Source organism: Macrotis lagotis, chromosome 1, assembly GCF_037893015.1.
Source record: "Macrotis lagotis isolate mMagLag1 chromosome 1, bilby.v1.9.chrom.fasta, whole genome shotgun sequence".
In the NCBI taxonomy this organism is placed as follows: Eukaryota; Metazoa; Chordata; class Mammalia; order Peramelemorphia; family Peramelidae; genus Macrotis; species Macrotis lagotis.
This window is the reverse complement of record NC_133658.1, coordinates 188,821,034-188,965,212: the sequence shown is the minus strand read 5'-3', so window position 1 is coordinate 188,965,212 and position 144,179 is coordinate 188,821,034. Positions and strand designations below refer to the sequence as shown.

General features: G+C 37.6%; 3 protein-coding genes across 8 annotated transcripts; 1 reads left to right on the top strand and 2 right to left on the bottom strand.

Annotated features, from left to right (window-relative positions):
• Window positions 1–31,111: 31,111 nt before the first annotated feature.
• Window positions 31,112–53,935, top strand: CTSB (cathepsin B). Of its 3 annotated transcripts, none has more exons than XM_074209519.1 (10): window positions 31,112–31,216; window positions 46,012–46,160; window positions 47,170–47,258; window positions 47,680–47,794; window positions 48,429–48,547; window positions 49,968–50,053; window positions 50,918–51,064; window positions 51,529–51,645; window positions 52,142–52,270; window positions 52,794–53,935. In XM_074209519.1, exons 2-10 carry the CDS (start codon window positions 46,035–46,037, stop codon window positions 52,889–52,891), a joined length of 1,026 nt encoding a protein of 341 aa, XP_074065620.1. In that variant the 5' UTR covers window positions 31,112–31,216; window positions 46,012–46,034; the 3' UTR covers window positions 52,892–53,935. The 3 variants fall into 3 exon arrangements, with proteins under 3 accessions (XP_074065620.1, XP_074065621.1, XP_074065619.1); XM_074209520.1 differs by lacking the exon at window positions 31,112–31,216 and adding an exon at window positions 31,852–31,957; XM_074209518.1 differs by lacking the exon at window positions 31,112–31,216 and adding an exon at window positions 45,458–45,581.
• On the bottom strand, window positions 52,700–114,351 carry FDFT1 (farnesyl-diphosphate farnesyltransferase 1). Of its 3 annotated transcripts, none has more exons than XM_074209516.1 (8): window positions 114,104–114,351; window positions 96,810–96,907; window positions 92,905–93,088; window positions 73,432–73,560; window positions 67,118–67,309; window positions 64,813–64,989; window positions 63,748–63,900; window positions 52,700–56,333 (listed from the first exon to the last, which is right to left on the bottom strand). In XM_074209516.1, exons 1-8 carry the CDS (start codon window positions 114,200–114,202, stop codon window positions 56,112–56,114), a joined length of 1,254 nt encoding a protein of 417 aa, XP_074065617.1. In that variant the 5' UTR covers window positions 114,203–114,351; the 3' UTR covers window positions 52,700–56,111. The 3 variants fall into 3 exon arrangements, with proteins under 3 accessions (XP_074065617.1, XP_074065618.1, XP_074065616.1); XM_074209517.1 differs by lacking the exon at window positions 114,104–114,351 and adding an exon at window positions 113,878–113,961; XM_074209515.1 differs by lacking the exon at window positions 114,104–114,351 and having other exon boundaries at window positions 96,810–97,381.
• A 1,876-nt stretch (window positions 114,352–116,227) lies between these two features.
• On the bottom strand, window positions 116,228–141,960 carry NEIL2 (nei like DNA glycosylase 2). Of its 2 annotated transcripts, XM_074209513.1 has the most exons (6): window positions 141,758–141,960; window positions 135,463–135,558; window positions 124,254–124,393; window positions 122,854–123,227; window positions 119,972–120,165; window positions 116,228–119,169 (listed from the first exon to the last, which is right to left on the bottom strand). In XM_074209513.1, the coding sequence occupies exons 3-6, from the start codon at window positions 124,389–124,391 to the stop codon at window positions 118,841–118,843; spliced, it is 1,035 nt and encodes a 344-aa protein (XP_074065614.1). In that variant the 5' UTR covers window positions 124,392–124,393; window positions 135,463–135,558; window positions 141,758–141,960; the 3' UTR covers window positions 116,228–118,840. The 2 variants fall into 2 exon arrangements, with proteins under 2 accessions (XP_074065614.1, XP_074065615.1); XM_074209514.1 differs by lacking the exon at window positions 135,463–135,558.
• Window positions 141,961–144,179: the final 2,219 nt, after the last annotated feature.

Sequence of the window (144,179 nt, the reverse complement as noted above, 5' to 3'; positions counted from 1 at the left end):
CTTATGACAAAGAAAAAAATAAACATAATTATCAGGGAGAGGCAAGGGTTAGAAACTACCTGGGGACTTTCAGGGTAAAGAATGTCAAGAGATTGAATCTACAGAGAAAAGGGGACAGTGGAATGTGGTATTTAAAAAGGCTAAAAATCCATCTTGAGATATCTTCAATGCTAAATGGGTTTAAGAGCAATTGCTATTCAGTTGTTTTTCAACTACGTCTGACTCTTTGTGACCCGATTTGGTTTGGTGGTTTTTTTTTTTTTGGCAAAGACTCTGAAGTGGTTTGCCATTTCCTTTTCCAGTTTACTTTTTTACACTTGAGGAAACCAGCAAAGAGGTTAAGTGACTTGGCCAGGATCACACTGTGAGTATCTGGAGTCATATTTAAACTCACAGAGATGAGTCTTCCTGACTCCAAGCTCAGTACTTTATGTACTTTACTACTAACAGACAGAAACAATAATCAAACTTCACTAAAGAACCAGAACAAACACTGTATATAATAAGAGCAATATTGGTACAATGATCAGTTGTGAAAGACTTAGCTACTGTGATCAATATAATGATCAAAGGGCACAGATGGGAAAATGTTATTCACCTGTGTTAGCTCATAGAGAACTGATAGACTCTGAGTACAGAATAAAAAATACTTTTTTTTCCACTTTTTTTCTTGCTTTTTTTGGTAATATGCCTAATATAGAAATGTGTTTTGCATAGCTTCACATGAATATTTGATATAATATTGCTTGCCTCCTCCATGCATGGTGAGGAAGGGGCTGTAGGGAGGAAAAGAATTTGGAACTCAAAAAAATGTTTAAGAATATTAAAGATTGGGGCGGCTAGGTGGCGTAGTGGATAAAGCACCAGCCCTGGAGTCAGGAGTACCAGGGTTCAAATCCAGTCTCAGACACTTAATAATTACCTAGCTGTGTGGCCTTGGGCAAGCCACTTAACCCTGTTTGCCCTACAAAAAAAAAAAAAAGCTAAAAAAAAAAGAATGTTAAAGATTAATTGATCGATTCTAAAAACTACTTTAAAAAATAATTAGATTTCACTATCTCAGTTTTTCTTTGTTCCCAGTCTGTTATACTGGTTCAGTTTTGGTGGAAGGAAGACCCAGGGAAGCTGCTAGTCTATATTCCCTTGATTTCAGAAATCAGGGGATTCTGTAGGATCATAGGATCATAGGATCAGAGAACTAGAGCTAGAAGAGGATCTTGGAAGTCATCTAATTAAACCATCATTTTACAGGTGAGGAAACTGTAGCCTAAGGAAGGCAAATTACTGTTCTAAAGTCAAGTTTCAAAGCCAGGCTTTTCTGACTAGCAAATCAGAACTCAATACCGTGTGATATAGAAACAATGTGTGTGTGTGTGTGTGTGTGTGTGTGTGTGGCGGGGGCAGAAGATCATATGTGTGAATCAAAGAGAAGCAGAAACAAACAAAACTAGCATCTCTTCCCCCCAGCTTTCTCCAAAAGAGATATTGATTCCAGGGGACCAGAGGCTGGCCATTCTGCTCTCCTTAGAGAGAGAGGATGCCTGGTTAGACCTCGATCTGCTCCCTTAAATGTTATTAGTCTAGGGGATAAAATCTTTAGGAGGACCTCAAACTTTATATACAAGATTTGATATCTTCCCACCAAATTCCAGTTCCACATTGGACACACACACACACACATACAAACACACACACAGAGCAAATAAATCCGTTTATCCAACACAACCCAAAGAAATCAGAGAAACTATATGTCAAAGACTATATACCAGACAGTACAGATTAAACCTGTGTCAACACTAAGCTATCATAGCTAAAAGCTTAGCAGAGGGGAGGGAAATGTGGATGTTTAAGAGAATAAAAAGTTTGGAAGAACTGCTTTCATTGTATCCTCAGCATTTAGCATTATGTCTTTTATACTGCAGTGGATGCTCAATAAATTCTTGTGGAATCCTCTCAGATTGGATTGGATAGGATTAGATTGGACTTTATGAGAGTAAAATAGGATTGTTAGACAGTAGCAAGGACCCAATTGAAGTTATAAACTATGAGCTATGAATTTGTTCTCTGATGATTCTTATGAGCCTGAGAGAAGGAGCAGAAAAAATCATATAGTGGGGTTAACTAGATATAAAAGGATTTGTAGGGTAGATCAGGTCAGGAAGAGAAGGCATTCTAAGATAAGGAAGAGTATAGGGAGACTATAAAGTGACAAACCAAAGGAACAAGTCTGAGTACAGAAACAAGTGAATTTAGACTTGGGCAAATTGGATTGGGAGAATAAGAAAGAATTTGGAGAAAACAAGGGCAAATAAAAAGTAAGAGAAATGGAAAGATAAGAAACTATGATCAGAGAAAATAAGAATATTCTTTTTTTTTGAAGGTGTAACAACATAGATAGTGAAATCACATTCCTATGACATTTTTTCAAAGTGCTTTTTTCACAACTCTATGCAATAGGTAAGGCAGATATAATTGCCTCCATTTTACAGATTAAGAAACTAAAATTCAGTAAAAGATGAAGTAACTTATCTCAGGCCACATGGATTAAAAGTATTGGAGGTGGAATTTGAACCTGTCTTCTGACTCCAAATTTTATTTCTTTCTGCTATAAAAGGATGCTTGAATGGACTATTCATAAAATCATCTATTCAGTCTCCACTCAATCCTATCCTCACACTTCTATATCACCCCTAACAACACATAGATGGCTTTCGACAATTTACATGTAAAAATAGAGAGAAAGAAAACAGAGAGAACAATTGAGATTCTGTCCCACTTCCTCAATTACCTCCTCAGTAGTACCAATCCTCAGACTCCCAATAGCCTCCTAGAGCCATAAAGATGAGCCTCCATCCACAGAAAGATCAAGGGCCCCCCAGTGGGCCCTGGAGACTACTGAAAAAGTCAATTTGTCAGACACTCAATTAAAACCAAATCCTAAACTAGGAATAGATTTTGGCCCATTAGGCCTCTTGATCCAAATCTCTCTTCCTCCTCCAACTCCCACCTACTATAGGAATAGACAACTATTTGCCAAGGAGGTGGTGAGATAAAAGCCAACATCAACATTATGACCTCAAAGTCAACTGATGATAATGACAAGAAACAAGGGCACTGATACTATCAGTGCATGCCAGTGTCTCACCAAGATACTGAAGTGACTCCAGTCATTTGAGTGTGACTCAGCCTATGCATTTCTTTCTCCACAGCAATTTTCTATTGCCTCTAACAATTGCCTCATGTAGCACTAATTAACAAACTCATGCTAGGATCTCCAAGGCCTTTTGAAGAGTTGAAAATAAGCCGACTAGGTCATCAAGATTAGAAATGAAAATGTGTGAACCCAAACCCAACAAGAATTTATATTGTCTGAAGATATTTTCAGACAAATGTATAATGCACAGAAAATAATGAACATGTACATTTGCTACAAGAGTTTTGCTTTTCTTTATTTTTCCATTTTGGAGGAAGAATTCAAAGAGCATCTTAGAAGCATTTTTTTTAAATGTGTAGAAAAAAAGACAGAAGACAGGAAGGAAACAGACAAGAATGAAAACTTTGAAAGTTATGTGTTGAGTATATACATACACAAATTTTATATAGAAAGTTTATATGTGTACATATGTGTATGTATATATGCACTTGCATGTGTGCATATAGTATAGATGTGTGTGCACATATTTGTGTCTATATCTATGTGTATATGTACATTGAAAATAAAATTAAAAATTAAAAAAAACAAGCTGAACATAATAGGGTTTGTGATTTTATGCACTAGCCTCTTTTTTCTTTTATACTTATCATAAGAAAATGATAGTTTTGTTTTTGTCATCATTGTCATTTTTAAAATTTTACAAATGAGCCATTTATTGTTTATAGAAAAGATGCAAAAACTTTGCAAATAAATTAAATTGCTAGAGTGTTTTTTTCTTAGTTATTTTGCAAAGCAGATGGGGTTAAGTGGCTTGCCCAAAGCCACACAGTTAGGTAATCATTAAGTGTCTGAGGTCAGATTTGAACTCAGGGAGTCCTGACTCCAGGACTGGTGCTCTAGCCACTGTGCCACCTAGCCAACCCAGCTAGAGACTTCTTAAAAGTACTAGTAAATATGTTAGGACAGTGAATACACATTTAAATATTTTAAAAGTAGTTTTCAAATTCCCTAAGCAAAAAAAAAATCATTTCATACATAAAAGCTATAATAGAAAAACCATACAGGTCTCCAAGTAAAAATCACAGGTCTTCAAATTAAACACCTGAGTTCAACCACTTTTTTCAGCTTACTAGTCTTTTCCGACTCTTGCCCTCAGTTTCTTCCTCCAAACAATGAAAGGAATGGATCAGACGGTCTCAGGGTCTTTTGCCTCTCTAAAATCGATATTCTTAGGTCATCTCCTAAAAGAAAACTCACTGCTCAGAAGTCCTGACAAGTGACTTTTCTTCTCCAATTCTTAACTTTCTCATATTACTTTCCATATCTTCCTCTCAAAGCTGAACCCAACCCCAAAAGGCTCATTCCCAGGCATACTCTATGGGGTGTGCTCTAATCCACAAAAACACATACTCATCTATTATGAGTTTGTGAAACCCACATGCTGCTCTACCCTTCTAGAAGCCCAAATGTGAGAGTGAGGCGGGTTCTATAAATGAGCCTGGAGGTCTTCTTTGATATCCTAAAATGCTCTTTTTTTTTAAAGATTTTTTGCAAGGCAAACAGGGTTAAGTGGCTTGCCCAAGACCACACAGCTAGGTCATTATTAAGTGTCTGAGACCAGATTTAAACCCAGGTACTCCTGACTCCAGGGCTGGTGCTTTATCCATTAAGCCACCTAGCCACCCCTCAAAACCCTCTTTAACAAGCATATTTATACCTTAATTATAAGTTCTAACTTGATGGTGCTGGCTTCTGATATCCAAACCCACTTCAAACAAATGTAATTATCTGAGATCTTTTTTTCTTTCTTCTTTCTTTTCCTATATAAATGAGAATATTTCAGATCCTTCTTTGATGGAGCATCCAGTTTTCTGGAGCCAACTCTCAGCCCACAGTGCCATCACAGCGTCCAATAAAATGCCAGATTGCTTCGGAGAGAGTCCACATCTTGTGAAATTATTTCTTAGACATCTTACAGCAAGCCCCAATATTTTGGGGGGTGCAAACCCCAGCAGAGGAAGGGAGATTCATCTTCCTGAGTTCAAGTCTGACCTCAGATACTTCCTGGGAAATGTAATTTTGTTTGCCTCTATTTCCTCACCTTTAAAATGATCTGAAGAAGGGAAGTAGCAAACTATTCCAGTATCTTTGTCAAGAAAACACCAAATGGAGTAACAGAAAAACTGCAAATATGACATCAATTGGTACTGCTAATATGACAGAAATTGTTAATACCAAATATAATGTAGACTTGTCATTTTCTTAAATGATACTTTTAATGTCAGAATTTCAGAACTCTTAAGATATTTACTTTTGATTAGACTGAGCTGAACCATACCCTACATCCCACCCCCCACCCCCCACCAAGATTTTACATTGTAAAGGAACTTAGCTTACTCTGGATTTCAGTTTCTAATATTCTTGCCTCACTACAGTTTTTCTTGCCTAGTTTGCCAAGGGTCACTGGGATCTCATGACCAGGTCTTGCTACCTCCCCCTCCCAAAAGTATAAAGAAGGGTGACAGTTTGCTACCCTGATATCTCAATTAAAGAAACATTATTCCTCAAATCATGACTTGGATTTATTTTATGACTTGAGAGGGGTCACAAAGAGTCAGACAATAACCTTCTCATCTTTGGTCTCTATATGAACATGTGGAAGTCCTGCCCTCACTACTAGATTCCTAGATAAGAAAGAAATATCCTTGTCTAAACTTTTAAGCTTCCAGGGCCATTTAAGGACTAATATCCTAAACTTCTTTCCCTCCAAGGTGAAGGTGGGATCAGCAGAGCTCCCTCTAAACAGCTATCCCAATCATGAATTGGAAACTTAAATCTTTGGAGCACTAGAATGATTTGGAATTTGGATATTAACTGCTCCTCTGGGGCAGGACTAGAGTAGCAGGCCAATCTCAGTTGGCCTTTCAATACTGGCTCTCAATAATTGCTTAGTTAGTGGTTAAATTGATGAAAAAATTCAACTTGGGTCAAGGCAAGCCAAATCATATAAGCTTTTTGCCCCAAGGGATACAAGTGGAGGTGGGTTTGGGAGGAGTATTCTGATCTGTTTGCCAGTACCTTACACATGGCAAATACCAGTAGAGAAAAAGAAAGAAAGGATGAGTCCTATATGTAATCAGATTCTGTCAAAGCTCAGCATATGTGAATCACAGGAAGCTGGACTTACTTCCACATTTCTATTTCTGAAAAAGAGGACCAAGGGGCTAGGAACCTAATGCATTAAAGAATTGTGTTTCTTAGCAATATGAAAATTATGGAGGATTATTTTCCTTTGTTTTTCCTCAACATTTAATAAACATTTACTCTGCTACTTCTTTCATATATTTTATATAAGAGGGTGTTCCCAGCACTGGAACACAATGCAAGATTCTTGTTTATAGTTTTCCATTACTCCTTCACCGAAGGTCTACACAGTGTACTAGTGGCCTTCCTCTAGTTCTTTCTATATTTTGTAGTCACCAGAGCAGCTCTAGGACTATATCTATTAAGTCTCACTTTCACTTCGTGTATAGTATTTCCTTACAAAAAGCGCCATTTCCTTTCTTAGTTCAGTGGATAGAGCACTGGTCTTGGATCAGAATAGGAGTTTGAATCATCTCAGATACTTGATGCTTACTAGCTGTGTGATCTTGGGCAAGTCTCTAAACCATGATTGTGCCATATCCAGGGCTATCTCCAATCATCTCAATTCATATTTGGTCACTGGCCCCAGATGGCTATGGAGGAGAAAGTGAGACTGGTGAACCTCACTCAAATCATTCACCTGTTTGTCATGGCACCACCCTCCTGGTTTCATGATCTTTAAGAATGAAGGACAAATATCAACTTTTGTACCTGGTAATGTCTTTTAGATCACTTCTTGTATATATATATATACATATATGTATATGTATATATATATACATATATATGTGTATATGTGTGTGTATCTCAATTGTATGTGCTACTTACCCATGTCCACCACGAGAATCACAAAACCCCAATACAAGGCAATAAAAAATTTAAAAGCAAAGTAGGTTCAAGCATTGAGAAACAACTGTTTGAATCTATGATTCAGAAGGCTAAGAAAGCTTTCATAACCCAGATAATTTTAGAACTTGCTTTTTTGCATGCCAAGAACCTGTGCATTTCTTATTGCAGCATTTCTGGGTCCATGGATGAGTTGAGCAATTCTGAGAACTCAGCTGGAGCACTTCTAAGTCATCCAGTAAACTTCCTCCAAAGTGAATATGCTCAGACAACCCTGAGCTATGGACCATACATTTCTGGATTCCAGTGCTGCCATGCTGTCAACTCTGTTCAGAGTCAAAGTCAGTCAGTTAGTCAATAAGCATTTATTAAGTGCCTACTTTGCATCACATATGAAAATACAAATAAAGGATTGCCCTTGCCCTTGAGGAGTTCACAACCCAATGAGAAAAACAACATGCAAACAATCATGCATACATTACAAATGAGCTACATATAAGATAAATAAGAAATAATCATTTTCATTACACTGTAGCCACACCCACTTTTCCAGTCCTATAAATCTTTGGTGATGTCTTTTGCATGCAAGTCTTTGAATGCAAGTCATCATTTGTAACATCCCTATGTATGCCCAACATTGCAGCCACAAAAAATTCAGGAAAGTCTTCCTGTAGAAGGTGGGATTTTAACTAGGATTTAAAGGAAGTCAGGAAAGCCAGAAGATAAAGTAAGATGATACATAAACTCATAGAATCTTAGAACTGAAAAAGACTTTTTAAAAATTAAAAAATACTTTTTAAGTTCTAAAGAGGTCACTTAATCTAACTTCTCTCATCAACACCATCTATTATACAAAGCAGAAACTGAGCCCAATATGTCATTAAATATCCTAGAAGATTACATTTTTTGCCCAGAAATCACATGCCAAGTTTGTCCACACCTTATAATTAGGCTATCCAGAATTCTTGGATCCAGAGTAAAAATGCTAAGTCTTTCCTTAGTCTGGAGAATAAAAATCCAATGGATTTAATATAACCTCTTCACAGCTTTTAGGTGGTAAAAAGAGTCCTGAACTTATAAATAGGAGTTAATGGATCTATTAAGCAACAGTGTTAAGAATGTTATTAACTAAATTTATATCAACTGTTATTTACTACCTTAAGATGTGGTGGAATCTGTGTTCAACACTTAGAAGGTATAGAGGAAACCTAAAGGGACATTTACAGTTTATTGTGGATAAAAGGTTCAAGGCAGGTAAAATGGAGATCTTGTTTATATAAAAACAAAATGAAAATTAGAAGAAAAGCAGAAACCTGAAGGGAAAAAAATCTTTTCAGTAAGTTTCCCTGATAAAGATCTAACTCCTTAAATAAATTTGGAACTGAGCCCAATTTTTAAGAATAAGAGCCATTTTCCAAATGATAAATGATCAAGGAATATGAACAGGCAAAAAAGGGAAAATTCAGATGAAGAAATTAAAACTAACAAGAATCATGAAAAAATGCTCTAAATCATACAAATTAAAGAAATGAAAATTAAAACAGGTCTGAGGTCTTCCCTCATACCATCAGATTGATTATGATGACAACAAAGAAAAATGACAAATGCTGGAGGCAAGATGGGAAAATTGGTACAGCAAGCCTTTCATTCTAGAAAATGATTTGGAATTATGTCTCCAAAGTTATCTAACCATACCCTTTGACCCAGAAAAAACTGCTACTAGGTCTCTAGCACAAAGAAATCAAAGAAAAAGGAAAAGGTATCATATGTACAAAAATTTTTATAGCAGCTCTTTTTGTAGTGACAAAGAATTGGAAACTGGGGTTTGCTATTTAAAACAACCCTGAGGTACCACTTCACACCTATCAAATTGGCTAATATGACAACAAAGGAAAATGATGAATGTTGGATTGCAGGGATGGCAATCAGAAAACTGGAATACCAATGCACTGTTGGTGGATTTTGTGAACTGATCCAACCATTCTGGAAAGTAAATTTGGAACTATACCCAGAGTTATTAAACTGTGCATACCCTTTAAGACCCAGTAATATCATTACTAATTCTGTACCTCAAAGAGATCAAAGAAAAAGGAAAAATATTTGTAGCAGCTTTTTTTTTGTACTGGCAAAGAATGGGAAATTAAGAGGATGTTATCAATTGAGGAATAGATGTACAAGATGTGGCATATAATTGTGAAAGAGTACTTTTCTGGTTTAAGAAACAGGTGGTTTCAGAAAGAAAACATGGTAGCACCTATATGACCTGATGTAAAGTAAAGTGAGAGCAGTAGGAAGATCATTGTACATAGTAACAGCAATGTTGCATGATAATCAATTATGAAAGATTTGATGACTGATCAGTACAATGTCCAAGACAACTCCAAAGGTCTCAAGATGAAAAAATACTATCCACCTTCAGAGAGAAAACTGACGAACTCAATATAAATTGTAGTATTATTTTCTCTCTTTTTCTTGATTTTTCAGCAAATGACTAATATGGAAATATATTTTGCCTGATTTCACATGTGCTTGAAGGGTCTCCTCTAAACCTCTTGGTATTTGTGGGTTCCAGTGCAGGTCACAAGCTGTCAGTCTATTAAACCTTGCTCTTGTTACATGAACAATCCATTTATTTTTCCACACATTTACTTTTAATAATATCTTTCACCCTCCTCTTTCAGTGCATTTCCACAATTATCCTGTTTACATGTACCATGTGTCTCCATTGTCCCTTGAGTAAAGTGAAATTTTAGCTCTTTGAAAACTGTGCTATTCCATGACATGCAGCATCAACAGAAAAATGTTTGTGTTAAAGACAGGACTTTGTTTCAAGAAAAAGCTTGCAATACACAATTTTCCAAATGTAATGCAGCCCTCCTCCCACTTCCTTTTATTTAATTCTGGGTCCAATCTAATATTCATCTACAGTGTCTTTCTAATATATATGTTATTGATTGGTTGTTATCCTTAGTGCTAAAAGAGAATGAAAACGACATCACTACCATTAGTCAAGGTACAATATGTCTGCCTGTGGCTGATCAGTCTCTAGATCAAACACTAATAGTGCATATGAATATTTGGAGGGGAGATTTCTAAAATTGTACCTTAATATTGCTTTTGACCTATTGCAATTCTGATTTGTTTATAGATCACAGCACCTTCTTTGATACAGGTACACCATGCTGGGCAGTCCTGCACCAGTGTTTTCCATGTCACACCATCAATTCTAATTTCTTCAGATATTGAGAGTATCCTTGCAACACTTCGTCTGACTTCCACTTGGCTGGAATGAATTCTCTATAAAACAGTCTTTTAGTCAAACATATATTTGACAACATAGCCAACTGACCAGAGTTGCACTCTCTGCAGTTGAGTTTGAATGCTTGTTGTTCAATTTGAAAAAGGACTTCAGTTTCAGGTAACTTATTTTGCCAGGTGATCTTCAAAATCTACCTAAGCAAATTCAAATGGAAGCAATTCAGTTGTCTGACATGGTGCTGGTATGCTGTCCAGGTTTCAGAGGCATACAACAATTGGTAAGCAACCTAATAAATCTTCTCTCCCACACACTTTCCTTCAGAGTCTCAAAAAACCCCCAACAAACACAAAGCTCGCTCATCATTATGTGTATATTCCTGGAGATATACTGCCACAGTAAGTGAACTTATCTACATCATTCAAAATTTCTCCACTTACTGTAACTGATGATTTCATGTATGGATGGTGTATTGTTGACTGGTGGAGAATCTCTATTTTCTTGGCATTAAGGCAAAATTAGCACAAGTAGCTACTGGGCATTATGTTGTCCATAATGGTGTATATAATCTCAAGGAAGTTTTTGTATATTTTCTTGTGTTTTGACCAGGAAGGATCCCTTGTTTGCTGCAGTAAACAGGTCAAAGTTAGGCTAGGTGAAGCAGATAACTTCTAAGGTATCTTTTCTAGTCCCTTCTTCACACCAAGAAGTAAGTACAGTCCTTTAAAAAAGCTGCTCAAGGGGTGGCTAGGTGGCCCAGTGGATAGAGCACCGACCCTGGAGTCAGGAGTAGCTGGGTTCAAATCCGGTCTCAGACACTTAATAATTACCTAGCTGGGTGGCCTTGGGCAAGCCACTTAACCCCATTACCTTGTTCGCAATAAATAAATAAATAAAAACCTAAAAAAAAAAAGTAAAATAGCTGCTCAGACACGCAGGGGACTGCTGAATCCCATTTCAGTCCAGTGAGAAGACAACCCTAAGGATTGGGCTACCTCTATCCAAGGTTGTGAATAGAGCTTTCGGTGTATCCTTGCCAGTTGCTTCATAACTTGCCTGTCACCACAGGACTTTGAAGTAGGTAAAATGGTAAAATGATATGGATGATGCCTTTTGACTTGTGCATATATTAGATTTAGGTCAAGTTGAGTTACACAAAATCATCCATCTCATTCTCTCTCCCAGAGTCTGTGGAGTCCAGAGGCAAGATAAAAGTCAAGCAGGATGCAGTGGATGACCTTCTCTTTCTAAGCTCTAAACTCTCCATAGTGCATCTTCTCCTGTCTTTGAAGCCAAATAGAATAAATTGTTTGCATCTGCCCATTCTGCCATTTTTTTATATGCTTGCTATAGACACCCCCCTCACTCAACTATGTGTTTTAAGGTTTGTGATCAACTTTAACTGAGATGGTTTACTGGGGCATGGCCTCTGCCCATGCAGAGTGGGGTGGCAGATGGACATCAAAGATGGATGAACAACCCTAAAAAGAGCTCAGCAAGCCCTCATACTTATTTTCCCTGAACACTTCTTCTACCTCAAAATAGATGTATTGATGAATCTGTTCTACAGATTATTCATCAATTGTATATCATAATCTGAACAATAGGTATTTTCACGATATACTTCATTATTCAACCATTTTTTTTTCCTGTATGGATAGTTAGGTCAAATAATTTTGAGTTATTAAAGGGCTCATTTATGATTTGATCAGCATCATGTCAGCTACAAATGGGAGTATTTGGTGCCCCTCACTCAACTACTGGAAGCTGAAGGGAGGAAGCAGGATCCTCTAGCTATATATGAGGTGTTAGTTGAATTCTAGCTCTTTGACTCTTTAGCATCATCTATAACCTGAGACAAGGGAAACTCTTAAAAGCTTGATTTTGTTACCTTCTACTGCATTCTCTTGAAAGGGAGAAACTTTTCAAAACCCAAAGAGCAGAATGGAGGAGTTTTGCAATTGTCCAACTTAAAGGAACTAACTGACACTGAATTAGCTTAATACCACTTCAATGTTAGCCAAGGAAAGACCTGGAAAACTTCAGACTCCAGATTTAGAACTTTTGTTTCACTGAAAGAGTGTAACACTGTGAACTTAACATTGCTTCATTGACCTGAGAGTAGCAGAGTAACAACACTGTCTAGCAAGAGAGGAGAGAGGCTCAGAAAAGAAGACTCATGGTTTATAACATACCCTAAAAGAGACAGGGAGACACAGAGAGAGAGAGATACAGACAGAGAGAGACAGAGAGAGACAGAGAGACAGGACAGAAACAGGGACAGAAATAGAGACAGAGACAAAGAGAAAGACAGAGGAACAAAGAAGAGAGACAGATATTCCTAGAGTTGTGAGTTGCCTAGAGTATATACTTTCCTGCTGCTAGGTTTCTATAAATGAGTTCCAGACTCTCAAACACTATGTGTATGAGTATGGAAGAGTGGAAGAGGTGGAAGAAGGTGGAACCAAGTTTGGATAGACATATTTTGATTAGTCCTGCTTTTGATTTATTTTGAGCAAATGTTATATTAAGATAATTATTTCTTTTTGCCCATTCATTTAATAAGTATTTGTGGTTTAAGAGTTAGTTAGCATTGTGATTATTTTGTGTAAATAGGAAACTTACCAATAGAGGGTCAGGTAAGTGAACAACTTAGAAAGGGAAAAGAGAGGGGATAGGGGTCATATTGGGGCACCATGCCTAGATATATATTTGTAGATATGCATATATGTATAATGAGATAACTTGAGAGAAAAAAATCCTTAGAATGGAAATTGACATTACTGATTTTCATTTTTTTATTGAGCAGATATGTATAGTGGAATCTTATACTGCATCATCAGCCAACAGAAAATTTAAAAAATGGGCTTTACTATAGAATATGATTTGTAAGAACCTTCCTGTTCTATTTCTGTACTTTTATCAAGTACACCATTAAAACATGCGGAGATTATTCACATAAAGACTTTATAGAAATGGAAAAATAGGTCTAAGGATCAGTAGCCATTGATATTTTTGCCCTTTTTAGTAATAATGATTTCCATGATTTTTCCCTAATCATTGAGTATCCTGTATCTTGTATTATCAGTCATATTTCACACATGAATGAATGAATGAATGAATGAAAAAGCATTTACTAAGTAAGAGCTTACTATGTACCAGACACTAAGCTAAGTATCAAAGATTAAAAATACAAAATGGGAATAGTTCCTGACCTCAAAAAGTTTAAGTACAATTAGAAAAAATATATGGGAGTGGTGGCCAAGGAGGGGAGTTTTGATGCCAGGAGATCCCACCTCAGACACTTACTAGTTCTGTGAAACTATATAAGTCATCTATACTTTATGTACCTCAATTCCTCATTTATAAATGAGGGGGTTGAACTACATGATCTCTGAGGTCCTTTATAGCTCTAAATTCACAATTCTACAATTTTGGAAGTAACAGGGATTGTGTGTGAATCTATAAGGAGGTGGTTGATAGATCCTTTCCAATAGCAAAGACAGTATTGATTGTTTATGGATTCAGAACTAGAAGCCTAGAATAAAAGAAGAGGAGACTCTAATGGCAGCAGAGTGAATGGAAAGAAGATGGTTGGAGAAGAATATAGAATATAACTGGGACCAGTTAGAGATAGTGAATCAGGGGATCCTCACAAATCTTGAGAATAAATATCTTGAGAATCTCTCAACGCATTCAAAATTATGACACTTCCAGCATAGACTTGATTCTGTGTATAACTGGTCAGATATATAGCTACATTCTGTCTTTTTTTATATAGTCTTAATTCTACTTCTTCATTTAACAGATTAATAATTGTGATGCTGATGCTGAAAAGGCATCATATTAAGCACTTTACACAACAATTCAATGAAGTAGATTCTGTTATTATCCCCATTTCAGAATTGAAGAGACTGAAGCAAACAGAGTTTAAAATAACTTGCCAGGAGTCACTCAGCTGGTAAGTGTCTCAGACTGGATTTGAACACAATTCTTCCTGAATTGAAATCCAGGAGTCCATCCACTGCAATACCTAGTTGCTTCTTTTAGAATCCAAATTTAGTGGTTCCATTATAACTGAAGGTGAAAAAAAGATTTTTTCCACTTTTAACCTCTTTGTTACTCTCCTTCCAGTTTCATCCTTAAATACTCTAAGAATAATCTGACAATTTCATTTCTCACAAAATTCTCCTATACTTTGTTTTCCCTTCCTTGCTTCTCACTATTTTATGAGATACCCCCTGCAATCTTCCAGCATCCTCGCCATAAGATTTTGCAAATGAGTTTATATTCTAAATTGATTTGCCCTTGTTTGCTATGCCACTCCTTTTAGTAAAAAACTCAATGTTTGGGGTTTTCAGGTTCTTTTGGATTTCTTATTGCTTCATCAGTTTATATTGGCTTAACTTCTTTGGATAGCCATTGATATTTTATATTTATTCTTTTATTCATTTAGCATTTTTCGTCATTGATAGCTTCTTTAAATAGCTCGTTGGTGCTATTTTAATTGCATACCATAGCAACAATTATCGCTGTTATTCTTATGATCTGATGTTGATTTTAATCTTTACACTACTATGATGATGGTCTGATTATATCTAGACAGATAATTTAGAAATGACTGCCATATCAGTAATCAGTCACTTCCGGTGTTTTAATCTAATTTTTATATGCAAGTTTATATTCATAATGTCTGATGCTTTCCAATTCTTCTCTTGAAGAAAATACTTATGTAGATTAGACAGATAAAAGGAAAAAGGGTCTAGAGTGGTAAGAAGAGTAAGTGGACAAGTTTAGGAAGCAATGAAGACCTATCTTTCTGGATCAGAGAATCTGACTGTGAGAGGAATGAGAGATAAAGTAGATGGGTAAGATAGGATTGAATCTTGCATTGGGGCATTTTGTCTTGAACCTAGATGACAAGTATATAAAATTTCTTGTTTAACAACATTAACTATCCTTCCATTTCCAATTCATCTGATTTCTAGGGCAAATAACCAGAGGTAATCTGTTTCATGCAAATATATATACACATATATATATATATATATATGTATACACATATATATATATATATATAGTGTACACATCTATATAGTTCTATAAGAACTGATAAAGATGAATTCAGAACTCTGAAAAATTTATATAAACTGTTATAAAGTGAAGAAAGCAAAACAAAGAAAATAATATATATAATGACCAAAATAATATAAACAATCTAATTCAATTTAACTTTAATAACTCATCTTGGTCCCAAATAAGAAATGATAAAATTAACGCTTTCCTCTGCACCAAGGAAATCTTTTTATATTTAAGAAATTAAATCATTATGGAGGGTAAGACAGAGGAGGACCCCAAACTTTTTCATACTTCCTCAAACCTCCCAGAGTTTATCTCTCCCATCTCACCTCCTGACTGAGAAACTCGCCTCATATTTCCCTGAAAAAATTGAGTACATTCATGAAGAGTTCTCCCTTCTTCCCTCTTCATCTTAGTATAACCAGATGCTTTCTGCCTCTATCATTCTTGTCTCTTATAAGGACAAAGTCCTCTTGTCACAGTAAAATCCTCCAATTACACAAATGATTCCATCCTTTCCCATCTCCTTAAGTAGGTTGTTTACCCTCTCATTCATCTTCAATCTTTCCTTGTCTACTAGTTGCTTTACTTCTCCCTACAAACATACCTGTGTCACCGACATTCTCAAAAAATTCTTGTTTAATCCTTCTATGTCTGCTGCCTATGATCCCATCTCTTTCCCCATCTTTGTAGCTAAAGTCTTTGGAAAGACCATGCCTCCACTTTTCCTCTCATGCTCTTCTTAACTCTTGATAATCTGGCATCTGATCTCATCATTCAACTGAAACTGCTCTTTCCAAATTTATCAGTGATCTCTTAATAGCCAATTTGAATGATCTTTCCTCATTCCTCATTCTTGATTTTTCTACAGCCTTTGACATGGTTGAAAACTTCTCTTCTCGCTATTGCTCTATACTCTATAGGTTTTTGTGATACTACTATTTTGCTGGTTCTTCTCCTGCTTATCTGAGCACTCCTCAGTCTACTTTTTTGGATATTTCTCATTCAAATCATACCACTTATCATAGATGTTCCAGGGGTACCCTCTATTCTTCTCTCTCTCTATTCTATTCTCATTTGGTGATTTCATTGGTACCCATGGATTCATTTATAATCTTTATACTGATTATTCTCAGATCTACTTATCCAGCACTAAATTCTCACTTAACCTTCAGTCCAACATCTCCAACTACTATTAAACATTTTGAATTGGATGACCAATAGATATCTTAAGCTAAACATATCTAAAACTGAATTCATTATCTTCCATCAAAACCTCCTCTTCCATATTACTATTGAAGATACCATTCCTAGTCATTTAGACACAAAACCTAGATATCATTCTTAATTTCTTATTCTCTTTCACCACCCTGAAAACTTCTCTACTTCTATCCATTTTATCTTTGCAACCTCTCATATAGGATTCTCTTTCTCTTCTGACATTGTCACTACTCTAGTACAGGCCATCAACATCTTATACTTTGACTATAGCAATAGTCTACTGCTTGATCTCTCTGACTCAAGTTTCTTCTAACTTAAGTCCATCTTTCCCTCAAATCTCAAATAGGTGTATCTAAAACACAGGTCTGGTTATGTTATATCTTATTTAATAAACTCAAATGAATACTTATCACTTCTAGGATAAAATATAAAATGTGTTTGGCAGTCAAAACCCTCCATAACCTGCTCTTCTATATTACCCCTCTGGGTCACTAGCATCTTAACTGTTCCTCCTACAAAATATTTTAATTCTTATTATGTGTAATTTCCCTGGCTATCCTCCATGGCTGAAATTTTATACCTTCTTATCTCTATTTTATGACTTCCTTGTGTTCCTTCAAGTCCCAGTTAAAATCCTACCTTCTACATGAAGCTTCTTCCAATAGCTCTTAGTGATAATGACTTCCTTTGTTTCAAAGAAGGAAAAGTTCAATGAGATAAAGTTATGTATATCCTCAAATGGTTAAAAAAAAGACATCAATAAAATATATAGAGTGACTAAAACTGCAGAAAGAGAAAATGAATCTAGCCTTAAAAACTTCCTGGAGATTAATATTGCTAAACAAGGGAATGTTATATCAAATGTTACATTTTGTCAAGCACAAGTTTTGGTAGTTCTAGGACTGAGCACAATGCTCATCATATACAAGTATGGTTTTAATAAATATTTGATTGATTAATTGGGTTTGTCTTCCCATCTTCAATGAGGACTTGATGATCAAGTGTCCAGAGCAGGTCTGTTGCTTCTACCCTGCTTCAGGGTTTCAGGGTTTAACCTTGAGTAGTAAAAGTTCTATTTAAAGCAATGAAGATTTGTTTATCTCTGATCTCTATAAAATTTAGGCAGTAAGATGAGGAGTAGAAGTAGAGAAGTTTTCAATCAATTAATAAACATTAATGTGTCAAACATTGTGCTAAGGATTGGGGAATATAAAAAAGACAAAAGGAGGAAATAAAAATGTATATGAATTAGTACAGAGTAAAGTAAGCAGAAGCAGTTATGACATTTAAAAAGCTGGGTAAGCAGTCATTTTATTAATAATACTGGCATTTGAATAAAAGGTCAAGAGCATTTTCGAATGATAAAAATCCCTCTTGGACTCACAGTTATATGCTCTCAGAAGAGCAAATATTCCTGAGGTGGAAATCAACTTTAATTGGGTAACAATTAATGAGAAAATGAATTCTATAATGAAATGTAGTCTCTCTCTTCCAATAAAGGTCTTAAGGTACCTGAGTTGGATTACCCAAATCTTGTTCAAAGAGACTTAATTTCTGTTTGAAGAAAGAGAAGATATACATTTTCCCAGACCTATGAGAAAACACAATGAACAAGAATCCTGCCATTAGCCTAAATTTAGAATTTCTTTTATTATGTGACCAGATCTAAGCCTGTGTAAGTCTTTGAGCAAGATTTTCTACATGATTGATTTCTACATGAGGAGGAAGAAAAGAACAAAAAAAACTTGGACCAAAACAATTAGTTATTATTATAAGAGAAATAATCATTCCTTTCATTGAGAACAATGTAAACTAAAATATCAATCTTATTACAAAAACAAATAATTTTGAAAGCATGAAGTTATGAAGAATGAAATGAGCAGAACTAGAAAAACAATTTATTCAATAACATCAATATTGTCAAGACAAATATCTTTGAAAACTCAAAGACTTATGATCAATACCAAGACCATTCTTGATTCTAAAGAAGCAACCTACTGTCTATTTATGTTGGAGTCAGTAGATTGAGGGTAGATAATGAGGCATATATCACCATCTACAGTCAATGAGGGAATTTGTCAATATGTATATGTGTTATGAGAAATTTTTTTTCAAAAAGTGGGAGACAGAAGGGAGACAATACATTTATTTTGATTATTTTTATTTTTAAAATTATAATCAAAATAAATGTGGAATAGATGTGGAATACTATATGCCCTTTCATATGAGATCTTTATTTTGAGGTTTACTTTATTTGCAGAAACTTCTCAGAGAGTTAAGGATACTTTGTAAATATCTGAAATCGAATGTGAAAACAAAACATCAATAAAACTTTTTTTAAAAAAATAACGTTCTTGGGGCAGCTTGGTGGCATAGTGAATAGAGCACTGGCCCTGGAGTCAGGAGTATCTAAATTCAAATCTGGCCTCAGATGTTTAATAATTGCCTAGCTGTGTGACCTTGGGCAAGTCACTTAACCCCATTTGCCTTTAACATAATTTTAAAAAATTAAAAAAAATAAAGTTCTTCAGAGTCTGGCTCCAGTCTTTCTTTGAAGACCTCTCACATTATTCTGTTTATGCAGTTTTCATGTTGGCCTATTAGCCAATCCCCTTCCACAATGTTCCATCTGCCACCCACCCAAAGCTTCCAACCTCTCTGCTCTCTTCCTTCTCACTTATACCTTTTGGAATCCTTCTCTCCTTTAAAAAGCCCTGCTCAAGTTCCACTTCTTATATGTCAATATTCCTGATTTCTCTATTGGTTCAATGTTCTAGCCCTGAAAAAAAATCCTTGAATTTGCTAATGTATTTATATATAAACTTTTGCATATCCCTCATATAAAATAAGATACTTAAAGGGAGGAACTATTTTTTTTATTTCAAATGTTTTCAAAATTTAATTAAATTACTATTGTTCAACCATTCAATAAGCCTTTATTAAGCACATAGATATAGATATAGATATATAATATATTCTCTGCCTTTGAGGAACTTTCAGTCTACTTCATTGGATATAGTACAGACACAAAAAGTTCGGTGGCACAGTGGATAGAGTACCAAGCCTGGAGTCCGGTAATTCTAACTGAGATACTTACTAGCTGTATAATCTTGGATAAGTTACTTAACTCTGCTTGTCTCAGTTTCCTCACTTGTAAAATGACCCAGAGAAGGAAATGACAAGCCACTTCAGTATCTTTGCCAAGAAAATTTGAAATGGGGTCACTAAAAGATAAGACAAAAACTAAAAAGATTGAACAACAATAATCTTGGGCATAATCATTTAAACCTCTCTTTGCCTCAGTTTCCTCAGCTATAAGATGAGGATATTAATAGTACCTCCCAGGGTTGTTGTGATGATAAAATGAAACAATATTAGTAAGGCACTTAGGTTAGTATAAGGCATCCAGTCACTTCTGTTGTTCAGTTTTTTTTTCAGTCATGTCCAACTCTCCCCGACCCCTGCGAACAATTTTTAATGTGTCTTTTGTGAATGGAAAGCCACCTTTCTCCAGAAACCTCCTTTTAATCAGATCAAATTAGTAACTGTAAAAGGTTAAACTCATTAAGAAAGATACAAATTTGAATGTAAAAATGTCAATTTAAGAAATAAGACTAGCCTTATCTCTCTAGATTCCATCAAGAAAGACCTTGGGGGGCAGCTAGGTGGCTCAGTGGATAGAGCACCTACCCTGGAGTCAGGAGGACCTTAATCATATTCCATCTCAGACACTTAATAACTACCTAGTTGTGTGATCTTGGGCAAGGCACTTAACCCCATTGCCTTGCACAAAAAATGAAAAAAAAAAAGATCTCCGACTTGGAAGGGGGAATATCTCCTTGCTTTAAGAACAACTCATTAAGCCCAAGGTCAGGAGTAAGAACAATTACTTTCCTGAATTAATGAAATATTCATAATAACCCTTCTTTCCAGACTTAATGGTTGACATGAAACACATCAGGAAACTCCTTTGAGGAACAAGTACCAAAAATCCCACCTACTAAAGAACCTATTTTCTGATCATGCAAATGTATGACTATGTTCTCCCCAAAAGCCTCTTTGAGCTGAGTTCCAAGGAGCTCCTTTTTTTTTTTAAGGTTTTTTTGCAAGGCAAATGGGGTTAAGTGGCTTGCCCAAGGCCACACAGCTAGGTAATTATTAAGTGTCTGAGACCGGATTTGAACCCAGGTACTCCTGACTCCAGGGCTTTATCCACTGTGCCACTTAGCCGCCCCTACTGAGCTCCCTTTCATTCATGATTGACTGTAATGTGTGGGATAAAAATCCACTTAAAAAAAATATAGAGACTTCTCTGAGCAAAAAAAAAAAAGTTTATCTTGGCTTTTCTCAAGAAAAGGGCACACTCCAAGTCCCACAAAGGTAGTGAAGATCAAGAAACTGCCCTGAATTGACAGTCTAGCAAGATTATATGGCCCAACCCCTTTCTCCCCATCCCTAGTCCCACTCTTCCAACCTGATTGGTTAAGGTTTTCAGAGTTACATCTTTATAACTGTATCCTGATTGAGCAATACCAAGTAGATAAGTAGATAGACTTCTTGAGTTTAAGTCGAGATTACTGTAGAAATAGGGTACATGGGGTTACTTGGGTTCACTATTCTAAATATGCTTAATAAGCTTATATATTAATTTATCTGCAGCAGGAGGAGCTTAATGTTCATTATAATAACATGTGATTTAAGGGCAGCTAGGTGGCAAAGTGGATAGAGCACTGATCCTGGAGTCAGGAGTACCTGAGTTCAAATTTGACCTCAGACACTTAATAATTGCCTAGATGTGTGACTTGGGCAAGTCACTTAACCCCATTGCCTTGAAGAAATAAATAAAAAAGAATTTTAAAAAATAACAAGTAATTTATGTGGAGGCATGACCAGGATGGGGGGGACATATCAAGGAGTAACATACAAGAGGTAGACTGGGAAATTGAGAATTACTAATCCCCAGTCAATGAGGGCCTAAGGGAAGGAATTGGAGTTTCAGGGGTAGAGATTAAAGTTATGTTTTTTGCATATCATTGTGTCTGTGTGTCTGTGTCTGTCTGTCTGTCTTTGATGACTACACACTTCCTGTAGGAATGTATTGAATTTTTAAGTTACTTCATTCACTCCAGAGTCTTTGTTTTTCCTTTACAATTTATTTCTAACATCCCCGAATTTCAAAAGTAACTTGCCCAGGAATTGGAAATTGAGTGAATGTCCATCAATTGAGGAATGGTTTCACAAATTGTGGTTTATGTAAGTTATGGAACACTATTGTTCTATTAGAAACCAAGAGGAATGGGAATTCAGAGAAGCCTGGAAAGACTTGCATAAACTGATGCTGAGCGAGATGAACAGAACCAGAGGAACATTGTACACCATAACAGCAACATGGGGTTGATGATCAACCTTAATGGACTTACTCATTTCATCAGTGCAATAATCAGGGACAATTTTAGGGTATCTTCAATGGAGAATACCATCTGTATCCAGAGAAAGAATTGTGGAGTTTGAACAAAGATCAAAGACAATTACCTTTAATTTTTAAAAAAATCAACATTATCTTATTATGCAATTTTGTGATCTCTTTTATTTTCTTTTTTCCCCTTAAGGATGTGATTTCTCTCTCAACACATTCAACTTTGGATAAATGTACAGCATGGAAACAATGTAAAGACTAACAGACTGACTTCTGTGGGGGGTGGGGGGAGGGAAACGAGATTAGGGGAAAAATTATAAAATTAAAAATAAATAAATAAATTAGAAATTTAAAAAAAAGTAACTTGCCCAGGGTCACACATCTAGTAAATGTCTGAGAACAGATCTGAACTCAGGAAGATGAGTCTTCATGATGGTAGAAAAAGAGCCTACAAATATCAGTGAAGAACAAGGAGTATTTCACTTCTTCCTCTTGCCCCCAGGAGTACTTTCTGGTATTATCTCTAGTCTCTGTTCTAGTTTTTTCCCCCCCCTCTCTATCTGCTCTCTTGAAAAGACCTCCCCTTTGTTCAATTACTGTTGCTATGTAGAGGACTCCCAGATCTATAAACCCAGCCTTCATCTTTTTCTTCAATTCATTCCCATTTACCTACTGTGTACAGTATATAGAGAGGGAAAGACTAGGGATGCATAATTTTCTGAAAGATCTAGATTTCCAAGAATGTGAGAAGTGAAAGAAGAAGAGTTTTGGGGCTATTTTTTTTTTTGGCAAGGCAATGGAGTTAAGTGACTTGCCCAAGGTCACACACAGCTAGGCAATTAAGTGTCTAAGGCTGGATTTGAACTCAGGTCCTCCTGACTCCAGGGCTGGTGCTCTATCCACTGTGCCAAGAAGAAGAATTCCAGTATAAAAGGGCAATTTGTTAACAATACAGGTTCCAGGGAGCACAATAGGAAATTGTGACCAGGTAGAACCTAAGGGGAAAGAATTAGAATGGATTCAAATAAAGCTTATCAAATGCTTATGTAATAGGGAAGGGAGTTTTCCATATCACCAAGTTCCAGAGAGTACAAGGAGAGTCTGCTAGCCAAAGGACAATATACATTATTACCACAACCTTCACAGTTAACAAGCTCAGCTACCTGTCCCATGTCCAAAAGTGGATTTTATTTTCTCACTCTGAGTTGAATTCTGGTGGTCTGTTCTGGAAAGTTCTAATATTTGGGTCTTCAATTTAATGGTGGGCACCCCAGCTATCACAAGCCCTAGCAGGGATATTGATTTGAAATTTGATCTTGGTGGATGCTGGTGTTTGAATAGTGAGAGATCTGATGTTCTATTCTAGATCCTTCCTCAATCTATTGCCTTTTCAATCATTCCCTCTAAATCTCTCACTTTAATGTCTGGTTCCTTTTCTACTGCCTATGAACAAGTATTCTTGCTGCCAAAACAAACAAACAAACAAAAAGATCTTCATGTGGACCTCTTGACCTCAAAAGCTATCATCTTATTTTGTGAATCCCTTCCACAATCAGACCAATTCCTAGAAAAATCTGTGAATATTGGTTGTCTCGACTTCTTATTGAACAATCTCTTGAAATCTAACTCCTTAATCCTACAACTCTCCAAGAGTACAAATTATTATTATCGTTACTTGTGATAGTTTTATTCCTATTTTTTTTGTTTTTCTTTATCTCCCAGAAACATGTGTGATACCATTGACTATACTTTCCTCTTGAATGTGTTATCAATTGGCTTCCAATTCTCCTGGAGATCGTCTACCTGTCTGACCACTTGAGTTTCCTTTGTTAAATCATCACTTCTCTACAGGAAACTCTCTGTCTTTCTCTCTGTCTCTCTGTCTCTCTGTCTCTCTGTCTCTCTGTCTCTCTGTCTCTCTCTCTCTCTCTCTCTCTCTCTCTCTCTCTCTCAGGTTTTTGCAAGGCATTGGGGTTAAATGGCTTGCCCAAGGCCACACAGCTAGGTAATTATTAAGTGTCTGAGGTGGGATTTGAACTCAGGTACTCCTGACTCCAGGACCCATGCTCTATCCATTGTGCCATCTAGCCATCCCTCCACAGGAAATTCTAAAGTTTGTCTTGGATCCCTTTCTCCTTTCTCTAAACCAGGTGTTCTTTACTTGTGTCATGAACCCCATTGGTAATCTCTGAAGTTTATGGACCTCTGAGTTCAGCTATAGCCTGAGATACTAATTAGTTGTTACTTGGACAAGTCACTTAACTGCTTGCTCTCTGTGTCATCTTTCTCATATACACACACACACACACACACACACACACACACACACACACACATATATATATATGTATATATATATATATACATATATATATATGTAGCGACCTACCTCACAGAGATATTTGGAATTCAAATGAGATTTTTTTTTTTGCCACAAGGTCACACAGCTAGGCAATTATTAAGTGTCTGAGGCTGGATTTGAACTCAGGTACTCCTGACTCCAGGGCCAGTGCTCTATCCATTGCGCCACCTAGCCGCCCTCAAATGAGATATTTTAAAAGTGCTTCTTAGCCCAGTCTGGCACAAAGTAGGCACTTACTAAGTTTATTGCATTCTATAAAGATTTTAAATTTCTAAAATACACAGGATTGCCATGGAAACTAATTATGGTGAAATTCAGTTATCTAAATATTTTTTAAAAGATATTATTATATCCTTGATACCAATGGATCTATATGGGTTTGTTTTGTGAAGAAGTCACCAATCTCTGACTCAGGGAGGTGAGTCTTAAACTTTAGTTCACAGGATACACAAATGGTTTACATTGCCAAATTAATACAAAAGTTCAAAAGTTAGATCCTCTGGAGAAGCAGCTAGATAGTGAGCTTTTTTCCCTCAACTTAATTTTTTTAAGAAAGATTTTATTTATTTTGAGTTTTACAATTTTCCCCCTATTCTTGCTTCCCTCCCCCCCATCCCCCACAGAAGGCAGTCTGTTGGTCTTTACATTGTTTGCATGGTATACACTGATCTCAGTTGAATGTAATGAGAGGGAAATCATGTCCTTAAGGAAGGAAAAAAGTATAAGAGCAAAAATTACATAGATAATGGGGTTTTTTTCCCCCTAAATTGAAGATAATAGTATTTGGTCTTTTGTTCAAACTCCACAATTCTTTCTCTGGATACAGATGGTATTCTCCATTGCAGATAGCCCCAAAATTGTCCCTGGTTGTTGCACTGATGGAATGAGCAAATCCATCAAGGATGATGATCACCCCCCTGTTGCTGTTAGGGTGTACAGTGTTTTTCTGGTTCTGCTTATCTCACTCAGCATCAGTTCATGCAAATCCTTCCATGCTTCCCTGAATTCCCATCCCTCCTGGTTTCTAATTGAAAAATAGGGTTCAGGGGTGGCTAGGTGGCACAATGGATAAAGCACTGGCCCTGGAGTCAGGAGTACCTGGGTTCAAATCCAGTCTCAGACACTTAATAATTACCTAGCTGTGTGGCCTTGGGCAAGCCACTTAACCCCATTTGCCTTGCAAAAAAAACTTTAAAAAAATAGGGTTCCATGGCATACATATACCACAGTTTGTTGAGCCATTCCCCAATGAAGGACATTCACTTAATTTCCAATTCTTTGTCAGATAGTGAGATTCTTAAAGGAGATAGTAGTTTCTAGGAAGATAATAAAGTTAAACAAAAAGAGACAATTGAAAGAGAATAGAAAAGGGGATAGTCATTTTTAAAGAGATAGTTATATAGTATATGTGTCACCAGTCAATAGCTAAAAAGAGTGCAAGCCAGGGTAGAATCTTGCTTACATATATTTCTGTGACAGGAGGACAAGAATGGTTCTTGAGGAGTGGTTTAGTACCTGGTTTCAGGTATTTTCCAATGCACATGCCACAGTAGTGATCCCCAAGAAATGACTGACAGATAGCATTCACTCAGCATGAGCAGTGTTCATTCATATGCTCCTGCCCCAAAAGAGCATGACTAAGGTCAGACTTACTGTTAAAGATTAAAGTGGAATTCACAAAGAGCCAACACTGAATGAAGAACATCCCATACTGTACAGAAATGTTTCCAATACAAAAAGATCAAGATTTCTCTATGTCCAGAATTCCCCTGCTATATATTCTAAAATCCATTCATAGAGGTGAGTGGTCTCTAATTTAAGAAACCTTGTTTTATATTCTTTTTGTGACCTCATCAGGGCATATGGTTTCAATCATCACCTCTATGCAGATAATCTCAAATCTATATGTCCATCCCTTTCTTCTGGATATTTCTAAATTAATAACCTCTCAGAATTTAAACTCAACATGTCTAAAATGGAAGATATCATTTTTTCATAAATCTATTTCTCTCTCCAAAATTCTCTGTCTCTATTGTGAGCATTAATAGAACAACTTAAGTACATTACAAAAAAGTTTATTTCAATTTGGAGATTGAAGAAATACATAGAATAAGAGTTTAATAAATATTTACAGCTATGCATTGGATTATGCATATTTGCAATGCATCATGCATGATTGTAATAGAGAGAAGAAAGAGGTTGACTAATAGAAATAAAGAGAAACTAGAGGAGTAGTGTCAAAAGCAAATGGAACCTCCATAGAACCCTACAAACTTGGCTACATTCATATATAATCCATCATTAGACCATATGATACAGTGAATGCTAGGTTATGAGTTAGAAGACCTGGATTCAAATTCCAGCTCTGCCATTTATTACCTAAGTGATATGGGATAATCTCTTTGAACTGTTACCTATTCTAAAAGTGGGGGGGGGGGGTTGAGAATTGTGATATTTAAACTCCTTTCTATATCTAATTCTAAAAGCCTATGTTCAAAATCTTATTTTCCTGATCTTAGATCAGGTTCTCTTACATTTCTATAGTGTTGTGAGCATTTTTCTCAGAACTGTTCCATGAGATACATAGTGCAAGTGTTTTACTCCTATTTTATAGTTGAGGTACCCAGGTGCACATCTCCTAACATCTTCATTCAGACTCCAAGTCTAGGACCCTTTACAATATACTGAACTTTAATTGGAAGTATAATTAACTGCTTGACATATTTGGTTTCTTTATACTCTTTGAAAGAAAAGTTAAGTTAAAATGAGTCTAACCAAGCCTTGGATAGAAAAGTTATTTCTAAGAATCCCAAAAGTCTGCTCTTATCTGAGTCTAGGGCAAACCACTCTTAGGATGTACAAGCCTGATGTTCTTGCCTCTCTTGTCTGATCCTCCCAGCTGTTTTCTGTCCCACCCAGCAAGAGTTTTAGGATGTTTGCAATTTTGATCATAGATATTATTTTGGTTTTGATATCTACTCTTAAGAACATTGATGTCTTGGGCAGGTACCCTTAGGCAGAAGAGCAGACTATAAACTCAGAATCTCCAGGATTTACACAGGCCCTTCTACTCACTTTCTGCAAGTACCATAAACACAGAAATCCAGTTTAGAAGATCATAGTCACATGTTCCAAAACTGAAAAACTATCTGTACCACAATCCACAAAACAAATTTTGCTGCATACTTCCAACAAGGAGGACCCTCATTACTACCTCTCAAACTATTCCAGTGTACTTTAGAATGACTTTGACTTTGCCAGAAGGGTTTTCCTTACAAAAGATTAAAATTTGCCTCTTTGGAACTTTGAGTGCTCTTTTTAGTTCTACCCAATAAAATCTCAACAAATAAAGGAGAGAAGGGAGAAAAATTTGGAACTCAAAAACTTTAAAAAAGTGAATGTTGAAAACTTATCTTTATGTGTAATTGGAAAAAATAAAATATTATTACGGAAAAAATCTCAATTAATTGCCTAAGAATGTTCAAGAAAGCATTCCTTTATAGGTGTAGATGGCCACTAGAAATCCCTTCTTACTCTCAAATTCTATGACAATGTCCTATATGAACGCAGGAGTGTGAATATGCACTGTTTCTGCTCTTCTGCCCTCAGTTATCTGTGAAATTACCCAAGAACTGATTTTTTAAAAAAAAAAGAAAAATGTAGGAATCCAAGCCAAAATAAATCTATGGTCAAAACTGCAAATATTCTAAGACTTACCTGGGGTAGACCCCAGATAGATCATCTCATTTCCATAGGAAATAATAACTAAGCTAAATTTTCATGTATTGTTGCATTTACTTACAATTAAGTAATTGTAATTCTAATCTTAAATTATGATGCTAATCTAAAATTCTAATCTTAATCTTATTTAGTTTGATAACAAAACCAGCTGCTATGTCGATGATACAATTACTAGCTTATAGTCAGTTTTACAGTTAGATTAATTAATCAATCAGCTAGCATCTATTTTAAATGTTCACTAATACATGAAGCACTGTGCTATATACTAGAGATATAGATATATATTCAAAAATATTGAAAAGGTCCTGCTTTCAAATACCTTTTATACCAAGGAAAGAAAAAAATAAACAAATAGGCACATAAAACAAACATATAGAGAAAAAAGTAAAGTAGTCTTAGAGAAGACTCAGGTGGGTAAAAGACCTGGAAAGATATTCTATAAAAGGCAGTATTTAAACTGAGTTTCGAAAGAAGTCGTCAAGAAATAATCATCAAGCCAGATAATGTGGCAAAAACTAGTATATAAATATAAGCAAGAAGAAAGACAATCACTGCCTTCAGTTTGGAGAGGAATGATGCCAAGTAAACTGGGCATCTTCCTTAAAATGGAGGTTCTGGGAGGAACAAGCCAATCAGAGGGAAAGGAGTTAAAAGTCAGCTGTCCATATGTGGAGAGTTTCCATGGTAAAGTGGTTTCTGGGGTATCAAAGAGGATTGCTAGTCTGTGAATGTCTGATAGATCTCACCAACTGAAAATTCCTGTTTGAAGCCTTTTCTACATTGCTGTCTTTGCTCTCTTTACTTACAGATTTCATTTCCTTCCACCTCAATCCTGTCTGACCCTAACAAAGAAATTTTTGAGAGGTTTGAAAAAATGTTCCATGGTTAGATTGCAGGATTTTGTAAAATCTACAATTGGCAAGAACTTCAAGGGCAACCCCTTCAGAAAGATAATTTTTTTTTTTTAGCTTTTCACCCTTCCTCACTCTCCTATTCCTGCCTTTCAACTCCCTCTTATGTATTGGCTTCCCCCATTAGAATATAAGTTCTTGAGGCTAAGTATCTACTTATATTTTTTCCCATTCTATCCCTTGGGACAGTGTCTGGCACATAGTAAGAGCTTAATAAATGCTTTTTATATAAGGAAATTTATTTTCTGCCTGTCAGGAGCTTCATTAAGACTAAGTGAACTCTCCCCAATCACAAAGCTTTAAATATCAGAGGCAGGATTTTGAACCCAAAGTCAACCTTGGGACTTTGGCACATTGAATTAGGTCATATAGTCTCACACTTAAATAATGTCTATCAGTGACTATCAGTAGTTTATATGGTTAACGTTGGGTTTAAGTTGGGCATTATCTCAAATTAGATAGTAACTTCCAGGGAATTGACTAAAGGAGACAAAGTAGATGCTCAAAAGAGTGTTGGTTTTGTAGTCAGAGATATTTGAGTTTAAATCTTAATTTGGTTACCTAAACCACATGCATAATAATTTCCCATTCTTACCCCAATACCCCATATACACTGGTCTTACCTCTCTTAAGGTTATCTTCTGGTCACTGTGTATGTGTTCTGTAAGTAACATGTTGTTTTTCTCATTAGAATTTTAGTCCCTTAAGGGAGGGGACTGCTTTATGCCTTCCTTTTTGTTGACAATGCTTGTATCACCAGTGCTAGAATCCCAAGTGCTTATAACACTTGGGAAGTAACATGTGATTAATAAATGTTTGTTGATTCTGTGGTTTTGGGCAAGTCACTTCCTCTTTCTGGGTCTTTCTTTTCCTAAAATATGAGTGGAGTGGGTATATATCATCTCTAAAGTTCCTTCCAGTTCTAAAACCCATAGGCCCATGAAGACAATCTGGCCTAGTGAAAAGCACTCTGGGTTGAGTCATGAGACTTCATATCTGGTTTCAGATACTCACTAGCTGTCTGACTCTGGGCAAATCACTAAACTATTTCAGTTTTTTAACTTTTTTTTTTAATTTTTTTGCAAGGCCAATGGGGTTAAGTGGCTTGCCCAAGGCCACACAGCTCGGTAGTTATTAAGTGTCTGAGGCCAGATTAGGTCCCATTTGAACTCAGGTCCTCCTGACTCCAGGGCCTGTGCTCTATACACTGCACCACCTATCTGCCTCCAAGTTCTAAGACATTAATTGCCCTGGCTAAGTCAATTAAATTTTCTGGGCTTCAGGTTCCTTGAGGAATAGGAAAAGAGGGTGAACTGGAAGGTGTTGTAAATCACAATGGTGTCCATGAGAATGTTTCCTGGTGGCACTTCCCATATCAGGTCTTATCTATGGAGATCTTCATACTGACTTCCCTGGCTTCCTTTAAGTCCAAACTAAAATCCCACCTTTTATTCCAGTGCCTTTCTTCTGTAAATTATTTCCTATATACAGCTCGCTTTGGATACATTTGTTTGCATGTTGTCTCCCTCTTCAGATCCTAAGAAAGCAGAGGCTTGTCCCAAGGTCTTTAATAAATGTTTACTTAATTTAATTGAAGAACATAGGCCTCATCTACCCGCTGTAGGCCACACGGCCTTTTATTCGTCTCTTCACAATCCTCTCCCGAGTCATTATTCTGATCATTTATTTATCAAGTTCTCTCCAGAAGGAAGCATCTCGGACAGGCTCGAAAAGCAGGCTTCAGCTCGGTCATTTGTGAGCATCCCAGGAGGCATCTGAACCATCTTTGTTTCTTCCCGGGAAGAAGTGAGCTTGAGCTCGCCAGGATGGGTTCGCCTTGTGGTAGGGGGTGATGTCCAGATTCTTAGCTTGGGGTAGGGAGGAGGAGGGGGTCGCTCCCCCAGCTCTGGGACCCCCCCCCCTGCCGCTGGGTAGGAATCACGTGAAATGAATCAGCATCTGGGCGGGGCCGGGGGCCGGGGCGGGGCCCAGGCCGGCTGGGTTGGGCCGGGGCTCGGGATAAAGGCTCTGGGCTGAGCCGAGGATCCCGGGGAGCTGAGCCGGCCTGGTCCGCGCAGGAGGGGCGGTGAGTGGGGTCGCGGGAGCATCTGCACGGGGGGGCGGGGGTCTGCAGCTTGGGGCTGCATTTAGTTCACCGAGTCCCCGGAGTGGGGCCGCGGCGGGAGGCCGACATCCCAGACCTGGGGATGGGGGGGCCCGCGGGGCCGGGGCGCAGCTGCCGCGTGCCGGCTGCATAAAGGTCCTCTGTTGTGCGGGCAGAGCCCCCCGCGCAGCCAGGCGCCCCTCCCGGACCCCCGGGGGCCGGCCCTGGGGCTGGGGGCGCAAGCCCCGGGGGAGGCGAGGCCGGCTGAGCCGGGCCCGGGGCGGCCGCCCGCCGGCTCCTGGCACCGAGTGCTGAGGGGGCTGCGCCCGGGCCTCCCCCTGGGACCCCCGCGACCCCGGGGCCGGGCGGGTCTGGCCAACCAGGCTTCTGTGGGCCTCGCCGCCCGGGGATGACCTTCCTGGAACCCGGCGCCCTTTCCACCAAGCTGGGCAAGCCAGGACAGGAGAGATTCCCCTGGGGCTTTCGTGGCCGTCCCCGGAGCTGTGGGAAAGTCGGAGGAGGGGTTTCGCGAGTTCCCATTACGGGTGGGGCGAGGGCAAGCTCTGATTGGTTCCCAGAAAGGTTTTCTGTCCTATCCAGTACCTACTAAACCAGTCTAACAGCCATTAAGTCCCTGCGATTATGCCGCAAAGCATATTCGGGATACAGAGACAAAAGAAACATTTTCAAGGAGACTGCATTCTTTGCAGGAAGGAGAAACAGGTAATCAGATGAAATATCGGCTGAATAACTGGCGGAGAGAGGGAAAAAGCAAGGGCTAGGCTCGAAATGAGCCGAAATTTGGAGGAAGCTATGGCGTCTTAAGAGGTGGAGGTGAGGTTGGACTGCAATGGAAGCTTGGGACAATAGGCAAGGAGTTAGGAGACAGGATGCTAAAAGTTCTGGAGAACTCAAGGTGGGTTGTGGGGGGCGAAGGGGAATAATGTGTCTTGGAAGGGTTTAAAGGGGGGATAGGGGAGACGCCCCAAAGAAAAGCAAGAGCCAGATTGTAAAAGGCTTCAAATTCAGGATTCTGCAGGAAATACAAAGTCATTCTTGAGGGGAAGAGGATTTGGTCAGACTTGTGTGGTGGGAATGTTCATTCAGAAGCTAGATTGGAGAAGGCTGGAAGCAGAAAGGCCAGGGAGAAAGAGAAAGCTATTATAATCCAGTCATTTTTTGGTTTGTTTTTGTGGGGCAGTGGGGTTAGGGTTGACTTGCCCAAGGTCACACAGCCAGACACAGATCTGACTTGACTTCAGGTCAACCAACGCACAATAGCCTAGTTTTAAGAGAAGATGAACTAGGGTGGCTGATTTTACTTCAGTACAAAGGAGATTGTAGAATTCGAAACCACAAGTTTCTAATGATCAGAAATGTTGGCTGAGTGACTAGGAAATTCTGAATAACTCAGGCAGAGTGAGTGTAGATAATTTGTACATTTTGAATTGCATGTTATTGGGGCATTCCATTGGACCCATCTTACATTATCACTTGTTCCTTGGATTATATCTAAGGAGGGAGTCAAGGTTTAGATATAGATTTTGGACTTTTTATGCGTTTTCAAAGGCCAAAAGGGTAGGTAGTAAATGTCAGTTCTTAGAGACCATTGAAGTTTATAAGATCACAGAGAGTAGAGAGAAAGAAAGCCCACAAACAGCCCTAAGCTATATATACATCCACAGTTTGGGATGGAATGTGAATGAGCCACCTGAGACTGAGAAGGTACTGGATGGTACAGAAAGATCAAGAAAGTAATCAATAAAAATTAGCCCATAGAAACTGAGAAAGCAGAAGCCAGATTGCAAAAAGCTGGAATGAATAAGTAAAAGTGTGTATACCAGTGACTGGGATTACATTTAGCTAGTCTCAAAGCAGAAGAGATGAGCTTCTTTTTCTGAAATTTATTTAATATTTTTTTCTCTGTTACATGTAAAAGCAATTTTTAAGTTTAGTTTTTAAAACTCTTGAATTCTGTATTCTCTCCCTTCCTCTCTCCCCACCCTTCTGCCAGTAAAAAGGTAAACAATTTGATAAAGGTTATATGTGTATAGTCTTGCAGAAAATTTCCATATTAGTCATTTTGTGAAAAGAAAACAACCTCCCCCCAAAAAACCTCAGGAAAAATAAAGTTTAAAAAGAATGCTTCACACACTATGTTCACTTTTGAAATCTTCTTTTATGTTTTTCTTTCTTACTCATGGTTTTCCCCTGTAGTTCTAATTCCTCTTTCCCAACATATTTAATATGGAAATACATTAAACACAATTCTACACATACCACTTTTATCAGATTGTTCACTAACATGGAGAGAGGGGAACGAAGGTGTGGTAGAATGTGTATAGACTTGCAAATGGATGAATGTTGAAAATATTTTTGCATGTAATTTGGAAAATAAAAATTTTTTAAAATGCTTCATCCTATTCAGATACCATCAGTTCCATCTCTGGGGATGGATAGCATTTTTTTTTTATCCTAAATCCTTCAATCACAGCTGATCATCTTATAATATTACTGTAGCTTTGTACATAGTACATTTCACTTTGCATCAGCTCATATAAGTCTTTGCAAATTTTTCTGAGCGCCCTGCTTTCTTACAGCACAATAATGCTTCGTCATAATTGCATCACAATTTGTACATTCCCCAGTTGATGGGCATCCCCTCAATTTCCAGTTCTTTACCACCAGAAAAGAGCTGCTATAAATATTTTTGTATATGTAGATCCTTTTTCTTTTTCTCTTTTGGTGGTATTGCTAGGTCAAAGAGTAGGATTAGTGTTATAAACCCTTTGGGCATAGCTCCAGATTGTTCCACAGAATGGTTGAATGAATTCTCAACTCCACCAATAGTATGTTTGTGTCACTTTTTTCCATTAGAAGAGATGAGTTTCTATTCAGTTTTGAGCTTTTAAAATTACTAACCTAATTCTGGTAGGTTTTGAGTTGTCTGGAATGCAGTTGCAGGGCTCTACTGATATTTGGTGCCTAGATATAACCTCAGGTATTCTGGAGTATCCTATTGAGATCTTCAAATAGCAGATAATATAGCTAGGCCAGAAGGGGAAGTGGAAGGATTTTGTTTACTTAATGAATGACTTGTCTTGACTCTTGAAAGTAGGTAGAGGGGCAACTAGGTGGGGTAGTGGATAAAGCACCCCCTGGAGTCAGGAGTTAACCTGGGTTCAAATCCGGTCTCAGACACTTAATAATTACCTAGCTGTGTGGCCTTAGGCAAGCCACTTAACCCCGTTTGCCTTGCAAAAAAACCTAAAAAAAAAAAAGTAGGTAGAAACTGGGTTGACCAATAGGTCACAGAATAAACATAATTTTAGAAATTGATATATTTTAGAACAGATTGGGTTGATAGGAGGGTAGATTTGGAGCTGAAGGGGAGCAACACTAGGACCATCTAGTCCAACCACTATCATTTTACAAATGAGGAATAAAAGTCTAGAGACTTTGTTTCTCAAAAGATCACTGTTTTTCTTTTTTTTGACGCTTCATTTATCTTGTCTCTCCTGGTCAGTATTTGAAACCCTGAAGCTACTGAACAACAGAGAAATTCTAAGATAGATGAGAAACTGAAATCTTAGCTGCCCTAAATACAACATTTGTTCTAAGAGAAAACGTATTGTTTCCTAAAAGTAAAAGGGCAATAGATGAGAGAGTCCTTTCTAGATTCTAGGCTCATCTTTGTCACTAATCTATTAATGGCCCCTTACTTTTCCCCCTCTAAAATGAGGAGGGAGGAAGGGTTTGTACTATATAATAACTAATAATAATCAGAGGCAACTTCAGAACTATTAAGACACTGTCATCTCCATCCTACTAATATATTCATCTCAATTGAAATGAAAACTACACTAAGCTGTACTTCCTTCTGCCTTTTTTTTTTTTGAGGAAGAGCAGTTCCCCCCCATTTTTCTTGATCTCCTAGTTTGAAACCTTATTCACTTATCAATTCAGAAACAATGCTATGGACTAAATCCTTTTTCCCAAATGAGAATATATGCTATTTATTTTCTTCCTCCCTTCCCTCTTCCCAGAATCCTAATTTCTTTGAAGAAACTGAATTTTTGGATTAAGGATCTTAATGTATTTCTCTTCAAACCCTTGTATCTCCTTTCCAAACCTTGACTAAGAAGACTGAATACTTCACTGAATTCAACTTGGAAAGACTTAGGGGAAGATAAGATTTATTCAGAGATTAATGTTTATTTTGGGGGAAGAAAACTATTCTCTGAACTCTTGCTCAATCTTGACTGTGAATCTTTGTTGCTTAAGAATGCTAGATTTGTAGCCCTAAAATGACTTGGGGGAGGAGGGCTTCTGGAGGAATGAAGTTACTGTCCCTCTAAACTGCTATTTAGAATTAAATTAGATTGACAACCCTGTGCTTAAAACAAGTGGAGAATCTTCTTCCTCTCAACCTTAGGTATGAAATAAAAGCTGAATTAATTTGGCTTGTCAGTCAATAAATTTTTAAAATAACTTGGCATTTTTTAAAATAACTAGGCTTGGAAGGGCATACGAGATGTGGTTGAATTCTCAGAAAATGGGAAGAAGAGGTTTTGAACCAGATGTCTAGGAGGATGGGTGAGACCATATGAGAATTAGAGAAAGGAAGTGCTTGGCTTTTTTTTTTCTTTTTTTAAAGCCTCCTTCCTTCTCTATTTATACTTCTAGGGTTTAGACAATGCTCATTGCAGTTTTCTTGCACTTTGTGCTCCTGCAGAGGTGATGCTATGCCTCTTATAGTCAATCCATTTTCCTAATCATTGATGGTGTTCTCCTAGAACAGTTGTATTTGCCCCTTATAGGAAGTAACTGGGGGAACTAGATTAAGAACGGTGATCTCATGATGCTGCTGAGCACTGCTCTTCCTAATTAAAGTTGGAGTGATAGTGTCGCACAAACTACTAGTAAGTATCAAGTGTCTGAGGCCAGATTTGAACTCTGGTCCTCCTGATTTCAGAGCCTTTTCTCTCTGGAAGAGAAAGAAGCTCTTCACCTGATCTTTCTATTTGAGGATGTGGTCGAGGGCAACAGAAAAGTATTCACTCAGGCAAGCAAAAAGGAGTTATTGAGTACCAGCTGCCCCTTTTGCACCAAATTGGAACTTATGACTGGATTACTTATGGGCAGAACTGAGTTGTATTTAGTTCATTTGTTTGACTATGGGCAGAACTGAGTTGTACCTAGTTCATTTGTTTGACTATTGTTTGTTTTTTTAAGTTTTTGCAAGGCAGTGGGGTTCAGTGATTTGTCCAAGATCACACACAGCTAAGTAATTATTAAGTGTCTGAGGGCAGATTTGAAATCAGGTCCTCCTGACTCTAAGCTGCCCCCTGACCATTGTTTTTCTAAATATGGGGAAATGGGCTTTCTTTCTCTCTTCATGGGCCCCTTTTGGAAATCCTGCCTCCTTTTAGTGCTCAGCTCAAGTGTCATCTCTAAAAAGAGGCCTTGATTTTCCTTTTCCCCCCATCCCCAGGCAATTATATTGTATGTAATTTTTTACTTACTGATGTGCATAACTGGAATATATTTGATGGCTGCTACTTTTTTTTCTGATATGTATAATATGTATAATTCAGCCAAAGTTTTATTAAAAAGTTTAATAATTTTAACATTGTAAAAATCTTGTGAAAGAAAACTATCTCTCTCAGGTTAGCCTCCATAAAGGAATTCAGTTCAATATAACAATTCAGCAAACCAGGAGGCAACCATGAAATGAAATCTCTACAACAGAAATTCATGTTTACTTTTTGTGCTCCTCACCACACACACTCCAAGTAAGGAATAATTCTCCCCCTTAGTTAGAAGAATCTTCTTCAAATGCCCTGGCCTAAAGGATTTCATATCTCGTAGAGGAAGAGGGCAACTAGGTGGCACAGTGTAGAGCACCAGTCCTGGAATCAGGAGGACCTGAGTTCAAATGCAGCCTCAGACACTTTATTAATTACCTAGCTGTGTGGCCTTGGGCAAGCCACTTAACCCCATTTGCCTTGCAAAAACCTAAAAAAAAAAAAAAAAAAAGAGGAACAGTCTTAATGACTACTTGTAATGGGAAAAAGCTTCTCCTACCAGAATATCTTAGTCCTCCTCCTTGAAAGGTGAGATAGTTGATAATTTTCCTGGATTTTATATACATATATATATATATATACATATATATATATACATATATATATATATTCTTCCTCTAAATTCCTGATGTTTTGGGGAGATAATCCTGGGTTCTCAAGAACTATTCCACTAGAATGTGCATTCTTAGGTAGATTCTGCCAAGCTAGGAAGGCCTAGCAAATAAACTGTACCAGATGGTGAAGGTCAATCCAACCAGTAAAGGAGAGAATTGTTAGCAGCAGGTGATGAATTTGGATGCATTACAATAGCTTGGTAACTTCTGCTATTGTCTGTGTCCTTAGAAGTACCCATGAGATCAGAAAGGACTCTGACCTAACTGATAAGGGAAAGGAAGATCCTTGCATTGGCTGCAGGTTACTTCAGTTTTCAATGGGTGGTGTTCAGAAGTTGGGACCCAATACCTGCTTTGTTTGGGCAGATACACAGCCCTATATGGAGGAAAGGGTGTCATGGGGTGCAGTCTGAGGGCAGGTGAAGCATTTAGTGGTTTTCCTTTCACTCTGCCTGGTGATAGAAGTTGGTCTTTTTTAGGCCTTGTTGTCCTCTGATAGCTTTAGTTTATCTTTATTAGGGCAGACTGAGAGAAGAGATTTAAATGGGGAATCTATAGATTTTGGCCTCGACTGCTATGCAGATGATATCTAGAAATAGAGATAGAATGTATGTATGTACACATGAGTTATTTGTATATAGGTTCTCTCTCCTTCCATCCCAGAGGAAAGGCTCCTTTCTGTTTGTTTACAGCACTTAGCACAATCATTGGCAGATAGTAAGTAAGCTCTTAAATGCTTGCTAGCTAATGGAATATATTAGGAAAAGTGAAAGACTTCGACAAAAGACCAGAGTTTCAGTTCAGTTCCTGTTTCTTTCTAAACTTCATCACCTTTTTGCAAATCATTTTTCTCATTCTCCTCAATTGGAAAAAGTGATAAAACTTGCACCACCTGCATCTTAGGGTGATGAGGTAGGTCATAATGACTAGTTTCTTATCTCCAGCACAGCACGTGGCAATCTTTTCTTGGGCCTGCAATTTCAATGGAATGAGAATTCACCCCAAGCAAAAACTTTTAAAATAACTCTGAACTTGCTCTGCAACTTAGTCTTAGATGTGCCCTGGTTATGTGGCTAATAAATGTCAGAGGCAGGATCTTACATCTTTGAGATCTTTTGTCTGTCACTTAATGTTTTTCAAATTCATAAGTGAATGGAAAATAAGAAATGAGAAATGAATGGAACCACAATGGGCAGGAAAAGCAAAGCAAAACATCAAAGGTACAGATACCAGTAAAGAGATGGGGTCTGTTGAGACTATTTTTTTCAGCATTCAAGACAGAAACTTTTGTCTTAGCATGGCACCAGTTTTGTTACTAGAAAATGTAGGCTTGAATCATGCCTCTGGCCTTTCTGTCTTTTTGAAGATTTCTCTGTGAGAAGAGTTCCTCTGTAAAATGGGGCTAATAAAACCTACCCTTAACCTCACAGAGTTTTGAAGATCAAATGAATTCCTCGTTGTTTTGGTGGTAGCCAGTTTTTATTTGGTGCTTTTAAGAATTGCAAAGCATTCATAAGTTCTTATTTTAACCTTTCATTAATACCATGAAGTAGATATTTATAGGTTCTCATTCATATCTTAAAGAGAAATTGAGGTTCAGAAAGATTTGTTCAGGGTCACACAACTATAAAGCTTAGTTTCTAATCTATATGACATTCTTTCACAGAGACATCCTTAGTTCCCATTTTATTTTCAAAATAATATTAGATTCTAAAGGCAAGTGACTAGAAGATCTGGATTCATGTTCTGTTCTGACACGTTGACTTTGAGATCTTGGGCAATTCATCTAAACTTTCTGTGTTCCATGGAGGCACAGATGTCTACCACCTGGGGAGTTACCTAAACCAGTTGGAGTAATCAAGCATATTATGGTACATGATATATAGGGTACATCTAAAGCAGTATTGTGCCTTAAGGAATGAACAAAAGAACAATGACATTTTGAGTAACTGAAAGACTTTAAGAATTCTGGACAATGAAATGATGACTTAGGATAGGACTAATGAGTGCACGCTAGCTACCTTCTAACAGAAAGAATGGGCCTGAAGCTTTTTTGGCAGTAGGTGGGCTTACTTTGTTTCTCATGGGTTCCATTTTTATGCTCTTCCACCCTGTTCTTTCCCTTCATCCCTAATCCTCAAGAGCATGCAAAGTGTACTGTCAGCATATTTTATCAGATATAGTCTGTAAATAAACAAAGTTTATTTGAACAGGGGTTTCCAAATCATGCACAGGCAGCATGAAGTGGGGGAGGGGAAATAGAAGTGTGGTAAGTCCTAGAGTAAAGCATGTTAGACATAGAAAAAACTGGCCAGGCACATCAGCAAACCAACTGAAGCTTCAACTCCACTTCTACCCTTCTATTTATCTTTCCTTCAACATGCGAGAAAACTGCAATTCTCAATAGCTCCTGCTGCTAATATGGGTTAGAGACTCAAGATGAAGAATAAGACTCAAGTCTTCAGATAAACCGATATGGGGATTGTATATTAGTTAAAGGATTTTCCTCCCACCACCCTTTCTTCCCACCCCTCCCCAGAGTTAGAGTCAAAGATCTGAGGCTTTTTTTGACTGACAGAAGGACATAGACAAGCAAAACAACTGAAACACATTTATAAGGAAAAGGCAGGCAGTGTACCAGAGAGTCAAGGTTTCATTTGCAACCTTCCTTCTGCTCTGCTTTTAATATTTATCTTGAAGTTTGGAATTTTAAAAGAAACAAAAATTGCCTTCCATAACCATCTTTTGAATGAAGGCTATTTAGTAAGTATAATTCATTTGGTTGGGGGGGGGGAGAAGTATTAGTTATAAGGAACAGACAGGTGCGGTCAAATTATTGACTGTGATCATAAAGGCCCATTACTTGGGGATGGATTTGAGGTTATAGGAGAGCTGGCTAAGCCTGTCTAATAATTTAAGAAGAATTCTTTGGAGTGGCTGGGTCCCAGCAAATAAAAGACTTGGGAACCTAGTTAGGAGCTAATTAAGAATGGCTATAAGGTTCTAATTAATGATGTAAAAGCAGTTTTTACAACCTTTAAGAAATCTGGTAAAGACTTTAATCTTTTCCTCTGTGTGGAGGATAGACAGAATGTATTAAAAGAAGTCTAGCAATGTCCCAGTGACTTTCCAAAATGAGACCTCTTGCTCCCTTTGAAGAGTAGAAGTATCTTACACATCTTATGGTTCCTCTTAGACTTCTTGCTTTTGTTGTGTTTTTTTTTGCAAGGCAGTCGAATTAAGTGACTTGCCCAAGGTCATAGAGTTAGGGAATTAAGTGTCTGAGGCTTAAGTGTTTGAATTCAGGTCCTCCTGAATCTCCTAGCTGTCCCTCTCTTAGACTTCTTAGAAAATCTTTAGTTTCTGACACTTATACAAATGAACCTCTTAAAATTTCTAAGCTTCAGGTATGCCTTGCAGAACTAGTAAATTGCAGAGATTGGACTAGAAACTTTGTATACAAAATCATAAACTTTTGTCACATATTTTATTTGAAAATACTATTACATTCAATAAGGTGATAACAAAACTGACCATAAATATCAGATGCACAAGTGTTTTATCTTAGAGACACTCATGATTGCCAAAAGACTGAAATGGTTGCTTATATGGTTAAGACTTGTGCCTTAAGAAGGCTATTTTGACATCTTTTTGAAAGTTAACTTGATCAAATTTTACTTATTGTTAATTTATTACACATTTTTATTAAGTGACTGGGGATAGAAATGTGACAGTCCCTACTCTCAGGGAGCTCACAATCTAATGAGAAACCAGGTGCAAATAGCTATACACAGACAAGCTATATATGGGATAAATTGGAAATAATCATCAGAGAAAGCAGTAGAATTGATATAGCAAAGGCTTCCTAGAAGGTGGGACTGGAAGGGAGCTGGAGAAGCCAGGAGATAGAAAGAAAGAGGGACAGGGACAGACTACAAAAACGTGTCTAGTATTAGGAAAATGGAGTGACTAGTTTGAAAAACAGTAAGGAGGTAGCTAGGTAGCAGTGGATAAATAGAGCACTGGGCTTATCTTTCTGAGTTCAAATGCTACCTCAGACAATTTACTTACTATGTGACTCAGGGCAAGTCACTTATCCTTGTTTGCCTCAGTTTGTCTTCTATACAATGAGCTAAAGAAAGAAATGACAAGGCAACTCTAATGTCTTCACCAAGAAAACATAAGGGGTTGACTGCAACAACTACAAGGAATCTAATGTCTCTGCATTAAAAAGTAGGGAGTGGAGTTGTAGAAGGTATAGGAAGATTTGGAAAGGTGGCAATAAGGGGGAAACCTGAAGGTTTGAATGTCAAGCAGACATATTTAATCCTGAAGGCAAAAGAGGAGTTAAATAGCAGGGTGACAAGGCAAGCCTGCATTTTAATAAGGAATTACTAAGTAGACCTAGGTAGTGTGCTAAGAGAGGGAGAGATGGAAAGGAGATGAAGAGTGAACCTAATATTACAGAGCCTTGACACATATAATTAAAATTTTTTTTTTATTTAAGGCAATGGGATTGAGTGATTTGCCCAAGGCCACACAGCTAGGCAATTATTTAAGTGTCTTGAAGATGAATTTGAACTCGGGTCTTCCTGACTCCAGGGCCGGTGCTCTATCCACCTAGCTGCCCCTGACATAATTTTTCCAGACCACTCTCTGAAGTTGACTTGGCTTTCTTGATATGAACGGAGAGAAAATAATACTTCCATTGTCCTTCCTTTTGGACTTTGCAGTAAATGGTGTGTTAGGTCAGCTTAAGATTTAATTTGTAACTGTTAACTTAATTGTTTGGTTTTGCTTCCCTGAATTCACTGAATTTTAAATCCTAGATTAGCCTGAAAAGTGCAGCATGGTATCAGTATAATGAATGGTGTTGAAGTTTCACCTGACCCAATACTGGTGTGTGTGTGTGTTTAATTTCTCAGTGCCTCTGGTAAGACTGTTCATTTGGCAGGCTATAAATTTGATCCAAGAAAAGGAATGTCAGAGCTGGCAGATTATAGAGATTTAGATTTTCTAATGTGATAATCTTACCTTAGACACACACACACACACACACACACACACACACACACACACACCCCTTCAGAATCTTAAAGAGAAAAGAGTTTCACAATAAACATCAAACACCAAGGTTAAGGAAATGTTACTTCAATTTAGAGTAGGAGGATTTAGGTTTAAATCCTGACTCTGCTACTTACCTAAGTGACCTTGGACTTTACTGCTTATTTGGAAAAGGAAAGGATTAGGTTGGCTGACTCTTAGGTCCCTTCCAGCTGTCACTATTATGCCCCTATTATCATTGAGGACACTTCTAAATGAGGAAGTCATTGTAGGGGCACTTCAGGCTTTTATCTTGTTGGGGAGATAGTATCCAGTTCAGATGACTGAGAAAAACTCTTTTAAGCCTAAGATGTCTTGACAAGGGGAGGAGAACCTGATGACCATTAGCCTATCAGTGTACTAGGTTTTGGCTGGTAGAAAACATGTGCCCAATATTAAGTCCAGGAAGTTAGTAGAAGAACTTCATTTTTCCTGTGATGGAAGCATTGGGTAAGCTTAATTGTGATATATATAAATGAGAGATTGAGGGTCAATTACTATGATAGCTGCTGTTTACCATATAAAATACTAAGCTTAACATTGGATATGACCTTTGTCAGAACATGAGCAGCTTAGCACACCACAAGAAAAATGAAACTACCTTCTCAGGTTGGGGGTGAAGGGTGGCTAAGTTTCAGTTCCAAGAAGTTTTTTCTAGATGAAAAGAATCAATCTATACAATTGTCTTAACAAGAAATCTTAGGTAAAGGGCTTATAAGTTAAGCATCTTTTCTCCTGTGAACTTAGACACCCTAATTCAGGAGTATCTAGTACTCTTATTTACTGATTGAGATATTAAGAACCTACTTGAAAAACATTGCTAGACATTGAAGAGATAAAGCTGAGATAAGATTTTACCCTAGTAGGGAAATCAAGCAGCCAGTGTAGTGGGGAAAAAATGGCTTTAAGGTCAAAGGACCTGGCCTCAAACCTCAGCTCTCACCTTGGTTATATCTTTGACCTCCAGTTAACAAATGGATTTTACACATGAATAGATTAAGAGCTGGAAAGGACCTCAGAGAGAATCTAGTCCATTAAACCCCTCAATTTTCAGTCAAGGAAATTGAAGCTTTTAGAGAGAAGTCCAGGGCTCTTGAGGTTGTCTGTCATAGCCCTGTTCAGCAGTTCAAACTGAACCCAGGTTTTCTTCTTCATTCTACAGGCTGCCTTGTCTTCTCTCTCCCATCCATGACTAAACTCTTTGAGGGCAGTGACTTTCTCTTTTTCTTTATGTTGGCAGTGTTTATTTCAGTGCCTGGCATCATAGTACTTAATTAGTAATGTTGATTTAGAGAAGAGGAAGAGGCAGTTAGAAGACTGCTGGCACAGAGCTTCCTGATCTTCAGGAAGACCAGAGTTAAAATCCAGCCTCAGATACTTAACTATGTGTGACCTTGGGCAAGTCACTTAATTTCTCTTTGCTTCCATTCTCTGGAAAAGGAAATAGCAAAATATTCTAGTGTCCTATTCAAGAGAAACTGATGGATACTATTGGTGTGTTATAGTTCACAGGTTCACAAAGAGTTGGGCACAGCTGAATAAACAATTAATTAGAGAAGGTGGCATTTGACTTGGGCTTTAAAGGTCAGGAATCTGTGTGCTACTGCAGGAATAGCTCTGGAGGCCAGTGAATCCATTGGCTTTGGAATATTTTCAGGTTGAAACTAGTAGTGATAATCAGCATTAGTAATAATAGTAATGATGGTTAATGCTTTTAAGGTCTGTGTAGAATCTCAACTGATCCTCACATAATCCTGTGAGTTAGGTTTTTAAGATTTTACTGAAAATGAACCAAATCCACACAATGTCTTTGAATTTTGAACTCACACCTTCAGGACTTGCCAAGTGCTCTGCCCAGCATGCCACTTCAAACAGATAGGTTAAACATAAGCCAACTTGTGAATTGGGAACCTACCATGCTTATCGGGGAAGCAGCTTGGCCCAGGTAAAAGGTCAGAGATGGAAAAGGCCTTTGGAAAGCAGAGCTTTCAAAAATAAGAAACTAGACCGATCCCATGAGAGAGAAGACTTTATTTTTGGAAATATTTTATTTATGTATTTTGTTTTTGATCATCCCCATTTTTAAGATGAGTTGACTAGCTGGACCTGGAGTCAGGAAAATGAGTTTTTCTGATTTCAAATCTGACCTCAGATACTTATTAACTTGTAACCCTGGGCTACTCACTGTTTGCCTCAGTTTCTTCATTTGTAAAATGAGCTCAAGAAGGAAATGGCAAACCATTCAGTATCTTTGCCAAGAATACTTCCAAAATCAACTGAAAAATCAGCCAAATTAGTCTGTTCATCAACAAAGTCTAACTTTAATGTTTTCTGGTCTAAGTTGATCATTTATAATTGCACAGCATTCAGTTTTTATTTTTCTCTTCAAATTATACTCATGGCACAATTAGAATTAAGATTTCTAATCTTGCCCTTGACTTTTACTATGACCCTGGGCAAGTAAGTTGTCTTTTCAGCCTTAGTGTCCCTAAGCATTTGCTATGAGTATCCGATACTAAACTTCTATGCATGGCAAATATATTTTCCATTCATATTGAATAGAGGGTACAGGAAGGTTTCCTGTAAGTTGGGCCAGAAGGGAATGAAAGAAGTTGGAAATCCCTTGAGACTTCATACCACCACCCTAAGGCCCTGCAATGGAGCAGAGGCAAAGATACTCTGTAGAGTGTTAACATGCAGATCATGTTACTTTATTATATAAGCCTGTCATTTGGAGAGCAAAGTGATACACAGGGAAAGCTTCTATATGGCAAGAAGCCAGCCAGGATCATTATAAGACTGTGAGGGCCACAGACACGGAAGAGACACTGATACTCTCTCTCTCTCTCTCTCTCTCATCTTTAGGGTTTTCTTTGGGTAGACTTTCCAAGGTGGGGACATTGAACCTGCCGATTAAATAGATGGAAAGGGATTTAGACAATTCCCACTGTCAAGGAGTTTATCCAAATGGAGAAGATAGCAGTGTATACAAGAAAGTTTAACCACAGGGCAGATTGATGGAAAGGCCCAGGAGTCCTAAAGGTATGATGATTTGGGTTGGTTGTCAAACCCCCAAGGGTCACTAGATTAGAAGACATTTCTAGGGATATAGAGCTAACCTTAGTGGAGTAGATGCTTAAAAATTCTTGCTTCTTTCTCTCTTCCTCTCCCCCTTTCCCAATGGCAGAGCAGATAGTAAGCCATTAGAAGATATCTTCTTTCCTGCCTGAACGACCTAGGGCACCCAGAAGAAACTAGAAAGTTATCTTTGTCTTATTTTTCAAATGGTGAACCTGAAGCCAAGAAAGGAAAGGGGGACTTGCTTAAAGTCATATTACTTTTAGATTGCTGATTGTCTATTCTAGGCTTCTTGACTCCTAGTAGGAATAGTTCTATTCCCACATTAGAAGAAATGTGGCTTACTTATAAGTCAAGCAAACAAAGTTTCATGAGATTTTTCCTCTCTTTCCAGGTAAATCAGGAATTCATTTCAAAATGTGGCGGTTCTTGGCCACTCTGTGCAGCCTGGTAGTACTGACCAGTGCTCGGAGCAGATTGTCCTTTCTTCCTCTTTCAGATGAAATGGTCAACCACATCAACAAACTCAATACTACATGGAAGGTTTGTCTTGGGAATGTGCAGCTCAAAAGCAGCTACTAACTAGGCTGTTGGGATTAAAGCATTTTTGTCTTAAAAGCATACCATATTGTACTTTGCCCAATTAACCTCATTTATGACTAAATTTGTAATCGCCATTCATTTAGTCTAAGTCAATTTTATATATATATATATATATATATATATATATATATATATATATATATATGTAAATCTTTTTTTTTCCCATTAGCAATTACTCAGTGTGTATCTCACTGTTCAGCCATTTAAGATTGCAAAATTTCTTTTCATCCTTTCTAATAACCTCATTTGCTTTCTCTGCAACCACCTCTCTTGTCTCCCACAAACTCTCTGTTGAGTTTTTTAACTCTTCAGAATTTGAAATCCATGAATTCTATGGTCTCTATAGGTGAGGCTATTAAAGCTGCTATTTTAAGAGTTGATGATCAGTACAACAATCAAGGACAATTTGGGGCTATCTGTGATGGTGAATACCATTTGTAACCAGAGAAAGAATTATGGAATTTGAACAAAGACCAAAGACTATTACCTTCAATTTAGGGAAAAAAAACATTATCTTATATAATTTTGCTATCTCTTATACTTTATTTTTCTTCCTTAAGGATATAATTTCTCTCTCATCACATTCAACTTAGATCAATGTATACCATGGAAGCAATGTAAAGACCTAACAGTCTGCCTTCTATGGGGGGCTGGGGGAGAGAGAAGCAAGAATAGGGGGGAAATTGTAGAAACAAAATAAAATCTTTAAAAAGAAAAAGATAAATGTAATTGGTCCAAAAAAAAAAAAAGTTGATGAGGCTCTTTGTTACTAGAAAATTGAACTAAGTTACCTTAGTTTGCTAATATACATCTAGTGAATGTCTGCCAGTGGGTAAACTCAGTGATCCAGTAATGAGTGCTAACTAACATGACTAGTTGATTATTTTCTTTTGGGGGGAGGGACTTTTTTTTCCTATTGCTCAATAATGACCAGTAAGTTTTGTTTTAGGCTGGGCACAACTTCCGTAATGCGGACATGAGCTACGTAAAGAAACTCTGTGGTACCTTCATGGGTGGAGCCAAGCTACTACCTCAGAGGTATTGAGTTCTGGGAAGGGCACGATCTGAGGAGATTAGGGGTGGGGGAATCACAACCTTCTTCAGATCACATGACCCCAAAATTTCTTCTAGGTATTTATTACATTTCTACTGTAATTGTAGTCTCAGAAGTTTTTAACTCAATGCATATAATAAACTAATAACAGTCCCAAAACCTGGGACTCAATTTGATGTGGTAATGAGACCAAGAGAAGGCTACTAGGTCTTAGGGTCATTTGAGTCTAAGACAAACTGTTGCTCCTTGACACTCTGTTTCTGATTGATTCATTTGGAACTGTCTTAAAGCCCATACTCCCCATATTCCCCTTCTCCTCTCCTCTTCCCCCTAATCTGAGGGATGTGGAGAGAGGCAGAACAATCCCATTTAGTCCCATGAAACAAACTTGTGTTCTTTACCCAGAATAATGTTGGCTGATGGCATGAAGCTACCGGAAAGTTTTGATTCTCGGGAACAGTGGCCAAACTGCCCGACTATCAAGGAAATTAGAGACCAGGGTTCCTGTGGCTCTTGCTGGGTAAGTATGATAGCTAGAGACAAGACACTTGGAGGCAGATCCCACCTCTGACTTGGAAGTAAGGAGAGACTGGGTGTCCACTAGGAGCCTAGGTTATTTATAAACCAAGTGAGGCCTTAGCCAAATGAATTAATACTTCTCCCTCTCAAGGACAGTGAAAAGAAAATGCTTAAAGTTTGTATGATACTTACACCTCAGTAACCCTGAAAAGTCCTTTCCCCTTCTTTGGGCCTCATTTTTCCCTCTCTGTAAAATAAAAAGATTGATCTAGATGAAGTCTTTTTCTACTTCCTTTTTTACTACCTGGACCAGACATCCTGTACTACAAGCTGTGACCACTATTTTGCTTTGTATGAAGTCATCCTGTTTGTTACCCACCTCCATCATCAGCAAAAGTTATAGGGAGAGGGTATTTTGGGGGAGAGGGAGGGAAAGATGGACTTACTGTCCACAGTTCTTTTTTAAGGTTGAACAACAAAGCCATTAAATTCGGCACCAGTAGAGGATGACTTCCAAAAGGAAAGTCTAGGCACAAATCAGGTTATGGGGAAGGAGTTGTGGTTGCCCAGTTATCACAGTTAGATACTGGTCCTTGATCTCAAGTAAGATCTAACTGGCAGAATTGTTCCCGCAGGCGTTTGGTGCTGTTGAGGCCATTTCTGACAGGATCTGTGTGCACACTGATGGAAATGCCAATGTAGAAGTGTCTGCTGAGGACCTGCTTAGCTGCTGTGGATTTGAGTGTGGGGAAGGGTGAGTCTTGATACTAAGAGACACTGGGGGTGGGATCCAAGCACAATCAATAGCCATTAACTGCTTTCTGGGAGGATTCCCAAGAACCAGTGGGAAAAGGAGAAATACATGACCATTCCTCGAACATCCTCACCTCTCTTGATATTGTGTATAACAGCCCCTGTAGATCTGTTGGACAGTTGTACTTTAGATCAGTATGATTAAAAAATGCTTTGGAAATAGCTAACCCATTGAGGCCCCCAAAATGCAAAAGCAAGGATCAAGATTCATCCTTTGGGGTAGGGAAGTCTGTAGCAAGGTACAGAGGAAAGAGTTCTGGGCTATGCAGTCAAAAAACCTGAGTTTGAATCCTTACTTGCCACTTTATACCAGAGTGACCTTGAGCAAGTCATTTTATACTCTCCTAGGCATCAGTAAAATGAAGGGGATTGGACTAGATGACCTTGAAGATGCTTCCTAACTCCAAATATCTGATCAAGATATGGAAGATAGCAAAGGAGAAGGATTAGACTCCATCAGAACCCAAGTTATTAGTTCTATTTTTTTACAGTAATTTCATAAAAGTTCTAGAAAGTATACAAGCATATAGACACTCCCAAATAGGATACAAATTTGAATGAATGCATTATTTCATACTTGTCTTTGTCAGCATCTAAGGTCTAGCCCTTAGAAAGTAATTATTAAATTATTAAACTTTCAAGACACTCAGTAGGGAATCAGTGGTGATTGGCAGTCAAACTGATGTCATCTTAGATGTCATCTAAGACAAGGGAAGTGATCTTGCTATACTAGTCTGACCCAGCTTGATTATTGTATTCACTTCTGGGCACCACCATTTAGAACACTGAAATGTCACTCAAAGGTTAGAAATGTTTGGGAAAGATTTAGGGGGCACACACACACACACACACACACACACACACAATGTATGTATGTATATACTCGCATACCTTTATACATATACAATAATACCTAATAATTTATACAATATGAGTGTTATGCAGTTCACTATCACTGTTGGTCTTCTAATCCTCCAGAAATTAACATTTTCTTATAAAAAGAAGAGGTTAGATCTAATGGTCCCTCTTTAGTTCTGACATTCTGAGTCTGATTTTCACATCACATTCAGTGTTTACCTTGTTTACCTGCCACTGCCTGGATTACTTTTTAAAAGACTCACAGATAATTGGGTAATGTTAACCACCATTGTCTGAAGACCACAGACCACAGTAGTAGTATTTCTTCATGGAAGAAGTGAACCAGGAAGCAGGGAAAGGGTTTTATGGTAGTGACTTTTTGAGATGAGAGGAAGCCTTAACTAGCTCATTGATTATGATCATTTCTATCTAAGATAAATACTAGTATCAGAACCTCAACTGTCATCTCAATAGCTTGTTCTTTGTCTGGATTTTTCTTCCAGATGTAATGGTGGCTTTCCTTCTGGAGCTTGGAAGTATTGGATCAAGAAAGGTCTTGTATCTGGTGGCCTCTATGATTCTCATGTGGGTAAGTACCAGTCCCTTAAAGTATATTGTTAGAATGTTCATAAATTTCCAAGTGTGGCTTTCTTGCAAGCAATGTTTTACTTGGCCTTGCTTGTGGTGGAATTAGGGGAAGGACTGGTTTGTCCTGGAAATTTGGTTTCTAAAGGAAGAATTTCCCTGGTATAATATCATAAAGAGATAATTAGACTAGAAATCAACAGACCTAAGTTTGAATTTTTAGCTATATAATCTTGGACAAGCCCCATTTTCCTTTTTTAATGAAATAGCAATAATATCTGTCTCCAGTTCCCTTAGGTGAATGGAATACTAGATTTGCAGCTTCCCTCCCTTATTTGCCAAATTAGGGTATTATGGATGTAGAATGTTGTTTGTGTTGATTTAACTGATTAAGTTGGTGTTTAGTTTTTATAAACTATTTTTCCTTTGTTAGAAGAAGAGATGGATTTCTTGGGGTGGGGGGGTGGAAGATACATTGGCTAGGAGAAATACATTAGAAAATACAATTGATAGAAAAATAGCTCTCAAAAAAGATTAAAGGAAAACAGTCCTAGGTAAGAAGGTATCAAGAGTTGTATGAAGAACAATACCAATGTAATATTTCTTTGCATAAATATTTTGGTTGATATTTTCCCAGTTTAAGAAAATAAGCTGGATGAAAAGATTTAAAAGGCTTTATCAGTTTTTCTCAATTTTAGTATTCTGGTTTGTCTCCACACTGCTACTGTAATATCTTGCTTATGAGTTCATGGGAGAAATACATTGAATACGGGCTGGATAGAGATTAGTTCCAGGAAAACCTTTCCCAGGACCCAAAGTCTCTGGGTAGGAGAAGAGTAACTACAAGATTGCTATTTGGTTCCTTTAGGCTGCCGACCCTACTCCATCCCTCCATGTGAGCACCATGTGAATGGTTCCCGCCCTCCTTGTACTGGAGAAGGAGGAGACACTCCCAAATGCAACAAAAAGTGTGAAGTAGGCTATTCTTCTGAATACAAAGATGATAAACACTATGGTAAGCAGGACCAAGACTGTATATCTGCGAAGGGCCAGAATTATAGCCACAAATCTCCTTTCCATCTCCTTTCCTTAAGGGTCTCTGGGGTTGTGATTTTGTATCCTGCAACAGCTTATCTTAAGCTCTAGGTTGACAGGGCAAAAAAAAAAAACCAAACCAAAGGAAAGTTTCCCTCTGAGAAACAGGGACCCATAATGTAGCTCATTGTGGTAGGGCTGGCGTGTATTCACAGAAACTTAGTGCCTCAGAATGCACAGACAGGCACACTCCTCTCCCTTGCCCAAGATGCTCAGTGTTTAGAAATGTTTGGGCAGGAGAATACTGAATAATCCTTCAGCATCTGACTGCATAAAACTGCAACCCTATATTGGATATTTAAAAAACTTTCCTTGTTGTGTCTGAGATAAATACTTTGGTTTTGAGACTCAGTCCCAAGCTGACTCTTCTGCCTTGGCTTTCAGGAGTGACCTCTTATAGCGTCCCCCCGAATGAGCAGGAGATCATGGCTGAGATCTACAAGAATGGTCCTGTGGAAGGAGCTTTTGTGGTCTACAGCGACTTCCTCTTGTACAAGTCTGGTGAGTTTTCATTATTCCTGCCTAAGTTGAAGGTGGAGGAACCAGTCCAGAGACGCCAGAACTGACAGAAGTCACCATCTCTATTACTGGAATTCACATCCTGTTCTGGTTCCTGGATATAGCATTCTTTTTACTCCTCCCTTCCCCACTGTTAATTATTTTATTTTTTGCAAGGCTATGGGATTATGACTTGCCCAAGGTCATACAGTGTCTGAGGCTGGATTTGAACTCAGGTCCTACTGATTCCAGGACCAGTGCTCTATCCACTACACCTCCTAGCTGCCCCTGCTTATTCTTATTATAAGGAAAATTTCAAGTTTCTTCTCTTCATAACTGAAGAATGGGAACTCATTTAATATTGCTTGATTTAAGAATAATGAGGCTGTTGAGAAACCATAAAGGCTACTCTGAGAGTAAATGTCCTTTAAGGGGGGGGGGGTAGGAGGAAATAATGTGAAGTTGAGCCAGCATCAGTCGTCCATCGTACTATTCACAGGAGTGTACCAGCATGTTACTGGAGAGGAAGTTGGAGGCCATGCCATTCGTATCCTAGGCTGGGGTGTGGAAGATGGTATCCCTTACTGGCTTGCTGCCAACTCCTGGAACACAGACTGGGGTGACAATGGTGAGTAAAAATAGATGCTGGATGCTACACATTCCTGAGAATACCCATTCTCATCTGGTTTACTTAGAGGCAATAAGGGTTAAAGTGACTTCCCTAGGGAGGTCATGCAGCTTAAGTGACTTAAAGCTGTTTCTGAACTTGGGTCTTCTAGATTCTAGGCTTAGTCCACTGCACCACCTTGATACCCCCATCCTCTTCTGTACTTAAAAGGGTTTAATAACAGTGCAAATCATTTTGGGTCTCTTTAGTACAGAAATAACTTAATAAATCCAGCCCCACCTAGCTTTCCATCTCACCAAAAAAGGAGTCAAAGCCAACTGGGGGTTTATGATGGGGAGGGAGGTGGAGATGTCCTACAGGACTGCATGTACACCTTTCTGAAGACAGCTCTGAAGGGGTTGAATGACTCACGCCAGAAAAAAAAGGAACTGAATATATGGTTTTAATCTTTAATTAATTGACTAATGAGATTCAAGCAAGTACTTCTTCAGATGAATTTCAGGCTTTTTTATTTTTCCTTCAGGTTTCTTTAAATTCTTCCGTGGAAAGGATCACTGTGGAATAGAATCTGAAATTGTGGCTGGAATTCCTCGAACGGATCAATATTGGAGGAGGATCTAACTGTTGTCAATTGGTCCTGCTTGAATTTTTTTAGAAAGGAAAAAAACTTGGGAATGGGTGGGAAGCAAATGGAAGAAATGTATATTTTAAGACTGGAGCTGGAGAGAGATGCTCTGTTCGCATTTGTTTAAAGAGAAAGGTTTATGGGGAGAGATCTTACAAATCACTGGGTTTTTGATAATCTGCTTGAGCTGAATTCTTGTGGAGTCGGTTAGTTCCATCAATAACAGGTTTGACTCCCATCTCTAATAATGCATGCCATTTCATTTTGAGTAATTCTGTGATTAGCACTGCTGGTTGTGTATTATTACACTTGAGACACAAGTTTTCTTTAAAAAGATCTTTTTTTCTACAAGTGTCTCCCAGTTCCCTATTGGCTTAACTCCTGCAACCCCCTTCCTCAGCCCCACCCCACCCCCAATCTTTTAGGAGACTGGAAGTCAGGAACCAATGATTCAAGGGAAGGAAGGGTGTGGTTGATTTTTTTTTTCCCATCAGGATGGAGAACAAAGCTTTTTTGTTTTTTTTTTTGAGTAGAAAGTATGTAGATAGAGTCTCAGAAAAAAGATTCCCAAATAATTTTGGGGGTGTGAGGTGGTTTTGTGGGGTGGACCCCAAGGCTTTGGAATCCTAATCTATTCCAAATCTCACTGCTAACAATCCCAACTATGCTTTACCCATCCTTAGGCCACTGTTTGTGCCAGTCAGCCTGAAGCTTTCAAGCTTTGCAGTATTGCACTTACCTTTAGGTCTTTTCTGTGGCTGGATTCAAATAAATCTATTTTTGTTAGTTTACCATGGTATAAAGAAAAGTAGCCAGGATTAGTTGTACACAATAGAAGCCTGAGCTTGTGGTTTTAAAAGGAAAGCTGGGGAAAGTTATCACTCCAAGAGCAGTATTTCCCCTTCTGATGTCCTTGGGGAGAGTGGAAGATGATGGGCAGGAGAAACAGGCTCTGTTCTTTACCCATCAAACAATTTAGTCTCATTATTGGTTTTAGTGATTGAATGAAACCCTTGTGCCAATAAAAGATTTCTCCTAAATACTTTGTATTTTTTCTTTTTTTGTGGTGTTGTTTCTGCCCAAACTGAAATGATAGGGACTATATACTAACTAAACCAAGAGTTCCTTTTGGCAGTCTGAAGTCCCAGGATTCATCAGAATTTTTCTTATTTTAAAAAAAAAACATTTTATGCTTTTATATCCTTATTTTGTCACATTAACTTTCTTTTACTTTATAGGATCATAGACGTAGATATTGCCAGCTTAGTACAACCAAAAGCATGACACATGTGAGAGAAATAATGGTTCTGAAACTAGTGGGAAGATTTCAGATGCCATGTTTTAGATGAAGAAACAGATGGCCAATTAAGGTTTAATAACAAAGATAGTATTAAAATGGCAAAGGCAGGATTATGATCTAAATAGCTTTGCTAAAGTCAAACTTTATAAATTTATCCCTTCAAAATCATCAATCCATCTCCCCCAAACCTTTAGGTGTTTTTTTTTTTTGCAAGGCAAATGGGGTTAAGTGGCTTGCCCAAGGCCACACAGCTAGGTAATTATTAAATGTTTGAGATTGGATTTGAACCTAGGTACTCCAGACTCCAGGGCCCATGCTTTTTCCACTGCGCCACCTAGCCGCCCCCCTTCTCCCCAAAATCTTGACAGTTTGCTGGGATGTATTAAATGAGCTAGAAAGTGAGAACTAGTTTACCTTCTTAACTTATTATGGACAGAAGTTAGAGAAACAATACATAGCTTAACCCTAAAGGAGACCAAGGTTTTTTTTGTTGTTGGTTTTTGATGGAGATGTGGAGTGATCTTTTTTAAGGGACACGGTAAGTCATATTTAAACTCGGCCTTCCTGATCTCTAGCACCATCAAGCTAGCTATACCTCCCCCCAATTTTTTTTTTTAGTCATAATAGAGGTAGGGGAATAGCTTCAGGGAATGGGACACTTATATGGGAGCACCTATATGGTCGTAGGCAAACGGTAAATAAAAATTGAAAAATCACAGAAGGAATACTAGAGAGATTTGTGTTCAAGTAAAGCTTCTTCCTCAAATACCAGAACAAAGGAGAAAATCAAGATATTATAGACATACTATTATAATACATGTGCTATTCTTAAAAGGAAACTAGACAGATTTGGATTTAGAAGTTGTGGTGTGAGAGGTTTAATACAGTGTAGAACAGGCACTGGAACAGATTAGATAGCAAGTTAATAACAGATCTATGATATGACTTCCCTTACAAAATCAGATATTCTATGGTTTCACTGCCAGACCTAGTGGGATTTGGGGGCCACAACCAACTCCTAAGAGCTGCCAAGTTTTAGAGGGAACTTTAATTTTCATCCATAGGAGTAACCACATCAAAGAAAGCACAAACCTTTAAAAATCAAAGACTGGTATCAGTAACTAGGCATTTCTAATCTATGTGCATTCTCACACCATAAAATTTACAAAGATTTCTTTAACTGGCAGATATAACTGGATGGCTTTGAGCAACTGAAAGGCACATTACAACCTCATTCCCTAATCTCATTTTTGTAGTGAAAGCCTAATTTAAATGCCACCATAACCTTTAAGTTTTTTACTTTTCACAAATCACAGGTTATTAAAAATATTTATTATAGAAACTTTTACAAATTTTAGCAAGCAGATTTCCTAGAATGGGATCAGGTACTATACAGGAATTAGTCATTATTTTTCTTTTGAAACAAACCTCTTCAAAAAATAAAATCAGGAAGATTGACAGATTAGCCTTTGACCCTCATGCGATAGATTACTTCTTCATAAACATTAATGACGTTCATTCTCTGTTCAAATAAAAACGGAGTTATGACAAAAGTCTTCTACACATTTGGAAAAGAAACAGAAAAACACAAGAGTGCGTATACACATACATACACACCCACACACACTGGACTGTCCAAAATTCCAAGTTAACTTCCAGTTAAATAGGTAATGAAGGGTTCCTATGAAAACATCTCTGGCAGTCTCATACACAATTATTTGAACAAAGTTGTAGAGTAGAAATTTTGACAGCTAAGCAGAGTAACAGATCAGGTCATCCACTTTTTATTTTTTATTCTTCTCAATAGCATTTCAGTTTTTGAGAGCTTATGTCATTGTAGAGTTTTAAAAGGATGAAAAAAAATTTAAAAATATTCCATTGAATATTGAATTTTAGCCTTAGGGTTGACTTCTGAATCAGTGTTCCCCGGCCTGAACATACTCTTCTGTGGCCTGTGACATGGTGCTGAGATATTGCCAGCTTAGTGCAACCAAAAGCATGGCACATGATAGGTAAATAGGGGAATAATGGTTCCGAGAGACTAGTTGACAACTGGGAAGATTCTGTTTCTGAACAGAGGAGATAATCTGCTTTGTCTTGCTGGAAGATGGGTCTGAGCTTGGAATTCTTTGATAAATCTGTCAGAGGAAGGAGAAAAAAAAAATCACAAAATATGAAGCTGTTAAAAAAAAAATCTTTAGATGACTTTCCCCCACCTCAACCCCCTCCCCCATTAAATGTGTTCCTTTTATGTTACTTTGGGAACGTAATTCAAAATTAGATCTAGTCGACCTATTGTGGATATCTACCTATAAGAAATTCATATAGATCTTTCATCATGAATTGAGCACTTCAATCAATCCCCACTATAAACAGGAATTTATGTGACCCTGTGCAAATCTAAAAAGCAACTACTGTGTACTTGGCAAATAAAGATAATGGAAATATAAACATTTCATTTGATCCTCACAACAACCCCGAGAGATTGATGCTATTTCTACTTTCCAATCGAGGAAATTGAGGCAGAGGTTAAGTGACTTGCCTGAGGTTACAAGAGCTAGAAAGTCTCTGAGGCTAGATTTGAACATAAGTCTTTCTACTTCAGGCTCAAAGCAATACTGCCCTTTTGCCTTTACCTTATTTCTCCACCCCACCCCCCATCCACACTGTTTTCTTCACTGATCATACCAATCAAATCTCAGCTTTAAAATCATTCCCACCATTTGCAGCCTTCACTCTTACTACATATGCTGATGAAAGAAGATAGAGAAAATAACAAAACTAGTCTGAAAGGGCCCACTACAACTCTGTCACACAACCTCAACTGGCCTCTCACTGCAGTAAGGCAATTCTATTATACCTTCCTTATCAACATACCATCCCCATTGTCCATAGTGATTCTTTTAAACCTTTTCATTCTCCCTCAAATCTCCCACAATTACCCTTCTCCCCATTTTCTTGGCTGAGCACCTTGCCCCATATTTTATAGGAAAAACTGAAAGGTGTTCACTGTAAACTCCCTTTCTCCTTACTCATCCCCGTTTCACATGATGAAATGGTCTTACTCTTTCTTCACCATGCTGATCCATTTGCTTAAATGATCTCATTCCATCCAATTGTTAACCCCAATCCTTACTCTTTTGACTTTTTTTTTTTTAGGTTTTTGCAAGGCAAATGGGGTTAAGTGGCTTGCCCAAGGCCACACAGCTAGGTAATTATTAAGTGTCTGAGACCGGATTTGAACCCAGGTACTCCGGTGCTCTATCCACTGTGCCACTTAGCTGCCCCTTTTCACTTGTTTTCAATCTCTGCCCATCTACCAGCTCATTGCCTACAAGTTCTTGTCTCCCCTATCCTGAACAAAATCCCCTCTTTATCCTTCCATCTCTGCTATCATCTTATATCTCCTTCTGCCCTTTGTAACTAAAGGTCTTAAAAAGGCTCCTCTCATCAGTTGAGTGATCCAAGACAATCCTCAGAGACCTGCTACTGAAAATACCATTCCTGTCCAAAGGGAAAAAACTATGGAATCTGAATATAGAGCAAAATATACTACATTCATTTTTTTAAAACATTTATGATTTTCTTTCCCATGTTTTTCCCCCCTTAGTTTTAATTCTAATTCTCAAAACTAAGTAAATAAGTTAAATATGAATGTACATGTACAACCTATATCAGAATACTTGCTGTCATGGAGGAGGGGGAGGAAGAAAGGAAGGAAGGAAAGATGGTAGACAGATTTGGAACTTAAAACCTTGCAAAAAGAATGGATATTGAAAATTATCTTTCCATGTTTAATTGGGGAAAAATTTTTTATTTTTTTTATTTTATTTTTTGGTTTTTGCAAGGCAGTGGGGTTAAGTGACTTGCCTGAGGTCACACAGGTAATTATTAAGTGTCTGAGGTCAAATTTGAACTCAGGTCCTCCTGACTTCAGGGCTGGTACTTATCTATTGTGTTACCTAGCTGCCCCAAAAAATTTTTTTAAGAAGACCATCTAAGATCAGCAATGGCAACAGTGGAAAAATATGGAAATAGCTTTTGTGATGGACTTATCATAAAGAATGTGATTTGCCCATGGCAAAGCTGGAGATGTTGGAACACAGACTGAAGCACATTAATTTTATTATTATTATTATTATTTTTTGGGGGGGGCTGCAGGGCAAATGGGGCTGGGAGGCTTGCCTGGGGCCACACAGCTGGGTGATTGTTGGGTGTCTGAGGCTGGATTTGGCCCCGGGTGTTCCTGGCTCTGGGGCTGGTGCTCTGTCTGCTGTGCCACCTGGTTGCCCCATTATTATTATTATTATTATTTTATGTCTTTTTTTTTTGTTTTTGCAGGGCAGTGGGGTTGAAGTAGCTTGCCCAGGGTCACACAGCTTGGTGATTGTTGGGTGTTTGGGGCTGAATGTGGGCTCGGGTACTCCTGGCTCAGGGCAGGTGCTCTGCCCTGTACCACCTGGCTGCACCTATTATCATTATTATTAGTATTATTTTTTTAATTTTAATTTTTTCTCTTTATCGCTCATGCAGGTCCATATTTTTGGGGGGAGAGGGGGCATTATGTTTACTCTTAAGAATATTTTAGTAATGTATAAAAAATCATGTGTACAAAAATAAGAATAAACATCATTTGTACAATAAAAAAGACCATCTAAAATAGATGCCTCCACCTCTCACTCACTCTTCTCATAATCCAGTGTCTGAGCATATCAATCCACCATTACTGCTCTTTCCAATGTTACTAATCCAGTGGGTTTTTCCTCTATTCTTATTTTCTTTGACCTCTCTTCAGCCTTTGGCATCACTGGTCATTCTTTCCCTAGGTTTTTGGGACACTAATTCTTCTGATCTTCTACCATCTGAGATACCCTTCTTTCTGTTTCTTTTGCTGAATTCTCCTCTAGATCATGTCCTCTAATCATAGATGTCCTTCATGGCTCAAACCTGGGCCTCCTTCTTCCAAACTACTTCACTTAGTAATCTCAGTAGCTCCCATGGATTTAATCACTTCTATGCTGATGATTTTCAAATCCCCCTATCCTGCCCTAAACTCTATGCTGATTCCAGTCTCGACTTTTCAAATATCTTGAATTAGATGTCTAATAGACATTTTAAATTTATCATGTTTAAAACAGAACTTAATAGCTTTTCCCCTAAACTTCCCACTCTGCTCCCTCCAATTACCCTATTACAGTCTCCATTTCTGTACAAGGTAAATAACATCCTTCCTTTCCAGTCTCTCAGACTTGCAACCTAGGAGTCACCTGGGACTCCTCACCATCTATCATTTACCATATACAATTGTGTTGTCTAGGTCTGTTGATTTCTCCTTTACAACACATCTCTAATACACTCCCTATTCAGGTGCCAGAGTCATGATTCCTTTGTACCAACTCCTCCCTAAAAATCCAGTATTTCCTAAAAATTTTAGCTTTAAATATAAAATTTTCCTGATTGGTATTTAAACTCTTCAATCACTGTCCAATCTTTTTGCTTTTCTTACATAATACTCAACTCCATAAACTTTATAGTTTAGTCATACAAGCCTATTTTCCATAATTCTCAAATCTCTTGACTGCATTTGCTGTCTGTTCTCCATGACTAGTAAGTTTCTTCCTATTTAACTTAAACTCCCATCTTCCTAGGATTATTCTTTCTTCTTGGTAAGATTCCCTTCCAAACAAATCTTCCTTTACATTACACAAAAGTCATAATTCTTTGCAATTAGAATTGCAATTAGGATGTGAACTTCTTGAAAACACAAACTGACTGTTTTTGCTTTTGTACTCTTAGCATAGGTCTGACAAATAGAAAGCCTGCTGACTGACTCCTTCAACAGATCTGTTTTCTTCTGGGTAGGTATTCCCTCTACTGATGCAGACTAATCCTTCCTCATTTAACAGTTGGTATGACTAAAAAGAATCATTTCTTCAAAGCCACCCTTCTGGATATTAGTTGATCCTTGGATACACAGTCTATCACTGGCCTGTACTAAAAATCTGTCTAGGTTGGTAGGCACTGGCTTAGCTTATACTAGGATGGCATAAACCATATATGTGTGTGTGTGTATATATATATATATATCCCATATACAACCAAAAGTTAAGGTCAGTGCCAAGCCAAAATAAGGCATCAGAAGAAAATTGTTAGTGACATTTATTCTAAAATCAAGCAAAAAGTCTTATATTTCCAAGGAGTTGAAGTTGGCCAAAAAAAAAAAAAATAGGGTTTCTGGCCTTGTGTCTGAAAGTTTGTGCCCTCAAACAGTTGGTTACTTTCTAATAAGCTCAAAGGAATCCAGATTATTTTTAGTCTCGGGAAATTCTGGGGCTGGGTGCTCAAGAAGCTAAGTCAGGTCCAACCTGTTACAGGCACACATTCAGAGGATGTCTGGCTTCTTAGTTCTTGCTTTGAATAGTATCGTGTAAAATAACTGAAAAATGAGATCAGTCCTATAGATAGACTGATCTCCTACTGTTGTGCTCTCGGGCAGTACAGAGTATACCCAGTTCAGTATTGATCATTCAAATTAAATAACGAACACTTTTATTTAACAAGTTAAAACAAACTGTTTATATTTGGGATATTTAACTGGATACTCTATCAGGCTACCAGATTCTTGAAATAAGAGGCAATCGGGTTAAGTGACTTGCTCAGCGTTATCAACTAGTTTAAGTATCTGAGATCAGACTTGAGCTCAGGTCCTCCTTATTCCAACAAGTGTTCTAACCTGTGCTTCACTTAGCTGTCCCAACAACCAGATTATTTAGTTATTTAAAGAAGAAAATGTTTTCCTAGGATATCAAGAAATGAATTGAATAGTAAAAAAGAATCCAAATCAACACTGTATTATGGAGTTAGAACTGGCCCATAGTCAGGCATCTACTAGGCTTCAATTTAGAAGGTTTTATTTGTAAAAAGTCCTAATGAGAATGAAGTAACAGTCAATTCTAGCTTTCAATTATATGGTGTCAGGATAATTCAATCATGGAACCTTAGGGTTAGTCCCTGAGCTAATCTAAATTACAACCAAAACCAGGATAGAACTACACAAATTTACTGAATTCAAAAGCAAGGTATTTTTTTCTCTGAACCAAAACAAAAGTTGTCCTTAAAAAAAAAAAATAAGTAGCTCTAGGAGGCAAGGTGCATGGGGCAGGTCATGAACACAACAGCCATTCTCTTACTTGGGACCTGAATTTTTTTTTAGTTCTTTGCTACTAAAATAAACCAATCTACATGCAAAAGGGAAAATAAGTAAACTGGGTTGATCTGTAGGGAAAAGCATATTTTTCTAAAATACAGACCAAAACAAAATTAGAATACAAAAACAGTGTCTGAATTAGCTTATATTCCTTTTATTTAATCAACAATCTGCATGCACAATAATTATCCATTTTGTAGAATTTAAAAACTTTTATTCTAAAGCATATTTTGTAAATGACTAAATTTACTGTTGATCAATTTAGAAGAAGGCTGTGGTCTAAATTCTACAAATGAAAACTGGTGTGTGTGCTGTGTTTACCATGAACTAGTATATTCTAAAAGATGGGTTGTCTTTCTACATGCTTTCTACTCAATGGTTGAGCTTTTTCACCTGTTTCAGTAGAAAGAACTACATAAATTAATGTAGCCAAACTGAGTATTTTGTATTTGGTCTCCTTTTCTCACTACAATTGCCCTCTGCTAGAGATAAAAATGATAATATAACTATTATCATTGGAAATCACCTGTCTTATCTGTAAAGATTAAAAAATAAAATGTGTATGTATAATGTTCAGGCTACTTCCTAAAGTAATTTAATACTTAAATTCTACTCATATACCACACTCTTCCCCATCCTACCCACCTGAATTTTTTACAGGTGGAGGAAATTTCCCTTGTGGAAGGGAGTGGAGGAAAAACACTGGACTTTGTGTTTCAGAATTTTGGTGTCTTAATATTCTTCCTTGGCAACAAGAACAGCAGCTCACATTTATGCAGCATTTTAAGATTTACAAAATACTTAAAAATCTCTGTGAGTAAGTGTTAATGTATAAATTAGTATTTTCATTTCTATAATGAGGAAATGAAGTTCACAGTGATTAAATAATTTACTCAGTCATATGGCTAGTAAAAGTCAGAGCCTAGACTCAAAAAAAAGACTAGTAATACTCTAATGTTTTGAGCTTACAAAATGCTGAAAAAGTTAATAGGTATTGGGAGCAATCAAGTAGCACAGTAGATAGAATGCTTGGACTGGAGTCTGGAAGACTTGAATTCAAATTCAGCCTCAGATACTTGCTAGCTGTGTGACCCCGGGCAAGTCACTAATTGGTTTGCCTCAGTTTACTCACCTATAAAATGGGGAAAATAACAGTGCCTACTTCACTGGGTTGTAGTGAACATCAAATGAGATTTGTAAAGTGCTTAGCACAGTGCCTTACAAATAGTTATTTCCTTCATGTTAGTGCTCATTAGCCATTACCAAGTATTACAATCCACCCCAAATTAGGACTTAGAAAATTAAATTATCTAGGGTCTTACAGCTGAGCTAAGATTAACCATGTCTTCCTACAACAGGATAAAGATGATAGTTACATCAAGATAATTTTAAGTACCTAGGCAGATTTCTAGGGGGGATAATATGCTCTTTAGATCCCAACTTTCCAAATTCTACATTATTACTTTTCCATTGAGCTGCTTTAAGATCTTCCAGAAGTGACTCTTTGGGTTTCATTTTTCTTACTTAAATGAACAATTCTGTGATCCCTCAAAATTGTTATTTATTTATTTATAAACAAAGCACAAAATGTTAGATAAGCATTATTATTTTACAGCTGTGACTTGAGGCAAATTGATTTTAAAGCTTTGTATCTCAGTTTCTTCAAACATAAAAATGGAAATTAAAGCCTCTTTCATAGGATGATCAAATGAGATAAATATAGGAAAATGCTTTAATTAAGAGTTGGGGAAGAGGATGGGGAAGGAGAGTGGGGGGGGGGTTAATTATAGTGATAAAAAAAAAGGAAAGAGATTAAAGAAAAGTTTCTATAAACCTGTAGTTTAAAATAGATAGAGATGACCTAAGGGCAATCTAGAGCAATGCTATTATTACCATATTAAACATAATATATAGGGAAAGAAAAGTTGCTTATAGTAGATTCAAAGTTTAATATACAATCCCTATTTCCTGGTCTCCTTTTTGTCTGGAAATATTCACATTCTTTCATCTTCTAGTGATTTTTTTTAAAAGGACAGAACTAGGGACTGGACCTGTTATTTTATTAGTATAGAAAACATCTTCTACCATATAACTCAATCCTTTTTAGTCACCTATCTTAAGAGAAATTTCCTGGATTAGTTAAAATTTAAGTACCTTTGCAAGAGTCTCATGGCCAGGATATGTCAAAAACGAGACCTGAAACTCAGTTTTCCCAGCTCCATGACTGACTCTCTAGACACCAGGTTCCAGTACTTCTCAATAGAAAATTTTTTTTCAATGTAAAATAAATTTTTAAAAATGCTTTAAAAAAAACTTTTAACTGCAGTAAGGCATTATAAATTTACCTCTTCCATATACTGATACATGATAGCTTTGACAGCTGGCATGTTGGTAGCTTCCATCATTAGTGTTACTGCTTGTCCCTTTCGAATCTTCACTTTTCCCATGAACACTTGCTGGTTGTTATAACAGGCAGCCAGAGTAGCAATAGCCATCACCTAAAGATTATACCAAAAACAAGCCCCAGAAGCTTTTTAATCAATCCTATAACTAAGAATTAGAAAAAATAAGAAAAGTTGACATAGCCATTACTACTGAAAGAATTAGATCATCCTCTGAAACAATATGAACATCATGAAAAAAGTAATCAAGAAGCAAAATCAATATTCATCATGATTTAACCTCTCCCCCACTCTGCCTAGAAAGGACATAGAATCATGTTTCTTAATCTAAAACCAAATATACAGCATCAATATATAAAAATATAAGTATTGTATGCATTTAAGTGTACACATGTTTGTGTGAGTATATGTGTATAATCCCCACCTTGGCATTTGAAGTCACCAAACGCAAACAAATGTTGAAGTTACTAAACAGGCAACTTTTGTCACTCTTATATCTAGTTAACTCCCTCACAACTAATAGGAAAATATTTTAATTACAGAAAAATAGTATCAAAAATCAGTTTTAATAATCTATTACACAAGTAAGAACAATATCCTACCCTATTATCTATTTAAAACAAAAAAGTTTCAACAACATTTTTAATTCTTAGAAAGCAAAGTTAAGAGTAATTTATAGGGACAAGTTGTCTTGAGGACAAAAGAGGGTGAAGTACTTCATTTTATTGTGATTATTTTAATCCAAAAATTATTTAATATTCACTTTGATTCTGATTCAAAAGATAAAAAATGAGTTCGAAGTTGATAAGTCACAAAGAAGATCCAGGTTTTGAACTTTAACTTTATGAAACAAGGAGAAGAAAAGAGCAGATTTATAGAACTCTTCCTCATAAGCAAAACAAAACAAATTACTGTCAATTTTTTTAAAAGGACTCATAACCATAAACCCAGATCAGAGCCAGCAAAAGACCATCTCCAACCCAGAACTAAAGATAACTCCATCCATACCTGTGGAATAGCACAAAAGTTGAACACACTTTGATTTCTTAGTCGAGAAAGATAGGTGAGGATATCTGGGATATGCTGCAAAGCATTAGTAATCAGTTCATTAAGACAGTGGATAGCCAAGTCAATATTCTCTGGTTTGGCTAAATCAGACAACTTCTTGCCATACCTACTCCAAACCTAGAGAAAAATGATGCAAAAATTATGATTACACAAATGAAAATTAAGAAAGAATTGAAGAATCTGTGTAACAATATTGAATATTTATTAAATCTCAAATCTATCCATTCGACAGAATTATACTACCTAAAGTTCAGACAACAGTAATGGCTCAAAAGTATTAGATTCTGGAGTAAACGAAGTCCTAAAAAATAAGGTAAACTCCTAGAAAAAATATAGAATTACATCTACACACCACAACATTAATAAGTTACTGTTTTGGTATACTGTGTGCTACAAGTAGAAATTCTGTTCCTAAAAGTAATTCATTTACCCTAAAGAGTTAGCTAACTTCTAAAAACAACTGAAAAAATACAAAGAGAAGCAATTATTAAATCAGTATTGCATGCAGAAATCAAATGATTCTAGAAAACAAGTTCATTAAAATAGTCAATGTTCAAACAATTAACAGTATGACATTCAGATTTCTTTTGTTTTTTTAGGTTGGTTTTTTTTTTTTGCAAGGCAAATGGGGTTAAATGGCTTGCCAAAGGCCACACAGCTTGGCAATTATTAAGTGTCTGAGACCAGATTTGAACCCAGGTACTCCTGCCTCCAAGGCCGGTGCTTTATCCACTACGCCACCTAGCTGCCCCTACATTCAGATTTCTTCAAGGAAATATAACAAAACATATTTATAAGCCAGACTTATGAAAATATTTTCCATTTTTCCTTTGACAAAATAAAATTAATTCACAACTTCAATGTAAATAAGCAACAGAATTAGAGATAAAGTAATAGGATCTGAGTCTTCCCTAAAGTTTTCCCAGAAAATTAGGGAATCCTTTTTGTCCCATAACTCATCCAGTAAACCTGAGATTGAAAATTGCATCTGTAATTGTGGTATTGTTATTAAACCTAAATTAAGACCTTTAAACTTACCCTTATTCAATTTTACTATATATATATATATATATATATATATATATATATATATATATATGTCCCCAATCTTGTTGGTTTGTACCTAAAGATTACCTTGAGCTCTATAAGCAATTCAATTAAATATGTACTTTGCAAAAAAAAAATCATAATGTTAAAACAGGTCTTACTGGGAAACATATTAAGTTCATGGCTCTAATTCAAACAGTACTTAACCATCCCAGAGTCTAATATTTAGCTTTTTCTTCTCTTCTATCTCTAGAAATGGAGATGCTATAAATTTAATTTGTCTTAGGATGTCTCCTTAAAGCTAACCAAAATTTACTAAACTTAAAAAAAAGCAAATTAAAAAACAGTTCTATACATAAAACAAAATGCACAGAAATGAAGATGTAAAGAAACTGAATCCAAGAGTACAATCATTTAGAAAAATAGCAAATCCAAATTAAATCATATGATTTTAACCTAGCTCGTGGGATAAGAGCAAAAACATTATTTTTCAAATATCATATCTCTTGTAGAGTTGTGATATAAAGTTAAGACTACTTAAGATGTTTCAAATAAAGAGAAATTGTTGTCTTTAACCATTCCATCATAATTTGACCTCTGAACAAATTAGATTATGTTCAAACAAAAAAAAAAAGACACAGTGGATTATATAAGCTTATGAAAGCCCTCCATAATGCCTTCAGTCAGTTTTATGATGTTAAACTACATAGTCTTCTATAGTGTGATAATTTCAAAATTAAAAAAAATCACATTGATATAAAGCTTATGTGAATCTCCAAATGAAGTAATTTCTGAAGCAAAAGAATTAAACTTCTTCCACTGTATAGTATAGTCTGTATTCCAGTAATCCACACAATTACATATGATAAAATTTTAACTTAGCTTTAAATACAACCGAATTAAAAAAAAACAAAAACTTTAATAAGGGGGCAGCTTAGGTGACTCAGTGAATAGTCAGGAGTACCTGAGTTCAAATCCAGCCTCAGACACTTAACAATTGCCTAGCTATGTGACCTTGGGCAAATCACTTAACCCCATTGCCTTGCGGAAAAAAACTAATAAGACAAAAGGCTGAGCAAATAAAAATGAGAAAATAAAGTCCTTGAATCTTATCTTTCTTCTAATAATTTTTTAAAATAAAAGCAACAATTTTTTTAAATCTCTGGAACATTTTCTTATTGCTCTTGAATTTTGTTACCTCTTGGGGCCAAAACTCTCTCCCTTCCATCAAGTCTTCATAATAATCTCTAATGATGTTTGTCTTCTGAAGGAACAGACCCATAGAATTGGCAAGCTTCGAGTCCTCTCCTATAATGGGGTCTTCCAAATCTGAAGCCGAGAACAGACGAGAAAGGCCAATCCCAACTAGTCCAGCAACATAGTAACAGTACTGTAAAAGATTATTATTTTTAAGAGTTACAGTGAATTCTTTTATTCAGCATTGTCTGATCAAATAGTCTTATTAGTATAAACTAAATTATTCTGAGTTTAATTATATCTTTAATAAAGTCAAAATTATTTCAAGGTTTAACAGTGACCAGTCAAAAATCATCACTGTAAAGGAGATAACAAGAAATCAATAGATTCTATTTTAAATAATGACTGACTGGGAGGCAGAGCCAAAATGACATCATGAAGGTAGGGACTCTTTGAGTTCTCCCCAAATCTCTCCAAATACTTTTAAATAATGACTCTAACCAAATTCTAGAGTGGCAGAACCCACAAAAACACTGAGTGAAACAATCTTCCAACCCAAGACAACTTGTAAGATTAGTGAGAAGAGTCTTCTACATCAGTGTGAGAGAGGAGGGAAAAGCAGCAGGAGTCACATGGGATTCAACCATCCAGGAACAGACAGTGGGACAACTGGGTCGGTGGTGGTGGTGGCAGTTTCCAGACCTCTCAGCCCAGAAACTGCCCAAGGACAACTTGGAAGGTCAGCAGGTCTGCTCATTGAGGTGGGAGTGGAGCCCAATTCAGTGCAGGCCTCAGTAGTGTAGATCTGACCCCAGTAGACCAAGAGCGGGCCTTAGGAGTCACTGAAACCAGCAACGGCAGTGGCTTTCTAAGCTCTCAGTCCATGAATGGTAAGGGGGGGGGGGGGTCAGAAGAAGACTCCAGGGGGTCTCTTTGCTATTCCTGGGGCAAGACTCTGGCTTTGCCCATACTCAGATCTGGGTTGCAATCTGGGGCCCCAGGAAGGGAAGCAGAAGCACAATACAGCTAAATTACCAGAGGAGCAGGGACCTCTAGATGCTAATAGTAGCTCTAAAAACAGCTGCAAAAACCTTCAAAAGCTGGGGACAGTGCATCTTGCAGACACACTCTGGAAACAGAAGAGTTAAATCAAGTCATGGGTCAGTGAAATGAAAAAGCCACAGAGGAGAAAAAACAATCTGACTATAGACAGTTACTAGGTGATAAGGAATATCAAAATCCACACTCAGAAGAAAACAAAGTTAAAGTTTCCAAACTCCAAGAAAAATATTACTTGGGCCTAGGCTATGGAAGAGCTCAAAAAGAATTTTTAAAATCAAGTAAGAGATAGGAGGAAAAAAAACTTGGAAGAGAAATGAGAGGGATGTGGGAAAATCATGAAAACGAATCAATAGCTTGGTGAAAAAGTTGCAAAAAAATACTGAAGAAAATAACATCTTTTATTTTAGCTGAAAACTTATTTAATGTCTGCTACTAGCAGAAAGAATACTTCTAGGCATATGAGAATCAACATAAAAGCCTAGTCCTTGCTTTTTTTGGGGAAACAAAAATATAATTTTTAAAAATTTTTTTCCAATTATATGTTTGAATGTTTTGTAACATTCATTCATTTGCAAATGAAGTTATACATCTGAAAATAACATCTTAAAAATCAGACTGGGTCAAATGGAAGAAGAGGTCCAAAAAGTCTGTGAGGGAGAAGAATGCCTTAAAAAAGCAGAATTGGCCAAATGGAAAAGGGAGATACAAAAGCTCACTGAAGAAAATAATTCTTTGAAATATAGAATGGAGTTAAGGGAAGCTGCTAACTTCATGAGAAATCAAGAAACAATAAAGAAAAGCCCAAAGAATGAAAAATTAGAAGGAAATTTGTAATATCTCATCTCATTGGAAAACTAACATGGAAAACAGATCCAGGATAGATAATCTGAAAAGTATTCGACTACCTGAAAGTTATAAACAAAAAAAGAGCCTAGATATCAATTTTCAAGAAATTATTAAGGAAAACTGCTGATATTCTAGAAGCAGAGGGTAAGATACAATTGAAAGAATTCATCAATTCACTTCCAGGAATATTATTAGCCAAATTTCAGAGCCCTCAAATCAAGGAGAAAATATTGCAAGCAGTCAGAAAGAAGCAATTATTATGAAGCCACAGTCAGGATGACGCAAGTTTTAACAGCTTCTACATTAAGGGATCATAGGACTTGGAATATGATATTCTAGAGGTTAAAAAACTTGAATTACAACCAATAATCAACTACCCAGAAAAACTGAACATACTCTTTCAGAAAGAGGAAAAGATAGACATTTAATGAAATAAGGGACTTTCAAACTTTTCTGAAGTAACAACCAGAGCTTAACAGAAAATCTGATCTTCAAATACTGGATTCAAGTGAAGCATAAAAATATATACAAGAATCATACGAATTTAACAATATTGAACTGCTATATTCCTGCAAGGGAAAGACGATACTGACAACTCAAATGAACTTTATAATTTATTAGGGCAATTAGAAGGAGCATACATAGACAAGGCAAAAGTGGGAGTTGAATTTGAAGGGATAATATATTAAAAAGATGGGAGTTAAGGGGTGAGAGAAAAATGTACTGGGAGAAAGGGAAAGGAGGAGGGTAGCATAGGGTAAGCAATTTTACATAAAAGAAGCAAGAAAAAACTTTTGCAATGGAGTAGAAGGGGGTGGGGGAACAGCCTTACTGTCACTGGAATTGGTTGGTTCAAGAGGGAATAACATTCACACTCAATTGGAAATAGAAATCTATCTTACCCTAAGAAAAACAGGAGAGGAAAGAGATGAGAGAAGGGGGGGGGGGGCAAGGACAGGTGATAGAAGGGAGGGAAGACTGTGGAAGGAGACAGTCAGAAGCAAAACACTTTTGAGGAGGGAATGGGTGAAAGGAGAGAGAGAACAGAAGGTGGGAGGGAATAGGACAGAAGGAAACAGCTATAACAACTGTGCCAAAAAATGAAATAAGTTTATCTGATAAAGACACCTCATTTCTTATAGTCATCCCCCAATTGATAAAGGATCAAGAGATAAGAACAGTTTGCAGATGAGGTCATCAATTCAATCTATTTAAAAATTAATAGCCTAACTGATAGGAGTGAAGTAAGTTGGAACAATTCTGAGCTATTACCTTATACCTACTGGATTGGCTAATAGGATAGAAACAGAAAACGACAAATGTTTGAGGAGATGTAAGAAAAATGAAACAATGCACTGTTGGGAGTTGTGAAAGGATTCAACTATTCTACAGAGCAATTTGGAACTATGCACCAACAACTATAAAACTATAATTATCCTTTGATCTAACAATGAAACCACTAGGTCAATATTCTAGAAGAGAGGAAAACTTGGAAGAAAAAGGACTTATATGTATAAAGATATTTATAGCAGCTTTTTTCTGGTGGCAAGGAACTGGAAATTGAGGGGATGCCCATCAGTGGGGAATTGCTGAATAAAATGTGGTATGTGATTTAAGTTATAATACTATTCTTTTTCATTTTTCTTTTTATAAATTTTTTTTTTATTTAAGGCAATGGGGTTAAGAGTGACTTGCCTGGGGTCACACAGTTAGGCAATTATTAAATGTCTGAGACCGGATTTGAACTCAGGTCCTCCTGATTCCAGGGCCAGCTGCTCTATCCACTACACTACCTAGCTTTTGCCCAATGAAATGCTATTCTTTATCAGAAATGATGACAGTGAGCAGAAGTGAAGAACATTGCACACCCTAACAGCAACATGGGAGTGATGATCAGTCTTAGTGGACTCGTTCATTTCATCAGTGCGACAATCAGGGACAATTTTATGGTATCTGCAATGGAAAATACCATCTGTTTCCAAAGAAGAATTGTGGAGTTTAAACAAAGACCAAATACTATTACCTTTAATTTTAAAACAAAGTTATTATTATGTAACTGTGCTATCTCTTATATTTTATTTTTTCCTTAAGGATATGATTTCTCTCTCAACACATTCAATTTTGATCAGTGTATAGCATGGAACAATGTAAAGACTATCAGATTGCCTTCTGTGGGGGGGTTGGGGGAGGGAAGTGAGATTAGGGGAAAAATTGTAAAATTCAAAAAAACAACAACAAAAGAAATGAACAGAATGCTCTCAGTTATTAAAAAAAACTTACATGAGCAGATGCAATAGGAAATGTACTATACACAAAGTAACAGCAATATTGCAGGATGATCTGCTATGAATGACTTTTCCCAGCAATGTTGTGACCCAAAAGAATTCTAAAGGAATGATGATAAAGAATACTATCCATCCCAAAGACAGAGCTGATGGTGTCTGAATACAGACTGAAGCATACTTTTTTAACTTTATTTTTCTCAAGGTTTCTTTTATTGGGGAGAGAATTATATTTACTTTTACAGCATGATTGTTATGGTACTGTTTTTCATTACTACATATTTTTTACCCCATATTAAATAACTTTCTTTCTCAATGAGGAGGGAGAGAATTCATAATTCAAGATTTTAAAATAGAATGTTGAAACTTGTTTTTGCATGTATCCAAGGAAAAATACAATACAATACAAACAATGGCTGGCTAAGCAAAGAAAAATCTTATTTAAATAAGCAAAAAGTAGATTCTTAAAAATCCTCATTCCCAAACTTTGGGAAAACTACTACATTATTCTCTTGCTCTCTTTCTCTCTCCCTCCACCTCCCCAAAATCAGAAGTTGGTACCAGACAGAGTAAAGTGGATTTCAAATCATACATCAGAAAGGGCAGTCAGTCAATAAGGCAAAAGACAACAAACAATTTCCCTAGCTAGGATTCACACAAACCTGGAGAGTAGTATTGGAAGGCACATTGCAATAGCAAAAGATTATAACACAGGCATGGTATCCAAGAGTGAAGAAATTGAGAAAGAGATAAAAAGTGATAAAATTAGATCATGCTGTGGAAATTATTATAATGCTACCAAAAACTCCACATGGAATACAGAAAAAGGGAAGTTGGAATATGATATCATTAATCATATGACTCCAGCACTATGCAAGGGGTTAGAAAAGTATAGTCAGATTTGTTATAATGTTTGTTTTGAAAACATATATTTGTTCCAACACAAATGACCTATCAGGGAACATTTTGAGCACAATATATATTTTTCATAATTGTTTATGTATGACTTTGTCCACAAAAATATCAGTGAACACAGAAAACTGCATTCAGTTGAATTAAGCAGTGCAAGAACTCACACCTCAGATTTCTATCAGCTACCTCATTACACCATGTGTAATATCCTACAAGGGTGTGTTGTGCTCATCTTTCATATCTGTGGACTTCATCATAAAAAAAAAAAAACCACCACTAATTCAACATCCTGTTTATTGAAATGCTGAATAGAGACTAAAGATGGTTACTTTTCAATGGTCAAATTATGTAAAGTAAAAGTTAGGATTGTTTCCCCAAGGTTCACAATTCTCCTTCACTCACTATTCCAAAACAACTTCTGCCTCCCTCACTTTCGATGAAGTCTAGATGATCATAACTCCCGCTCCCCCGTGTATTCAATACCTACTTCTTCTGTAGGCACTTTCCACCATAACCCTCACTAGTTTTAGAAGAAAATAAAAGGGGAAGGAGTGACAGAAAAGAAGAAAGTCAGAAGTTCTAGATGCTTCATACAATAAGCGGGTTTTGTTCATTTCTCACTCCTTTAGTTCTCTATTGAGAGCTAGGAACATACTTATTTGAATGAAGGATGTGATTAGAAGTGAGTTAGAAGAAGACACATAATAAGTACTTGGTACTAAACTAATAGGAAGGAAGAAAAATGTGAAAGCTTCACACTATTACCTCTATTACAACAGATTAAGAAACCAAAGCAAAAAACAATCAACTATCACATCATATTGTAAGTTAACACTAGATCCCAGTAATAATGAAGACTTCCACATGATTTTTCTATCCGTAGTGTAATGCTTAGAAGTCAAGCTAAGCTAAATCAAGCTTGACCTAATTAATATGTAATATCCTCAGGGCATGAACAACATCATGCAGAAATCTACACTTGATATATTATGATTATTATGGTTAGTATGTGTGCATATACACACACATATAAGCAGTGTTTTGTGTGTGTACGTGTGTGTGTGTGTGTGTGTGTGTGTGTGTGTGTAAGTATGTGCACATAAAGTAAGCAAATAACAGATAGGAGCAGTTCATTTGTTCCAAGTCCTTGGCATTGGGTATAATTACTGTTCTGATACAAAATGCCTGTTGTCACATTTAAAATATCACTAACCTTATCCCATTCTTGCACAGAGTTCACTTTCTTTTCCAAAAACTCTGCCATTCCATGTCCCATTTTTTGACAAATATCATCAATCACCACTTGATAGCACTCCGCCAGATTTCGAAACTCTGAGGAGATCTGTAAACAGAATCCATAAAAAAATTGAAACCATGAGAACCAATATGACACTTAAAAGACTATTAGGAAAAATGACTTTGAAATCAAAATTATTATTAAAATAAGGGTTCAACTTTGCTCTGACTAAAGTTTCTACACATTCAAACATTCAACAAATACTCATTATTTCTCCAGTATAAGATAATGTAACTCATAACTTTAGACACACAACTTAAAAAAGAAAGTCAAAGTGAATGAAATCAGGATACAAGATATTAATTCCCATATTTAAACATCATTAAGCATGGCATTATACTTTTCAATTGGAATTAAAATTTTGGATTTTCTGTCCAACCTAAAAATTCACTTTAGAAAAGACCAAATATCTTTCTTTCTAGATCGGTATATACTTTTTTCTAAAATTTGGAAACAGGGCCAGCTAGGTGGTGTAATGGATAAAGCACCGGCCCTGGAGACAGGAGTACCTGGGTTCAAATCCGGTCTCAGACACTTAATAATTACCTAGCTGTGTGGCCTTGGGCAAGCCACTTAACTCTGTTTGCCTTGTAAAAACCTAAAAAAAAAAAAAATTGGAAACAATGTAAAGACCATAAGACTGCCCTCTGGGGTGGGGGAAAATTGTAAAATTCAAAACCTTATAAATATGATAGGTAGAAACTACTCTTGTATGTAATTGGAAAACAAATAAAATATTAATAAAAAGTTTGTTGTCTTGACTCCAAAATAGATTTTTCTGTGTAGTTATTTAGAAGAATCAATTTTAAATTGAAATACCATTTGACACATGTTCCAAGATTTATGTTCAAAAAAATTAAGAAATCAAATAAACCAAATAAAAACTCTGTCATCCTTTTTTTGTTTTTGCAAGGCAGTATGGTTAAGTGACTTGCTCAATGTCACACAGTTAAGTAATTATAAAGTGTTTTATACTGGATTTGAACTCAGGTCCTCCTGACTACAACTCCAGGGCCAGTGCTCTATCCACTGCACCACCTAGCATCCCCCAAACACTGTAATCCTTGAGGGAGTTGGGTAGTATCATGGATAGAAAATTGGGCCTTGGAGTCTAAAAGATATGAGTGCCATCTCAGAAACAATTTAGTTGTTTGACCTGGCCAAGTCAACTAATCTCTTTTTTTTTCCAATGAAAGATTTTATTTGAGTTTTACAAATTTACCCCTATTCTTGCTTTTCTCCCCCCACAGAAGGCAGTCTGTCAGTCTCTACATTGTTTCCATGGTATGCATTGATATAAGCTGAATGTGATGAGAGAGAAATCATATCCTTAAGGAAGAAAAAGTATAAGAGAACAAAATTACATAATAAGATAACAGGTTTTTTTCTTAACTGAAGGTAATAAGTCTTTGGTCTTTGTTCAAATTCCACAATTCTTTCTCTGATGATATTCTCCATCATAGATAGTCCAAAATTGTCCCTGATTGTTGCACTGATGGAATGAGCAAGTCCATCAAGGTTGATCATCACCCTCATGTTGCTGTTAAGGATGTACAATGTTTTGCCAGTTCTGCTCATCTTGCTCAGCATCAGCTCATACAAATCCTTCTATGCTTCCCTGAATTCCCATCCCTCCTGGTTTCTTTCTTTTTTTGTGTGGTTAATGTGACTTTATTTATACATTACTAAAATATTCTTGTTTAAGAGATTGGTATGTGGTCTGATGAATGTTTAAAGTAATATTTCTGGTGCTAATCTTAGGTTGGTTTATTGCACCTTCAGACATTTAAAAATATAGCTGAAATACTTAAAAAACAACTTGCATAATAGCAAATAAAAACTCATATGAAATATTAGAAAATATTAATATATTATTTATCCAAATTAGAAAGTAGTAAATAGATAAAACCTGGTTAAGAAATAACCTGTACATACTCAAATTGTAAGAAGAAAGGTAGTGGGGGGTTTTTGTGTGTATTTAATTTGGGCTATTTGAGACAAAAAAAATTTTCTTTCAACTGGAAATTCCAAATAGATCATGAAACCAGCTCAGTTTATTCAATCTTTCAGGAGACAAGGATCTGAATTAAGTCTCCAGAGTTGCTACTGCTACCCATGGAAACAGAATAGGTCTATTAGGTTCACTGATTCTTCACTATGCTCCTCCTCCAATTTTTTCCTGACCAAGACAGTCTATTTATAGGAAGGGAAAATTCACAGGAGATGAGGCAGAAGTTAATGTGATTTTCTTTCATTTATTCCTAAAAGTAAGTCTTTCCTTATATCATTATACAGCTCTCTTCTTCCTTTCTTCAGGCCACATAAGCTATCTCATCCTTACCTACAGATACTTTTCCCCCCAAAATATAAATTTTGATGGCTGAAAATTGGCAAGATATCTAAGGATTTTACCAACCCCAAATCACTCCAGCTCTCCTTGATCGAACAACAATGGGTAACAGGCCAAACTTCCCTTGGTCACTGTTTGGGCCCTGATTGACTCAGAGTGAACATAAATAGCAATTGTTTCTAATTGGTCAGAAATTCTAAGGGTCTTCTGTTCCCAAATGTATTTCTTTTTTTGGACTAGGTAAAGAAGCTATTCTTGCTTCCTTTCTTTCTTACTTAGCCTGGATCACTGAATATGGGCATCTAGGTAGAACAGTGGATAGAGCACTGGCCTTGGAGACAGGAGGACAGGAGTTGGAATCCAGTCTTAAGACACTTGCTGGCTATGAGACCTTGGGCAAGTCACTCAAACCTGATTGCCTCAGATACAGAACCATCTCCAATTGTCCTCATTTATAATTTGGTTGATGGACCCAGATGGCTCTGGAGGAGAAGGTGAGGCTGGTGACTTAGCCCAGCATCCCTCACTAAAATCCAATTCATGTGCTTGTCATGGTCTTCTTCAAGGATGAAGGACAAACAACAATACTCTTATTATATACAAAATGTACCTTGAGAAAAGTAGAAATTACTCTAGAAATTCTAACTCAATCAAAGGATGAATTGCTACCAATCAAAATTCCAAAAAATTACTTTAACGGGTTAGAAAAAGTTATAAGTAAATTCATATGGAGAAATAAAAAGTCAAGAATTTCCAGGGATTTAATGAAAAAAAGTGCAAAAGAAGGGAACTTAGCCCTACCTGATCTAAAATTATATTATAAAGCATCAGTCATCAAAACTGTTTGGTATTGGGCTAAGAAATAGAGTGGTGGATCAGTGGAATAGACTAAGTGCAATAGCAGGAAACGATTATAGTAATCTGCTGTTTGATAAACCCAAAGAGTCCAGCTATTGGGATAAAAACTTCCTCTTTGATAAAAACTGCTGGGAAAATTAGAAGTTAGTATGGAAGAAACTTAGATTAGACCAACACCTCACACCCTTTACCGATAAGATCCAAATGGATACAGGATTTAGACAAAAAAAAAAATACTATATGCAAATTAGAAGATCAAGGCCTAGTTTTACCTGTCAGATCTATGGAAAGGGGAGCAGTTTATGACTAAGGAAGAGATGGAGAACATCACCAAAAACAAACCAGATGATTTCAATTACATTACATTAAAAAGCTTTTGCACAGATAAAAACCACTGTAACCAATATCAAAAGAAATGTAGTAAATTGGGAAACAATCTTTACAACTAATAATTCTGACAAAGGACTCATTTCTAAAATATACAGAGAACTGAGTTATATTTAAAAAAAAAATCCATTCCCCAGTTGACAAACTGTCAAAGGATATGCAAAGGCAATTTACAGATGAGATCAAAGCAACCCATAGCCATATGAAAAATTGTTCTAAATCATTCGTTATTAGAGAAATGCAAATTAAAGCTTCTCTGAGGTACCACCTCACACCTCTCAGATTGGCCAATATGACCAGAAAGGATAATGATCATTGTTGGAAGGGTTGTGGGAAATCTGAGACATTATTACACTGTTGTGGAGCTGTGAACTCATCCAACCTTTCTGGAGAGAAATTTGCAACTACACCCAAAGGGCAACAAAAATGTGCATACCCTTTGATCCAGAAATACCACTGCTGCGTCTATACCCTGAAGAGATGGTGAAAAAGGGTAGAAACATCACTTGTACAAAAATATTCATAGCAGCCCTGTTTGTGGTGGCAAAGAATTAGAAATCAAGTAAATGCCCTTCAAATGGGGAATGGCTTAGCAAATTGTGGTATATGTATGTCATGGAACACTATTGTTCTATTAGAAACCAGGAGGGATGGGAATTCAGGGAAGCCTGGAGGGATTTGCATGAACTGATGCTGAGTGAGTGAGATGAGCAGAATCAGAAAAACACTGTGTACCCTAACAGCAACATGGGGGTGATGATCAACCTTGATGGACTTGCTCATTCCATCAGTGCAACAATCAGGAACAATTTTGGGCTGTCTGCAATGGAGAATACCATCTGTATTCAGATAAAGAACTGTGGAGTTTAAACGAAGTACAAGGACAATTCCCTTTAATTTAGAAAAAACACCAACTAGCTTATTGTCTGATCTTGTTATCTCAAACTTTTTGTTTCTTCCTTAAGGATATGATTTCTCTCTCATCACACTCACTTTGGATCAATGTACAACATGGAAACAAAGACTGACAAATTGCTTTCTTTGGGGAGTGGGGGGAGGGAAGCAAGATTGGGGGGAAAATTGTAAAACTCAAATAAAATCTTTAATAAGAAAAAAAGCAACCATAAAAAAAAGGAATGAATTGAGGACATAAGTATTCCTTAAATATAGCAAGACTAACATCAATCTTCAGCTTCATATATGTAACTGTAGCACAAGTTATAGTCCAGTAGTAATCTGAAGCAAAGTTTCCTGTAAGCTTAAATAAATTCCTTCAGATTTCATATTATGCAAATGACTACCCAAATAATCCTCTCTAATCTTGGGGAAAGGTCACACAGTACACAATAGGCCAAAGCAATACAACTCTTTCTTCATAGGGACAATATATAAACAGAACTCCCTCAGGAAAACCCCCAAAATGTTATAATATTTGCAGTAATTCCACTTGAATATTTAGTGTTTTTTTTCACTTGCTGATGTTTGTAACACAATAAAGAAGGTCCATCTCATTCTCAAGCAGTCCTGAGACGTGGTGACTACTGTTAATCTATGTACTTTGACATTAAGTTTCAAACCTACTAAGACATTTACTGTGACTCTAAGCAAAGTCAATTAACTGATATCTGCCTCAGTTTCTTTATTTGTAAATAAAGCCAGATTTTGATGGCCTGCAAGGTCTCTTCCAGCTTTAAATCTATGGTACTATGATCCTGTGTATTAAATGCTTACTTATATGCTTGATGCTACTACCTCTGGCATGAGGGCTTGCCAAGCCCTTTTAAAGGTTGCTCATTTCCCTATGATGTTGACCTGGCATCCAACTCTTCACATGATTCCAAGAAAATGTAGCATGCAGAGTGGGCCCATTCCAGGAATCCATCTGGAAAGACAGGCTAAACCAGGTTGAGGATAACCAAAAGGCCTCAAACCCATCAGTGAATTGGGGGGTGTCCACCCCAAGCATCAGATGAGAATAATTTGTTTCAATAGTTATGAAGGCAGCTAAAAGCAACGGCTGTGGAGCTCTTAGGATTTAGCTAGGCATAAAAGATGACAAGATCATCCACTGTATCCAAGTCATTGCCAGTCATTCTGACTTTTGTTCTAACTGGACTTCAGTAACTGGAAGAATAAAGTTGATAACTTTAATATATAACTCTGCCCCACTTAAATTCAATGTTCCTCTTAGAAAATGAAGGACAAATAATAATGTATGTCTGATATCGTATTAAGTACTGGTGTCCTTAAGGACACTTACTCTAATGGGGAAGACAATTTAGCTTATTAAGTAATGTATGACCTTTTCTAAAAGTAGGGGTCATTCAGGTCATCTCATTTGTCTAGGAGAAATCTTCAGGAACTAATTTAAATGAGGGTTGGAGAGCAGACAGCATTACATTTACTGCCTCAACTCCCTTTCTTTGAAACTCTATTTTTCCAACCACTTGCAATTTGGATACCTTACCATCACCATTAAAATCAAAGTACTCTCTTTAACTATTAACTATTTCTAAGTACTAAATCTGATAGCTTTTTCCCTTCATCCTCAAACATGAAACTGAACAACTTCTTTGCACTAGATAATCTCTTCCCTGGGTTGTTTTCTTGACATTGTTCACTTCTCCTTAACTTATCTAATTGGCTGCTATGAGGGGTCTTTGTTGAATTCATATCTTAATCGTGAATGTTTCCTGAGGTTCTGTCCTAGACCCCTCTCCTCATTCAGGTGTAATTCCAACAATTCTCTCAGGGTCAATCATCATTTTCTAAACATATAACTTCCAGATCTATAATTTTTAGGACGAACCAACCTCCCTTTTGAGCTCCAGTCTCATAGTGAAGATGATGTTTGTCTTTCATTCTCAATGAAGACTATGACATCAGGAAGATGGTGCCATGACAATGTATGCGAATTGGATTTGAGTGAGGGGCCTACTGTGCTAAGTATGAAGCCTCACTTTCTCCTCTCTAGTCATCTAAGTCCAATGGTCAGATATGAATCTAGATGACTGGACAGAGCCCTGGATGTAAGGCTATCAGGGTTAAGTGATTTGCCCAAGTTCATACAGCTAGCAATCCCCATACTGCCAATTGGATTGTTGGATGTCCCTAAACAAATGTCCTATAGCTATATCAAAAGCAACATTTCCAAAGCAGAATTTATTATCTCTTTTACCTACAATGTCCCTGGACATTTAAAATATTACTAACCATATCCTACTCCTGCAGGGAGTTTACTTTCCTTTTCAAAACCTGCTTCTCTGATTGGTTTCAACTCTGGAACATCATGCCTCCCCAGAATAAGCTCATCATCTGAAATCTTAAGATTTTAGAGACTGATTCAGTTCCTCTCCTCTCTGATCAGAGACCTCCTAAGACCTCCCTTAAGAGAGAGCCTCAGACTATGTGTTGGAAGTAGGAAGGTGTAGGGTGGGGGGAGAGAGAAAATACAAGTTAAATATTGTCAGCTGCTCATTCCCCTGGCCAGGTAGCCCGCTGAAGGTTCACCTTCCTCTTTCAGTTTCCACTTGTGTTTTGTCTTCTCTCATTAGACTGTAAGCTCCTCTTGAGGAGCTTTGCCAAGTCATTAAGCCTCTGTCTGCCCCAATTTATTCAACTATAAAATGAGGATTGTATTAACTACCTCCCAGGGCTGTTGAAAGGACCAAATGAGATTATAATATTTATAATTATGCTTAACAGAGTGCCTGACACCAAGAAAGCAGTTAGTTTACTGACTGCTGACTCTCCTCACATCTTCTCCAGACTACCTTCAGTTGCCCCCACATAACCAAATAGATCCTGTTTTTCCCTTCCTCTCAATCACATATCTACTCCACTAGTGCAGACCCTCTGCACTCCTCAACAGGACTATTCCAACAGCTTTCTAATTGAATTTCTGGTCTCCATGTTAGCCCCCCCCCCTTCAATTGGTCCTAAAACACAGGTTTGACCTTGTCATTCCCTATTCAACATGATTCACTACTGTCTTTAAGAGAAAAACAGACTGCAGACCCTGGAAGATAATCCCCAGGTGCTACAGGCTCCACTTCTGGTGTGACCTTTGCTGCTTTAACAGAGGAGACCAATCCTTGAGAGTAAATGCCTAATCCAGTATCACTAATAATAGGAATGAGTAGTGAGAGGAGATGGGGACAAGGAGAATCAATAGCTCCCCCCCCCCCCCCCCCCCCGCCAGTATCTGGAAAAGAAAGGGAAAAGAGAAAAAAAAGGGAATTGTCTGAGGCAGAGGTAAAGTCAAGTGAAGAGGGTAGCAGGGACACAGACAGATCTGAAGGCAGCAAGGAAAGAACTAGAGATTGGGAGAGGCTCCAGATTAGAAATGTAAAAGGATGACTGAGGAGGAATCTGCTGGAAAAGACAGAGGGACAAGGGCACAAGAAGCTAGCTTTAAGAAGTCCACCCCCACACCCCAGTTATTAGAAGCTGGAGGAAAAAGTAGGACTTTGAGGTTAAGAGGAAGGGAGAAGCAGGAGCTCACCGTCAGTGGTCTCAATGTTCTCAGTAAAGTAAGAGGGGAGATCCTCAATTGGAAGGGTGGGGAAAGCCTGAGGAAACAAGTAATTTTTAAATACCCACTGTTTTCCATAACAGCTTTACTTATTATTGATCCTCACAACAGGAAGATGCTATGATCCCTATTTTACAACTGAAGAAACTGAAGCAGACACAGATTAAGCAATCTGACCAGGGTCAGGATGCATTGAAGGTTGAATTTAGACTCAAATCTTCCTCACTCCAGGCTTAGCACTCTGGTCACTGCACCACCTAAGCTGCCTCTTAAGATATAAAATAACTTCTGAGAGAATAAGATAAAGAATCAATTAGCAGGGATAACTAGGTGACACAATGGATAGAGCACTGTTCAGGAGGACCTGAGTTCAAATCCCACCTCAAACACTTGATATCTACTTAGCTGTGTGACCTTAGGCAAATCACTTACTACTATCACCCCCAAATTCGCCACAAAAACAAATAAAAGAAAACAGAAGAGAATCAATTAGAGACTCCCAACTGAAGTTAAGTGACTAACATAGCTAACACTGCTGTCAGGACACTGAAGGACATCCTTCAACTAAAACCAACATGAGAATAGAGGCGGAGGGAGATGAAGGTGGAAGTAATTTTGGACAAGAGTCTGGCAAGGGATAAATGGCAACAAGACAAAGAGGTGAGAGATTCAAAATAGATGACAATGTAGGACTTGAACTGGTTAACTAAGTTTAGGAAAGAAGGAAAGTGAAGGCAAAACGGGAATCAAAGCCTGAGAAAATACTGAGAAATTGAGAAACTAGAGGTCCTGATAAGGAAAAAGAATGGCTTAGGAGATCTAAGGGAGGTATTAAATGATATGAAGTTATGGTCATATAAAGGGTTGATCAAAGATGAAGAACACTTAGGAGTAATGTAAACTTCTAGAGTATGACCATCCATCCATGTGTGGTGGAAGAATAAGTTATGAAATTTGAGAAAACTACTGTTGAAATTCACTAGCATAAAGGGCAAGAACTGAGAAGAAAAGGAAAGTCAGTGAGTCAAGAGCTGAACTCCTTGAGAAGGAAAGGAAAATGAGCTGAGGACCAGGAGACAATCTGTAACAGGTGAAAAGTATAATGATGACCTTCAAATCCAACACCCTTTCTCATTAGGTATTATATAGTTGTTTTCTCATTCTAGATTACAAACTATTTGAGGGTCAGGGATGCTATCAAACATGGCATCCCACCACTTAAGTATAACTGTTGAAAAACCTGGGTGTGTATGTGGGGGGTGGGGAGAAGATGGAAAGGGAATTGCTGAAATAGTTCAGATAAAATCACATAATGCATAAATCATCATAAATTCCAAAATACCTATTAAAACTATTTGCATTTTGTAGGATGAACAAGTCAAAGTGTTTCTGGACAAAGTGAATTGCTTCCTGCTGATCCTTTCTATAATACTTATGTGAATCCTAAATTTTGCACTTAATTCTATTCTTTCTTATAACATTCAAGTTTTATTTGCATAGATATTATCTAAGAGAATTGTAATTATATTATGGTCAGGATCCCTGATTTCTACTTCTCTTTAATTATACACAGAACCTAATAAGTTCCATAAATCTTTAAACTGAAGAAGGGTTTTTGTAATCCAGTAGTTAGGTATTTTTTCAGGAAATTTCTTCTTTCTGGTTCCAAGTTATTTTTATTTTGGGGAGTTGGTTATGGTAGTTGTATGTTTATCGGGACCAATGAAAACACTGGTTAAAGGATAATTCCTTGTTAGGATCTTACAATTGTTTAAAAAAAAAAGCACTGTTACTCTGGTCCTTTAATTATAGAACTAATAATACATTTATTTATCTGCAAAGCTCCCTTAGAAAAGCCTGTGGGATGAGGGTGCTGCAAATTCCAAGGGGAGAGATTAGTAAATGTCTTGCTAAGGCACTGCTTCTAAGAAGTCAGTGTCATAGTGAGTCGTTAAAAAAGGGAGGCTCTTTGACCAGATGGTGGGGCAGTGTGGGGGGGGGGTTGTCAGTGAGAAGTGTTAGTAAGATTAAAAAAAGAAAAGAACATCAATAAAACTTTCAAAAAGAAAGATTTGATATCAATAAAAATTAATATCAAATTGAATAGTCAATGTCAAAAGAAACCCTCTCTAAGAGTTGGTCTGCAAATTAAAACCAGTAAAGAAATCTGTCTTCCAAAGTCATCAGAGGAACCAGACTATGTTCCATAATCTTCTCAGAAAAGATATGAATAAGAATATGACTAATACAAAACTGTCATTATAGTCACTCAATGTTATCATAATAATAAAGAATGGTGGCCTGCTAAAAAAAAAAAGATCCTAGACAAAGAATGTGTTTCTTTAACACTACCTGTTTCCAGGCTGTTTTCTTTAACACTATGCTGTTTCCAGGCAACCAGAATTATCCTGAGAGAACAGAAATTCAAACTATGTATGCTTGTCAACTTCTAATGAATTTTTTAAAGCTGATTTCCTCAATGGATTAAAAACCAAAAAGTTCACAATAGTAGTTCTCTTTCGTGATACAGAGTCTCTGCAAAGTAATATACTGGCATTGTAGTTTATCAATCAAGATTGTGAATTTGTTCAGTGTTTGTCAGTTCTGGAAAACCTTCTCATCAGTGAGTAAACTTATAAAAAGAGTCCCCGAGCCTGTAAAATTCCAGATCAGCATGGTCATGAAATACACATGTGTGTGCATGCAAAGGTATTCATGCAACTCCAGCTGCTCTCTTTTACAGGGTTACTATATAGAAGTTAACAAATCCAAAGCTCTCATTTTACATCTCTTATGTTTACCAAAAGAATTAACTAGAAAAAAAGGTATTCAATAAAATATTTAGAAAGGCAATTAATTTATTGTAAAGAGAACTGAACTTCAAGTCTCAAATCTGCCCATCTAGGTGGTAACAGTGGATAGAGTACCAACCCTGGAGTCAGGAGGACCTGAGTTCAAATGTGACCTTAGACACATAATTACCTAGCTGTATGACCTTCAGCAAGTCGTTTAAACCCCATTGCCTTGCAAAAACTAAAAACAAACCAAAAAAACTACCCTGTGTAAAGTATAGGACTAGCCAAGTCATAAGTTCCCTAATGTCTTCCATTTTAAAATGAGGATAATATGCTGTTTACTTCACACAATTCTAAGGAAAGCAGTTTGAAAATTGTAAAACATTATATAAAATAAATCCATCACTTACTATGTCCTAGATACAGGAGATATAAAACCAAAAGCTGAAACAGTCCCAACCTTCCAGACCTACTGCATAAAAATATAATCTTACTTGAAAAGACAAAATGTACATACACAAATGTGGGAATATAAAATAGCACTAGCACTTAAGGCAATTAGTCAGCAAACATTTATTAAGTACCAGCTTGGTAACTAGCATTGTGCAAGGAACTGGGAATACAAAATAAGTAAAACCCTATTCTCAAAGAGCTCACAATCACAAAGAGTTTACATAAACAAATATGTAAAACAAGCTACATACAAGATAAATAGGAAATAACTAAAAGAAGGAAGGGACTAGGATTAAGAGGAGTGGAAGTGAGATTTTAGTTGGAACTTAAAAACCAGTAGGCAAACATGAGGAAGGAGAACATCCTAGCCATGGGGGGATAACCAGATTAAATGCCCAGAACTAAAAGAATATCTTGTTCTGGTAACAGCAGAGTCCAGAGTCACTGGATAAAAAAAATTTGTGGGGGAGGGTAAGTAAAAGATTGGAAATAGACTATTTTATATATGATTCTGTTAAAAGTCGGGGGTGGGGTGGGGGTGGGGGGTGACAGCCTGACCTGTGCTTTAGGAAAATCACTTTAATAAAGAATGGATTTGAAGCAGGCAGACTCTCCAAACAAGAGTTAATAAGGGCCTAGACTAAGGATGTAGCAGTATCAGAGAGAAGGGCAGCATATTAGAGAGATACTACAAAAGTGAAATCAATAGATCTTGGCAAAAAATTACATTCAGGATTGCTGAGAGACAGTGAGGAGTCGAAGATGACACCTGGCTTAAAAACCCAAAGGGACAGGGAATATGGTGGTGTCTCAACAGTAAGAGGAAATATAAAATAAGGAAGGGAGGATGATCTGGGAAGAAGACAATGAGTTTAATTTTGGAAATGTTGAATTTAAAATGTTTCCTGTACTTCCTGTGCAAGATCTCAAGACAAGTAGTTGATGATGTGAAATTGGAAATTAGTAGAAAGGTTAGGACTGTACAGATATATCTGAAAATCAACAGCACAGAAAAGGTAATTAAACCTAGAGGAGATAGTGAGAACACCAAATGAAATAATATAGAAGAAGGTCCAAGATAAAATCCAATGGGACACTTATGGGTAAAGGGCCTTATACAGAAAAGAATCCAGCAAGGAGACTAAGTAGTTTTCTAACTGGTAGGAGAACCAGGAGACAGAGATATTCCAAAAAGGAGGATGAGCAACAATGTCAAAGTCTAAAGAGAGGTCAAGGAAAATGAGGATTATCTGGCAACTAAAAAGATAACTAGTAACTTTGGAGACAGCTTTTAGTAAAAGGAAAAGACTCATTTAAAAATGATGAGATGAGAGGAGGAAGGGGAGGTGAGGAGGGAAATACATTCCAAGAAAGGGAATAGTCAATTCAAAGATATGGAGAAGGGAGATAGAATACCATGTTTGAGTAAGAGAAAGAAGGTCAGTTTGGCAGGACAAAAGAACACATGCATAAGAAGCCTAAAAACAGAGTTTATGTTTGATCATGGATATAATAATAAGTTGCTGAATTTTGTTAGGACATGGCCAGACTCAGATCTGTTACAGTTTCCTAACGCCAATTTGGCAGATGTTTGGAAAAGCATTAGAAATACGCACTGGGCAGAACCAAAAGAATATTGTACACATTAATCACAACATTGTGATATGATCAGCTAAGATGGATACAGCTCCTCTCAGCAGTTCAGTAATCAAGAACAACCCTGAAAGACCTATTATGGAAAATGCCATCCATATCCAGAGGGAGGAAAAAAACAAATTCATGGAGTCTAAATGCATACTATTTTCACTTTTTTCTTTCATTCTCATGGTTTTTTCCCCCCTTTTTGTTCTAAATCCTATTTCACAATATGACTAATATGAAAACATACTAAATACAATGTACAGTTACAACTTTTATCAGACTGTGTGCCACCATGGGGGGGGGGGGGAGAAGAGAGGGTGAATAGAAAAATATGGAAATTTATAAATGAATGTTGAAATTTTTTTTAAAAAAATAAAGGAAAAAGAAATATGCTCTGGGTATATAGGAGAAGGGGAAAAGAAAATGAGGAAATAAGTATTTATAAATGTCTATTAATCACCAGTCACTGTGCTAAATGCTATTACAAATACCATTTCATTTTGAATTTCATTATAATCCTGCAAGGCAAGTGTTATCTCTATTTACAGATGAGGCAAATAGAAGATTTGCTAAGGGGTCACAGCTAAAAAGTTTCTGAGACCAGATTTGAACCCAGGTCTTCCTCATTCCAGACCCAGTGCTCTGTAGTGCCACCAGTCACCTTGAGACCAGTGAAATAAGGACTATTATTTCACCAAGGATGGGAAATATTATAACTACCATTTTTATGTCTTACAGTTCTATAAAAAGGTACAGTGGATAGAGCACTGGCCTTGGAGTGAAGAGGATGTGAGTTTGAATCCAGCCTCAGAGACCTGACACTTACTAGCTGTGTAACCTTGGGCAAGTCACTTAACCCTGACTGCCTGACAGTTGGGATCAACTCCAGTCATTCTAATTCCCAGCTGACCACTGGACTCAGATGGTTCTGGAGAAAAATGAGGCCGATGACTTTGCACAGTACCCCCATCAACTCAAATCCAATTCATGTGCTTGTCATGGCATCACCTCCAGTAATATCATGGTCTTCTTCTAGAATGAAGGACAAACATCATCATCATCATCATCATCATCATCATCAGTTCTATGATCCCAAGAAGGCATAAAAAAATGAATAAGCACTGACACTGAAAGATGAGTTGAGGGCAGAATTAATGTGGAGACTGAGATGAACTGAACTGCAGTAAATTAATTTTTCAAGGAGACCAATTTGGAACTATGCCCCAAAGGCTATAAAACTGTACACCCTTAGAGACCCAGCAATACCACTACTGGACTATATCCACAAAAAGAAAAAGAACTTACAGGTACCAGAATATTTATAGCATCTCTTTTTGTGGTATCAAAGAATAGGATATTGAGGGGATAACCATCAAATGGGAAATGGTTAAACAAGTGATAGTTTATGAATATGATAGCATATTACTAAAGTGAGCAGAACTAGGAGAACAATCTAAACAATAAGAGCAATATTGTAAGGATTACCAATTCTGAAAAACTTAACTTGGATCAACACAATGATTCACCATAATTCCAAAGGACTCATTATGTAAAATGCTATTCATATCCAAATAGAAAAGGAACTGGAGTGTTATGTCTTGACTTGGGTCAACACTACAGATTAAAGCATATTTTTCCCTTTCCTTATTTTTCTTTTCTCCCCCCCCAACAAAGCTAATTTAAATCTATGTTTTGTATGACTTCATTTGTAAAACAAGTATCATATTTCTTGCCTTCTCAATGGATAGGGGTAGGAAATGGCAGGAAAGACTTCAGAACTAAAAAGAAGAAAATTATCTTCTTTAAAAAGAAGGAATGGGGGCAGCTAGGTGGCACAGTGGATAGAACACAAGTCCTGGAATCAGGAGGACCTGAGTTCAAATCCTGCCCCAGTCACTTAATAATTATCTAGCTGTGTGACCTTGGGCAAGTCACTTAACCCCAATGCCTTGCAAAAATATAAAAAAAAGGGAATGTAAAACAAAGAAACAAAATCAATATCCATAAATTGGCAAATGACTAAACAAATTGTGGATCACTAATACAATGGAATATTGCTGTACCACAAAAAAACAATGAAATGATTATGAAGAATTCAAATACACACAGGGAAACGTATATGAATTGCTGCAAAGTGAAATAAATAGAACCAGAAAAATCTCATAAGACTATAATAATATAAATTTGGGGGAAAAAAGTCAAATCCAAATGCTATGTAGTTATAATGTCCAAGTTTATACCTGGGGGAAAAAAGATGAAAATATATAATCTTCTTTCCCTAAAGAGATCAGGGAGCCTATGCAGAATACTGCATGTTCTGTTGAAATCAGCTTATATATATTAGCTTTGATGAACTGATTATGATTAAAAATTAAAGTACTATTAAAAGAATTTTTAAATAATAATTATCGAGCATTTTTAATGATTACAACTGCTTGAGGGGGGTTGTTTTTTGTGAGGCAATGGAGTCAAATGACTTGGGCAAGTTCACAAAATCAGTATATTGTCAAGTATCCGAGAAAGAACTTGAACTCAGGTCCTTCTGACTCCAGGTTCAGTGCTCTATCTACAGCACCACCTAGCTGCCTCTTCCAAGCTTCTTTTGACACAAAATTTGATTTTTTTCCCCAAATTTTCTATTGGGGGCTACAAGTTTTAAAGAATAAAAATTGGAGGGGGTAATCCAAAACTAAGATGACGCAGTAAAGGCAGGGACTTGCCCAAGCTCTCCCCCAAATCATTCTAAATACCTTTAAATAATGACTCAAAACAGGTTGGGGAAGAATGTGGCCTGGGTCAGCGGCAGTTTCCAAATCTCTCAGGTCAGAGATTGTCAAGGACAACTTGGAAGGTCTACTGCACCAGAATGAGAGTGGAGCACAGTCCAACACAGGCCTCAGCAGACCTGACCCCAGCAGACCAGGAGCAGGCCTTGGGAGCCATTGAATCAGTAAAAGCAGCTGCACTGGAGCTCTGGGCCCATAGACGGTAAGGGGTCAGAAGGAGATAACAGTAGTCCCTTTGCTGTCAGTAAGGCAGGATTGTTGCTTGGCCCATTCTTAGATCTGGGTCCCAAGTCCAGGAAGAAGAGGGGCAAGACAACAACAGAATAGAGCAAAAGTGGGAGTTGATATATGAAGGGATAATAAAAAGACAGAATTTATGGGTGAAAGAGGAATATCCTAGGAGAAATGGAAAGAGGGAAGTAGAATGGGATAAATTATTTCACATAAAAGAGTTAAGAAAAAGTTTATGCAGTGGAGTGGAAATGAAGGGAGTGAGAGAGTTTACTCTCAGTAGAATTGACTCAAAAGAGGGAGGAACATACACACTCAATTGGATATAGAAATCTCTTACCCTACAGAAAAGTAGGAGGGGAAGGGGATGGTAGAAAGTGGCAGAGAGATGTAAGGGAGGACAGACTGAGAAGAGGTAGTCAGAAGAAAAAGCACTTGTGAGGAAGTACAGGGTGAAAAAAGAGAGAATAGAATAAACAGCAATGGGGGAATAGGGTGGTGGGAAATATACAGGGGAAAAATATTGAAACAAATTTTTCTGATGAAGGACTCATTTCTCAAACAGAAAACTTAGTCAAAGTTGTAAAAAAAATAAAAGCAATTCCCTGATAGATGGATGATCTAAAGATATGAACAGTTTTCAGATGAGGTTATCAATGCTATCTGTTTTTAAAAATATGCTCTCTACTGTTTGGAAAAATGCAAAGTAGAACAATCTGAGGTACTACCTTATTCATATTGCATTGGCTAATAAGAAAGAAATGGAAAATGTTGGAGGGAATATAGAGAAAATGAGATGTTGGTGTACTGTTAGAAGAATAATGAAATGATTCAACCACTTTGTAAAGCAATTTGAAACTATGCCAAAGGGCTATAAAACCATGCATGCACTTTTAGGCAGTGCCACCATTAGGTCCATATTCTAGAAGAGATGAACAACAGGAAGGAAAAGGAACCATATGTATAAGGCCATTTATAGTAGTTCTTTTTTGGTGGCAAGGAACTGGAAATTGAGGGGATGCCTTTCAGTTGGGGAAATGGTTGAACTAATTGTGGTATGTGATTATGATGTAATGCTATTTTGGTATAAAAAAATGATGGGCAAGATGCTCCCAATAAAACCTTGGAAGCTAGATTGCAATGGGAAATTAACTAAATACAAAGTAACAGCAATATTGTTGAAATATTGAGCAATATTGAGAAAACTCAATGATTTGAGTTTTCTCAGCACTTCTATGATCCAAGACAACTCTGAAGGACTTAAGATAAAGAATGCTATCCATTTGAAGAGAGCTAATGGTGTCTGAATACAGTTTTGAAGTACAGTTTTTTTCTTTATTTTTCTTGAGGTTTTTCTTTTTTGGGGGGAAGTAGAGTCTATGTTTTCTTTCACAATATGACAAATATTGAAAAATTTTGCATGACTACACATTTTTAAATATATCAAGTAACTTGCTTTCTCAATGAGGAGGTATGGGTGGGAAGAAGGGAGAGAATTCAAAATTCAAAGTTTAAAACAATGAATGTGTGTGTGTGTGTGTGTGTGTGTGTGTGTGTGTGTGTGTATGTACACGCATATAACCAGGGAAAAATAATATATACACACATACGAGAGAACAAAAACAAAAAATAAAAATAGTAGATAATCCAAAGGAAATTGGAAAGATATATCTGCTGAATTCAAGTACATTTCTTATTACAGTGGAATCTGGCATATAAGAATAAGAAATAGGGGGTAGCTAGGTAGCACAGTGAATAGAGCACTGGCCCTGAAATTGGGAGGACCTGAGTTCAAATCCAGCCTCAGACACTTAAGAATTATCTAGTTGTGTGAATTTGGGCAAGTCACTTAACCCCATGGCCTTAAATATAAATTTTTTTAGAAGAATATGAAATATCTTATGATAAGAAATGAGTCAGCTAGGTAGCTATGACAAATTATTGCAGAATAGCTTGAATGGTACAATGGATCTCAGGCAATATTTAAAGACCTAAAAAAGTGGCATCTAACATGTTGAAAAACTCCATGGAAGAAGAGTTGAAAAGCATAAAAAGATATGAAATGGTGGCCATCTCTACCACTGCAGGAAATGTCTACTTAATGTACTTAAGCACATAAAATAATCAATTTTCTAAAGGTTTAAAATTTACAGACCTATTTGTCAGTGTTTTTAAATGCATAAAAATAAATTATTTAAAATTATAAATGAAACTAGTTACCAAAATATTTGAAAACAAAAAAGTTTAAAAATCATTGTCCTACAGCATGAATAAAAATCCAAAGGAACTGAAATTCCACAATACAAAAATGACTTGCAATCAAAAAACAGTAATTCAAGAAAGAACCAGGAAAAGAATTTCTAAAGTAACACAATTTATCTTAAAAGTACATTATCACTGTGAAAATTCTCATTTTAAAGAACAGATGCCCCGTGGATAGAGCACCATTTCTGGAGTCAAGAGGACCTGAATTCAAATCCAGTCTCAGACACTTAATACTGTTTGTCCTTCATTCTTGAAGAAGACCATGACTTCAGGTAGGTGATGCCTTGACAAGCACATGAATTGGATTTAAGCCTCATTTTCTCCTCCAGGGCCATCTGGATACAATGACCAGATATGAATCAAAACAACTGGAGATGGCCCTGGATGTAACAGGGTTAAGTAACTTGCCCAAGGTCACACAACTAGTAAGTGGCAAAATGTCTGAAGCCGGATTTGAACTCCAGTCCTCCTGACTACAAGGCCAGTGCTCTATCCACTGTGGCCACCTAGCTGTCCTCAGACACTTAATACTTATTTAGCTGTGTGACCTAGGGCAAGTCACTTAACCCCACTGCCTTGCAAAAACAAGAAATAAATAACAACAGATATTATCCTAGCATTTGATCATCATACAAGAGGTCTAAAAATTGAAATAAGAAAAAAATTGTTTGGCTATGTATCCCCCCCTTCCTGCTGTCATCTTTGAAAACATCATTGTTTTTCTGACCCTGGATTTCCTACCTACAGGAGTTTCCATTCTTATACCAAAATCCCTGACCTAAAACTGTCTTGCTTATTATTACTACCATCAAAGAAAGTGAGATTCAGAAGGTTCTTGGCAACCAGGGCTTCTAGTACACAAACTTGAATTCAACTACCCTGTGGTCTGAGAATTGATTCAATTTTAATGTAACTGTTTTTAATGGGAAAAAGACATTTTGGTAAACTGGAATCTGTCCTACTACAATAAAAAAATCAATTATGAACCCTGTATAATTTTATATAGTACTGATTCATGTCTTTGGCAACCAGCTGTCAACTACAAATCATCTGTCAAAAAATTAAGATGATTATTTTTAGTCTTTATACCGTTGAAAAGTCCTCTAAGACTTGCCGATCCTTTTCAGTACTTTCCATATATCTCCAATCTGGCTGGTACAGGTAGGAGTGAAAATTTTTCAACAGAGGGACCTTTTTATCCATGCTAATTGACATGTCATCTTCCACAGTGTCCAGAGCTCGAAGAATCAGGTAAAATATGCACACAGCATTGCTGGGGAAAAAAAAAAGAAGAAATATTTATGTCTCAAGGCACTTTCTGAATAAATTCGTATACTAGTGAATTCTACAAATTACAAAATATTTCAATGGCATGTCATATATAATATTAACCCCATCATTTAAAACAGTAAATTAATTTATTCAAAAATAAAACAATAGGAAAGCTAAAATAGCCAAGCTTTTCTCACACACAATTATTCCTTATTCTATTTTTATATGATACTTCTTATATACACACAGGCAGTTTATTCAAAATAATTTCACAGACAGAACTAGACCATGAGAAACTGTTGAGTGGACAAAAAAACAAAACAAAAATCCTTGAAGCAAATATTTCTGAAAAAAAATGTATAAAGGATTGACACAAATTCATTTAAGAACTAGAATCATTCCTCAATAGATAAGTACTCAAAGATTATAAACAGTTTTCAACCAAAGAAATAACAGTGATTAAAAATATGAAAAATATACTGCAAATCATTAAAAATGTGCTATGTTATAAGAAATGATGAGAACAAGCATGATGAATACAGAGAAATATGGAAAAGACTTACACGAACAAATTTAAAGTGAAATAAGCAGAGCCAGGAAATATACACAATGACTACCAAAATGACAATCATGCAAATGGGAAAAAGCAATCATCACAAACAAAATGGATGGATTCTACCATATGATAGAAATGCTACAAAGCACCATTCAGTTGCCACTAATAAGAAATTCACTTGTTTTTATAAATCCAAATGAGGGCAATGGAGAGAAAGACTTAGCAGGTTTGTTTATAATTATTCTAAAGTTGTATAGAAACTTTTCACAAAAATATTTTTGACTCCATTAATGCTTTATGTCCTTGCATTCATATTCAAAATTTGTACATAATGAAAATGGAAAAAAAACAATACTTGATTTCTACCCACTATTTTGACCATTCACAATCATATGCTTAGGAACCTTTTGACTTCATTGGGAAAAATACCTAATGCTCAAAACTACCAATAATATAAAGGTTTTTCTTCTTTATTTCTGTTTTGAGAAGAAAGAAAATTTCTACAAAGGGGAGTTTAAGTGCATTCTCCACATATGCAGCATGCTGGCTATCTCTTGGCATGACTGTGTTGCTTGGTTTGGAAAGCAAATAGGTTGGTCTAATAGGTTTCACTTGTATCCCACGGTGCATGCCCTGTGTCGATGGTGTGCAGAGTTGTTCACCAATATAGAAGAAGATAAACCAAGAGACTCTTAGCAGCATCCACACCTTCACCATTAAGTTTTCTTTCCTATTAAATCAGACCATGGTGTGGAATGGTTCTGGAAAAGGCAAATGAGAAAGATGTCTTGCATAGCATACATACCCCTCACTATAATAAATATAGCATAATGCAAGTCATTCCACCATTTATTTGGTGGAGTGGTCCTTTTCGATACTGAAAAATTATATTAATTTAACAGCTGCACTCTGGAAGTACAGATTTATTTTGAAATCCTAAGCAATTTTCTGCAAGAAATTCTTGAAGGGAAGTATATTAATCTTAAGTCACTGGGGCTTCTGATAATAAGTGATTCCAAAGATTTCAAAGAAAGTCACAGCACCCAGTATGTAGTGATGGGGGTTCCTTTACCCCTCCAGTAGAGACTCAGAGAATTTATCAGTGATTTGCTTGCTTTCCTGAAACTTCTTATGCATCCCACCCCTCATACCTTTGGGCTTTCAATGAAGGGGAAGAATTCCCAAGATAGAGGAAGGGAGAACATTTCAGGAATAAGAATGAGAACAAACAGGTTATCAAGGTGAGGAAGTACTAGGTGTCTGGAGGAGGGATGGAATAATCCTGGTTTGATAATATAAAGAAAACTAAAGCAGAGTACTATAAAATAAGACTGGCTATTAAGTATATGGAAAACATGGTAAAAGCTGTATTAACTAACAAAGTGAAATAAACAGAATCAGGAAAATAATTTTTAACATGACTAAATGGAAAGAACAACAAAATTTTCAAGGGCTTTATTTTATATCCATCAAGCATGTTCAGAAAAAGATATAGGAAAATGGCTATGTGTCCTATCTCCAAAAGTGAACATCATTGTGGGGAGAGGGAGGAACCTTGAAAGTATTTTCAGATTAAATTGTTGCCTTAGTTTTAGCTATTACTCTCTTCCCCTTTTTTATTCTTTGTTATAAAAGATTCTTCTCTGGGGAAAAGATAGGATATTATGGTAATGAGGATAATGGTAAAACAAAATATATCAATATTTTTAAAGAGAGAAGCAAAAGAAAATGAAAATAAGTAAACAAAAAGGAAATGTCTGTAAAAGTAGGAGGTGGCAAGTAGGTGGTGCAGTCTATAGAGCATGGCCCTGGAATCAGGAGGACCTGAGTTCAAATCCAACCCCAGGCACTTAATAATTAATTACCTAGCTGTGTAACCTCTGGCAAGTCACTTAAGCCCATTGCCTTGCAAAAACTAAAAAAAAAAAAAAGTTCCTAAAAGTAGGAGGCCAGATCCAAAGGGACTGACTAACAAAGGAGTAAACATTTTACTTAGTAATGGAGATGCTTTGAGCAAAAGAATATCAAAATTAAAATAGATGCAAAAGGAAAGTAAATGCATAAAGGAATGGTTGGAAATAGAAAAAGATAAGTGGAAATATCTTTTAGGAGACTACTGATTGAATCAAGTATTCACTAATGTTCAGTTTTGAAAAATTGGTATGGTAGTTATGAACAACTTTCAGTTAGCAAAAATATTAATTTAAAATGTAAACTTTAATATGGGGACTGTTCTTTCTTCCTTTTTTGCAACCTTAGTATAGACAAAGTGCTCTAACACATTTTAGGTTAAAAAAAAGAGAAAGAATTTGATATAATTTTCAAACATATGTTACTACTAAAGAAATATACTCAAAGACAAAGAAGATCCTCATCCCCACCCCAGGAAAAAACAAAACCTTCAAATGTGAACTTCCTTCTTTACAAGCTGTGTCAATACTATATGTTAACAATCAGATTACAGAGAAAAATTTCAAATTAAACAAAAAGATAAATACACTTTGGATGTCACATAGTCAAGGTCATGAGTGCTTTCTGGATCACACCCCCACCTTTACATGCAATAATGCCCTCTGATCACCACATGAAAATTAAAGGTTCACCTAAAATTTTCTTTACAATTAACTACATCTATACTAGTTTTCCTTACTCATGTGTTTTGATTCTAACAGATTAACAGGCTGTCCTCACTATTCCCCCCAAGAATTAGTTCTATTAATTCAAAAACATATACACACACACACACACACACACACATATATATATATGGTTTGTGTATGAAATGTTACAAATACTTTTCAGTCAAGAAAATGAGGTATTGTTTTTAAAAAAAATCCTTAACAAAATCCTGCAGGAATAAAATGGCCACTGACCCCTAAAAGTGAAACATGCCAGTCCCCTTTTCAAACTTCAATAAATGTCAAGGTGCCTCGAGGGGCATTTCCATTAAAAATGTGAACAATTCAATTCTGGACACTTTTAGATGGGTTGCAAAACAACCTAAACCAGACACATTATGGAAAAGAAGGCATACTGGGCTGTATTCAAGTCAACTCTTGGGAACAACCTCAGGTCCACTTCACACAAATCAGATGAGCCAACTCCCCCTCTCCCCGGGGGATCTCCTTCCAGGAAGGAGGGCAGAGTAGCAGATGACAGTACTCACCGCAGCTCACTGTCCAGGGCCTGGATGACTGCTGCAAAACTGCGGCTGGTCTGGTTCAAGTACTTGTAACAAGTTTTCAGGCCATCGCTGAGGGTGTCCTGTGGACCGAGAAGACAGGTGGAGGTGGAGGTGGAAGTAGAGGAGGCCCGGGGCTGGGGGAGACGAGGGAGGGGAGGGGGCCAGTAGCAGGCACCCTCTCCCCTGCACCACTCCCTAGCAGTCCAGGGGCAGAAGGCAAAGACACCACAGCGCGGGGAGCTCCCGACCCCTATCCCGGAGGCCCTGGGTGCAGCTGCAGGAGTCAGCCCCAGAGTGAGCTTGAAAAGGGCCCCGGCCTTGGTGCAGCAGGCAGCAGCCATGGGAGGCTGGGCTCAGCACTTCATGGCCCGAGGGAGAAAATCCACAGCCCGAGTAGGGAGGTATCGACCTCCCAGACCCAAAACAAATACGCACTCCCCAGTTTCTCTAGAAAAACAGCCTGAGGGCCTGAGACTCCCACTTCCACTCCATGCTCCGCCCCCCCATAAGGAATAACAAATGCCCACTTCCTTAACCCCTTCAAACCCATGAGGGACCCAGCACTCCTAGATCCTTTTAACTTTGAACTTTAATATTGTTACCTTCTTAATTGAGGTTCACAGATTTAAAAGAGCCAGACAGCTCCTTAGAGACAGTTATCTAGTCCAACCTCCTCTACATAAGAGCAAACTGAGAACCCAGGTAGGTACGTGAGTTTTTGTCACACATTTAAACCCAGGTCCCAAGACTTCAAAACAAGCGTTAATTTTATGAATGCTGTCATTCTCAAAAAGTTTAGTATTTATTGAAAAATTAAAATACTTCCATTTCCTGAAACTATAGCTACTAACTACAGTTGCTACTACCCACAAAATAAGAATTGAAATCACTGGAAAGCTGGATATTCCTGTTACAGAACCTGGCTATCTTCCCTTGTTGACTTACAATGTGGGCTGGTCTTTTAGTTGAGTTGTAGCTCACTAGACTATTTACCCTTCCTAAACAAGAAATAAGGGACAGCTAGGTGGCACAGGGCAGAGTGTTAGGCTCAAAGTTGGGAAAATTCATCTTCCTCAGTTCAAATCAGACACTTTCTAGCAGTGTTGCCTTGGGGAAATCACTTAACCCTGGTTTGACAGCTTCCTCATTTCTTAAATGAGCTGAAGGAATGTCTAGCCACTCCAGTACCTTTGCCAAAAAAACCCCAAATGGTTTCACTAACAATCAGACACAACCAAACAACAAAAACAAAAGAATAATGGAAAACTGTACAAAGGAAAAATAATTTTCTAACAATTTTTCTGATGTAATTATAATGGAAATCATATGAGCTTTTCAAATCAACTCTCCTAACTGCTCAACCAAAATGTTTTCCAAACAAAAATTAAAACTGATATACACACACACATATATGTATGTGTACATATACATATATTTACTTTAGACTTAACCTATTGAAAAAAATTACAGGAATTTTTCCAATTTATATCAAAGGCTCAAAAAAGAATGAATATAAACCATATGTATGTTAATGAAATTTGTTTCATTTGAAAAATTAGCTTTCCTATTAACAAATTAACAATCCACTTGATTTTTATTTTAATAGTAAATTCACCTATTTCTTAACTATATCTAATTATAATCACTTGGCTTCAGAGCATGAATAGCCAAAAAACACTTTCTTATAGGCTGTATTTTTCCTTATACTATACTATATTTCCTCATACTATTATTATATAGTATATGAATCTCCAGATCTAGGGACAGAATTTATTTCTCTCATTATATCTTTTACTCCTATTCTTTCTCCCCCTTATTTTAGTATAGGAATTAAGAAATGGGTTCTTAGTTTAGAGATATAAAAAAAAACTGATAGCCAGAGAGGCTATGGCAATGTTAGAGATCACACAGATAGCAAATCACTAAATTAGAATTTGTACCCAAGTCAAGACTTCACATCCATTGTCCATTCAGCTACATGGAATGGATTTCATCTTGTCTATAATGTTTTATTCAAAGAACATGGATGTGATGATTTCAAAACACCAATTGAAATAATGCTGACAATAACTTAACAAAAGCTGTAAGTTATTTGGGAATGTAATCTACCAAGATTTATATAGGAGCTATGTGAATCCCATTATAAAATATTCTTTGCATAAATACAGACCTAAATAATTGGGAAAATATTAATTATGGATTTGGACATAAAAACATACTATAAGTCAATTAGGAAACAAGGAATAGCTTCCCTGTCAGATCTGGATAATTTTGATTACATTAATTTAAAAAGGTTTTGCACAAACAAAACCACTGCAACCAAGATTAAAAGGAATGTAGTAAACTGGAAAACAATTTTTACAACAACTAATGTTTCTAACAAAAGACTCACTTCTAAAACATAGAGAATTTATATAAAAAGAAATCATTCCCCAATTGATAAATGGTCAAAGGATATAGAAAGACAATTCTCAAAGAAATCAAAGCTATTTATAATCATATAAAAATTGCTCTAAATCATTGACTAGAGAATTGCAAATTACAGTATCTCTGAGGTTCCACCTTACATCTCTCAGACTGACCAATATGATTAGAAAGGATAATGATTAATGTTGGAGAGGATATGGGAAATCTGGCACACTAATATAATGTTGGTGGAGCTGTGAAATGATCCAGCTTTTCTAGAGAGCCATAAAAATATGCATACCCTTTGATCCAGCAATACCACCAGTGAATCTGTATCCTGAAGAGATTATGAAAAAGGGTAAAGATATCACTTGTACAAAAATGTTCACAGCAGCCCTATTTGTAGTGGCTAAGAATTGGAAATTGAAGGGATGCCCATCAAATAGGGAATGGCTGAACAAACTGTGGTATATGAATGTACTGAAATACTATTTTATTCTGTAAGAAATCATGAGGGATGGAATTTCAGAAAAGCCTGGAAAGACTTGCATGAATTGATGTTGAATGAAATGAGCAGAACCAGAAGAACATTATATACACATGTGGGGTGACAGATCAACTATGATGAACTTTGTTCATTTCAGCAGCACAATAATCAAGGACAAATTTAAGGGACTTGTGATAGATGGTATCATCCTTATCCAGAGAAGGAACTGTGGAGTTTAAATGAAGACCAGTTTAATATCTTCAATTTTTAAAAGTGGTATTATGGGAAAGCCTGAGAGCAGGAATAGCCTGATCAGTTGTGGGACTAGAGCCTGGTCCGACTGGCTGCCAGGGCATGGGCCAACTGGGGAGCAAAGACATTGGTTGTGGCACTGATGGTCTGGAACTTACTGGCAGGGCTGGAGGGTAAGTTCCAGTGTGGAAGAGTTGCAGACAATGATCCCTGGGCTTCTCTGCTCTGGAGGAACTCAGTTCATACCTTCATTTCAGCTGAAGCTTCTTCCCAGAACAAACACAACTATAGCCCACCTCCACCCGAGGCTCAGGTGTGAGCAGCAGAGCTCAGTCAGCTGTGAATAGGGAGAGCAATGACCTTGCCCTAGGGCAAATCCCACCATTGTTCAAAGATAAAAGTATTCTGCAGCTTCAATTACCACCACCCCCAGGCAAAGGGAGAAGGCCCAAATCAAGGTCACAGACACTCCAGAGAGAGCAACTTGCACCACCTACTGGCCAGCCCACTTGGAGTTACTAAACCCAATGAGTAAAGCCTCTAGTGAACTCAACACTAAAGCTCTTTGAACCAGCCCCTCCCCAACATAAAATGAAGACAGGCCAGTGGAAAGGAGGGTCCATAGAAAAATTTCTAAAAGGAAAAGACCTTAAACCTCTGAGGAGAATAAGATCTGGTCTGAAGCAGAGAAAGACTTCCTTGAAGAAATCAGGAAGTAGTTTAAAAATCAATTGGAAAATTTGGGATAGAAAATTAACACCTTGCAACAAGAAAGCAAATCCTTGGAAAATACAAATGGACAAATGCAAAAAGAAAATAATTCTCTCAAAACTTCAATTGGGACTTCCAGCCAAGAAGGCGGAGAGAAGACAGGCACAGTTCTAAAGTCTCCTGATCTCTTTCCCATCTATCACATGAAACAAACCTCTTAAAAGAAATCCGAGCCAGGAAACCCAGAAAGAAAAGCCAGGAAAGGAAAATCTACCTCAGGATTTGTCTCCCACAGCAGCCTTGGCTGAGTACCGGCAGGTGAGTCTGGGCTCCGAGGGAAGATCAGCCCGGGATCAGCCAGATCAACAGCTGAATTGGAACCAGGAGTCTGAGGGCCCAAGAGCAGACCTGCTGGATCAGCAGTGGGGCTGTACGAAGGGGGCTTGGGTCCGCAGGGAAGCAGAGGCGCTGGTGTTGGTGCTGTCCCCCTGGAGCTTGGGGAAGGGGCTGCGGGGAGAGGTCTGATGCAGGAGAGCTGTGGATGCCATCCCTGGGCTCCTCAGGTCTGAGAAACTCTGAGCCCACGCCTCGATTGCACAGAGGCCTCCTCCAAAACAAACAATTGCAAACTACTTCTGCCTCAGACCCAGGTGTGTGAGCAGAAGAACCAGCCCAGCTGAGGAATGGCCTCAGGCCACGGTAAAGCCCACCATTGATTGAAGGCAAAAGAATTCAATAGTTCCAACCCCTGCCTTCGGGCAAAGGGAGAAGGCCTCCCAAACAAGGTCACAGACACTCCAGAGAGGGCAACCAGCACCTCCTGCTGGCCAGCCAGAGAAACTGCACTCAGTAAAGCCTTCAGGTATCTCAAGCCCAGGTGAACCAGCCCCGCCCCCCAACTCAAGGTCTTAGCATAATGAAGAAGGGTCAGCAGAAAGGTGGATCCATAGAAAAATTCCTGGAAGGGAAAGACCCCAACTCAGAAAGACCTAGAACCTCTGAGGAGAATTCAATCTGGTCTCCAGCACAGAAAGACTTCCTTGAAGAAATAAGGAAGGAGCTTAAAAATTTGGGAGAGACAATTAATACCTTGCAACAAGAAAACAAAACCTTAGAAAGTACAATTGGACAAACACAAAAGGAGAATAAATCTCTCAGATCATCAAATGAGCAAATGCAAAAAGAAATTAATTCTCTCAAAACCTCAATTGGTCAAATGGAAAGCTCTTTCAAAAGTAGAATTGACCAATTGGAAAAGGAGTTGCAAAAGGTTAATGAAGAAAACTCCTCCCCCCAAAAAAATAACAGTCTACAGAAACTAATGACTCCATGAGACAGCAAGAATCAGTTAAACAAAATCAAAAAATAGAAGCAAATATAAAATACCTCATCAACAAAACCACTGACCTCGAGAATAGATCGAGAAGGGGCAACCTGAAAATTATAAGACTTCCTGAAAACATTGAAGAGAAAAAAAAGCCTGGACTTAATATTACAGGATCTAGTGATGGAAAATTGCCCTGATATCATGGAATTGGAGGGCAAAGTAGTTATTGAAAGAGTACATTGATCCCCACCAGAAAAAGATCCTAAAATGAAAACACCAAGGAATGTTGTGGCCAAACTGTAGAACTATCAGATAAAAGAGAAAATCCTACAAGCAGCCAGAAAGAAGCAATTTAAATATCAAGGAGCCACAGTAAGGATCATGCAGGAACTGGCTGCATCAACATTAAGGGATCGAAGGGCCTGGAATGAGATATTTCGAAGAGCAAGGGAGCTTGGAATGCAGCCAAGAATCTACTTTCCTGCAAAGCTGAGCCTCCTCTTCCAGGGAAAAAGATGGACATTTAACAAAATGGAAGAATTCCAAAAATTTCTGATGAAAAGACCAGAGCTAAACAGAAAATTTGGATATCAAACAGGAGATTCAAGAGACACATGAAAAGGTAAAAAAAAAGGGGGGGGGGCGGTAAAAGGAAAAAAATGCAATCCAGTAAATTGAAACTGGCTATATTCCTGAGAAATGTAACTCTAACAGAGAGAATACACCTAGCCAGAAATGATGGACATCCATGACCTATCCATGAGACTGCTATCTAATGGGATGTAACTGGCTTTAATCCCACTTGGGAGAAAGACTCTAATAACTCCCAGGAATTTTGACTCTATCCAATAGAATATACTGAACTAGAAGGGAAAGACACTCAGAATTTTCTATGACCTAGATAGAATGATCTAAAAAAATACACTACCTCCCTAAAAAGGGGGACAGGAAAGAGACGGGAGGAGGGAGGGAATTGAATGGGACAAATCCATTACGCTAAGAGGTACAAAAAACCTATGGTAATAGAGGGGAAGAAGGGAGCAGAGGAGAAACACCTGAATCTTCTTCTCATCAGACTTGGCTTAAAGTCAACCTACACATACTCAGTTAACTTATAAAACATCTAACCTTTCAAGTATTAAAAGGGGGAAAGGGGAGGGGGGACAGAGAAAGGGAAGGGGAGTGGGGGAAATAAGGGGAAATAACAAAAGGAAGGGAGGGGAAAAGGGAAAAAGGGAAAGGGGAAAGAAAGGGGAGGGTGTGATATAGGAGGGCAAACATACTGAAGGGGGTGGTATTCAAAAACAAAATGCTGGGGAATATGGATAAAAGGGGGGGAAGGGAGAAAAATACAAACAGAGGGAAGATAGCACAGAGGGCAATAAAGAATTAGTAATTATAACTTTGAATGTGAATGGGATGAACTCTCCCTTAAAATGTAAGTGAATAGCAGGGTGGATTAAAAACCAGAATTCTACAATATGCTGCTTACAAGAAACTCATTTGAAGCAGAGAGATACATATAGAGTAAAGGTAAAAGACTGAAGTAGAAAAAAGCAGAGGGTAGCAAATCCTTATCTTAGACAAACAAGTTGCAAAAACTGATAGTATTAAAAGAGATAAGGAAGGAAACTATATCTTCCTAAAAGGTACCATAGACAATAAAGTAATTTCAATACTAAATATGTATGCACCCAATGGTATAGCATCCAAATTCTTAGAGAAGAAGTTGAGAGAGCTATAGGAAGACACAGACAGCAAAACTCTACTAGTGGGAGATCTCAACCTCCCACTCTCAGATTTAGATAAATCGAATCATAAAATAAACAAGAAGGAAGTTAAGGAGATAAATAGATTGTTAGAAAACCTAGATATGATAGACTTACAGAAGAAACTGAATGGGGATAGAAAGGAATATACTTTTTTCCTGCAGTACATGGCACTTCCACAAAAACTGACCAAGTACTAGGGTATAAAAACCTAATGATGTATTACAGAGAGGCAGAAATTGTGAACACATCTTTCTCAGATCATAAATAATATTGGACCAGGGAGATATAGAACCAGAACTAATTGGAAATTAAATAACTTCATTTTAAAGAATGAGTGCTTCAAACAACAAATAATAGAAAGAATTAATTATTTCATCCTAGATAAAGACAGTAATGAAACAAAATAACAAAACCTATGGGATTCACTCTAGGCGGCTGTCAGAGGATTTATCTTTAAATGCTTACATGAAAAAATTGGAGAAAGAAGGAATCAATGAATGTGCAACTAAAAAAAATTAAAGAACGAATTAAAACCCCCCAATTAAATACCAAATTAGAAATCCTAAAATTTAAAGGAGAAATTAATAAAATCAAAAGCAAGAAAACTATTGAACTATATAAAACCACAAGCTGGTTTTATGAAAAAAAAAACAATAAAATTGATAAACCCCTGGTCAATTTGATTTAAAAAAGGAAGAAGAAAACCAAATTGCTAGTTATCATAAATGAAAAAAGGTGAAATCACCACCAATGAGTTGGAAATTAAAGTAATAATTCAGAATTATTTTGTCCAACTCTATGCCAACAAATATGACAATCTAAATGAAATCGATGAATATTTAGAATAATAAAAGTTGCCCAGGTTAAATGAAGAGGAAATTAAATACCTAAACAACCCTATCTCAGAAAAATGAAATTCAACAAGTCATTATTGAACTCCCTAAGAAAAATCCTCCTGGGCCAGATGGATTCACAAATGAATTCTATCAAACATTTAAGGAACAACTGGTTACAAAAATTATAGACCATTCTCCCTGATGAATATAGATGCAAAAATCTTAAATAAAATCCTAGCAAAACAATTACAAGTTATCACTAGGATAATACACTATGACCAAGTAGAATTTATTCCAGGAATGCAGGGCTGGTTCAATATTAGAAAAACTGTCAGTATGATTAATTATATAAATAGCAAACCTATCAGAAATTATGTGATTTTATCAATAGATGCTGAAAAAGCTCTTGACAAAATACAGCACCCATTCCTACTAAAAACCCTAAAGAGTGTAGGAATAAATGGTTTGTTCTTTAGAATAATTAGCAGTATCTATCTGAAACCATCAACAAGCATTATATACAATGGGGATAGGCTAGAGGCATCCCCAATAAGATCAGGGGTGAAACAAGGATGCCCATTATCACCACTACTATTCAATATCTTATTAGAAATGTTAGCTTCAGCAATAAGAGAAGAAAAAGAAATTGAAGGAATTAGAATGGGGAAGGAAGAGACAAAACTCTCATTCTTTGCAGATGACATGATGGTATACCTAGAGAATCCCAAAAAAATCATCTAAAAAAGTACTAGAAATAATTATCAACTTTAGAAAAGTCGCAAGATATAAAATAAATCCTCATAAATACTCAACATTTCTATATATGACTAGCAAGATACAGCAGAAAGAGCTAGGAAGAGAAATCCCAAAGTAACCTCAGGAAAAAAATAAAATACCTGGGAGTCTACCTGCCAAGGCAGACTCAAAAACTTGTTGAAAACAATTACAAAACACTTCTCACACAAATAAAAATAGGATTTAAATACCTGGGCAAACATCAACTATTCATTGTTGAGCAAGCTAATGTAATAAAAATGACAATTCTACCAAAACTAAACTACTTGTTTAGTGCCCTAAAAATCAAAATTCCAAAAAATTACTTTAATGAGTTAAAAAAAAGTTGTTAAGTAAATTTATATGGAGAAATGAAGTCAAGAATTTCGAGGATTTAAGGGTGGGGGGGAAGTACAAAAGAAGGTGGCTTAGCCTTACCAGATCTAAAATTATGTTATAAAGCACCAGTCATCAAAACTGTCTGGCACTGGCTAAGAAACAGAGGGGTGGATCAGTGGAATAGACTAGGTGCAGTAGCAGGAAATGATTACAGTAATCTGCTGTTTGATAAACCCAAAGAGTCCAGCTATTGGGATAAAAACTCTCTCTTTGATAAAAAAAAACTGTTGGGAAAATTGGAAGTTAGTATGCAAGAAATATTATAAGTAAACTAGAAGATCAAGGAGTAGCTTACCTGTCAGATCTATGGAAAGGGAAGCAGTTTATGACCAAGGAAGAGATGGAGACCGTCATTAATTTTGATTACATTATATTAAAAATTTTTTGCACAGACAAAACTACTGTTACCAAGATCAAAAGAAATGTAGTAAATTGGGAAACAATTTTTGCAACTAGCATTTCCTGACAAAGGACTCATTTCTAAAATATACAGAGAACTAAGTCAAATTTTCAAAAAAACAAGCCATTCTCCAATTGACAAATGGTCCAAGAATATGCAAAGGCAATTTATAGCTGAGGAAATCAAAACTATCCAGTCATACGAAAAAGTGCTCTAAATCATTACTTATTAGAGAAATGCAAAATAAAGCATCTCTGAGATACCACCTCACACCTCTCAGACTGACCAATATGACCAGAAAGGACAATGATCAATGTTGGAAGGGATGTGGGAAATCTAGGACACTAATACATTGTTGGTGGAGCTGTGAACTCATCCATCCTTTCTGGAGAGCAATTTGGAATTATGCCAAAAGGGCAACAAAAATGTGCATACCCTTTGATCCAGCAATACCACTACTGGGTCTATATCCTGAAGAGATGATGAAAATGGTTTGTAAAAACATCACTTGTACAAAAATATTCATAGCAGCCCTGTTTGTGGTGGCAAAGAATTGGAAATTAAGTGAATGTGCATCAATTGGGGAATGGCTTAACAAACTGTGGTATATGCATGTCATGGAACACTATTGTTCTATTAAAAACCAGGAGGTATGAGAATTCAAGAAAGTCTGGAAGGATTTGCATGAACTGATGCTGAATGACATAAGCAGAACCGAAAAAGCTGAATGAGATGAGCAGAACTGAAAAAACATTGTACACCCTAACAGCAACATAGAGGTGATGTTCAACCTTGAGGGACTTGCTCTTTCCATCAGCGCAATAATCAGGAACAATTTTGGGCTATCTGTGATGGAGAATACCATTTGTATCCAGAGAAAGAATTGTGCAGTTTGAACAAAGACCAAAGACTATTACCTTTCATTTAAAAAAGATGACTATCTTATTATGTAATTTTGCTATCTCTTACACTTTATTTTTCTTCCTTTAGGATATGATTTCTCTCTCATCACATTCAACTTAGATCTATGTATACCATGGAAACAATGTAAAGACTGATAGACTGCCTAATGTGGGGGGGTGAGGGGGAGGGAAGCAAGATTAGGGGAAAAATTGTAAAGCTCATAATAAATAAAATCTTTCTTAAAAAGTTGCATTGTGTATTATGGCATTTTGTTATCTCTAATGATTTATTTCTTCCTTTTGGATCTGATTCTTCGCTCACATGTTCAGTTTTGATCTATGATAAGCATGGTTACAACTATAAAATCTATATCAGATTGCTTTCTTCTGGGGAAAGTGGCCTGGGAGGAAAAATTGTAAAACTCAAAACCTTGTTAAAAAAAACGATTAGTAAAAACTACCATTGTCTGTAATTGGAAAAACAAATAAAATTTTTACATAATAGAAAAAGACAAATGTTAATTAGTCACAGATATGCCAAGCCAATATAATACCAATGACAATACTATCTATATTCATTTGGTGCTGTTTCAATCAAGCTACCAAAAGAATAATTTATAGAACTAGAAAAAAATAAAAAATACATGTGTCTAAAAAAAAAGGCAAAAATTTCAAGGATAATTGTGAGGGGGCGAAAAAAAGAGGGAAGGAAAGGCAAAAACAGTACCAGATCTAAAAGTGTACTATAAAGCGCCAAAGCAATTTGGTATTGGTTAAGATAAGATTGATCAGTAGAATAAAAAAGTAAACAATAAAAAGAAACAACCACAGAGTAGCATAGTATTTTAGATCTGTGAAGGAGAAAGGAATAGTCATGATTAAGCAACTGACAGCAAGGATCACATAAAATAAAGCACAAAATTCTGATTGTGTAAAATTTTAAATGTTTGTATAGTCAATGATGATATTTGTCATCTAAAGAAAATGACTTGAATTTGAATGAGGGGGCTATGCTAAGCCATCAGCTGCACTTTCCCCTCCAGAGCCATCTGGGTCCAGTGAACAGATATGAATCAGGATGACTGGAGATGGCCATGGTTTGGAGGCAATCAGAATTAAGTGACATCCCCAAGGTCACACAGCTAGTAAATATCAAGTGTCTAAGGCTGGATTCGAACTCCTGTCCTCCAGACTCCCAAGTCAGTGTTTTAATAACTGCATTATCTAGTCAATAAACACTTTTTATGTACTGATGTGTCAGGCAATGTTTGGAGGATGGGGGGGGGAAGGGGGGGAGTTGGAAAGTGATTACAAAAAAAAAGAGCTTATAAAGAGCTTTTGAACTCCAAATGGAAGACCTAGGGTGAAGTGGTCACATCCACCTTTAGGAAGATAACTTTGGAGGTGGACTGGAGTGGGAATCTAGGCAGGGAGGAGACCAATCAGAGAACTACTTCAATAGCACAATATGAGATGATGAGGGCCTGAACTAGGCTGATGTCAATGTCAGAAGAGAAGCACAAGTATATATAGAAGTTTCAAAGATAAACTTGACAGGCCTTTGTAATACACATGATCTGGAAAATGAGAGAGTGACAGGTCAAGGTAATACCTAGGTTTCCCATTTGGGTGCCTAGGAAGTTGATGACATCCTCTAATTACAAAGTTATGAAGGGAAGGTTTGGAAGGAAAGATGAGTTCAATTTTAAACAGTGAATTTAAGATATCTGTGGGACATCTAATTCAAGATGTCTAACATATAATAGAGAAATATAAGAGTCAGAAGAGAGGTTAGGGCTGGATAAGAAAAAACAATCCAAATGAGGCTAATATTAGGACAGAAAATAGTTGCAGGGTAAAAAAATTATAGCAAATTTCTCTGATAAAAGTCTTATTTCCAAAATATTTAAGGGACTAATCTAAATGTGTAATGTATCAGATATTCCCTAACTGATCTATAAATGAACAAAGAATATATTAAACAAGGGGTTTTCAAAAGAAGTCCAAGTTAACAATAGACAAATATATTCCAAATCACAAATAATTAAGAGAAATACAAATTGAAACAACTCTGAAATTCTAATTGATACACTTTAGATAAGCAAAACTGACAAAAATAGAAAATGTCAAAATCTTGTAGGGAACTAGAGCAAAACATCTATCAAAACTCTCATGGAGCTGTGAAGTAGTCTAATCATTCCTGAAAGAATTTGAAATTATGAGAAAAGTCACTAAACCACTCTTATCCTTTGACCCAGACATCTCACTATTGAGCATATAACCCAAGGAAGGAGACCACAAATAGAAAGAAAAGTACTTTATATACTGAAATAGAAGCTCTTTTTGAGTTAATAAAAAATGCTATGAATATAACTGAATATTTTTGCACCGCAAGAAATGACAAATAAGAGAAATTTTGAGAAACATGGAGAAATCTTTATGAAAATGTGAAAAGTAAAATTAAGAGGAGCAAAAAAAAAATCTGATCAACATATAGAATGGTTACAATATCACTAAAAAGAACTTAATAATGAATACATGAGGGGCAGTTTGGTGGTGTAGTGGATAGAGCACTAGCCCTGGAGTCAGGAGTACCTGAGTTCAAATAAATGATTATAGCAGCTTGATTTTACATAGTGCCTTAATGTTAACAAAGCATTTAATATACTATCTAATTTGATCCTCATAGCTCTTTGAGGTAGGTATTATTATTATAGATGAGTCAGATCTATATCTTCAATGTAGAAAGATAGGAGAATTTCCAGGACCAAATATTGCATACATTGTCAGACAAGATTTCTGTAACAGAAAAATAAAAAAAAGTAAAAGAACAAAAGATCTTTCTATTAAAGCACATTTAATATTGTTCAAAACTTTTGTATGAATAGAGTATTTTAAATCCAATAGGGATGACATGCTCCTTTTTATAAATACAGTACCAATTGCATCAGAGTCTCGGAACATTATAGGGATTCTTCAATGACAGTTATTTAAAAAATTGGCTTGGTAATTCACATAGAAGAAATGAAGTGGAAAAAATAATGTACTCAAAAACTGAGATACAACTGTACTTATCTTTGGGCAGGCATTGTAGATGGACAATGAGATAGACCCAGAATTGAATAAGAGGAGAACAGGTTGGACTGCATTTGGAAAATATGCAGTGTTCTCAAGGATAGTATGATGTTCAATGTCACCAAAGCTTATCTTTCTTATTCCCATATTTCCCTCTGTGATTAATAACTGGTTGCAAATCAAGGCACACCAGGAGTTCTAAAGAATCAAAATCACATGAACGACAATGGAGAACATCAAAGAATTGAAATAAAAAATTTTGCCATAATATTGATTTGAAAAGGTGATGAGTCTAGTCAAGTAGTAACAAGAGGAGAGACGATGTTATATCTTCAGAATATTGCTGTTTGTTCTTTGTTTTCAGAGGCTGAAAAACATCATGGAGTGACATCTTGAGTGGGGCAGACTGGAATACCAGTCATCAGCCTCACTCTCTCTTCCATTGTTCTGATGTACAGTAGCAAAGTCAAAATAACTAATGATGGCTGAGGATAAAATGGCTGATCTTGGCATCTCTGATGCCTGACCAAGTCTAGGGGTTCCAGAGTGTTCAGCAGCCTTTATGGATTTGGGACAAATTGTTCTCATTTGCCTATTCTATCAGGGCAAATCTTCACATCCCTCTAACTCACTGATCAGTTTGAGGCCCCTCTGTCATTCTCAATCTGGTTTAGTCTGCCAAGATGATTTTACTGAGGTATGGCTGCATGCTATAGCTTCCTGGAGCCACAGGTGAGAGTTGAATACTAGGTAAACTACAAATATGGATAAGTAGCCCTGAAGAATTCAGTAAGCCCTCACATCAGAGGTGCTGTTCCTCCTTGAACTCTTAGCAATAAACCACCAGTGCCTTGGATAAAAAGAGGACATGGACAAGAACTACAAAGGATGAGGAGTATTAGCACAGGTGGAAGGAGTTAGCTACACATCTGATGATCCATCAGAGAATGGATACCTGCAGCAAGTGAAACTTTTCTTTTGAAGAAAAGGACCTTTTCGTAAAAAAAGTAAAAACTCTTTGTAAAGTCTATTCTTCGAGTGTAGATTTTTTACAGGTCTTCTAATGGAAGTTGCCTATTCATTTAAACACTTTTAGAGCAATATGGATTTACCCTCAAAGATCTGTTCTAGGCCCTTTTCTCTTTATTCTTGGTAGCATCAAATAGTTCAAATTAGTTCAGTTACTATTTCTGTGCAGATGACTTTGAGATTTATATATCCAGTCTTAATCTCTCTCTCCTGTACTCCAGTCCCCCACATCACTGACTGCCTTACTGAACATTTAAAACTGGAAGTCCCAATGGCATCTAAACTCACCATGTGGAGAACATTAACTCACACCCCCCCCCCAATCTTTCTTCTAAGTTCTCAATTTCTGTTATCCTGCCAATAGCATAGGATTGCAACCTGAATCATTCTTGGTTCATCTCTCATCCTAAATGAGGGAAAAGTATTTTAAAGATCAGAAACTAAGGAGAAAATATACATTTTGGTAAACTTCCTCATTAATAACAAATTGCCTCAGTAAATAGTGCTTATCCTGCAATATTCCTGTTATAGTTGTTTCTATTTTTTTTTTAAGATTTTTGCAAGGCAAATGGGGTTAAGTGGCTTGCCCAAGGCCACACAGCTAGGTTAATTATTAAGTGTCTGATGCCGAATTTGAACTCAGGTCCTCCTGACTCCAGGGCCAGTGCTCTATCCACTGCGCCACCTAGCTGCCCCTATAGTTGTTTCTAACACTGTTCTCCAGAGATAAGTATTTCTCAAGGCTTCCTTGACAAACACCCATTTTTATGACTTAAACATCTCAACATCATTAACTCCCAACTTTCACCTCACATCTCAAATTCAACATGTCCAAAACAAAACTCAGTATCTTTTCTCCCAAGCACTACCCTTGTTTCTTCTGAACTGTCCTATTACCATTGAAAGGAATACACCAGTCTTCCAGTGACCCAGATTCACAACCTCAATGTAATCTCTATCTCCTTTCTCAATCACTCAACTAATATGTTGCCCAGTGTCTCTAGTTTTACATCTCTTCTCTTCCAGGTCTTTTCTCTCCTCACAAAGCTGACACCATGGTTCAAGTCTCATAATCTTTTTTTATGCTGCACTAATTTTCTAATTGCTCTTCTTGCTTAAGTCTTTTCCCCATTCCAATTCATTTTCTGTTCAGCTGCCTAAGTAAGCTTCCATAAGTCTGGTCATGTCACATCTACTCCAGCAGTGTCCTGTTACCAGCAATGTCAAAAAGAAACTCCTTTGTGTGGCAGTTAAAGTTCTTCCTCACTTGGCCCCTACTTTTCCTATCTTCTTACATTCTCCTCCCTTCCCTACCCTCTGTAATCTTGGGATACTGACCTACTTGCAGTTAACATTCCACACCCTATTTATCTCAGGGATTTTTCGCAGTCTAGTCCTTGTGTCTAGGTTGCAAGTCTTTCTAACCTCCCCCTTTTAGATGGCTTCCTTTAAGCTCTGAAGTCCTGGGTATTTTAGGAGGTGCTTGTCCCGCTTGTGCCGTGCTCTCTGGAGTGAGCCTCTATCACTTTGTATTTATCTTATATGTTATGATTTATATAAGTGGTCTTCCCCATTAGTATGAGAGCTCCTTGGAAAAAAAAAAGTACTATTTTTGTTTTTCCTTTTGTATTCCATTGTATGGCACAAAGCCTGGTGCCCAGTAAGTGCTTAATACTCGATCAATGGCTTTCCATCATCTCTTGTGGTTTCATATACCACATCAAGTTCCAAGTCTCCCAGCTTTTATTCATTTATTCTGAGTGTTCTCAGGGGTCCTAGAGGTATTCCTCTCAAAACCAGGTTTCCATAACTTTGCACAAACTGGCAATGCCACCTCCAAGTCTTTTCTCACCCTCTCCTCCTTTCTAACAATCCAAATTTTGCCTGCTTCAAGGTTCAAACAAAAATCCGTTTTTCTAAAATGATCCTAGTATTTCCCTCACTTTTAATTCATTTAGTAATCTGAATCTTTACCACTCAACCTTACAATTTGTTTTCTTGTGGGCACTAGAAGATAACTCCTAAAAAGCAAAGGTCTTCTTTTCTTTTCTTTCTTCCATTATGTAAGCTTGTTCCGGGTAATCTTTGACTAAAGTTCATTTGACTATGACAGACTTTTCAAAAAATTCTTATAAAAATCTACTATCTCTTGGCTTCAAGACCAACTCTCTTGTCTTTCAAAAGGAAATTCTTTCAAATGCCCAGTTCTGGACACTCTCAAATCTGCCCTCTCATCTCAAAGATGGGGGAAGCAGCCAAAGAAGATTTGCCGGAGATCATTCAGATGGTGACCAGTCTCCCGGTATAATTCAGTTTTTTCTACTAAGTCATAGGAGAGAATCCTCTTTTCACCCTCCAGTATTATGTATGGTGAATCTGGTAGAGGGGGGAGAGGTTTAGAACTGGCTAAACGTGAATATTGTTTTGGAAAAAATGGAATAATAACATATAAAATGTAAAAGAAAAAAATGAACTGATACACCATTGATGTTGCAGAGGAGGAAATCGTGACCCAGAGTTAATATTCAAGGAAGAATGCATGGGACAAACAGGTCTTGACCTTATTTAAAGGCTTTTTCGTCGTTTTTTTAAAAATTCATTTTATAATTAAATTTGCGTCTCCCGGGCCGGAATTCTGAATATGAAGTCGGGCCCCGGCTGCCTCCATACGGGACCTCACCTGTCACGGGGGTGGATGGGTGACCTTGAGGCCAGGTGCGGCCCCACACCCTACCCGGGTGATGCCTGGAAGCGTCCCGGTGCGCGATGCCGGTGCTCGGGGTGGGGCCCCGGGGCTGGGTGGGGTGCGGGCCGCGGGGGGCAGGGGCGGCTCTACCCATCTCCCCCCGAGGCCGCGAGCCCGCGCCGGGAGGATGCAGCCTGGCCCCGGGCCGCGCCCCACTCACCTGGTCCAGCTTGGGCATCACCCTCCGGGCGCCCCCCATCTTGAAGCGCAGGAGGTTGTACAGCTCCTCCGGGTGGCCGAGCAGCTCCACGAACTCCATGGCGGGGGCGCGGCGCGGCGCGGCGCGGCTCGGCTCGCAGGTGGCCCGCCGCCGGCTTCCTCAGCCTCCCCGGGTTACCGCCGGCGCCGTGACTGACAGAACACTCCGCCGGGGCAGCTGAGGGGGCGGAGCCCCGGGCCGGGCGCCGCGGCCGGAGGACGTTCGAAGTCGTTAGGCACGCCCCTTCCAGCTCCCGGCCACCAACCGGTGCCTCGGGATCGAGGTCCCGCCCCCTCCCGAGATCGCCGGGTCGAGTGAAACGTGCTCATTGGCCCAAGCTGCTCGCACCAGGATGACGCCGGCCAATAGGCAAGCTGGGCGAGCCTGGTGTGACAGACGCTTTCCCGAAGCCCATTGGCCCGCCGGCTGGGGCTGCCGCTCCGAAGGCCCCCGGGTGCCGGCCTCTGCGCCACTTAAGGCCGGAGGGGAAGGGGCCGCGGATCCGGGCGGGAGGCTGGGGCGGCGCGGGGGCCGCCGAGACACCGCCCGGGGCTCGAGGCGATGCTCCCCGCGGGGCCCCGCTGCCGCCCACCGGCCCTCGGGGCCCCGCCCGGCGCGACTCCGGCACCAGCTCCGGGCTCCCTGGGCCGAGGGGCGGCCGAGGCGGAACAAAAGCCCCCGGACAGCCCTCCGAGGGATGCGCCGCCGGCAACGGCAAAAAGTGAAGCATCCGACGGGGCGTTTCTGCGGAAACCGGAAAGCAGCTTGTCAAAAACTAGGTAGAGGGGGCGGCCGGGGGGGCGTAATCACCTAGCTGCGTGGCCTCGGGAGAGCCACGGAACCCCATCGCCTTGCAAAAACCTACAAACAAAAAACCACCAAAAAAACTAGAGCTGCAAGCACCTCCAACCATATAGCAATGAAGTCAAAATTGGTACCTGACGTGGACTAAAGAGGGGACCGCACAGGTAGATGAGGGGAGGAGCTCGGGAGTTTACCTGTCAGATCTATGGAGAATTCATGCCCAAGCGAAAGACAACATTGTGGGTTGTAAAATGCATCAGATGATCATATAAAATTGAAAAGGGTTTGTACATACAAAACCAATGCACCCAAAACTAGAAGGGAAGCAGAAAATGGGGAAAAAAATGTACTGCAAGTTTCCTTGACAAAGACCTCATTTCTCAAATAGAGAACTGAGTCGTTAGTAAGAATACAAGTCATTCCCCAAGTGATAAATGGTCAAAGGATCTGAACAGGCAGTTTGCAGAGGAAGGAATTAAAATTATTGTCATATAAAAATACTCTATTGATTAAATACAAATAAAAACAATCTGAGGTTCCACCCCACACCTATCAGACCGGCTGATCTGACAAAAAAGGGTAAAAGACAAAGGTTGGAGACGTGGGAAAATTGGGATGCCACTGCACAGTTAGTAGTTGTAAATTGATCCAATTATTCTGGAGAATAAGGGTAAAAAAAACATACAAAAATATAGCAGCTCTTTTCCTAGTGGCAAAGAATCAGGAATTATGGGTGTGTCCATTAATTGGAGAATAGCTGAATAAGTTATAACCTATGACTGTGATGCTGGGAAGGCTTACATGAACCGATGCACTCAAATAAGCAGAACCAGGAGAACATTGTACATCGTATGAGCATGTATTTCTAGGCTATTCTGAAGTCCTGCCCCTCATGATTTCTTATTAAATGATAGAGTTCCATCACATTCATATACCATTATATGTGCAGCCATTCCCAAATTGATTGGCATCCCCTCAATTTCCAATTCTTTGCCACCATGAAGAGCTGCTATTAATATTTTTTACTTTCAGCAATGCAATGATTCAAGCCAATTCTAAGATACTTTTGTTGAAAAATGCTATCCATCACCAAAAAAAAAAAACTGATGGAATCTGAATGAAAACTGAAGTATACTTTTTTTAATATTTTATTTTTCCAACTACATACAAAAATAGTTTTCAATCTTTTTTTGCAAGGTTTTGGAGTTTCACATTTTTCTCCCTCCCTTCCCTCCCCTCCCCTCTCCTGCAACAAAGCAATCGAATATAGGTTCTATATGTAAAACCATGTTAACATAAGTCCTCATTAATCAAGTTGTGAAAGCAGAATCAAAACAGTAAATAATGGAGAGAAAAAATAAGACAACTTCTGTAAAATTAAAGATAGTAAGCTTTGGTCTGCATTTAAACTCCACAGTTCCTTCTCTGGATATGGATGGTATCTTCCATCACAAGTTTTTTAGAATTGCCTTTACTTATTGTACTGCTGAAGTGAACAAGTCCATCACCCAATGTTGGTATTATTGTGTGTAATGGTCTTCTGGTTTTACTCATTTCACTCAGCATCAGTTCATGCATGTCTTTCTGGGCTATTCTGAAGTCCTGTCCCTCATGATTTCTTATAGAATGATACGAGTTCCATCACATTCATATACCATCATATGTTCAACTATTCCCCAACTGATTGGTATTCCCTCAATTTCCAATCCTTTGGCACTATGAAAAGAGCAGCTATAAATTTTTTTGTACATGAGTTTTTTTTCATCCTTTGACATCTTTTTGAAATACAGACCCAGTAGTGGTATTGTTGCATCAAAGGAACATGCAGTTTTATTGCCTTTGGGCCATAATTCCAAGTTGTGTAGCATACTTTTTAAAGTTTTAAGTTCCTGGAGGCTTTTGGTCTGTTTTCTATGGCAATATGGTGAAAATATTAAAATATCCTGCATGAATGTACATTATAATCTTTCCCTAATCTGTATTTTAGTAAAGTGAATCAAGAGAACTATGTAGCCTATACTGTACTCAAGAAAGTACCTCCAAGACTAAATAATCAATCATTCCCACAGGACTTGAGAACACCTGTGTTGTCCTACTTGCATGGTCACAATTGCTAAAATTGTTGTATTATCTACCATTGGTGGAAGATCACTCAAGTCTCCAGAATGACTCTATGAGCCACTTTCCTGTTCCTTTCCCACTGAAATAATCCCAAGATTTGCAAAATCAGTTCCTTGCAATGAAAATAATTATTTAGACTACTACTTGATTACCAGCATTCTGTCTCTAGTCTATTATGTCCAGAATAGAGACTGACTTAGTAAAAAAAAATTATTTTTTTTTTTACCACTGACAAGGATATTACCAGGCAGCCCAAACTGGGTGTGACAATTACACCCTTAACAAGAATTGAAAATCTTTACATTACTCATTAACAACCATCAGTAATATAGGAAATTCAAAGATTTCATCAGTTGAACCTTTTATTAATCAAATCTTTAAATCAAAATAACTGGCTTGTTTCAATGTTACTCCAGATGGAGGTATAGTTTAAATAACCAAAGACACTCTTCTTGGTATGACCAAGTCCTACATATTTATTAAGAGGATAGGGTAGGGGCGGCTAGGTGGCGCAGTGAATAGAGCACTGGCCTTGGAGTCAGGAGTACCTGGGTTCAAAATCTGACCTCAGACACTTAATAATTACCTAGCCATGTGGCCTTGGGCAAGCCACTTAACCCCATTGCCTTGAAAAATAAAAAAAAAGTAATAAAAAAAAGAGGATAGAGTAACTTGGGTTTTGAGGTCTCCATGCAAGTCCTAAAAGGGAATCTTTCTAACTAATAGAGTAACTTGATTAACTAATTATAAATTCTGTTTCTAGTTGTAGTTCTCACACACATTCTCTCTCATTTGTTCAGCAATCCTGCTAAGGAAGTGTAAGTATTAAATTTATTTTTAAAATGAGGGAAAAGGCTTCCAGGATAAGAGATTCAAAGTTAAAATAAGGTTAGGACACAAGTCACTTTGAAATTCAACTTGTATTGAAATTTTATTGGCAAAAACAAGACCAGTCAATGGCAGAGGGTTAAGTTTTGTGTTCAGCATCAATATCAGATTAGCATTAGATGTTGGTAGGGGGCCTTGTAAATAATAACATTTCATTTTTTAAAATAACATCAATTGGGAGGAAAAAACCCTCAAAGATTTTTTTATGGTTTGCTACCCACCCCTCAATCCTCTATCCCAGAGTTCTACTCTACCTCTCATTGTTATACCTAGAATGCTTAAAAAGAAAATATCTCACAAATAAATTGCACAGATTCACAGATGCCTTTACAAATGTCTGCATTTTAATTGCAAAGCTTTAACTTTTAAGATATTTTTCTTTTAACTCCTGTCAAAATATATCCCTTTCTCTTTTCAAGGTGAAAATGGAATATTAACTAGGCATCTTTCTTAATATAAAACATGAAAAAGACATTGTTTTCTGGAGCCAGGTACCTGTACCCTTTATTAATCACTGACAGGTCAGAAAATGAGAACTTCTCAAGTAAAGGAAACCTAGAGAAACAACCTTAGAAACTTCTTGAATAAGTCCCACACCATTTATGTTTTTATTCTGAACTTAAATACCAAAAAAGAAGTATTTCCATGTAGAGAAGACACAAAAAGCAAACTGTACAAAAATGCAATTCTACATTGCTTTAAAAAAAAAAAAAAGTATAACAATTCCACATTTTACCTTCCAAACTGTCTTTTTGTGGTGTGTTATTCTTTCTGGACTTTCTTCTGTTCCCTTCTGTGCAAGCCCCATTCAGTTTCACATATAGATCAACCAGCACCAAAGAAAGGGAAAAAGGAATGTATTCCTTAACAAATAGACAAAATACATTAAGGAAGCTGTTCTTGAGTGACCTGAACCTCATTAGGCAATTCTGATACCACCTTGGGTTGGCAATCAGGGCACCACCAGGTGAGTCTCTGAAAACCATTTGGAGCCTCAAAGCTATCCTTCATGACTGGGTGTCCGGCAGGGCACCACTCTTTCTGGTAGATCAGATGGTGCTGTGGTTTCCCCTCCATTTTTTTCTGAAGCCAAGCAACACTGAAACTCACAACGTTATCCAGCAAGGATTCAAGATCCAAAGGAGTTAAGCAAGAACCTAAAGAGAGGGGATGGATTCTGGCCAAGTACAGAACTTCATTCTTAATGATGTTTCCTACAAACCATAGATGAAAGAAGAAGAAAAAAAAACAAATATGAGGAAATACAAATTTGCAAATTATAGCAGAAGGGTAACTGAACTCAATTATTCATCTCAACTTCCAATGAGAACTGCTTTGAGTGATCAGTAGTAGTCTCTCTCCTGAGGAAGGCCCTTGTCTTACAAGTAGAGCACTGATACTCTGAATCACAGAGGGAAGGCGAGATCAGCTCAACAATTTTTAAAATATAGGGGATAGTTAGTATTGAGCTGGTCATAGGAAATTATAACACTTAACACAGAGAGAGAGAGAGAGAGAGGCAATATGGCCTAATAGAGAGGACAAACCTCAAAATCCACCTGAATCCATGTCCTTCCTCTGACACAATCTACTGAATATTAGGCAGATCTCTTAACCTCTCAGTGCCTCCCACACATCAAAGTTTCTTTATTCAGAGGTCTCATGAAAGCATAGCTACAGTCCCAAAACAAAACAAGTTAGCATTAATAGGGGACTGAGAATGAATTAAAAAAACACATTGTCTGTGGCCAAAGGCAGGCAAGTTTCCTCCTATTAGCAGCATAAAGCTCATCAGAGCACAGCAAATCACACTGTGTTCTCAAAGCACTTTCCACCCCTTCTTTCCCATGAGAGCCTTTTACTCTTCTGCAGTGGCTTATTTCACCTTCTTCTAGAACATATTTCCTTTGTGATACTATTTTACACATTTAAAAATGGAACCATATGCTTCACCATGCTGCCAAAAGAAGTTAAAACATTTTAAAACATATAAATTCCCTTTTTGTCAAGTCATACCCAAGCCTGCGAAGTATCTTTGGTCCAAAAGAGTAGAGCAAACAGGATTAGCCTGCTTCAAGGCTTCCAAAGCTTGTCTTCGATCAAACTCCTCAGAGAGAATATCTGAAGTTGGTTTGACCATTGGTCCTAAGCACCAGTACATTTGACAATTATAAAATGCCAGAAATCCCTTTGCAAAATGTAGAACCAACCTAGAAGACAAGAGATAATTTTTCAGCACAGTCCATCAACAGTTGAGCTCAAAAGAGAGCATTTATTGAGCACTTTCTACATACAAAAGAGTTTGGGGAAGTTATTTCAGAATGATACAAGAAACCATGGATGGAAAAAAATGAAATCAGTTAAGTATTAAGAACATTCAGAAGAAAAAAGTTCAGAAGGGTTCACAAAGAAGGTCATTTTGTTACTTAAAAACTTTATGTATGCCTTTGATCTAGCAATACCCCTACTGGGTCTATATCCTGAAGAGATTACAAAAAAGGGTAAAATCATTCCTTGTACAAAAATATTCATAGCAGCTCTGTTGGTTGTGGCAAAGAATTGGAAATTGAGTGAATGTTCATCAATTGGGAAATGGCTGAACAAACTGTGGTATGTGTACATTATGGAGAGCTATTGTTCTATTAGAAACCAGGAGGGATGGGAATTCAGGGAAGCCTGGAAGGATTTGCATGAACTGATATTGAGTGAGACGAGCAGAACCAGAAGAATATCGTATACCGTAACAGTAACATGAGGTGATGATCAACCTTAATGGACTTGCTTATATCAACAGGGAAACAAACAGGCCCAAATTTGGGGTATTTGTGATGGAGAATGCCATCTGTATCCTGAGAAAGAATTGTGGAGTTTAAATAAAGACCAAAGACTATTACACCTTCAATTTTTAAAAAAGTTGTCTTATGTACTATGTAATTTTGCTAGCTCTTATATTTTTTCCCCTCAAGGATATGATTTTTCTCTCAACACATTCAATTTTGATTAATGTATAGCATGGAAACAATGTAAAGATTATCAGACTGTCTTCTGTGGTGAGAGGGAAGGGGGGTTGGAGGAAAATTGTAAAATTCAAAACATTACCAAAAAATGATAGGTAGAAACTATTGTATATAATTGGAAGATATTTATATTAAAAAATAAAACAAAAGACATCAAAAAACTCTATGTATGGAAATATTTAACATGATTGTGCATGTATACCAACATCCAATCACTTGCTGTATGGAGAAGGGAAGAGGAAAGGGAGAAAAATGTAAAATTCAAAACCTTACCAAAAAAATGAAAGTTGAAAATTATCTTTAAATGTAAATGGAAAAAATTTAAAAAGAAAACTAAGTAACAAACTCTGTATGTTTCATATGCAATCTCTTGTGTCCTTTGTATACTGGAATGTTTTTGTTTGTTGATGTGTATTAATCAAAACAAAAATTAAAAAATTAAAACAGGCAGAGGAATGCAGTAGGAAGAAGCCTGGCTTTGGAAGTGCCAGCCACAAGAGCACTTAGGGTGGCTTCCTCAAAGCTAAGATCTCACTTTCACTCCCGGATTTATGGTGTCTGCCCTGCTAGGCCAGAGCTCTTTCTAACAACTAAATAAGGACCCAAATTCTAGATTTAGCTCAGGCACTAACTTCAACTAGCCCTAGGAAACATTTCTCTTCTTTTACTCCTAAAGACAATGTGAAGATGAAAAATCATAGCACCTCATTTCAAACTGCTTAGAAAAAAGTGCTAATAACAAGAATGGAGAGGGTGGGATGAATATATTATTAGGCATAAGAACCCTCATATTTTCCACCAATTTCATACTGTCATTAAAAATCATTATTAGAAAAAGAAAAAATTTTTCATTTTACAACTACGGAAAATACTCACCAATCTTAAAGAAACAGTGACTTAACCTATCAAATTGATTACTATAACCAAAAGGAAAAAAATAACAAATGTTGGAGAGACTATGAAAAAATTGAGACATTAATGCATTTATGGTAGAGATTCTGTAGAATAATTTGAAACTATGCCCAAAAGACTTTCAAACTGGCATACCCTTTGAGTCAGCTATACTGCTGCTGGGTCTTTATCCCAAAATAAGGGGAAAGGACCTATTTGAAACAAAAATATTTATAGAAACTTTTTTTTTTTATAGAGGCAAAAGAATTGGAAATTTAGGAATTGCCCATCACTTAGGGAATGGCAAACAAGCTATTTTATATGATTGTAATGGAATATTACTGTGCTATAAGAAACGATGAGCAGCCAGAAGTCAGAAAAACATGGAAAAACCTTATTTTTCACCTTTTTTTGGGGGGTGGGGGTGGAGGGGTCCCTTTAAGTTCTGTCTTCCATCATGTGGTTAATATAATAACATGCTTTGTATTATTAAACATGTCTAACATATCAAATTGTTCATCCTAATTAGAAGGGAGGGGGAAGGAGAAAATTTGGAATTGAAACATTCTTTTTTAAATGAATGCTTGGGGCAGCTAGGTGGTGTAGTCGACAGAGCACAGGCCCTAGAGTCAGAAGGACCTGAGTTCAAATCCAGCCTCAGACACTAATTAACCTCTGTGTGACTTTGGGCAACTCATTTAACCCCACTGCCTGGCCCCCCAAAAAAACAAAAACAAATAAATGAATGCTTAAAATTCTTTACAAATAACTGGGAGAAAATAAAATATTATTTAATTAAAAAAGAAACTTTTCCAAAGACTTTACAATAAATCTAAGTTAGCACCTGGATTTCAATTCTTGGTGCACTAGTTAGCCTATACAAACATGCTGTGAAAGGAAATAAAATTTTTACTTACATACAGACAAAAAATAGACTCTCAGACGCTTCAACCCCAGTTGATTTTGAGAACACCCTGCCCAAACTAATACCTGGGTAAAGGGTCCTTCCAGTCTCCCCTCTTGTTGGCTTTTGTGGCTCTGGAGAAGTCATTTGCCCGAACGCTACCAAACATACCAAAATGGAAGCAAAGCCAAGGCCCAGAATTTGGGGAAGTATTTAACCACCAAGGCTTAATAACAAGATCCTTTTCTTCTTCCCCAAGCTCAAGTGCTTTAGTGGTTGAAGATGAATTAGGAACTTCTTGTCCATCCAGCCCTGAGGTAGATTCAAGTTTATGATCACTTGTCCCTTTGGGGATATTCATTTCCTTTTGATGATGCTTTAGCATTAGGAAACTGTCAGGAATATTAGGTCCCAAATCTTTAGTTAGGCCAAAATTAAGATATAAATTCTTTCCAAGGACCTAGAAGAAAGAACAGGTTTGAAATTCATTAGTTTTAACTTACAATGCTTTAGAGAATACATGTCTAGAGGGCTATATCCCAATGGAAGATTTCTGGTTTTCCCACAATTTGTACTCTTTGTCCCATACACTTGCTCCGAATTCCTGTAGCAAAGAATGCCTTTTCATTTATTTGGAAGCTAATCAAGTATTGCCTTCTGTTACTGCAATAAAATATTATTTCTTACATTGTTAGAACATATTACTAGAGCAGGTTCCTAGTATCAAAACAGGGATTTTCCTTTTCTTCCCAGGTTTCTCTATTTGGTCACTCATGTCCTAACTGCTGCTCAGCAAAGCAGTATGGTCAGAATACTCTGTTTCCCTTCCCTCACAAATCTATATTGGAACCAAAGCAGTTGTACTGGTAGACATAGGTTCAAATGCAGGCTGCACCCAAAATAAAATCAATATACGATATAGCACTCCTATCAAATAACACTATTATGAAATACTTTTACAGCTATTTTTTTCCCCAAATGGAGTGAGAACATAAGAATGGAGATGGTAACTAAGGAGGATCATACCTTCAGAATTCTGTGGTGGAATGTAAGAACCAAGAGCTGTGTTTTCATTTTGGTTTTGTATCTCTAGGATATTTGTCTTTTATTCTCAAAGAAGACCATGACTTCAGGGAGGGGGATGCCATGACAAGCACATGAATTTGATTTGAGAGGAGGGAGGCTGTGCAAAGTCATAAGCCTCACTTTCTCCTCCAGAGTCATCCAAGTCCAGTGGCTAGAAATGAATCAGTATGACTAGAGATGGCCCTGGATTCAAGGTAATCAAGGTTAAGTGACTTGCCCAAGGTCACACAACTAGTGTCAAGTGTCTGAGGCAGGATTCTAACTCCCATCCTCCTGACTCCAAAGCCAGTGCTCTAACCATTGCCTTCAAGTTAAATTCACTTGTCAAACAGGTACTTGTTATCAATTAGGATGACAGCATAAGGTGTCAGAATGATACCAAACATAAAAACCCACCTACCTGTGAGTCCTGAAGCCGTAGCATCTCTAACATTTCAGGGTTTATCTTCTTACTACTGCCCCCAACATTGACCACCAGCTGTCCCACAAATGGAGCCACCAACTGGTGGAACTTCCTCAGAGATGGCCCTTCAGGCATTCCTGCCAACAGAAAAGAAAAGCAGAGACAGTCAGTGAGAGTCAATTCCCTATTATATAACGTTAGAGAGCATCTAAAATGGTCAAACTGAGGCCCAAGTTCCCAATGATGGCAGAGCTGGCATAAGAGATACTTCTTGCTAGCTAAGACAGGATACGACATCTCTCAAAATGTTAATTAATGTGTAGGGTAAAGTGAGATAAAAAGTAATTAGACACTCTCTGCTGTCACAAAGCTTACATTCTACTAAGGGGGTAAAAATAAAAATACATAACACATAATGACTTAAAAGCATCAGACAGCTAAATGCCAGTGTACCATATGAGATCTGAATACAAATGAGATGACACAAAACAAGTCGATCAGGGAAGACTGTTAAAGAAATGGCATTGAGTTCAACAAGTCAGGTTGGTTGGGAGTTTAGAGGTTGAAGCATTAGGATGGACATTCCAAGTTACAGCATAATGTATGAGATGAGGAATATCAGAAAAAAGAGAACCATCTAGGGTCCCCTCTATTATTTGACTCAAATATTAGTTGTAGGATTTCCAACTAAGAAGATAACATAAAGGTAAAAAGAGACGCAACTCTGCAGCAATTATCTTAAAAAGAGCATCAGGGGGAAAATAATGGCATAAAACTAGGTAAAAAGAATATAAAATTATCCCTACTTGCTGGTGATATGAAGGTTTAAATAAAAAATCTTAGTAAATTGGTAACTTGAAATAATAGCTTCAGGAAATTTAAAGCTACAAAATAAACACAACAATCAACAGTTTTTCATATGATAATTAAATTTAAGATAATAATAGAAAGGAAAATTCCATTCCAAATAACTATTGAATAAATCATCTGGGAATAAATCTACCAAAGAATATAAAATTATTATTATAAAGTTAAGGAGCTAGAGAAATATTCAAGGCTTATACATGGTCACACTAATACAATAAAAATTATAAAAGTAACAAAGTTATTCAGTTTTTCATGCTATATCAGATTACCAAAAGAATACATTACAGAAATCAACATGAAATGAAATTCATTGTGAAAAATAAAAAACTGAAAATATAGAAGGAAATAATTAAAAGTAGAAAGAAAGAAACCAGTAAAAAAAATGACAATTCATTTTAATACTTAACAGATTCATCAGATGGCATGGCATGTATTTACTAAAAGGAAATGCTAAAAAGGTTAGCGATAAAAAGTGATGATAATAAAGCTATAATAGTGAGGGATTTCAATGTACCCCCCTCCCAAAGATAGACTAATCTAATAAAAAATAAAAAAGGCTTTCAATAAAGTTTTGGAAAACAGACATGACATCTCTCAGAATTACTGAATAAGAATAGAAAAGTATTTTCTAAAGTATTCAATCTAAGGTAAACTGGGCAACTTTATAAAAATTGACCATTAAGGCATTAACAACCTTACAAACAAATGGAGAAATATTAAAACACATACTTTATGGGGAGGCTAGGTGGCGCAGTGGATAAAGCACTGGCCCTGGAGTCAGGAGTACCTGGGTTCAAATATGGTCTCAAACACTTAATAATTACCTAGCTGTGTGGCCTTGGGCAAGCCACTTAACCCCATTTGCCTTGCAAAAACCTTAAAAAAAAAAACACATACTTTACTAACCATGATGGAAAAACAACTTTTTTTCTTTTTTTCTTAACAAGTCATCCTCCTTGGGGTGGGAGGGTGTCCCGCCAGAGCAAAAGAACTTCAGCCTCTTGGAGGCAGCCCCAAGGTGCTGGGAGCCACGGCTCAAAGCAGCGGGGGAGTCTCCTGAGCTACACTCCCTGGAGCACCGGGCACATAGTGCAGCAGGGGGGACCTCTGCCAGAGCAAGCTCGTGGAGCCCAACCCTCAGGACACACAGCCAACAGCTTGGTCTTTGGGCAGCCCAGATCCAGTAAGCAGGAGCCCCCAGGGCATGAGCCCATTAAGCTGAGGGAGGGGAGTGAAGAGAAACTGCGAGCTCTGTCCTCTGCCCCTGGAACAGGACACTGACCACATTTAGATCCTGATTGCAGTCTAGGCCCCCCCCCATAGAACAGCAGGGCCCCCCCCCACCTCAGCCCCATGGCAGAGGGGTGTGCTTATGGTCATTCACAGACTAGGAGGAAGGACAGAGCCTCACACACTGAGATCCTTGTGGGGGTGTCCCAAAAGCTCAGGAAGCACCCCAAAACCAGGCCCAGGCTGGGAAAATGAGCAAACAGAAAAATAAGAGGAACACCATTGAGAAATATTTTCCAAATGAGCCCAAGGATCAAAATACTTAGTCTGAAGATGAGGAAGCACAAGCTCCTGCATCTAAAGACTCCAAGAAAAACAGAAATTGGGCTCAGGCTATGACAGAGCTCAAAAAAGACTTTGAAAATCAAATGAGGGAGCTGGAAGAAAAACTGGGAAAAGAAATGAGAGAGATGCAGGAAAAACATGAAAATGAAGTCAGCAGCCTAGTCAAGGAAATCCAAAAAAAAGCTGAAGAAAATAGCATGCTAAAAACCAGCTTAGGTCAAATGGATAAAACAGTTCAAAAAGTTATGGAGGAGAAGAATGCTTTAAAAAGCAAAATTGGCCAGATGGAAAAAGAGATAAGAAAGCTCTCTGAGGAGAACAAATCCTCCAGACAAAGAATAGAATTCAGGGAGATTGATGAATTTACCAGAAATCAGGAATCAATACTTCAAATCCCAAAAAATGAAAAATTAGAAGAAAATGTGAAATATCTCATTGAAAAAACAATTGATATGGAAAACAGACTTAGGAAAGACAACTTAAAAATTATTGGAATACTTGAAAGTCATGATCAGGAAAAGAGCCTTGACATCATTTTCAAAGAATTACTACAGGAAAATTTCCCTGATATTCTAGAAGCAGAGGGCAAAATAGAAATGGAGAGAATCCACCAATCCCCCAGAGAAAGAGATCCCCAAAAACCAACCCCTAGGAATATTATAGCCAAATTCCAGAACTCCCAAGTCAAAGAAAAAATATTACAAGCAGCCAGAAGGACACAGTTCAAATATCGTGGAGCTGCAGTCAGGATCACACAGGACTCAGCAGCAACTACATTAGAAGCTCGTAGGGCTTGGAATATAATATACTGGAAGGCAAAAGAGCTTAGAATGCAGCCAAGAATGAACTACCCAGCAAGGCTGAATGTCCTCTTCCAGGGGAAAAAGATGGACTTTCAATGAACCAGGGGAATTTCAAGTGTTCCTTTTGGAATGGCCACAGCTGAACAGAAGGTTTGGTCTTCAGATACAGGACAAGGTGAAGCATAGAGAGTAGAGAAGGGAAAAATATGAGGGACTTAATGATGATGAACTGCATGTATTCCTGCATTGAAAAATGACACTGATAATACTCATATGAACCTTCTCAGTTAATAGAGCAGGTAGAGGGAGCTTTTATAGTTGAAGCACAGGAGAAAGCTGAATTCAAAGATAAAATATGGTGTAAAAATGGAGTCAATAGAAAAAAAGGGAAATATAATGGGAGAAAGAAAAAGGAGAGGGGGAATAGGCCAAGATATTTCATATAATAAGATTTTTCTTTGTTACAATGAGCTATTGCAATGATATGGAAGGGGGAAGGCAAGGGGGAATGAGAGAATCTTTGCTCTCATCAGAGATGGCTAGGAGAGGAAACAGTATATATACTCAATGGGGTATAGACATCTGGAGTAAGAAGGAGGGGGGGAGCAGGGGGAAGGGGTGGGGATGTGAATAAAGGAGGAGAGGATGGACCATGGCGGGGGGGAGAGTGGTCAGATATAACACATTTTCTTTTTTACTTCTTGCAAGGGGCTGGGATTGGATGGCCTGTCCGGGACCATAGGGGCAGGTGGATGCTGGGCCTAAGGGGTGGTATGGGGGGGCTCAGGGCCTCTTGGCCCCAGGACCAGGGATCTGTCTGCTGCACCACTCAGCTACCCTACAGCAGAATCCAAGTGAAAGGAGAGAGAAAATATAGTACATGGTAGTATAGAAATAAGAAAGGACGGAGTTGCGATCAGCAGTGGCAACGCTGTAAAAATATGGAAGTAACTTTTGTGATGGACTTACCATAAAGAATGTGATCCATCCACGACAGAGTTGTTGGTGTTGGAACAAAGACTGAAGCACATTTCTTATTATTATTTGGGGGAGGGGGTGCAGGCCAAATGGGGCTGGGTGGCCTGCCTGGAGATGCAAAGCAGGGTGATCATTGGTTGTCTGAGGCCAGATTTGGACCCAGGTGCTCCTGGCTCAAGGACCAATGCTCTGTCCGCCACCCAGCCACCCCTACTATTATTACTATTTTATTTTATTTTGGGTCTTCAAGTCTATATTTATGGGGGGAGGGGGTATTTCGTTTACTCTTAAACAAGAATACTTTATTAATGTTAAAAAAAAACCCATTTGTACAAAATGAGAATAACAAATAAAATAGTGATGATAAAAAATAAAATATTTGACAAATAAAAAAAAAGTCAAGTTAAAAATTAACTTGAGAAAACCCGGCCAAGATGGCAGATTAGCATAAGTACAATGAGCTGTTTCCTAACCTCAACCTTTGGAGTTGGAAAATGTACTAGACAGAATCCTCATGAGGAAATCCAAGAAAAAGTCACAGTGGGTCATACTTCCAGCCCAAGTCAGCAAAGGGAGACAAATAGAGAGCACTATGGACAGGGGGGCACAAGGAAAGGAAGGGATTGAAAGAGGACTGTGGCTATGAAATATTAGCAAAATAAGATCAGATCCATTCAAGGTTTTAGAATGAATTCCAACTGACAACTTTGCTGCATCAGTGATGTATTAAGGAGGGGACCACCTGTATATTCAAGGCTTTAGAGAAACTGGGAGGAAGGGAGGTACAAATTCAAAACTATGTAGCTTGGACCCCAGGAAAAGGACTGAGGTCTCAGTTCCAACTCCTAACCATTCCACAGAGGAATAAGCATGTCAGGAATCCCAAATGAAAAGGTTAGTCTGCAATTCTGTGTTTGATCTAGGAGAAATTTCTTTTTTCTTTTTTTTTTAAAGTTTTTGCAAGGCAATGGGGTTAAGTGGCTTGCCCAAGGTCACACAGATAGGTAATTATTAAATGTCTGAGGCTGGATTTGAACTCAGGTACTCCTGACTCCAGGGCCCATGCTCTGTCCACTGTGCCACCTAGACACCCCTAGGAGAAATTTCTACCTGCAAGGATAACTTTGACAACTGTCTAGAGTTGTTGAGACCCAAACCCAGATTAAGGACTTGAAAAACTCTGATCAGAAGAACAGCAATCAGATTTGCTCTAGAGTACTGAAAGGTTTGAAAATCACCACTCAACATCCTAAAATAGCAGCAATAGGGTCAAATCTTCCTTCCAGAATGCAAATGATCCAGTTCTAACACTAAGTCCAAAATTCACAAATAGACTAAAAGAATGGGCAAACAAAAAAAAAAAAAAATTATGGCATCAAGGATACAAGACACAAACCCAAAAGAAAATGACTTAGAAATCTACAAGCAAAATTTAAAACATAGAATGGGCGTAGACTTAACCAGAATTCTAGAAGATTTATTCTGTATTTTCTTTCACAACATTACTAAGATGGAAATGTTTTACACTACTGCACATTTATAACCTCCACCAAACTGCCTACCCTCAAAGGGAAGGAGTGAAGGAGAGAATTAGAAGCTCAAAATTTTAAAAATAAATGTTAACATTGGGTTTTTTTTGCAAGGCAAATGGGGTTAAGTGTCTTGCCCAAGGCCACACAGCTAGGTAATTATTAAGTGTCTGAGACCGGATTTGAACCCAGGTACTCCTGACTCCAGGGCTGGTGCTTTATCCACTGCGCCACCTAGCCCCCCTAACATTGGTTTTACACGTAATAGGAAAAATATTTTTAATGAAAACAGAGAATTCAAAACAAATTAAGAAATAAGAACCACGTAGAAACTCTTTTGTCCCCTCAACTTCCAATTCTTTGTCACTACAAAAAAAGCTGTTATAAATATTTTTGTACAAATTGATCTTTCCCTCTTTTTAATGATCTCTTTGGAATTCAAACCTAAAAGGGATATTGCTAGATCAAAGGGTATGTAGTTCTATTGCCCCCTGGGCATTTCCTGCTCTCCAGAATGGTTGATCAGTTCACAACTCCACCAACACAGTGCATCAGTGTCCCAGTTTACACATCTTCTCCAACACGGATCAGTTTCCTTTTTTGTCATTTTAGCTAATCTCACAGGTGTTGTGTTCCTCCTGGCTAGCTTGTCCTTTACTCAGAGGAATGTAGAAGAGGCTGGAGACAAAGATGGAAAGTTCTCCATTTATTCAACCTCAAGCAAGTATTTAAATACCTTTTTTTCACTCCCAATTCCAAGGCATTCTCTAATTACAAGTAAAACGTGCTAATTGACAGCAGGTGTTAAAAGTTTACTTAGTACTCCCACACACAATAATCCTTTACAAATAGATTTAAGACAGTACCTCAGTTACTTTAATTTGCATTTCTTTAATCAATAATGATTTAGAGCATTATTTGACTATAAATAACTAATTTCTTCATCTGAGAACTGCCTGTTCATATTCTTTGATCATTTATCAACTAGAGAATGACTGTATTCTTATAAATTTGATTCAGTTTTCTAAATATTTTAGAAATGAATCCTATATCAGAACACTGGCTGTGAAAATTATTTCCCACCTAACTACATTCCTTTTAATCTTGGTTGCATTGGTTTTATATGTGCAAAAAAAAAATTTTTTTAGGCTTTTTGCAAGGGAATGGGGGTTAAGTGGCTTGCCCAAGGCCACACAGCTAGGCAATTATTAAATGTCTGAGGCCGAATTTGAACTCAGGCACTCTTGACTCCAGAGCCAGTGCTCTATCCACTGCACCACCTAGCCGCCCCTGCAAAACCTTTTTAATTTATTATAGTCGAAATCATTCATTTTTGCAATTTATAATGTTCTCTATCTTTTGTTTGGTCATAAACTCCTCCCTTCTCCTTAGATCTGACAGTAGACTATTCCTTGTTCTCCTAATTGGCTTATGGTGTATCACCCTTTATGCCTAAATCCTGTACCCAATCAATTCAGGAATAGCTGAACAAATTATAGTATATGAATGTGGTGGAGTACTGTTATATAAGAATATGAACCGATGCTGAAAAAGCTTTTGACAAAATACAGCACCCATTCCTATTAAAAACACTAGAGAGTGTAGGAATAAATGGACTGTTCCTTAGAATAATTAGCAGTATCTATCTGAAACCATCAACAAGCATTATATTCAATGGGGAGAGGCTAGAGGCATTCCCAATAAGATCAGGGGTGAAACAAGGATGCCCATTATCACCACTACTATTCAATATCGTGTTAGAAATGTTAGCTTCAGCAATTAGAGAAGAAAAAAGAAATTGAAGGAATTAGAATGGGGAAGGAAGAGACAAAACTCTCACTCTTTGCAGATGACATGATGGTCTACCTAGAGAATCCCAAGAAATCATCCAAAAAACTACTGGAAACAATTAGCAATTTTAGCAAAGTTGCAGGATATAAAATAAACCCTCATAAATCCTCAACTTTCCTATATATGTCTAGCAAGATACAGCAGGAAGAGATAGAAAGAGAAATACCATTCAAAGTAACCTCAGACAATATAAAATACCTGGGAGTCTATTTTCCAAGACAGACTCAGAAACTTTTTGAAAACAATTATAAAACACTTCTCACACAAATTAAATCAGATTTAAATAACTGGGCAAATATCAACTGCTCATGGATAGGTAGAGCTAATATAATAAAAATGACAATTCTACCAAAACGAAACTACCTGTTTAAGTGCCCTACCAAACAAAATTCCAAAACATTACTTTAATGAGTTAGAAAAAGTTGTAAGTAAATTCATATGGAGAAATAAAAAGTCAAGAATTTCCAGGAATATAATGAAAAAAAGTGCAAAAGAAGGAGGCTTAGCCCTACCTATCTAAAATTATATTATAAAGCATCAGTCATCAAACTGTTTGGTATTGGCTAAGAAAGAGTGGTGGATGAGTGGAATAGACTAGGTGCAATAGCAGGAAAGGATTATAGTAATCTGCTGTTTGATAGACCCAAAAAGTCCAGCTATTAGGATTAAAAACTCTCTCTTCAATAAAAATTGCTGGGAAAATTGGAAGTTAGTATGGAAGAAACTTAGATTAGACCAACATCTCACACCCTTTACCAAGTTAAGATCCAAATGGATACAGGATTTAGACATAAAAAACAATATTATAAACAAATTAGAAGATTAAGGACTCGTAAGGGGAGCAGTTTATGACTAAGGAAGAGATGGAGAACATCACCAAAAACAAACTAGATTATTTCGATTACATTAAATTAAAAAGCTTTTGCACAGATAAAAACCACTGTAACCAAGAGCAAAAGAAATGTAGTAAATTGGGAAACAGTCTTTACAACTGATGATTCTGACAAAGGATTCATTTCTAAAATATACAGAGAACTGAATCATATTTAAAAAAAAAAAGAGCTATTCCCCAACTGACATATGGTCAAAGGATATGCAAAGGCAATTTACAGATGAGGAGATCATAGCCATATGAAAAATTGCTCTAGAGAAATGCAAATTAAAGCTTCTCTAAGGTACCACCTCACAACTCTCAGACTGGCCAATAGGACCAGAAAGGATAATGATCATTGTTGGAAGGGTTGTGGGAAATCTGGGACACTTACACTGCTGGTGGAGCTGTGAACTCATCCAACCTTTCTGGAGAGAAATTTGGAACTACACCCACAGGGCAACAAAAATGTGCATACCTTTTGATCCAGCAATACCACTACTGGGTCTTTACCCTGAAGAGATGATGAAAAAAGGGTAAAAACATCACTTGTACAAAAATATTTATAGCAGCCCTGTTTGTGGTGGCAAAGAATTGGAAATCAAGTAAATGTCCTTCAATTGGGGAATGGCTTAGCAAACTGTGGTATATGTATGTCATGGAACACTATTGTCCTATTAGAAACCAGGAGGGATGGGAATTCAGGGAAGCCTGGAGGGATTTGCATGAACTGATGCTGAGTGAGATGAGCAGAACCAGAAAAACACTGTACACCCTAACAGCAATATGGGGACGATGATCAACCTTAATGGACTTGCTCATTCCAACATTGCAACAATCAGGGGCAATTCTGGGCTGTCTGCAATGGAGTGCCATCTGTATCCAGATAAAAAGCTGTGAAGTTTGAACAAAGTTCAAGGACTATTCCCTTTAATTTAGGAAACGAAACCAGGTATCTTATTGTCTGATCTTGTTAATTCTTACACTTTTTGTTTCTTCCTTAAGGATATGATTTCTCTCTCATGACACTCAATTTGGATCAATGTACAACATGGAAACAAAGTAAAGACTGACAGATTGCTTTCCGTGGGGGGGGGGGGGGGGGGGGGGAGAGTAAGATGGGGGGGAAATTGTAGGACTGAAATAAACTTTAATAAAAATATATAAATAAATTTGAAAAAAAGAACATGAACCGATGCTGTATGAAGCGAGCAGAACCAGGAAAATATCATATACATTAACTGCAACATTGTGAGATGATCAGCTACGATGTACACAGCTCCTTTCATCAGTTCAGTGATCAAGGACAATCCTGAGACCTGTTATGAAGGATGGCATCTACATCTATAGAAAAAACTGAACCTGAACACAGAGCAAAGTATACAAAGTTCATTTTTTAAAACTTCTTTTAAGTTTTCTCTTTCTTTCTCAAGGTTTCCTGCCCTTGGTTGTAATTCTTTTTTCACAACTTGACTATTGTGGAAATATATTGAACAGTACTGCACATATATAATCTATATCTGATTGTTTGCTGCCATGAGGAAGGGAGGGAAGGGAAGGTGGTAAAAACATGGGGAACTCAAAAGCTTACAAAAAGATGAGTTTTGAAAACTATCTTTGCACATAATTGGAAAAAAGATAAAATAAAAATTAGAAAAAATTCTTGTCCAGCTAAAGGTCAATAAAAAATTCCTACAAATAAAATGAATATGTTTTAAAAAGAGCAAAAATATTGTCTCACGACAATATGACTCAACACTATACTGAACAAACTACCACAGGGATTTTTTTTTTTTACAGGGCAAGATATAACAAAATTTATTTTAAAAGAACAAGGTAAGGGGCGGCTAGGTGGCACAGTGGATGGAGCACCGGCCCTGGAGTCAGGAGGACCTGAGTTCAAATTCGAACTCAGACACTTAATAATTAACTAGCTGTGTGGCCTGGGGCAAGGCGCTTAACCCCATTTGCCTTGCAAAAAAAAAAAAACCTTAAAAAATGCCTGGGGCCAAGAAATGAAGCTTCATGGTCATGGAATAGCCAGGAAAACTGTATCACTGGAGCGAAGAGTATATGAGAGAAGGCTGGAGAGGCAGCAAATTATGAAGGGCTTTGAATGCAATCTCAGGGAAGGTACATCAATTAGTGTAAACTTTCTGAGTTCTTTCCTTCTCCATACAAATCCTGGAGGTACTGACAGGATTATTCAGGGTAAAACACTTAAGTACACAGTGTATATAACTGTGTGTGTATACACACATACACACAAATAGACCAGGGTAGTTTCTACATCCTCAACCTCCTGGGTCCAATGTGAGCCCAAGATTATGTTCCCAAAGCTTATGTATATCTTGGCCTGAACACCTAGGTCTCTGACCTTGTCTTCCCAAATTATTTCTATTTCAATAATTCAATAAGGATTTATCAAATGCCTTGTTAGGGCTACAGCTAAGCATTGGGTGATATATTAAAAAAAAATCCTACCCTCAAGTGCTAGACGAATGGGGAAGACAACGCGTAGACAAACACAAAGCAAGTTGGTAGAGAACAGCAACTCTGGGAGCGCAGGGGTTCTTAAGGAGATTGGGGGAGCGGAGGGCAGGGGTTCTTATGGAGATTGGGGAGGGGAGGGCAGGGGTTCTTATGGAGATTGGGGAGGGGAGGGCAGGGGTTCTTAAGGAGATTAGGGAGGGGTTCTTAAGGAGATTGGGGGAGGGGAGGGGTCTACTGACCTTTACAGAAGTTCACCTGAGATACCCACGAGGTTGCTGGCGCGTCCAGGGTTCCAGAACTTGCAAAACTCGGGTGGAAGTGGGCCCAAGAGGCTGCTGGAATGAAGAGGGGGGCTCAGGGGCTCGACCTGGGGCCCCGGAACCGGGACCCCCCAGGGAAAGCCGCCCCACCCTCGGCTTAACGGGCGAGACACGTCCCCCGGGATGGGGAGCGGGAGGCCGGGGGCAGGAGGGGAGGGAGCGGGCGGTAGCGGGCGGTAGCGGGCAGGAGCTGGCGGGCCTGGAGGGGCGGAGCCAGCCCACGTGGAAGCCACGCCCCGGGTGCCTCCGGCACTCTGCGGCTCCCAGCGGCTCCCGCGCGAGGAGCGCGTCCAATGGGGCGGACGGGGCAACGGAGGGCCTGCTGATTGGATAAGAGAACGGGGGGCGGGGTTAGGAGCGAGGTGGCGCAGCTGGGATGAAGCGGGAGGGGGGGGGGGAGGGGCGGTCAAGGCCAGGGAGAGGCGCTAAAAGGAAAAGAAGGGGAGATGGAGCCTAAGCCAAGTCCCCTCGTGCCCCGCCGTTACCACCAAAGGCTCGGCAGGAAGAGGCGGACAAAGGGAAAGCAATGGAGCACAGCCGGACTCGGCGTCTGTGGGGCCGCCGGCTGCTGCCTGCTCCTCTGCCCGTCCTACAGGCCTTGGCGGGAAGCCTCCCCGGGGGGGATTTAGGCACTCCCGAGGCCATCCGTTTCTCTCGGGGATTCCTCCTGCCTAAATTGTCCTTCTTTCTAGTTCCTTCTCTAGGGCCAGAACAGCTCAATCCTCCTTCCCTTTTTTCCTGGCAAGGCCGTGGGGTTAAGTGGCTTGCCCAAGGTCATTACTAAGCCGGGGGCCGGTGCTCCATCCTCTGCGCCACCTGGCCGCCCCCCTTTCCCTTTTCAAGAGCTTGATAAGAATACAGTTCCACAAGACTGAGCATCCCTGCTTTGTTTCACTTATTGGCTTCCAAGGACCGGCTAGGTCCTCCCAGACCTCAGCCTAATGTTTTGTTTCTTATCCATTTATCTTGTATGGATCTTCCTAAATTGTAGCAATTTAGAACTGAATACTGTGGTCTTCCAAGTGTTATCTGACCTGCTGCAGAGGATTGAACTGATTGGCTCACCCACTCCATCATCTTGGGCCGGGCATTTCATCTCTCCACCTCAGTTTTCTCCTTTGAAAATTAAAGTAGTTGGTCAATGGAAGGGAAGATCTAGTCGGAGGGCATGAGTTCAAATCTATGAGGCTTGCTGTGTCAGAAAAACTACTTAACCTCTTTGGTATTCATTTTTTTCTTTTGTAAAACCTGAGAGATAAGATGCTTATCTAATAGTTCTTCTAGATTTATGATCTTATGGTCTCCAAGATACTTTTAGATTTGACATTCTATACATCTCAGACAAAGAGAAAGACAGAAAAGAAGATGCCCTGCCTTCTTATAAGCCTTAGGTCCTCTCACTCAATCAGTAGCATTTATTATTATGTACTGGGCAATAGTCACAGATTTTTGCTTTGGGGGGATGGGGGGGGCGGAAGGATGGCGGCAGGATTGGTGCTAGTGCCTAGCCAAAAAAGGAATAGACCAAACTGTCAAAGAACCTGCTTTCTATTAGGGAGACACGTAGAAAGACGCAAACATACAAAATAAATACAGAGTCATTTGGAGGGGAAGGACTTGCAGCTTTGAGAATCTGGAAAGGCTTGATAATGGAGGTGGTACCTGAAATGGGCTTGAAAAAACTAGGAATACTAAGGAGTAGAGCTGAGGAGGTAGTACATCCCAGGTAATGGTGGAAAGCCATAGGAAGTGAAAGCAAATAAACATTGTATGGCTCTGTTAACTGCTTTACAAATGATACTTCATTCTATCCTCACAACAGCCATTTGAGATAGGTTTTGTAATGATCCTCATTTTACAGTTAAGAAACTGAAGCATCCTATTGCCCATTGGATAATGCCCTTGGAGAGGCCCCTAAAATCAAATAGTTAATGCAAAGGTATAGATCAAGTTTCATCCTTTGGATTAGGGTAGGCTTTAGAAAGTTACAAAGGAGCCCTAGGCTGTATAGTCAAATAACCTGAGTTTGAATCTTTTTATTTTATACCTGAGTGATTCTGAACAAGTCACTTAAGCCTCTCCTGGGCATCAGTTTTTTTATCTGTAAAATGAGGAGGACTGGACTCAATGTACCTGACAGTGGCTTCCAGCTCCAAATCTCACATCTAGCTATGGAAGATTTCAAAGGAAGATTAGATTCTTATGTTTCAATTTTACAGTAATTTTTGAAAGAAGTTCTAGAAAGTATACATACACGTAAACGCTCCCAAGTAGTATAAAAGTTTGAGTGAATGCACTATTTCACAATTTGTCTTTATGTCAGCATCTCAGGCCTGGTCCTTATAAAGTAATTATTAAATTTTAAACTTTGAAGCCACTAAGTAGGGAATCAGTGGTGATTTGGCAGCTAAAAACCAATGTTATCTTAGACTTCATCCAGAACAAGGAAAATGATGGTTTTGTTATACTTGTATGACCCATTTTGATTATTGTATTCACTTCTGGGTGCCACCCTTTAGTATACTGAAATGTTACTCAAAGTTCAGGGAACTAGGAATGTTTGGCTAAGAGAGACTTTGTTTATAAACCACTAAACTAGGTACACAAATGGATAGAGCATCTGGACCAGGAAGACTTGAATTCAAGATCTGTCTCAGAAGGCAGCTGTGAACCTAGCAAATCACTTAACTGATGACAGGGAAATGAGTGGTGCTTAGTGAGTGGTTTAACACCTGGTTCCAGGTATTCTTCAGTACATATGCCACAAGGGTGCCCCCCCCAAGGAGTGGCTAAAACAGTACTCTGCACATGGGTGGCATTCTACTCACTAGTCTTTCCTGTCCCAAAGGTCTTGACCTTCAAAGTGCAACATGGCCTTCCCTGTGCCCTGCTTCATAACCACTAGCTACCTTAGTTTCCTCACTTGTAAATTGGGGGTAATAATAGTACCTACCTGCCAGGGTTGTTATGAGGCTATGGTTTAGAAATTATGTAACTTCAGTCCCAAAGACCATTGGTATCAGATTCTCCCTTTATTGGTGGAGATGAATTTATGAACAAGACTCTTCACTCTACATCTGACTTCCAAGTTTTAAGGGAAGATAGAAGATTCCAATCCCACCTCAGGTGACTAAAGAAAAATCCTTTGGAAAGAAGCCAACATTAATGGAACTGGCAGTCTCCAACATGTCTATAATCCAGCTTGTTACACTAGAGATTTAGGGAGCTTCCCCTTGATAAGATACAGGACTGTTTGAACTGAGTTACCTCGTGACTAATGAGAAACTCTATTGTTTTATCCAGTATGTTTTCTCTTACAATGTCTTTGATTTCTGTTTTGCTTCAAATTGGTTAAATCTTATAAAGTGCTATGTGTGTTTGTTATGGAATTGGTTATTTGATAGAAAAGGGATCAAGCCTTGGATAAAAAGCTTGAGGTCCTTCTCCCCCATTAAGGAGATGTCAGAAGTTGAAGTGAAAATTATAACTACTAGACTAAGAATATTTAAGGGAGCAGAAAAATATAATTCTTGCCCAGTATCTTCCCGCCCCCCCCCCCCAGGAGATCAGAATGACTTCAGGTCCAACCTCCTGCTTCCCCTTCTGGCAAGAGGAGAAGGTGGGGAGAGAGAAAAGACAAAAACACTTATTCTGCCTCTTTTTTCATCCAGCCCCAAAATTACTTTGTATCTAGTCTTCCCATTCATCATAAAACCTTTATAAATAATAGCTATCACCTTTTTTAAGTACCTCAAAACAATTTTTAAAGCTATACTTAGAACAAAGACTAAATACCATTTTAGTACCATAATTACTTGCTATGTAAGTCACTTGGTTCCTCTTATACAATTTCCTCCCTTTACACCTTCTGCTTTATATTTAGCAGCTGCTTAAAATTTAGATGCTTAAAGACTTTTAGTTATTCAATAAAAACACTAAATATCTCCTTCTGGGTACTCCCAGTCCCTCATGCTTTCTGCAGCTGAAAATACTCAAGTAACCATTAACTCTTTTTAAAGAGAGATGCTCAAAATGTGTTGCTGGTTCACTCATGTAATTCCCTCCATTTCTATGATTAAGCCCTCCTATTACCCATTTGGATTCTGAAATTATGATTTTTTGAAAGCAGCACAAAAGTACAGCTAAACAGCCATCACTGTCCACTCCTCAAGGGCCAATCAACTTCTCTTATACTCCCTGGGTATCTCAGATCCCATGTAACTTCTCTCACCATTTCAGAATTGGTCAATCAGGAAATGAGGGGAAAATTGACAAAAGAGCATGGAAAAGATAGGAAAAGAAGTGGTTATGAACCAAAGTAGAGCTGGATGTGTATTCATTTTGTCATGGAAAGACATTTTCTACCCCATTCACATAATCTTATCCCTGGAGAAGCCTCAGTGACTGCTTTGTAATTGGCTGTAGACCTCAGATACTAAAGAAATTTTGGGCCCTCAGGCCTATCTCTTAAATGATAGCAGTGACCACATGAAACACAACTAAGAGATGAGATAGCCTAGATGCACTAAGAAATGGGAAACTCACCCTTGAAGTAAGATATTCTGTACCTCCCTGGAGATGTATAGATGGGAGCCTGGAGGAGAGACAGGTGTTGCTAATTGAACACAAAGGGATGGCAGAAGGGGAAGCATGAAAGACAGATATAGATTCAAATGTAAAGAGAAATTTTGAGTCTATGCTTTCTTTTTGTCAGTATGAGCCTTCTTTCCCAAACCACTTTGTCAACAAGTAGAAAGGCATTGTCTTTATTCCTGAATAAAGTGTTGGGCAGATACTATTGTAATTGGTTTCATTCTCGTTCTCTGCTAATTAAGTAGGATCAAATATTTATAGCTAAACAGAGCTTTTAGAGTCTTCTAGGACTTCTAAACAATGAGCAAACTAATTCACAGAAAAGTTTGGGGCTGTTGTGGAGCCAGATTATATCAGATTTCAAACTAATTATTAAATGTTAAATGTAAGCATTTACACTTTGGAAATTGGCATATGCAACAAATCAGGGCTTGAGGTATTGCTTGTTTATTGTCTAGACTCAAAAAATGGAGAAAATATTCATGATGCAGATTAAACTTAAAACTGTATCATATATTTTTGAAAATTTATCAACATTAGATGTAATTATTTGCCCAAGATCACGTAGATTATTATTTTTTTTTTTTTGCAAGGCAATGGGGGTTAAGTGGCTTACCCAAAGCCACAAAGCTAAGTAATTATTAAGTGTCTAATGCTGGATTTGAACTCAGGTACTCCTGACTCCAGGGCCAGTGTTCTATCTACTGCTCTATCCTAGCCACCCCATCACAGAGATCATTAATAGTAGAGCAAGGATTGACTCAGTTTCTTTTATTGAATCCAACATTCTTTTCATTGTTTTTCTCCCTAGAGCATATAACTGTTTCAGCATTTCTTTGCCAGTGTTGCCTGAGTACCTGTGGACTGAAACATTGTGAGGGTCCTTAAGGACAGAGAATATCTTTTGAAAGTTCTTGCATAGAGTTTAGCACATGGTAGGAGTTTTCTAAATACTTATCTCCCCCCCCCCTGCCTTTTGTATCCTCAAAGCTTAACAGAGTACCTGGATCATAAATAGGTCCTTAGAAAATGTTTATTGACTGACTGAGTTACATCTTTAGCAAAAGCAATGTACTTATATCATATAGCAAAAATAGTAACTAGCACCCCCAACTTCAGAGATATTTTTCTTCATAAATATACACAGCTTCTATCTGAAAACTTGTTTCTAGGGCTACATAAGCCCCTCAGCTGAGCCTGTGTTCCCTCTTCCACAGGTAATTACAATCCTTTACCTTCTTTAGTCTCTGGATAAGTTGTGTCTTCAGTTAATATTATTGAGATCCTTTCTGCTAGACCATTACCAAAGGTCTTTCAAAAAGAGTTATGATCCTTTATTGAGTGTCCTCAGAAGTTCTTTTCTTTGATTTTCAGGGCTTTAGTTCTTCTGCTATCCATTTTGGGAAGTTGATAGAAGATTTATCTTTGCTTTTTGACAAATTCCAAAACTCTTTCCTTCCTTAAAAAAAACCATGTTTGAACTTCTGGCCCAGACGGCAGAGAGAAGACAGGCACTGTGTTAAGTGCTCCTCTTTCGCCTCAAAAACATCATGAAAGAAACCTCTTAACAGAAATTTAATCAACAAAACCCAGAAAGAGAAGCTAGGAGAAGAACACCTACCAAGGTCTGTCTTGGGGGGCTGTAGGTGAACCAGGAGATGAGAGCAGAGGATCAGCTTGGGGACAGCAGCTGGGGAAAGCCAGAGGATCAGCCTTAACCATAGAGACTTCGGTGAGTGGTGAGTGTAAGATCCAACTTCAGCTGCAGTCTTTGGCCCTGGGGGAGAGGAGCTACTGGAGCATGAGTTCCAGCACAGAGTCTTAGAGAAGTGAAAAAAGCAGGGGTAGCAATCCTTATCTCACACAAAGTAGCTGCAAAAAATAGATAGCATTAAAAGAGATGAGGAAGGAAACTATATCCTCCTAAAAGGTACCATAGATAATAAAGTAATTTCAATACTAAATATGTATGCACTCAATGGGACAGCATCCAAATTCTTACAGAAGTTGCAAGAGCTACAGAAAGACATAGACAGCAAAACTCTACTAGTGGGAGACCTCAACCTCCAGGTCTCAAATTTTAGATAAATCAAATTATAAAATAAACAAGAAGGAAGTTAAGGAGATAAGTAGATTGTTAGAAAACCTAGATATAATAGACCTATGTAAGAAATTGAATGGGGATAGAAAGGAATATACCTTTTTCTATGCAGTACATGGCACTTACACAAAAGTTGTCCATGTACTAGGACATAAAAACCTAATGATCAATTGCAGAATATATCTTTCTCAGATCATAATGTAATAAAAATCATATGCAATACTGGACCAGGGAGATGTAGACCCAGAAATAATTGGAAACTAAATAACCTCATTTTAAAGAATGAGTAAATCAACCAACAAATTATAGAAAGAATTATTTCATCCTAGATAATGACAATAATGAAACAACATACCAAAATCTATGGGATACACTCAAGGCAGCTGTCAGGGGATATTTTATATCTTTAAATGCTTACATGAATAAATTAGAGAAAGAAGAAATCAATGAACTAAAATATGCACCAAAAAAATTAGAGAAAGAACAAATTTTTAAAAACCCCAATTAAATACCAAATTAGAAATTCTAAAAATTAAAGGAGAAATTAATAAAATTGAAACAAAGAAAACTATTGAACTAATAAAACCAAGAGCTGGTTTTATGAAAAAAAAACAATAAAATTGATAAACCTCTGGTCAATTTGGCTAAAAAAAGAAAGAAGAAAACCAAATTGCTAGTATCATAAATGAAAAAAGGTGAACTCACCATCAATGTGGAGGTAAAGTAATAATTCAGAATTATTTTGCCCAACTCTATGCCAATAAATTTGACAATCTAAGTGAAATCGATGAATAATTACAAAAATATAAATTGCCCAGGTTAAATGAAGAGAAAATTAAATACCTGAACAAACCTATCTCAGAAAAATAAATTCAACAAGCCATTATTGAACTCCCTAAGAAAATTCTCCAGGGCCATATGTATTCACAAGTGAATGTTATCAAACATTTAAGGAACAATTGGGTCCAATTCTATATAAACTCTTTGGAAAAATAGGTGAAGTTGGAACTCTGCCTAAGTCTTTTATGACACCAATATGGTGCTGATACCTAAACCAGGAAGAGTTAAAACAGAGAAAGAAAATTATAGACCTATCTCCTTGATGAATATAGATGCAAAAATCTTAAATCAACTCTTAGCAAAACGATTACAACAAGTTATCACTAGGATAATACATTATGATCCAGTAGGATTTATCCCAGGAATGCAGGGTTGGTTCAATATTAGGAAAACTGTTAGTTTTATTATATTAGTATTATTATATTATAATATTAGTATAATTAATTATATCAATAACATACCTATTAAAAATCATATGATCATATCAATAGATGCTGAAAAAGTTTTTGACAAAATACAGCACCCATTCCTAAGAAAAACACTAGAGAGTGTAGGAATAAACAGTTTGTTCCTTAGACTAATAAGCAATATCTATATGAAACCATCAACAAGCATTATGTGCAATGGGGATAGGCTTGAGGCATTCCCAGTAATATCAGGGGTGAAAATTTCTGGCCACGATGGTGGAGAGAAGACAGGCATAGTTCTAAAGTCTCCTGATCTTTCCCTATCTATGATATGAAACAAACCTCTTAACAGAAATCTGATCCACAAAACCCAGAAAGAACAGTCAGAAGAAAGAACAACTACTTCAGGATTTGTCTTCTGTAGCCATGGGTGAGGGTGGATCAGCCACAGATCAGCCTGATTAATGGCCGGATTAAAGCCCAGGAGCCTGAGGGTCTGAGAACCGGACCTGCCTGATCATTGGCCGGGTTAGACCTCGGGGGTTTGGGTCAACTAGGGAGCAGAGGCATTGGTGTTGGCACTGACCATTTGGAGCTTGCCGACAGGGTTGGGGGGAGAGTTCCAGTGCAGGAGAGCTATGGACATCGTCCCTGGACTCCTCTGGTCAGGAGGAACTCTGAGTCCGCCTCTGTTA

Bases quoted from the DNA above. Each gene is read 5' to 3' on its own strand.
- NEIL2 (XM_074209513.1), bottom strand. From the start codon at position 124,391: ATGCCTGAAGGGCCATCTCTGAGGAAGTTCCACCAGTTGGTGGCTCCA. The intron at 120,166-122,853 runs GTATTAGTTTGG...CTTGTCTTCTAG, and splicing joins TGGAAGGACCCTTTACCCAG to GTTGGTTCTACATTTTGCAA. The intron at 119,170-119,971 runs GTATGACTTGAC...TATGGTTTGTAG, and splicing joins AAGATACTTCGCAGGCTTGG to GAAACATCATTAAGAATGAA.
- CTSB (XM_074209518.1), top strand. From the start codon at position 45,557: ATGGAAAGGCCCAGGAGTCCTAAAG. The intron at 46,161-47,169 runs GTTTGTCTTGGG...GTTTTGTTTTAG, and splicing joins AACTCAATACTACATGGAAG to GCTGGGCACAACTTCCGTAA. The intron at 51,646-52,141 runs GTGAGTTTTCAT...TACTATTCACAG, and splicing joins CTTCCTCTTGTACAAGTCTG to GAGTGTACCAGCATGTTACT.
- FDFT1 (XM_074209515.1), bottom strand. From the start codon at position 97,168: ATGGCTGCTGCCTGCTGCACCAAGGCCGGGGCCCTTTTCAAGCTCACT. The intron at 93,089-96,809 runs GTGAGTACTGTC...TTTTTTCCCCAG, and splicing joins GCCCTGGACAGTGAGCTGCG to CAATGCTGTGTGCATATTTT. The intron at 56,334-63,747 runs GTAAATTTATAA...TTCCTCTGACAG, and splicing joins TGTATCAGTATATGGAAGAG to ATTTATCAAAGAATTCCAAG.